Below are 121,896 nucleotides of genomic sequence, written 5' to 3' on the forward strand. Positions count from 1 at the left end.
ATGTCACTGAATTTGGGTGCCAAATGAATTATCACCGTATATACAGTTGTCGTTGAAAACCTGTCATATTACTGAGGTGCAAAGGTTAGTATTGAAGCTTGAAGTTAAACTGACGCTGGGGCATTGCTGTAATAAAAAGGTAAAATGAGCTGTCTGAAATGCCTCCTTCTATCTGTATAAACCTGCCTTGTATATAGCCTATAGCGGTACCACAATTCAGTTAAAGATTTCCGAGGGGGTGTGGGTATACTTTCAGCATTTTGCTTTATTACCACACAGCGTTCACTTTCAAAATTCACGGTTCTTTCAGTTAAATAATTTAGATACAGCCGAGACACAATTGAAGCAACTCGACGTAAATACAGGGTCAATTATTGTACTTATCTTAAATCCCCTCTTCACGCAACTACAGGCAGCCAATATCTCATTGCGTTAAAAAAAACTCAAGTGCCTAGAGAAAACCAACGATGTTCGTCATGTTTCTGACAAACCTTGTGACGTAATGCCTCAATCAAACAAGTAAGACTCTTAGGATTCTAATACACGACTTAACTGGCCAATTGGCCTGACAGTCGTAATGAACCAGCACTGTCTGAGCCAGCGAGGCCCCTTTGAAAACTACATGCGTCAGTCCAAAATCTAAATGTTTAAATGGTATCGTATTCTCGAAGACAGCAAATTCTTCAGTGTTGTTGTGTTAGAGACGCTCAAGTTCATACTTTCTTGTGTAAATAAACCCCAAGGGCCGTCTTGTCTTTCACTTATTAGCCAGCCCTCGTCAATCAATCAAGCTTCCTTCTTGCCCGAAATATAAAAAAACAGCGCAGGCTGTGCAGATCTATACCCTCTCATCGACTGATAGCGCTGCTTGGCTGTGCAGAGCTCGGTGTAACACACATGGTCATGTAGCGTAACATGTCGCCATACAGGTAAACTAAAGTTACCCGCGTGATGCAATCTAGTCTTGACAGAGGCGATTTATACATATGGTGTGAGTGGGGAAATCCGCTGTGATATGACAAGCTGACAAAGTTATATTCCCTCTCACGTTTTCTCATCAAATAACTCCGATAACAAGTCCGATATTACCAAACCCAACACTATTTTAACACCAGGCTTACTTATTAAATATTGCCAGGATCGCACGCGTACCTTGCCCCAGAATATAGATAGCAGCAAAGGATCTGTGCGTATAAGTGAAATATTTGTGGGTACAGACTAAAATTCCCATTATGAAAAAATCAATGAGTACACAGGAGCTTCTCGAAGTCTTTAAAAGAAATCTCTACCGCCCAATCCTCAATTCTGAAGGTATTCAAGTCTGTGTCACAATTAATAAACACACTGGATAGCAAGGGATATGCCTACTCATCTATCACCAGATCTTAACAGTGACGTAGCTGTGAGAAGTCATAATAAAACTTTAACTACAGTAAAAAAAAATAGTGACCGTTATATCCAAAAATTACTTTCCATTTCACTTTCCAGATTTATTTCGACAATAACCAGTAATTAAAGATCCTTTGAACTATTTAATATAATGACATTCTGTGTATAGGAGATGAACTAATACTAGCACATTTAAGTCGAGACTGTTCAAAAGATGCCAGATTCGTGTAACATTTGTACACTGTTGATAGATAGATTGGTTGTTTGATTGATAGATTAATCGATGGATTATCTGATATTTTGAATAACTCTTAAGTGATCCTTGTGGTTGGTTTTAGGTGCAGAAAAGGGATTGTTGTATCCAATATATAAAATTAGCAACACAAGGACAACTATGACTGAATGAAAAATAAACCACAAAGCTATCCAAAATACGTCTTCATTGCAGCAGGTGATGGCGCCACCACGACAATATATATATATATATATATATATATATATATATATATATATATATATATATACATATATATATATATATATATATATATATATATATATATATATATCACACATGATCGACCAGACTTTTATAGATCCGCCACATGTATAAAAGTCCACGGTGACATGAATATGCACAGTTGTGAAAGCCTATTGTGAAAGATGACCTGTATAGGCGTACCTATTTAAAATTAGAAAGTATAAATAGGCGTATTGGCTAAATAAAAGCCAGTTACATGAATTGCATAAAATGACACACAGGTGATATAAAATAAAACGTACAAATTACTTTTGAGTGTATATGTTCCAGCAAAACATTGCAAAGGCTATAAGAAACAAAAAAAAATACTGAGAGAGAGAGAGTTTCCAAGATTCCGTTTGCATTTTGATGATAAATCCAAACACTGATGTATCACCAGAATGACAAGTTCCTCCTTCGAAGTCTCCTTTCTACCACTTTGTCTCAATTCGATGAATTTTTAGAATTTAAGTAGACATGTTTCCGATAATATTTTACAACCGCCAGGAAGCTGTCTCGACTGAAAAACCCGGCTTGTGACGGTAATGAGTGAGCTTATGAGAGAGTACCGGTTGTGAAATAAATACCTATCTATCCACAATGCATATTATACACCTATACATAAATAATAATGGTCATACCGTCATACATTGTAGATACCTAGATGAAAGACTTTCTGTTTGGCCAGACAACAAATGTCTTTGTCGTGGCAACCCTCCTAGAAGCATTACTTCGTTGAGTACCATTAACTGGTTTATAAACATTGGATTTAGCTTCGTAACTTACCTTTACGGGTCCTTATCCCGTATAATTAAAACGTCAGTTCCGATGGCCGTAAGCCCGTGAGTGACCATACACGAGACGATGGCTGTGTAGTGAAGTTATCAAACCGAATACAGCCACTAGACCGAGGACTGACTTCACTGAAAACTATCGTTAATTCTGCTACAGGGAAACCTAAAATCCGCAGGGTCTATCTGCTGTAAGGTGTTAAATGGTGAAAATGAGTGCAACTTCAGTACATTAATTATTGCTATGCTAACTGACCTGAGAAAACTGCAGCATGGCATTCCGTGGACTTCTACTTGTCCCACTAACCAGTCTGAAACTGCCACTTATATAACATATATGGTGGGGCATTTCGGCCACAACGGCTGCCATGACGCGTGGTGTCAGCGGTAGACAGACAAACCCTTCCTACTTACACATGGATAATTGAAAATCCATGACAGTCCTTTTCGTGATAAATGCAAAGAGACGACTACTACCAAAGATTAATGTTTAACAGCTTGTCGTTAGCCAGCCAAACTTTGTAATTATCTAGGAATGTTAGCAAGCATGCAGTGCGTTATAGGCCTATACAATGCGTTTACTGGGATGTGTGCTGGCTGATTCAACAAAACAAGGTTAAGTCTGAAATATAACTGGAGTGAGCGACCTCATTGGTGATGAAATCTATTATACCATTCAACCAAGAAAGGCCAAGCAGGTATACTGCAAAAACCATGTATACACCAGCGCACCTACAACTACAGTGAGTTTCACCGCTACAACCATAATCACACCCACAGTTTTGGCGCGGCGGAAACAGAATTATACAGAGATGATGTGACATTTTCCTAATAAGATACGGTGCGGATAAAACTCATGTACATATGGCTGTAGTCACGCTCATGGTTTCCAGTTCTCAATCCGCATTAAAACAAGGTACCGGTTGCATAGAACAAAACTGAGTCTTAACTCGTGTTAAGACTGATCATGTTACATGTAAGATGACTGAGAGATACCGGCGAAAACAGCTAGAGACCTCTATATTCACAATTTATTGTCACACAGTTGAAAGGAAGCCAAAAATGAAATTCATCTAGTATCGATCGAGAAGGAAATGAGCCTGCTGAAATAAGAAGCTCCATGCTAGAAATGTTTTCCGAAAAGAACCTTACGCATCTACTTTGTTCCTCCCTTATTTCTTTACTTTACAGGGTTTATTAGATTGGCGATTTTTGGTGAACTTTGTTTTTAGAAGCCTATCCAATCATAAATATCCGCTTAACGACTGATGTCTAGTGTACGAATGCCCATTCGTATCCATTTATTGTATTATAGGAAAATAATGACTGGTTTTGAATTGTGAACTGCTAACTCTGCGAACTGCGAGGCAACTTAACACACGTAATTGACTTCACACACACCTGTTGAACAGCTGGTGATCAGTACACTAATGTCCGCTTAATGACTGACGATTTATATACAATGTTCGATTAATGGTTGATGATTTGTATACGAAAATGAACTTAACTACTAAAGGTCTATATACAGATATTTACTTAGGGGTGAGTGTGACGTGAAACAACAATAAAAAAAAGAAATAAAATCAATCCACTCAACGGTTGATAATTGTTATATGATGGTCCATTTAACGGATGACGCTTACTTTACAAGGATGTGTTTAGCGGCAGAGAGATGGGTACAAAAGCCCATTTAGCGACAAGTGGTCGGTATACGAATGTAGGCAGGATGCATGCCTTTATGTGCGTTGTTACAGCTGTTACCACACACCGTCAGTTTATACATTTCGTTTACCACAAGAAGTGTTAGCATATGTATAGATGTTGTACAATACACGGAAATTGTTAGTAACCTACTTACATACTCAGTGGGCTTTTGTTGACGGATGGGGAAATATTATAAATATTACAGCTATCCATCACTGAGGAAATGGTGTGCCAAGGTGGAGGTTTAGTGCGCAAGAATAAGAATTCGGTAAATCATATACAAAACTATATCATATTCCAAACCATACAGCACCTAGGATCCGATGTACCAAGTAGAATCTTTTTGCACGAGACTCGAGAATTTCAACATCATATACAAAACCGTATCATATTCAAAACTATACAGCACCTATAATCTGAGGTACATGTACCGTTGTGGACGTTTAGTGAACAAAAATCAGAATCAGAAAATCATGTACAGAACTATATCATGTTCAAAACTATACAGGTCTTATCACCTGATGAACAAAGGTGGAACCTTGGTGCACGAAGCTAAGAACTATACAGCACTTATTATCTGATGGATCAAGGTAGAATCTTGGTGCACGAGACTCGGCCTCAAAACCATATACAGCACCTATCATCTGATATACCAAGGTGGAATCTTAGTGATCTTGACTCAGAATCTCAAAATCATATACAAGATGTATAAACATATCACTATCATCTGGTATACATATACCAAGGTGGAGGTTTAGTGCACGAGAACTAGAATTAAGGAAATCATATACAAAACTATATCACATTCCAAACTATACAGCACATATCATCTGATGTACCACAGTAGAATCTTAGTGCACTAAACTCAGAATATCAAAGTTATATACAAAACTGTATCAAATTCAAAGCTGTATAGTACCTAACATCTGGTGTGCAAAGGAAGGATCCTAGTGTACGAGAAGAAGAATCAGAAAATCCATTCTTCCAACTTAAGTGTATCATTACTGCCTGCTTGGAAATGGCGTTCAAATATTTGTCAGAGATGGAGTTACAGTTATTTCGTTTCCACATTGCAAGGCTTATCGACCCGTACTAAATGGAGAAACAAATGGCTGTAGTAATAATGACTGGATCCACAATGAGCCGGGCAGTCTTGTTTGTCAGGAGAGAGACGTGCGCTTTGGCTAATCAGGCTTCCACTAGAAACGTGTGCTCTGACAGAACAGCCAAATTCTCATTTCCAAAGCGTAAATTGCCGTGCTGCTATGAGTATCACAGAGTACTCGAACACTAGCTTAATTATCCTCTCAGCTGATCGCAGAGGGGACATGGTCAAAATTGGACGAAAACATCGGTAATATTGTATTAAACTGATCGATCGACTAATTGATTGAATGGTTGATTTGATTATATTTTTAATGAACGCGGTGTGGATGAACGACGAACGTTAAATCACAGACGTAGATATAATTATAACTGATTGTATTATTTGCTGAGTGATCCACCATTAATTTCATCGAGACAATTGGTTGAATGACTGAATGTTTTAATTGGCTGTTTAGATAACTGACTGATTCTGCAAGTGACTGACTGATTGGCTGACTACCAGCAGGTATACAGATTTCATACTGCAGCTTAATGGTATGCTTATATTGAGAAGGCGGCTTTTTTTGTTTAATTCTGAGAAGTGGCGCTAGTATCAAGCAGGACCTGGAGCTATTGTAACGTCAAAAATTGATTGTATCGCAACGTCTACAACGTTACAATGTATCAGTTTCAAATGTAATGTCGTACTGTCTTCAATGTGACGTCATCATGATGAGCTGGGAATGGAACATTTGATATCAATAAAATGACGTCAAGATTCTGCCACTCGACGTTTGACAGGTCCTCATTAACTGACAGACTCACTCTCTGTATGATTTGCCGACCGTAAATGGCTATCAGGCTTACTATCAAACTGACTGATCGACTGATAACTCTCATTACAACTGCAGCTGGTGCACAAAATGAGCTTAGCAGATGATGATGAAAATCACCACGGCGCCGGAGGGTCGGTTCATCAGCTAGATCCGAGAAATTCAACTCCCCATCAAACATCGATGACACCTTTAGGAGAAGAGTGAAGGGGTCTGATAATAAATGAATGATTAACAGTGCATTAACCTTTTAAGGCTTTCTGTCTGTTCCCAGGAAGAGAAGAAACGTACGGACTAGTGGCTCTTTTATTGGTGAAAGTGTGAACTACTGGTCTGATAAACATGACCAAAACAGTCGGCCTAGACATGTGACTTCATATGATTCAAATCCAATTCTGGTTGTCCAGGCTTGAAGCCGGCTACATGGGGACAAGAACTCCATTCACTCGGAGATTCGGCGATTTGCTCCCCACCATACACCCGTTCGCCTTCGTACAGCCTTGAACAAGTCCTAAAAGGCCAATCAAGTAAATAATAACTGTAATTGTGTATTCATTTAGTTTTATTTCGAGTAATACAAGCCTGATCTTATAGCATGCGTTAATAATGTGTGTGAACACAAATAGTGGCGCTGTTATCCATTTAGGAAGCGCTGGTCTGTGGTCGTCAGGTGACAATACTGTAGCGTTTAGGAGGCAGATTGGTCTTGGGACATCCATCTTGTCCAGCACTTCAGCCTGATTAGCACAGGCTGCCTGGGGCGACCCAGAACTAATTATCAGGCGAAGATGACGGCCAGCCAGGCTCACCTGCGCGCATTCTCCACGACTGGGGATAAATAATTTACGTTGTCCACATAGCAGGCGGCCCACTCGGACCTCTCTCATTTCCTGATATACATATAGGTGCTGCCAATACGGTAGCCGGCTCAATTAAAGACTTCTCAGTTCGGGGCCAAAAGGAAATGGAATATAGATGTAGTCGACATTACCAGTGCGTGTCACATTTATGAGGTTTCAAGTATTTTCGTATTATCCTCGACGGAATAATTTATGAGAAGTTGCAGCGATCTATTAGGAGAATGCATCTCAAAGAGAGGAACACCGTATTTTTTCTATTTCTTTCAGATATCAGTAAAACATAATTATTTCCAATGGCTTATGGAGTTGTATAACACGAAACTATGGCTTCCCAGTTCAATGATGACTATAGTAGCCTACTGCACTGCATGATACATGAACCATGAGGCAATAAAAGTCGGTGTGTGTGTTTTATTTTTTATTATTATTATTTATTTTTTCAATGATGCATTACACCGTATGTACATGTACTTAAAGAATATTTTATGCTGGACATGATGGGTGGATGGGGTTTGGGGTGGCATCGAAGATCCCTGATAAACCACCGAATCTAGGTCAAGATCAGAGGACAGAAAAGAATGGCCAACATTGGATTCGAACACCAAGGCTGAATGGTGAAAGCTTACCGAGGCCGAAGGAAGTCGGATCCTACCACCTGCATCCCGACTTATACAGGCTTACAGCAAATGAGATAAAATGCATACAAGTGAATGCGATAAACCAGAACAGCGATAGCAGCAATGATCTGTATATCCAGTCATACAGGGTATGTATAAAAACATGATGTACGGACACTTGACAATTCGGCCTGACATTCCTTGTTAACGTTTAACTCTATGCCGATGACGTTCATCTCTATGCGATACGGCTTAAAGGGTACAACATCATAAGAAATGTAGTCACTCCGAAGCCGGGGGTTTAGGTCCCTTACCAGATGCACAATTATTTTTCCTTCCAGTACAAAAAGGTACACGCAAACATGTATAAATCGATCGTTCGTTCAATGACCCGTTATAAATTTTAAAAAACACAAGCATGGTATCAAAATGGCGCTTTTTGGTCCTGACATAACGAAACAAAATGTTGAAACGTCACAATTAAGTCGTTGCGTCGAATTTTGCTTAAATGCTGCTTTGGTAAGGTTTGTTCTGGTATGGTTGTCTGATATAGGTTCTCAAAGGAGATACCTACCTCTTGCATAACAGCATCTAGAGTTCGAATCCAGTTCTCCCTGTTTGACCTTTATGATGAAAACTTGAACCCTGTGGTGAAAAAATATATTTATAGTGTACATTATGGGTAAGTGCCACTGTCGCCATGTTCATGTCTTCGATTGAACTGAATGGCTTTTTTACTTATGTGATGGTGTATTATCGAGGTATAAATGTTCCAGACCGGTTAAGTTGGCTTAAATTGTAATTATTTCATATTCTTTTTATCGATGTTCTCCCTTTTTAGACATAGGTCTTTAGTAAATATTTCTATAAAGCGTATCTCTTGGTTTAAGCCCATGTAGATGACGGGTCTAGTGCGGGGGATTCCATTATACTTCGACGAGCTTGTACTATATAACAGCATCAAATGAAGTCTGTTGTGAATAAAAAAATGTCCTGTTGAACGCAGTTATCAATGGCTCAGTATTTGGTACCTTGCCAAGCAGCCCAAATACCAAGTCTAGTAGTTTGGCCACCTGCTTGTTCACTGTAACCATACATCAGACTCCGCTTTCAAATGTGCTATTCCCTAGATTCACTATTTCAGCATTTAAGAATAGATCTTGAAAGAGCTTTCGCGCGACCGCTGAGTGAACTTCACCGATTTTAGGTAATCCTTAAAAACGATGAAATATGAGTTATAACTATAAAATAAAATACTTACAACAAACAGATAATAAAATCAGAGCAGCGACGACAGTGTGATAGTTGCCAAATGGTCATAAGTAATCGGTGAAATCCGATTCATGTTAATGTTTAACTAGTAACAAATCACACGCCCCGTATAGAACCATGGCTTAAGCAGAATTATAGGTTAAATACAAAATGAAGCCTCAGTTAGGGAATACTACGCTCGAATCGAAACTTATAAAATGTATAAAATGAGAACAAATATTTACAATCCCAAATTCCAAACATGAATAAAATCCCTGGTCTTGGTAAGTTATGAACGTAGCCATTGTGTCCGCCATGGGCCTAAATTCTGTAATACTGCATGTTAATCAAATTGTTTAGACACACAAACTCAAAAAAACAGTCGTCTGGAACTAATGGGGAAAATATGATTAACCAAAAAAATACATTAACGGAGACATGGTTGTCGACATACGGTTCCTGTACATACATCATGTTGTTAAATCAAAAAGATTTATTATGGTTGTATGTGCTACCTTTTTTTCTAAAAACTGCAGATGAAACGGATGAAAACGAAATCTTTTAGTTGGCGTTTTAGTTTAATAGAGACTTCTACATCGGGTCATTTAAATACACCAAAAACACCGGGAATTCTAGCACACTAAACATGTCCGAAATGCTTTACATTCTTTCACACTAAATGCATCCGAATTACTAAGCATATATTCTAGCAACTAACTACATCTGAAACATCCTATATTCTAGTTCACAAAATGCATCCAAAATACCATGTGTTCTTGCACACTAAATACATACGAAATACAATGTTTATTGCAATGGTTTTGAAACACCGATATTACATTAACGTTTTCACTTGTTCTTTGCGTCATTTGCTAATTTACACTCAATCTATTTCTTTTTATTGACGATGGGAAACATTCGCACTGATGTCTATAAAGACAATGCGTCAGCTTCCCCCACAGACGTAAATATACTCTCGCCTATACAGCTTCTAATTGCGCGGTATCAGCATCACATGCACGGGCACGCAGACAAGCTTTACTAAATGTAAAAATCACAAGAATCGTAACATTGGATGGCGGGGCAAGTAATATCTACTGTGTCGACGGGACAGATCCCTTGTTTCTCGGTTCTCATTGCCGCCTCTTATGTTTGCCCACACTCCATATGGCGCTTTACTCAGCGCACACATATATATATAGACAAATCGTTAGTTGGACGTACGATAGTGAAAATATGCTATTGTGCGTGAAGTAAACTCTCATCCTGACATTGATCCGTAGGTGTTTGTTCAAACGATTTACAAAAGCATTAGGCAAAAGGTCAGTGAATAAATTAAGACGATATGTATTAACGGAAGTCACTGTTTGGTGTGATGGTGGATAAAAGACTCCGGATGCAAAGTCCGCCAACTACCAATCATCATCCTATATATGTGTTATTTTTGTTCCTCACAATTTCATGGTTAATCCGTCTTTCAGAGAGAAGTTTCAATCTCTAATATGAAGCTTGTGAAATCGGCTAATAACTGCCTCATAGTTTCACACCATATGTGCTCTTATCACAATGTAATACATTTGGTACAAATATACCTATGACGGTAATGACGAATTTCAGAGGGAGTATTGATAAAAAAAACTTTTGTCTTAATTGGAAAACATTTGCTAAACAAACATAAAGGCGCTCGGTTAACCCATACAATTGTTGGCCCGTATGAGGGAAGGTCTCTCAACAACGTGCGAATGGTCGGGGGTTTACCCCGGGTTCTGCCCGGTTTCCCCCACCATAACGATGGCTGCCCTTGTAAAAGTGAAATATTCTTGAGTGCGGCGTAAAACACCAATCATATAAATAAGTAAATAACTGATTGTTTGCTTGATTACAATTTTCACTTGGTGTGTTAACCCCCATACCTTCACCAGGTGTAAAATCTCAATGTCTTGATTATGTTTGCGTTAACCCCGGGGAGAGGGTGGGGGAGGTGTTTTTGTTTTAAATGCGAAATGAAACAGATGCTCTAACCTCATGGCAGACACAATGCCCCTCCCTGTAGCACCTCCCCCCACCCCACCCCACAGACACACACACAATCACTCCCCCTGAATGAACGGGTTAACATGGTTACATGAGCAGCACAAATCAAATAAATAAACTCATAAATGGTTTTGATTTACTCCGATTTATAAGGCAAAAAACAAACCTACATACATACACCTGACTATGAAAATCTGATATTTATATAGACAGGTGTTTTTACCCACCCCCGCCTTAAGGATTATGTAGTACAATTCGCCATTCTCCACCTCCCCCGGGCATTAGAAAATCAATGTAACACTGACACGAAGTCGTTTAGATTGCCCCGCCATCATCATATTGTGCTATCTGCCTGCCATTCATGCCGTGCTGAGTAAACTGATGTGTTTAGGTAGTCGTATGCACGGAAACTATGAACTAACGCAGAGTGTATGTACATATTGGTGTACTTCAGTGCATGTATATATATAACAATAAGAACGATATACACAAAAACACACATGTGTGCACATATGCACGCATACGTAAAAGTGCAAAAATATGTTAGAAAGCGATATCGAGATCAATATATGAGTACCACTCCAAACAGGCTTGAGTGTTTGACAAATCGTTGAAGTGACCGAAACATCGTAAGAAATTAAGGTTTGTTTCTCTATTCCAGACAACAGAATCCCAAGATCAGAATGATACCTTGTTTGAACAAAACGTATTAAGTAAAATTTGCACCTTTGGCTGTGCTGCTGTTCCCGCGAAGGTTGTTTGGGCGTCAAACCTTGGATGAAATCTGGGACTAACAGTTAACAGCTGTCATCAGCATGTCATTGACCCGGAAGGTGACACTAAGAATGCTGAAATAGTAGTTTGTGTTAACGGTATAGGGTTGTGGCTGTTACATTAAAACAAGCCATATAATTTACATATACTCCGTTATGACGCGATCGTTTATGATTATACTTACCCAAACAGCGGCCTTGTACGATTCTCTGTTGTCAGGTCGTCCGTTACGGAGAGGTAGTCCGTGAGCTTTGGAGAGACAACTGCTGTGACTTGTTGGACGATGGATGTCCCCCACACAACAGCTGCTCGCCACTCTACCCTGCCCTAACAATGACATTTTACACACACCTCTCCAGCCAATCAATGGTCAATGAAAGTGATCGCTGAAGAATGCATAAAGGCGGTAAAACTTCACGCCTGGCCACACTCAGACTGCCGCGGCCGTTTTGTTCTTGTTGATACGTAAATATATATATACCTATAAGTGATAATATCAAATATCGAACCCCTGCGTGCCACATCTGCTAAATATGATAAATAGCAGATATACGAAAGGTAGTCAGCGAAGATGTTAGGGAATGACCAGTAGGGCGCACAAGGGACATTTATCTATTTGCTTATTGCTTAACGCCGTACTCAAGAATTGCTCATTTATAGGCTATGGTGGTCAGTTTTACTGATGGAGGAAACATAAGTGCCAGGGAAAAACCACTGACCTTTGGCCACCTATATGTAAGAATTTTGGTGAAATGTGGCGTACAGATATGCATACTGTATAGATGGGGGACAAGTTGTCTTTCAGGTATGTCAGGCTGAAAGCTGCCACATCTGCATCGTCAATCGGTATTTGTCACAAGAGCCTCACAAACAGTGTGAGCAGGGGAATTTACAAATTCTCTGCCCTGCATCCTTCCGATTGGAAGGCAGGCGCTTTAACCACTCAGTCACCCCCGCTCAATAGGAGTACATACATTTTCTAAGGTATGTTCACAGCACGACGCATTGACTTCTCTTGTCGTGGCTGTACCTGCTATATTGTCATTTGGTAAAGATAGTTGAAATGAAATAAGCAATGAGGACAATGTTATATATGAGGGCAATGTCCATAACTGTTCATGACAACGCATGCGAGATATGCGTACCGCTGGATTCAAACATACTTTTGATCTAATGCTGGAACATAATTATGTATAAATTAATAACAACTCACTGACGTAGGTGTAGAATATGAACAATTTGCTCTTACTAAACTGAGCTTAGGAATGCAATACTGACAGGAGCTGAGGTATACATTGCTGTATGGGTATACCAAACAACAGGCTATAAGGCTGGTCGATCTGACATGCGGTAGTGTCACAGACTCACAAACTTCACCAGTGCACACTGAGCCAAGTAATACAACAATGCAAGTGGCTAATTCGGGGGTCGTGCCTCATGAGATATTTTGCTACTCGCAGAACCTGAAAAATACAGATAGACCGTCAAAATTGAACTATAGGGTAAACTCAGAAGCCGTCAGTACTGTAATATTATCACAATTCATGGAAAATTCTACCCCTATGATCAGTCAATCCGCCTTGGATAAGCGACCGAGTTCGCCGAATAGGCGAGGACTGCATTCTTAAGAGTTAAATTTTTTTCTGTACACCTGCGGAATCAGACAGGTACGTGCCGAGGATTGTAACGCTTGTTGACAATGTACTAGTCAATAACTATTCTTGCTTTCTTTTTCAAACGAGTTCTAATGATCCAGCAGCTAATTGTGGAAAGAAGCACGTATTGGATTCAAGACTATAGCATGATCTTGTATTACTAACGGGTGGAATCAACAAAACATTCTACCACAGCATTTGACTCCACGGCAACTCCAGGTAGTTCAAAAGTGTATTAGCCAGTACAGATATTACACCATGTTGTTCTTACGATTTCAACAGAACGTAGCAAGTAATACTGTTGTACAGACACTAAATGGGGGAGCAGCAGATTAAATTCATATTTAAGATACTGCTACACAGTTATTTAGCGGCTAAGCACAAAACTGAAGACTTAGCTTAAATTAAATCTGGTATAAAGTCTTAAAACAGTTTTGAACAACCGGGCTATCGCAGGTCTTCGCCAGTTGCCAGTTAAATAACCCTATAGAAATCTTGTGGCAACCTGACCATCTCATATGCACAATGTAATCGTCGAAGAGACAATGGATTGAAGGCGGCTTTAACCGGCTAAGCACGATTTCTACATTCCCAGACATTTACATCCATCGTGTGTGTATTCTTACACCGTAAATACTCCTAACAAAACCCTCAGCCCCTGTTAAATATGGAATACATTGCACGATATGGAATACCTTTCTGACATACCAATTGTCTTCATCCAGGGATTACTCCTTTACTGCGGCAACGGCCTCAAGACGGAGGCATGATAACATATTGTCCGGTATATTCAGGATTTCCATATTCATTCATAATAGTTGGAGACCTTTATACAAACTTAAAGTTGTGTGGCTCCCTCCTCTGTTATCAGATAATGACGCCTTAATAAAAAGCTGTGATGACATATACATATACCTTTGGTTCTATAAACGCTAAATGTTGCAGATGATTTTTACATATTTAAAATGCTACCGCATGCAGTATTTAGCTAAATCGCCATTTAAATGAAATATCGATTTCTTACACTCCGATATTTATTGACGTTAACTATCTTGACACCAATTTGTTTTTATCATCATTTTCGACAAACACATTATCATCATCACCCGATATACGCTGAAACGACAGACAGTTCAAATTTGATCACTAGGCACCAAAGGCCGCGGACCATATGGCTGACTGGAGAGGCGTGGTCACACGCTCGGTCACGATGAAAAAGTGAGGCCAACAGTGAGATTTGTGGGGTTTGTTTATTGCTTTAGGCTTAAACAACGCGTAAAACAGAAATTCGTACTCATCCTTAGAGGTGTGTATTTAAGATGGCCACGGTCCAGCAGGGGTTGCATGGCGGGTGAGCTGGTTAGCTTGTTTGGTGGCACGGTGCCGCCCTGATCTTCGGACCAAGTGCCGTCAAAATGGCGCCCAGAGACAAGACGAACCTCGCGTGGACGTTAGGATCATTGCTCGTTCGATTTCCAAGACACTAATTGAGGTTAATTGCGTGTTAAGTTCTGGCTTTACAGTCGTGTTTAGGAGCTGCAGTGCTACTGTACTAATTTAAACTGACCGTTTATCAATAGGAGGGTGCAGGCACCAGAAGTATCGCTAAAACAAGCGATACCCATTTGGACTTCGAACAATACGTTCAACATGTAAATTCTGTGGCAAAGCTTAGGGTTGTTTCCCCCGGCTATTCGTCCTAAGTAGTGGAATTAAAGACTGATGTCAAATGCATATCAACCACACACGTAACGGGCACATATACAAGCAGTGAGTATAATTATAGACACACGGATGAATTATAGAAGCAGAAGAATATAATATAACGAAGAATTGCCATGAATAAAATATTGTATGACGTACATATAACTGCTCGAATACACAAGACACGCGATATATATAATCTCCAAATAGCCGCATATCTAATCCTTGACGTTCATGTGAGTGGATTAGACCATGTTTTGTTAAGTGTCGTTTTTCATAACATAAGGTCCTAAATCAATGTTAAAATCTAGCTACAACAAATCTGTGGAAGTTCCTTCTTAAGAGTGAGTGAGTGCTTTGGGTTTAACGTCGGACGTAAAATTTTTTCAGTCATATGATGACCAAGGAGTCCTTAGAGTGCATGTGATGTGCCTCCTTGTTGCAGGACGGATTCCCACAGCTCTTTTATCTAGTGCTGCTTCACTGAGACGCCTTATACGGGTCAACCAGTCGTTGCATTATCCTTTTCACGCTAAACACCAAGCGAGGACGTTACAACTTCCTCTTTTAAAGTCTTTGGTGTGACTCGACCCAGGACTGATCCTGGACTTACCGCACCCGAAGCGGACGCTCTACCAAGTCTGCTATCGGGGCCGATCCCTTCTGAAGAAATTCCCCCGGTGTTGATAGCAACCACATGTAGTCTTCTCTTTAATGTTGAAGCTCATGTTTAAGGATATCTTAACTTTGGATGGCCGACCGACCGAGAGGCAGACAGAAAAGGCGACTTCTGGAGTAGCTTATCCCAGTTAACAATGAATGGTGTAAATTGAAAAGGATCCACAAGTCAATAAAATTATGGACAGATGCAGTGAGTCATGATAATTATTCGTTTTGTAATCAAAACACCACCCAGACTGGCAAGAGAAGAGTTACATTTACATGTTTATCTGCATGGTGTTCACAATTATTTCCACAAATGTAATGAACGACAGGGAATATGGAAGACATTCAGTGAGAATGGCATTGTCTTGTCCCCAAGGCCACTTAAATGTACACGTACGTGCGTAGACGTTATAGATAGTGTAAATGAGGTTACATGTGTTTATGATCAAGACCTTATCCGTTTTAACATTTAATGAAGTGATAAATGTTCTATTCTATGGCAAACATGCGTCAGTTCTGCGATTAGTTTCATTTTGATTTATAATAAATATCTAATTCAAGCACGCGCGTGATACAGTGCAAGGCCCATTGTGTCTCAGTTTATATTAACTATATTTGGCCTATATAACTACGTATATGTGCGTATACACGTGTTGAATTTTATACGTTTTTTATTGTCATCGCTAAGGTGGCCTAATGGTTAGAGCGTCCATCTCGAGCCCGGGAGATCTGGGATCAAACTTGAGTAGGGTCATACTGAAAACGTATTGCTGCCTCGCTTGGCACTTTACACGGATAGGTTAGAGCAAGGAAACAGGACGGATTGGCTCAGTGTCAATATAATGCGGCTGGGTGGGGTGTCATGTCTGGTGACTTCAACATGATACTGAGGTGACGGCAGCACTGGTGGCATGTACTAGCCCTGCCACAAGAAGACCCAATATGTGTAGATTTAAATACAATTAACTACATTTAAATGGAAGTAAGTACGAAGTAAAACCCAAAGCAGAGACCTACAAATGTACACGTGAACTTGTGCACTTGTGCTAGGCTGGAACTCGTTGTAGTAGGCGAATGGATGTAAATGTATTGTTACGGTCAACAACGAGACTGGCTTATTACAGTATAAAAGACTACAGCAAAAAGTAAATCCAGAGCAGTGATGACAGTTTTGATAGTTGAGAACGTGACTGGCCTCTTACCTATTTTCCACAGTAAAGGTCTTATTCTAACTGTCAAATGTCAAATGTAGTCTACATCAACTGTCGAGAACCGGCTAATCGCGATTCCCCACTCTGCAATAAGTAATACAAAATGACACACCATGATCATATATCTGACAGCATGTCAATTTTTTTATTTACACCAGACGGAAGGCAGATATGCAACGGGCTGAAGCAGGCGATAAGTGAAATGGGTTTCAAAGGGGCACACCCCAAGACGCAACCAAAACTAAGTGTGATGTAACACGGTTTTGCAACGTTACGGCAGTCCACAAGTATGACAAACACAAGGAATGTTAACCATATGAAACACTCATAAATTGATACTTTGGAAATGCTTACATATCGGAGTTAATATGTCTGTAAGATTGAGCACAGTCTCGGAGCATTTCTATGTATACTGTCCTTGGCTGTTTTAGCGAACACAGCCTGCTGCATAAATCTCGGCGAACGCTGCCATTTTTTTTTTATCTTTTTCGCGTAAATCACCGATTAATTTCCTTCGTTGAGATATTTTATTCCACGTGCAATTAGGAATATGCGATTTTACGAATCATCATCTACGGCATTCAGAAATTGCGCAGCATGTAAGTGGCAAAGATCCGTACGGGAATGACTCGATCGTCTATAGGAGTTCTAGCTTGAATTTGATTGGCAGAACCAGACCGATAGAAGTCCCTACGGACGCTGACGTCATGCTCTTATCTTGCTTTAGTCGTCGCTGTTGCCTAAAGTATTATCAGAACCTCAGTGGTTCCGCTACATTTTCAGTCGGTACATTTGTATTATAGATCAAGGAATCCACCCTGGCCTAGTGGTTAGCGGGCTAGTGTAGCGCAATGCCCCGGGTGCCTCTCACCAATGCTATCGCTGAGTTAAGTCCTCCTCTTGATAGCTTCGTTTCCGGTCGTACGTGGGAAGGTCAGGAAGCAGCCTGCGGATGGTCGCGGACCTCCGCCCACGCTATAATGTCTGCCCCACCCCTTCCAATTCAAGTCTAAAGGGTAAGAAAAATCAAGAGGAACCGATAGTGATATTTATACAGTCTGGTCGTTTTGGTGCATGTATGGAAATCTCATAACAAAATTCACGAAAAATGTACCAAGAGGAGTTTGGAACCAAACCTCACCATATGACCGGAATCTGCAATAAATTCACGATTGTGACGCATAGCCATAGCTCAGATGCATTGTACTGTCAATTGCTATAAGCTTTATGGAAACTACTGAAACGAAAAGGTTAGCCGCAACAGCCATTGTAAACGTAGAATGAAATGAGATTTAACGTATTTCTGCCGCCCCAGAACAAAATATCTGATGCCGAAAAAGAGAACAGTTTAAAACCATATATCTGCTTCAGTTCAAAGTAAGATCATTGATTTAATACTTTGTAAGTTTCGGCTAAGTTACACGGAAATACACTGGCATTTTATTTCATGAGTGTTCAGCGTTTGATGACTTGATACCTGTTCACAATTTTATTTATTTATTTATTTATTTTTTTATTATTTATTTATTTAATTATTTAATTGGTGTTTTACGCCGTCCTCAAGAATATTTCACTTATACGACGGCGGCCAGTATTATGGTTCAGATCAGGGATATCCTCAGCACTTCTTGCAGACTGGCACAAATAGATTACTTTCCAATTTTCTTGACCCAGAAATCGAAACTGGAGGAGTCAGCAAATTAGCCAATTTGCAGCAAGTTGGTAGGTTGCTCTAGCTGCAATTTGTCTTTCTACCTCTGACAAGGTAGACCTGCTTAAAATATTTGTTGGCATCATGCACGCCAATTCCAGTTTAAATACTGAAACTACTCAACATAGTTCAATTCATTTTCCATGATCATGATCAAAATGAGCTTAACAGCGAAGTCACAAACAATGTCTTTATGTCTTTCTAATTTGAATCTTATTCTTAGTGAGTGAGTGAGTGTTATGGGGTTTAACGTCGTACTTAACAATTTTTCAGTCATATGGCGACGAAGGAGTCCTTAGAGTGCATGTAATGTGCCTTCTTTTTGCCGGACGGATTCCCACCTCTCTTTCATCTAGTACTGCTTCACTGAGACGCCTTACTGAAGGCAAGTAAGCTGCCCCGCCCAAGCCATTATACTGATATGGATCAACCAGTCGTTGCATTATCGCCTTATTGCTGAACGCCAAGCAAGGAAGTTACAACTTCCTCTTTTAAGGTCTTAGGAATGGGTTGACCCAGGATCTACCGTTCCCAAAGCGGACGGTCTACCAACTGTGCTATCGGGGCCGGTAAATCTTATTTTGAAAACTGAGGTTTTCAATTACTATAACCAATCTGATTCATATACACAAGACATAGATAAATAGATCATTTGAAAAACAAGAATATATAAATACCCCGTGCACATCAAATTGAGTACCGGGTTATTTATTTATTTATTTGTTGATTTGATTTGATTTGTGTTTTACGTGGTACTCAAGAATATCTCACTTATATGTCGGCAGTATTATGGTGGGAGGATCCTGGCAGAACTTGGGGTAAAACCTCGACCATCCGCACGTTGAATAATTAATTAGTAAACCAGTCAGTGCATAAGTTGACTCAACTGGTCCCAGGCCAAGGAAAAGACAGGCAGACATCAACCTCTAGGACACGTCTCCATCTCGAGACAAACTACCGTACATATAAATCCACAAATGCCAATATGAAACAAAAAGATACGTATTATTCCTGTAAAAGACTAGTAAGCGGTATTTATGTGTTCAGAAACACATATATAATCGGTGTATTATTAGGTCTGTTTTGCCACCATAATACTATACAGTTTGGCAGGACGATTGAATCATTATAGGACACCAGCCATATCCCTCGTCGTATTTAAGACTTACCTGAGATAGAATTCTTGTTTATTAGGCGTTGTGTCAGAGTCAGAACACACCTTACTAGGCGAGTATAAAGAACACCAATGTCTCATAACGGGACCTCCATGGCTGCAGTTTCCAGTGAGAAGAGTTTTCCGTTGTCAAAGTCTATACCGGAAATCTTGAGCCTTGTACAAGAATCTCCGCAAACGTAATCGAACCTATAAGGGACTCTTCAATGCAGGTGCCATGCACCGAGTGTGAAATTGGCTGATGCTCATAAGGCAAGAACCCTTCAGTTGAATTCAACTTCAGCGTCACTCAATTATAAACATGAACTGTATTACACTTGTCCTTGTATTACGTATACAGTATATGTGAAAATAAGCCGTACACCTAGAGTGAACCCCATCACATCCCGCCTCATACAGTGCTATCAGCCCCCCGATTGTGGCATTGCTATTATACCAGCATTGGAAGAATCTCCCAGACAGCCATTGTGATTTACAGTTTCTTTTTATGGAATATCGATTTGCACATCACTTCGGGTCATACGAAAGTATATATCAGGGAGTGATCTGGGTAGAAATACAGGTGTTTTCAAGAAAGTCAATAATTTAATTTCCTAGTCGGTATGCCTACATGTATTTTCTCAAAAAGCCAATTTGTGTCTTGAAATAAGTATTTCACCCATCTAACAGAGTGTTAAAAGTCCAAGGGAGAGAGAAAGACAGTGGTGGACGAGATACACTTTAAACCGAGAAAAACTTTTCAAGTCTTAATTGTTTGATTATAGTTTAGCGCTTTATATGAAGCCTTAAACCCTAATCAAATAAACGAAGGAAAAATCGGAGAAAAGTGAGTTGCCATTTACGTGAAAAAAAAGAATTGTCTTTAATAAGCGATATAAGTGTGGGTGAGATGTTATTCTTGAAGTGCCCTAAACGTACAACAATCGTTGGTGCTACTTCCTGTCAAAGTTCCTATATACCAGGATACAAGTACATCAAACGTTAAGATACGTGAGAATGTCTGACAGTAACCTGCGGGTGCTCAGGAGTTTCTCCTCGGGGTCTGCCCGGTTTCCCTCCAAAATGCTGGCAGATGTAATACAAGTGAAATATTGTTGAGTACGGCGTAAAACACCAATCAAATAAATAAATAAATAAATAATCAAAGGTTTAAAAAGCATTTATACACCAGGAATTCGTTCTAATGCTAACCTATGTGTAAGCCGTTACCACTGTAGCCTTATTAATGTTGCGCAAGTTGACATCTTCCTGTGGATACGCTATGTCTAAAATATGTAGCCTTTGGGATTCGAAAAAAATTCTGTAAAACCCCTTCTGAAGATTTTGAGCTTAGACAATAAGAGAACATGATATCAGCCAGAACGCTTCATGTGGTGAGACCATCCCCGTGGACAGTCTTACTGCAGTTTAATGACCCCCACCCCAGACAAAAACACCCTGACCCATAAATGAAATCCACATTATGTTTCGCCTTATTGTATAACTTCTCCGATCACTAATGGTTTTTTCTTTTTCACGTATCTGTATAGCTGCACTTGAAAATCTCGTTTTTCTGTGGAGAGTATGGCTATAGAAAAGATAAAGCAGCGCAGTTTATCCCCACTCAAACATTCTCAGCGACGTAACATGACGACAATACGACGCACTAATGCACGCATAACACTGGCTAAGTATTTTCGGTTACCACTTCGCGGTACATATACCCGAACGTATATTCAATTTTACAAAGCGCAGTTGTCAGCCGTTATGAGAATTGGTGTCTCTTCCCCGGTAGAAATTAGATATCAATGAACAGGCTTATCCCACGCACAGATTGGCTCCAGACAAGTATAAACTTTCAAACAATTATCCCGTTTCTTGGCTTCCCCGATATATGACTCTCGCCTGCAAAGGCCTTGGATTAGCTCCAAGTGTGTCATGTAACGGTTATCTATCGTCCAATCAGATTGTGTGTAATCTGATATAGGTCTGTTTACGAGATCACGTGATTGTGATAAATATATGCAGCATTTGCAAACTGAGGCACCAGCAGAAAATAAATCTCAGCCGTTTTACTGTGGAAATGTCCACGATATGCTTATTTGTCCGATTTTCAAACATTGTTATCCTCCAAGGAAGAATTCACTCTGGACTGTACTTATTTTGTTTGATTATGGTTTAACCCCATACTGAAAAATGTTACGCTTATACTATTGCCGTTAATTTTATTGGTGAATGAAACTTGAGCATGCTGGTTAAACCATCCACCTTTAGCAAGCTTAGCAAGTTACTAGCGATCTCTAAAACGTGACACATAATACATTCACGCTTCCGCCCACACATCCGCTCTCTCCAGCCACCAGCCCAGAACAGACCAGAAAACGAAATGGAAGGAAAGACAGTCATTCATTTAAGCATCAACGACTTGTCCGATCTTAAATAAACAGGATTCAATCTTGGCCTTGGACAGGGTATTTTTGTGGATTCCCCTACCCTCACTGCTTGTGGGGCAATGGTGACAATATCCCGCTGACGACGTCCGTGTGGCCTTATGATATGCAGGGCAAAGGTACTGATTTGACCAGTTCTTCTCCATTCACAAAAGTGTCCAACACACAACCGGTGCCGCACAAGGTGCGGGAACAATCCCAGTCAAGAACAGATAATTTGTATGTTGGTGTACCACCGGTCAGAATAAGGGGTCCACAGCACTCATAGATTTATTTATCTTATTGGTGGTTTACGCCGTACTCAAGAATATTGCAACGTTATGGTGGGTGGAAACCGGGCAGAGACGGGCGAAAACCCACTATCATCTGCAGGTTGCTATCAGACCTTCACACGTACTGCCGGAAGGAAGCCTGTATGAGACAGATTTGAATTCACAGCGACCGCATTGGTGAAAGGTTCCTGGGTCATTACGCTGCGCTAGTGCGCTGACCAACTCAGCCACGGAGGCTCACAGCACAAGTCTTTGCGCCACACATACGCAAGTTGGTCATGAACTTGCTAAATGTCGGTGGTTTACCTCGTTCACTTTGGTTTCTTCCATCGGTAAAACTCATTACCATCGTCGGTCTATAAGTGGAACAATCAGATAAATAAAAGGATTTACCTGCCCACACTGTGGAGACGTCATCCACTTGACGCAGTGGAATTATCAAATGACGCAAGACAAAGAGATAATAGCGTAGATTAACACTCGATTAATGTTTCACGCCGAACCCCATAGATGATTTCACGTTATATGAGGATGGCCCTGTCTCGCGCGTGGCGGAAACTACGCAAAGCCAGAAGGAAACCAGTCAGAATGAGAAAGAAACAAAGAAGAGTGATGTAGAAACTATGATGAGCGAGGAAGAAAACATTTGGCATGATTAATATGAATCATTACTTGCATAATGGTTTTTGGATCTAATTTATTATCAAAACATTATAAGACATTTTTGCCAAACGAAGCATAGGTATTCCCCCCAAACATTTCTTTCATTTTTTTCTATTTATGCATGTTTAAGCTGTACTCAAGAATATTTCATTTGTACAAAGATTTCCGAAATAGATTTCAGGACTTCGGTTATCCTTGTTCACTCCCAGCTGCAATCTTCCTTCTTTTCTTCTCGTTTTAGCTGCACACAGAAACTCTGTGTCTATCGGTTACTTATGTCACCATATATAGGGCTGCTTACTCCATTCCCAATTCACATTGTTTATGTACAACGTCTTTCAAACAAAATCCATCCTTTGGGTAATTTCACACCTTGTGCATATTATCCAAACGGCTTTGTTTAAACCCTGTCTGTAATTTCTTGAGTTTTTCTTGAGTGACTGGATGGGTGGACATCAGTTCACGTATATAGACCTGGTTAATTACATCAATTCACGGATATAGGACTGAATAATTGCATCAATTCACGGATATAGGACTGACTAATTGCATCAATTCACGGATATAGCACTGGTTAAAGACATCAGTTCACGAATATAGCACTGGTTAATTACATCAATTCACGAATATATCACTATTAAATGATATGCAGGATTGGGTAATTCCATCAATCCAATAGATGAAGAATTGGTTAACGACCTCAGTTGGTCCGGTGTGGTTTTTTTGTAAAATACATTTTCTGTGCCATAATGTGGTTAGATATATGAGGAAATTTACCAGAAACTCATGTACGAAGTTTCGTCCTTTTTGCCAGGGCAGTCTTATGAATGGTGTGAATGTCTAACTACGAACTTACAAATGATTCATCTCTCAAGTACCTTGTTTCCAAAAAATAAAATGCTGATTTAGACCACAGCGTTTAAAAGTTGTGGTTTGCGTAGTTGCAAGGAATGTTCGTATATTTCCAAAAAACATATCCCTGCTTCATTTCACCGTATTTGTTATGTTAATTTCAAACATTTTGATTTCTGAATCAATTTGCCATCATTTCGGTTGGGCACCTATAACGGTTGATGTTTTTTATGTTTATATTTTTTTTACTTCTCTGTATTGTTTCCATAATAATTGAATTAATATTATTGTTTGAGAGCATGAATGAATAATAACAGTTCGACTGACAAAAAAAGTTGATTAACAGAGTTCACAGAGAATCTCAGGCGGGCGCCATTAATTCTCTGTGAGATGTTGGTGTCTTGAATGGTTTTCTTGACCTGCTTCTGCCCAGCAAAAGAACTGGGTCAGTTCCCTAACGATGTTGATCGAAGCGCCACCTTCTGGCCTCCAGGCGTAGTTCCGTGGCAGATTGGTGGCTATGAAGAAAATTATCACAGTTTGTCATTGATCCAAATACATCACCAGATCAACAACCGAGAAGATTTAATAATTCATGCCATCTTCGGTATATTACTTCAAATTGGGTTAAGAAAGTATGCGATGCCACATTAACGGACAGCGTTTTGCCAGCCAAACTGAAGGAAAAAAACACTTTTTGGGGGGCTTTCCGGAACCAACTGGAGATACTGTGATTTCTAAATTAAACTAAAAGTTCACGTAACCCTGCCCACATGTGCCGAGTGATAATAATGTTGTTATTTTTTTTTTTTTGCCTTTTTTCCCTCTTTCCTGGCTCTATCAATCTTTCCTGATTCCATCGATCTTGAGCAAATGAAACTTTATTCAAACATATTTTGTATGACAATAAAATTCTGTCATTCATCATTAAATTCCAGTATGTAAGTAAACAAAAAATGAGAACGTTGTTGAAATGCTTTGATGACGAACTGCTTCTCTCATACGGGCTATGTCTGATACAGGCTCAACGGATAAAAAATCTGCTGTTCTTCTCATCTCACATCCACCTTATATATATATATATATATATATATATATATATATATATATAAACACGCTTACTCAAAATATAGTTTATTTAGATGGATATTTGTTTGGTGTTTGTTTGTTTGCTTGTTTGTTTTTCTTTTCTTTTTGATCTTTTCACGTTTCAATTAAGTTGATCTAATATAGTACTGCCATATCTATAGGGCTGTCTCGCTGAAATATCAAGTCCTTGGTGTATACATACATGAAGGTTTTACTTTAACTCGGCACATTCATCTCCAATTTCAAAGCGTCATGTTGAAACTTTTTTTCCAGATTTGTAATGTAATAGAATCTACAAAAGAATGTTGTTAGGAGAAAGTTCACCTATGTTTAATATGCTGTTTTGTTCTTTTTTGTGTGAGGGCTGTATGAACCATTTTTTTTGATAAATTGGAAATTTTTCAAACATAATACTAACTACCTAATTGGATGTTTCTTGGAAGTTCAATTCTTTAACTGAACAAAAAATGGTTAAATTGTGACGTGATCGTCATGCAGGCTTGCAAAATTACACATATTTTCTTCATTACGTGAATAATAACGGGATTACAGCAAAGTGGCCCTAGTCGGTTTGCATATTGAGCTTGTAGACGAATAAGGCTGGGAGCAGTTTAATTCGGAAATTAGCTTCGTAAGAGACATTAAGGGGCGGACAAAGGAGTTCATATTTATCGGGATGACCAGCAGAGATGAAATAATTACTAAGTCGTTGTGGCGTGCTCTACGCAAGCTGAGTTTGCAAGTGCTTCTTATCGACCTGAGATTTGCTATTGTATGTTTCATTGGTTTTCCGTATGCATACAGCCCGTCGAGCAGACCGTTATATTTACATTGTGTGCCTGAAGGAAAGTCATTAGGCCGACGGGCTATATAATACAGGCCAATTCGAAATGATCGCGCACGAGCGATCCACTCAGCTGTCCTAAACTCAACCTGATTAAGTGCTGTAGATTCTTAAGATATACACATTCATATCCTAATCTTATTTTCAATGCATAGCTTAAGACAGCTGTGGCAGTGCTGCATGGTTTACCCACCGAACCCCGAACAGCTACATTTTGTCATGACTGATGATTAAATGACGTGGTCATAACGGTGAATATTGTCTAGCAAACAATTGTCCACGGCTTCAGACCAGTCAAGATCATACTCAGCGCCCGTTACAGACGATTCACTAGATACAAATCTTCGTTCCGCGCCTTCATATCAATAACAGGCACATTTGAGAAAATGAGATCTGCTGCGGAATTGGGTTGAACTTGAGATATGTGCGTCTAACGAGGATGTATCCTCCAGATTTGAGTATACTCACGATCGCGAATTATTATAATATACTGCATCGACCAAAAGATCGAATCTCTAATGTTGCAATAATTTCGGTTGTTAAGGAAATAACTCGTTGAACTCTCCTTGATATCGGTACAATGGCGAAGTGCCTTCCTGTTGTCTCTTCGTATATCTATATCCTATTAAAGTCAACCGGAACATACATATCATGTATTCGAGCTCAGACGGGGAAAGCCTCACGACTGTAAGATGTACCTGATTTATTGTATGATAAACACCTTTGGTAACCCACTTTGTTTCATTATAAAGCACCAGTATATCGATTCTGCAGACACGGGACACGGAATTCAGAACATCGCCATCCTTGGTGGCAAACAATCCTGCACCACGCATGGCGTTAAGCTTTGATCATCCCTTCCTTCTTGTGTTTTATTTCTTATTGGGGATGATGATCTTCTTAATCTTGATCGTGGAGTACATTTCATAATAATGAATGCACGCCATGAAGGAGTCTTTTTTAACCAAAAAAGTACCCTTAGGATCACTTATCGATGACCTTTAGATTTCGACCGCTTTTTTGCAGAAAAGTTTTGGCAATTTAGAATTTACAAGATATAGAACATGAAAAAAATATGACATTATAGTTCATCTTCTGTAACATCGCGTCATTATTTTAAAAAAAAGCTAAAACGCAAATGACGAAAAACTAATTCTGGAAACACTTTAGGTTGACCTTTGGTTTCGTTTATCCTCTCTGGATACGCGAGATGTTGTCACGCGTTTATTTTTCCCAGCACAGTACATTCAGCACACAACATCTCCCACCCTGCTCAGTTTAAGTGACCCTTTTACCAACCAGCTTCCCAAATGATACCTATATACAAGAATGTTTTAAATACAGCCTTTTACATCTCTCTTTTAAACGATACTAAGCACTTTGCTTATTTTCAATTTAAACGTCATATCTGCAAAACAAGCAACTCTGAAACGTCACCTTGCAAAGTTTCATAGATCCTTTTTTATAATTTCCACATGTCTTTGTATGTCATGATGATCATATGACTTGTGGAGATACATGTCAAACCACTTTGTAACAATGTCACCAACAAATATGGTCTAAACGATCATACGTCGAAGTTCTCTGGGATATAGAGAAACCGTTTATCACCTTTATTACCCAGGATGTTTATTTGTTCAATAACTTTTAATGTGAATAAATGAACGACTGGGACGAGGCGTGAAAGGAATTTGCCAGTAAGGTACCTTTGTTGCCATCAGTAAAGTACAGTTTGAACTGGTGTGTGTTCGATGAGAATTCATTACTTTACTCAGGTAATCTGACAAGAGGCCGGGTAAAATTGGACAGGTGTGATCACTTGCCAACACTGGTTTTCCACTTATGTGCCATCTTTCCTAATGTCTTCTGATCTTTGCACACAATCCTGGTTTCCTTCTCGAGTTAATGACCAAAATGAGTGGCGTAAAAAGAGAATAATAATATGACCCACAAAATCATGAATTGGGTACAGGTTATGTGGATAAACTGGGTATATATTTTATATAAGCCAAAGCCTTTTCCACTAAGTTCTATTGCGGAAGTTTGAATGTATGTATGGCAGTACATATATGTCTGTGGTGTTTGTGGTTAGGGATTTATTCTAGCTGCTCTTGTAAATATTTCAAAAGTAGCCATTTACAGTCCCTGGCACCAACGCGGAAGACAAACCTGTTCACACAAAAGTTAGCGGAATTAGTCTGTTTTGTCCAACGACGAGGAAGCCGTTGGAGTGTTTTGCCCTATACGAGGCTTCCTGCTCTGTGAATGTGAAGCCTTCGTGTCCTAACTCTACAGACGGCTGAAAATTTATATCCTTGTCACACTGACAAGCTTGAGGGAAATGGCAACTATGCCGTTATAGGTAGATCGAGTAGCTTCGGCTAATATGGTTATGTTTTGCCTGCGTGCAGAGCATTTCCTTGGTGATATGAGAGTGCGCGTGATTCACGCTGTAATTACGAGACAAAAATGTATTGAGTTACGTGTACCGTATGAAGAGTGGCAAACAATGCTCACTGACACGCTTGAGCCCAGGTAGAAATCTGTCATTGGTAGGCATGTTCATTTTGATGTGGTTAAGGCTACATTCATTTATTTGTATTTATTTATTTTTCTGTTTCACAGCTAATCACACCAGATGGCACCAGATGTAAACACATGCACGCACATGTACATTAATTACAGAACAGCAAACATTGTAAATTATTGAAAAAAAATACATTTTATTGTTATATTCTATCCACTGAATTAAATCCCTTACGGTACCGAATTAGTGGACCTTCGTTGATAATTTGATCTACATCTGGTCTACAATACATATCTGGCCTACATTACATATCTGGCCTGCATTACCTATCTGACCGGGATCCTGTATGTGTTAGTGTGCTGGTACAGAACAATGGCTGAGTAGCCTCGCACAAAGACAATCGCTGTGAGTTCAAGTCAAGCTCATGCTGGCTTCCTATGTCGTACGTGAGAAAGTCTGCCAGCAACCTGAGGGTGGTCATAGGTGTAGAACGGGACCTGCCTGGTTTCCTATCCTATCTGACCTGCATTACCCATATCGTCTCCATTACCTACATGTACCTGACCTGCATAACCTATCTGACTTGCATTACCTATCTGATCTGCATTTCCTCTCAGATCAACATTACCTATCTGACCTGCATTACCTATCTGACCCGCACTCCCTATCTGACCTGCATTTCTAATCTGACCTGCAATTCCTATCAGATCTGCATTATCCATCTAATTTTTTAGTATCCTCACCCCATCTTCGGCCTTTTTAAACTTAATTTTAGCTCTAGGGAGCGTGTGATTTGCAAATATTTAAGCATTAACATGAGCAGTTTAAATAAAATCCTGGCTGAGGTAAACTGACAATCCTCAGGCGTATTTCACCTATTACAAGTCACACTTTCGTTGCACCTCTGGTTTTACTCTCTATACTGTAAGTCTTTTATTATATTTAAAGACTTTGGCAAATCGTTATGAGCAATCAGAGAGTCAAAGAGTTCAAATACATCATAAGAATTAATTCCTAATTGCAATTGAAACCGCTTGAGGTAGGAAGGGGGTGGGGGTGGATGGGGATAGCACGCCCCAAGGTTTGCATAGATCAGTATTCCGGGTACACTCTCGCAATCAGCTATTGGATGTATGTACATAACATAATATTTGTTAAAACATCCATTTAGTACACATTTTTTGTGGAATCAGAATTTAGATATCCTATTAACCTATATTTTATTTTCAACGTTCAAAATATTTTCCAAGAACCTGGATATAACTGCTTCAGATAAAAACTAAAATAAAACAGATAAAATCTTAATTGTTTTTTTTTCTTCTATTGCTAATATCTATACTTATATTTAATATGTATACCAATAAGAAATTCGATTCAATCGTCAGAAAAAAAATCGTTTTATAACCCTTTCTGATTTTATTCCAAACTTTTGAAGGATTTTTCAAAATTCTAATTTTTTTATTCAAAAGTAAATGCGTAAGCTCTGACACAGTTCAACACCGGAAACTGCTGAAGGGAAAAGCAGTTTTCAGTTGTTCTTTTTGACATCAGTACAGAGGCAGTGTAAATAATGAATGTGACAAATCCCCGTGACTAACTGAATAGCTTGGCTACACGTATGAACTCATTACTGATTGTTTGGTAATTACAGGGAGGCCAGGCTTGGCCAACTACTAATTGCATTTTGGTTCTCCTGTAGGCTAAACACTTTCCAGCTTTTGTTTGTAAGTCATGACGGGCATGTGCAGTTGGAGTTTATACTGACACCGGGTCCCTCGCTACCATATCAGAGAGATGAACCAGAAAGAGTCCAGACTGGCTCTTTCTGAGTATGAATTGAAAAGTTGCTTTCGAAGTCCACGCTACAGTTCTCCGTTAGTACGTGACAAGAGAAAAATTACTGCTTCATCGTATCCCAAATATGACATAAATCTAACCAACTAGCATCCCATCTTGTGACATTCACATTTTTTATGAATAGAAAATTACAAGGCCTAAAATTACACCAGTTTTTTCACGTCAGAAAGTAAACATTTTCCCACAAAATAATAATGATCTGTTGAAAGAAAAGCCACTAAAAATTTAGTCTGTATTTCTTCCACCAGAGTGTTTACTGCCCAGTTTTCAAAAAGTCATTGATTAACATACAAAAAACAGGATAGAATACAGCTTATCATCAATTCCACTTCAACAGGGCAACAATTATTATACAACAACTATGAACTACTGTGTCAGGCAAGTTCATTTTCCTTTGGAAACTATAACATGCAAAGCTACATTTATTTATGAACATGACTTCTGTTTAAGTCGGGGGTCCTCCGTGACCTAGTGTTAGCGTTTTAACGCAGCACAATGGCCCAGGAGCTTCTCACCAATTCGATTATTGTGAGTTCAAGTCCAACTCATGCTGGCTTCCTTTTCGGTCATTTGTTGGAGGGTAATCCTAATGGCTGCCGTCTCTAACCTCCCAGTGCTGAGCGCCAAGTTAGGTATCAACAAGTCCCATTTTAATGTCTTTGGTATGACCCGACCCAGGTTTTATCCCGGGTCTCCCGATATCCAGGCAACCACCGAAACTGCATGGAAACTTACGTAGTAGCCTGTTACATTGGGGGACAGAGATGACATGTGTATGTTCTTAGAAATGTAATCTTCCAGAAAAAATAACTCTGAGAACAGAGTGTTTGGTTGCGACAGCGGGTATGTGGGATTGTTCTGCTTCTTGATTGTCGAGTTTTGAATATTGAAATGAGACACAGTTGGAAACCCTTAAGAAATGAACGACTATAGGGCTCATCGAAAAGGCAAAGCAAGATTATTCAAAGCAATAAGTGGATTATTCCTGTCACATTTTCCGTTTTATGTTGATTTCAGAGTGACAGAAAAGCGATTAATAATTGTATAGATGTGGAACCTCATTTTTAAACGAGTATTCAGTACTTCTGTACGCAAACGGTTCCCATATCACCATACCAACTAGATTATGCCACGTTCAGTATCGGTAGGTTTCTGTCATCGAGAGAGTAACATTGGGAAATAACAATATCTGGATCTGATCACAAGCAGAATGGTTCCTTGCTTATGGCATTAGAATTTCTGTGGGTCGACATGCCAAGCTCCAGGGAGGCCATGCAGCAGCCTCTGTATACACTGTAAAAAAAAAAACAACATTAAATTGACCAGTGAAAGATCTTCTGCCTGTGTCCCAAGAAAAGGGTAATCCTGTATTAGGCTGTCTCCGTTGTTGGTCACAACTGCATGTAATTTAATCTTCCAGTGTAACCGGGAATTGGCCATCAGACAAATTCATCAATGTCCGGCGTGCTGTAAAGCTATAACTACTTCCCATGTATGTAATCCGCAGGCCACCCCCAGTTTAAAATCAATTATACCGGGCCGAGCGACAGCTGCAACCCGACCTTTATATACAGCTTGAGGTGAAACAGAGTTTGTAGCTCAATTAAGCTGCCATCTGATCAACCGACGAACCGCTGGTTTATACATGGAGGTCAATGACAAACGGAATAATTGTCCTTCAAGTGTGCGACCACATGCCACGCATCAATACTGTCATAATCAAAGCACTTGGTCGTTTTGAAAGGATCCTTCACAGAGAATGACAGAGTAGTTTGTATTGTGGATGACCTCCATTTTACTTTAGGGTCACGACAGTAACTTGAAAATGTTGTTTGAAAAAAGGATTTTGATACTGACTTCATCTACAGAATTCAAGCCTTATTTTTCCAGCTGATGTTGTTTACACAGTTTGTATTCTGTGTGGCAGTTATCAGCAATATCTTATTTCAAGTTTTAATTATATTTTGCAGAGCACTCTCTAGAAACGACTGTGTGTACAAATCTGCACATCCACAATGAGCGGTGTGTCGGTACACAAATTGTGTAAATTGGTACACAAATCCTTATGGATTTGTTACAATGAATTGTACAAAAATTTGTGTAATGTTGGTACACAAAAATATCCAGATTTCCTTTTTTGCTACAACATTTTGTACCATTATAACATTTTAGGTTTTAGACAGTATGATTTGATAATTTTTCCATTTATTAAGTTTATTTAGAGCCATGATGAAGAATATTTCACCTATGTGTCTGCTTTTTGGGTGAATGAACGTTAAGAAAACCACTGCTATACATGTTTTTAAGCCTTATATTTAAATAAGAAGCCATAAGAAGCCTCAACGATGGTAACCGGGGCCTGGACAGCTTTTGTTATGTGAACTAACACTGAAATAGTATCTCCATAGCGCTTCTGCCACTCTACCCCCCACGGTATACTGTATACAACTACACACATGGTCTAGGCACAGTTACAACACATGTCAGATTCCACGTCAGTTAAGACGGTATTTAACCTCACCTACAGGGCACCTTGAATATTCACCTGAACTAAATCCCATACATATGTATTTCCGGTCTACTCCTTTAGCTTCTGTCTCCTTCCAGAAGCCGATGGTCAACGGTTTGGTAATCCCGACCGAATTGCCTAAGCCACCTCCGTCTGGACCGCCGTAAAACGGAAAGAACACGCAGCCCGAGTATATACATGACATACGTGTTAAGTGAACAAGTTACCATATAGCGCCCTCGCCAACAGCTCTTTTATCTGGCCGCGAAGACAAGCTGTTGACAGAGAGAATCGTTTGAGTGCTTTTCCCTGCTAAAGAGGACAAGCCAAGTGCCAGAGATGCGACTGATCTGTCTACGAGAGGCATCGCTGGTACTGATATTACCGATCTGACTAGTGTGCTATTTATCGTAATCCTTGTCACTGTTTGACAACACACCACAGATTTTCTACCTCGGCCTGACAAAATACTAGGGATTGCGATCAGATGAGGGTCATGATAGCACTGCTCCTTTGACATGGCCATTATCGGTGCTGTACAATTAGACCCCGAAATGCCATTTCTCCGTTAATTTAGTTGTACCCTTCCCTAGCATCTTTGGCAACGATGCCAAAGCCAACGGAATTCTGTTAAACGAAGCCTGGGGAGATAAGACATATACTGACAAAGGTGGCTGGGTGTATTTTGTGGGAACACTCATGGAAAAAGTCTAAGATCATTGCTCAATCTGCACCATGCTGGTAGTCTGGTTGTCGGACATTTAAAGGTTGTCATCCAGCCATTAAGGTTTAATTTTAATATTGAGTAAAGCCCTCTGTTGACAGAATTGGTTACTTTTTTCTTTAACCTAGGATAGGAATTATTCTCTTCAATATTCCCACAAATCAAATGGAATTAATTACATAATTGACTAATAAAGTTAATGCCCTGAACCGCCTGATGCCAAAGTTCATGCTAACTACCAAGCTAATCCTTTCAGGACATAATACGACTGGATTTCCCATAATAGTTACCCAGTTGCTTAACTAGATAGTTCTTGATAAATATGTAAATTTTTGGAAGTATGAATGTTTTAAAGCTGCTTAATAAACTATATACAAGGACAGCCTAAATTAACATGTATGTAAAGTACCCAATTCCTCCACTCCACAATACCTGGGAGCTATCTAATTGCTGGCATCCACGGCATATACAAAATCACCCAATAACCTGGTGTCGCAATCAATGTGAGCTGTCTAATGGCTTGATGGTCGACATGCATCATGGAAACGTCGTATGTTCCTGGAAAAGAACTTGTCTTACACTGCGTGTAGGGCTAAGACAACATGACACCAGGATAAGATCGTCAGACACTTTACCCCTAAGGCACCCTGGTTCCAACCCACGCCCTCCCCATGCACACGCATACATCCGAGCCCACCGCAAACAAATCTAAACGCCAAAGCATTTGTATGGCGTAACAGTCAAGTAAATAAATAATTCTTATCGCCAGACAAAAAAAAATACATGTGAACTAAATGATGGCTTGACATGTGACTGCCATTTATTGCCATTTGACCTACCAAATCGCCTATCAACCATAACAAGTGTGAATAAAACACTACAAGTATACATACATGTATCTTAGACTGTCTGCAAACACGTCTGGAGCGACATAAAAACGGGATTTTTTATAACAGCGAGACTGTCCCTCGTATATATTCTGGAACGCCAGATATCGCGTTAGATTCGTGAAACAAATGTGAAGTGTTACTTCCAATGAAGACGATATTTTCCTGATTAGATTAACTTACGTACAGAAGAAAACTTTCAGCAACAAGTTGAGATTAATTGTTTCTCGTGTATATAGCTTCCACCTTAACTCTCAACAGTACTCCTTCACGATTTATTTGGGGTCTCATGTAGTCTGTTGATACTACAGTTTCTCTTTCCTTGAACATCAAAATAATCACTAAAATAAAACAAAACAAAACAAAACATCAGGGTGAAAAATACAATTAACGTCATAGCCATAACCAGTGATGTAACTACCTTATCGATTCCTTTCCTTAGAGTACTTGGAACGACTGAGTTGTAAATCTGCTTTGGTTTTGGACAGTCATTGTCTGAACGTACGGTAATGTATCGTTACTCTCTTACCCGAAACGATTTGCATTTATTCACAAGCATGCAGAATCTACGGAAAGGATTGTTCTTTTAGTTTATCAGAATGGTATGTGAAACCGTAAGGTCTTCTCACTTTTGTGTGGGTCGAAGAGCGTAGGGCCTAAGTGCAGCCAGCATTCAATCGATCAACCGTGTTAATAATTCAGAGTTTATCACCAAGGTGTCCAAAGTCACTTAGAAAAGTGGTCAATATTTTACAAGATGCCGTCAGCCAAGATAGTGATTATTTTGACCAGATATTGACTTCCACCCTCGTCAGGTTAGGGTCGCTTTGTCGATGTACACGTTACAAGGTGTTGTCGTCAATCTGGGCTGACACTCTGGGAGAGAATGGCCATACCATCCTTCAACTGGCATCATCGATGTTTCTAAGTCTCCCTACCGGCGATGTGGCGACAAACAGCATGTCAACATGCATACACACGCACCGCCCAATGTTACTAATAGAATATCAAAGCTACATGACACAGCCGCATGCAAAAAGTTAAACGCGTCCTCAAAGTTGTTCTCATCTGTCACAACAGCTTAGTACTGAACCAGCTTACCTACTATTCCACTCGACGGCATTTAGTATATTTTCACAGGATTAATGTCAAAGATCTACACCGGTAAAACAGTTGTGATTTTTTCCGAGTTTTGACCAGGATGACCATTAAACGATAGGGAATTGTAAAGGTAAGGATGGCTGACTATTGAAAGTTATTTTAAAACAGATAACTTATATACAAATCACACATGTACGACTGACGATTATAAATTCAATAGTAGACAAATCTAATGTTAGCTTTTGTAACTTTTGCATGTTTACGAAATACACACGTTTGGTACATGCTCTAACGATATCCTATTGACCATCCTGTTTTGCTCAATTATTTATACCGTTACGCTGATCGCAAATACCAAGTATGCAACGTCATGGTGGATACACCGTTGTAACGTTACAACAACTTGAAGAAACCAGAGGCAGATTCTACAAAATCTCCACTGATTTAAGTAAAAATTTAAAACCTTGTCAGATAGCTTAATTTTTAGTTCTGAAAGATGAAATTTTGGCCCGTTTGTATTAATATAAAATTTATCAGCTGGTCAAAATTTTAATCTCTGTAATACCAAAATAAGCTACAAAGTTGGATTACACTGCGGCTTTACGTCAGGGGGCTGTCAGGAACCTGGCAAAGGTCGGTGCTTCCCACTAAGCCCGTATTCATCTGGCTGCCATTGTCATGTAAATAAAAGAAGATGTCGGATCAATGACTGATCATCGTACTCAACCGAGTTCCTGCTCTTTCTGTCATTCACTTAAAACATACATCATAACTGCTTTCAAAATTATTCAAGCCAAGTTATTCCACCTGTCCACGCTCTTCAGTTATACTTAATAGTAACCTTTTCACTAGCTCTTCTGTTGGCGTGTAGGTATTAAGCAATTCTCCTCATCTCTATCCCTTTTTTGATTGTGTTCAAAGTACAAGACACCATCATTAACCTAAATAAAAGGTAATGAAGACTTAACATTAGGGATCACATGTCATCCACTGAAATTTGTCGTAAGTCTATTCTTTTAACCTCCGAAATTTTCGTTTCCATCGGAACTCTTTCCTTCAAAGGCAACACACTCTGCTGTTGGCCAATACGAACAGTCTGGTTCGAAAGAGAAAAACTAGTGAATAATGTGCATCACCTGTGGTTTCTAGGTGACTGATGCTGAGCATTCACTTGTTCATATTTGGGAAACGTCACCGTACACCCAAGACCTCGGCCAAGTTATCAATTCGTAATATGAGCGCTGGGACTTTTGTGAGGTCATACACTACAAATAGCATAACTTATTCAGTTAGATTTCGTGAATACGTTGCCGTTTCAAAGGGATGCACTGATGAAATCATATAGCAGTCTGCTTTACCCTATAAAATATTCTTCTTCTACTTCTAAGAGATGTATAGACTACTACACTGAAACAAGAGACCTTCGTGTTTATAATCCGGTAAGAGTTAGGTAATATTGACGAGGGTATCTCTGCCGCAAGGACAGTTGTGTGATTAACTGGATAATTGATTAACCTGAGCCATGCTGGAGGAGCACTGACAGCTGGAATAAATCTTGGTTTGTAGAACCACATACCTGGCTGCTATTTCATGGAGAGCTTGGCAGATCAGTGAACACCCACATAATAACCATCGAATTCCACACAGTCAGCTAGCTATTGTATACAAAAAGTGTATGTGGTTGGAATTTTGAACATTGAATACTGTTTCCCAGATCTACAGTCTGAATATACAATTGACTATACTCAGTAGTCCTAGTGTGTCACGTGACCTGTTGTGACATTATAGAGCACTTTGAATAAACGCTATGTAACGTTACGTAGCGTGAGCGTAACTACTATGGCGGAATAATGTCTGTGCAACACTGGTTACGTGTCTTGTCAATCTACACAGCTTGACATTTGGTCCGCTGAGCACTCAACAACTAAAGCCTTCAAGATGCCATAATCCCTACAGAGCACTACCACCACTAGACAGCTTGGTACAGAAGTTCTTGGTGATGAGACAGGAAATGACGTTGGAAAACACAAACATGATTCTAATAATTTTTTTTTTTTTTGATGGGTGTTTTACGCCATACTCAAGAATAGTTCACTTATACGACGGCGGCCAGTATTATGGTGGGAGGAAACCGGGCTGAGCCCGGCGGAAACCCACGACCATCCGCTGGTTGATGAAAGACCTTCTAATAATTAGATGCGCGCGAGGACACCAGTGGCGAGATGGACTAAATCTAAACAAGCCTACTTACATCACACAGGCTCCTCAGATCTAGAGCAAGCTTGTTCATTGGTGGCAGTAATGTAAAGCGGGCGTAGAGAGACACATGCGCTGTAAGGAGTATGCTACGTTATTTTTTAAATGGTATAATTGTCTAGTTGGCAAAAAAAAGTGTTCATGATCTCTAATATCATTCAATAATCCAGATGCAGATGGATCACACTGTATAGCACCCTCCTCTTTATCAGTGAACAATTTCAACTGAAAACCGAATGGGAAATATAGACGTGTACATCTGGCTATAATAAGTATCATTGAAATACCATGGCCTAGGGTTTTGAGACTAAACAAAACTCTTTGTCTGAAAGGGAAATTGTGATTGGAAATGCGCTTAATTGTTTAATGTCTGATTTAATAAACTAAGTGTATTCCCGGGAGTTCACTTGCCCGATCTTTGAAAATTATTTTACATTATCGATTCAGTTTTATAGCCTTTCTTGAAACTTTCTTTTTCGAATGTTTACGCAGGCGTTACAAGCCTATAATGTAACGATATGAGGAATGAAAAATGCACGCCATATAACGTAGGAAAATTCTTCATAAAAATCTTGTTGTTTGGGAGCTCTTGCCTGGCTCCAGGTTTCCTTGTAGTAGATTGGATGATCTCTATTGTTGACGTGCTGGCTGGGATCACAATGCAGCTGGAGACGAAAGTACTCAATAATAGAACAATGAGGTGGCGCTGATTCGTTCTGGTGGTATTGACCCCAAGCTCATGGTACGATGCCCGATCGACAACTGATACCGCAACATGTCTAATTGATTCCATACCATCGAGGCTTGGCTCACTGTCAGGATGCACCGGATCTACATGATGCAAGCAAACCGCGACCAGATTTACGTAATCTCCCCCTCGCTCCGTTCGAGATAAAAACATGGACGTGAAATTGGTTAATGTCGCGTGCCGAAGTTTTTCAACCTGGACGATGGTTGTATATATCCTGTCCGATGCCTATAACAGACCCATGTCTTCTAAGCGCATAGAACCGCTTAATTCGAGTAATCCCATCTAATGCTGGTATGCGTTAAGCAGCCACTGGCTGAGGGAAAAAAGGTAAAACTCGTACTGTACGGAAAAGGTCGGCTTGGTACAAATATAATCGGCTAAATCTACTCGGACATAACGGTTCATTGACTGATGAATTGATTTAGCCATTTGTCTTGTCACAAAACTCACAAGATGGAAATGGCCAATTTCTGACTCCAGACAAATCTACTTAATTCATATTCGCCTTCATATAACGACTTCCGATTGAACGTCTCCACTGGAAATCAGTTTACATGTCCTTAGGGCTCATATATATACGTGTAAAATTCATCATATCTCTTCCTCATCGCTCAATCTCGGAGCCTTGTACACCATAGGACCCAAAAAATAATTTACGTTGAAAAAACTGGTGAATTCAAGCGTATAAAAAAACAAAATATAAACACTAGCTCTAAAATGATTGGATTAAGAGGCTTTCAAAATTTAAATCCGAGCGAGCTGTAGCTCAGGCGTTCTGTTCATAAGGCGCGTATACAGCTTTAAATGTGAACAGAACTGGTATCGAAACCTTGATATAACGTATACTTATAATAACAATATATTTATATTTCGCCAAAATGAGCACTATTAATATGAGTTATAATAGAGACAATTCAGACTGGACCAGTTTTCTATGGTATACCCAGGTGATAGGAAGTATCGCAAGAATGCAGATCAACCCATGGCCAAATATCTACCAAGACCTTCGCCATTCCCATTGTTGACGATAACCGTCAAATGACCGTCGCTAAACATTGTTGGCGATGACCGTCAAATGACCGTCGCTAAACATTGTTGGCCATGGTAGTCCATTGATCGTCGCCATATACTGGTGGCGATGATCGTCAATTGAACGTCTCTATACATTGGTGGCGATGAGCATTGAACATTGAAAGTGATGACTATCACTGTCGCCAAACATTGGTGGCAAAAAGAACGTCAAATGACCGTCGCCAAACATTGATGGCGATGACCATCACAGTTGCCAAACTTTGGTGGCAAAAAGAACGTCAAATGACAGTCGCCAAACATTGGTGGCGATGACCATCACAGTTGCCAAACTTTGGTGGCGATGACCATCACAGTTGCCAAACATTGGTGGCGATGATCATCACTGTTGCCAAACACTGGTGGCGATAACCGTCACAGTTACCAAACATTGGTGACGATGGCCATCTCTGTCATCTCTGGTGGCGATGACCATCTCTGTCTCAAAACCTTGGTGGCGATGACCTTCATTGTCGCCGAACATTGGAGGCGATGACCATCTCTGACGCTAAACACTGGTGGCGATGACCATCAAAGTCGACCACTGTTGCCAAACTTTGGTGGCAATGTCCATCACAGTGGCTAAACAATGGAGGCGATGACCATCACTGTCGCCAAACTTTGGTGGCGATGACTTTGGTGTTCTGACATCAAAAATGACTGACGGCAGAATGCTACATATTGATTTGTTCATTATAATCTATAAAAATCTATCATGATGTTAATGAACATAAAATACTTCTTGCAGCCTAACTCACGTTACTCTTAGAAATACACCATATGAAGGATTTTCAATGAGTAACGCAGTATTTAATTTATTATTCGAATGGATTAACATGTATTTCCGTTCCCTTTCAGACCTATACTCGATATATAGGTGTACACTCGATGCGCTGCTTCCACTGACGAGAGTGTCACCTAATTGCCCTTTTTTTGTCTTTATTTTGCAGTTTGTACAAAAGTAGGCCACCGTGTTCTGCTAAGGATACATGCAAATATATGCTGTCTATTTACAGAGAAATTTTGTTCATTGTAACCGGCATGATATTCTGTTGTGCACAGAGTACCGGTATATTAGACTTCACAGCAATAATTATGCGTTGAATATATTAATCAGGTCAAGAGAAATGAAAATCACATCTGATATGAATTCTAATGCGATTAATCTAATAAAAACCACCACACGGTTGTAATATTCTAACTAAGCATGGTGTACGGATATGTATGTATCTATGTGTGCTTGTTTTAGGTCGTACTTAACAATTTTTAGTCAGTTTATACTGTGCCTTCTTGCGGCAGTGCGAGTCCATACCGCCAAAGTGCTGCTGCCGCTGAAGGATCATACCGAAGACACTAGACATGACATCCCACCCAGTCACATGACACTGACACCGGCCCATCCAAACCCGTTTTCTTGCTCTGATCTCTCAGTGCTGAGCGCCTAGCGGGGAAGCAACAAGTACCACTTTTAAAGTTTTTGGTGTGAATCAACTCGGGTAGAAAAAATGTGTTGAGAAAGGTCAACGTTAGTGCCAAGACATTTTTGGAGTTCAACACTCCAAACAAATGGCAAGTCTGCAAGGTGAATTATGAGAATGGCAACTAGCACAACATTAAACAAGGCCAATGGCTTTAGTCGAACTTGTTTGACTTTTCAGACAGATTGTTTTCCAAAGCTCTTACACTAATGCTTAGCACGACACCTTAAACTGACCAGCACGAAAACAAATCCACTTAACACAGGTTTGTTCGTTCAGGAACCATATATGTACTATGACTTGGCGTCAACTGCGACAAATAGACAAATAGATAGGATAGAGGGCGTAAATCTTTATAGGTATAAGATTAACATTCTTGCCAGATCCCAATTATCACATCAATTATCCCTCATTCGGGGGAGCAATTGTAGTTATGGCTATTCCAGCACTAATTTTGTTTCTTTTCTGTCTATTTTGATTCTTATTTTCATCTTTTTGCCATTTGGTGGCATCATTTGGAATGGCAGGCTTTGAAGTTTAGTGTCAGACTTGTTTCGGCGGATATTAGATGGTACTTTGGCGGAGGCAGAGGTTATTGTTGTCAAGACAGTACCTCCCGGCAAGTCCAGATTTTAGTCACCTCATTTTTACCAGTAATCTCGTGCATGGCAATAAATAGGATAAGAGTGTTTTTGGATTTGTCGACTGCCAAGCGGCACTGAACGCTACTGTCTAAAAGCAATTGTCTAGAAGAAATACACAAAATGTGTAGGACACATGTACACATTAATTGTAACAATTTTCTTTGATTAGAGTTTTACGCCATCCTGCGTCTTCACATTAATGTGCACCTTTCATGTATCATGCTGGTGTGCCTACACTTTAGATGTGTATGAATTTGTGTACCTGCTGTATACCTTTTGTTGATAAATTGAGCTACAGAAACATATTAAAAGTGTTTCTTGCATATATCATCGTTATGTACCCTTTGACCTCGGAAAATGTGAGATGTCAAAATTTGAATAAAATAGACGTTCTGACAGCACAACCTAACCACCCCACCCCCCAATTCATTACCGAAATGGAACCGTCACAGCGCCCATGACGAGGACAGCAACTATGTATAGATCATTAACTTCGCTCACCATTGCTTTTAGCGTTAACGTTAATGAGTATAATACGTAATGCGCCTCGAAAAGTGTCGAGGTTGACAGTCTAAGGGACGCAACTCTGAACTTAAGGGGATAGTTAAATCCCAATGAATGCTTGTGAAATACCCATACTGTTATCAATTCAATGAGTTATATATCTCTTTGATTAGAGTACTAGAGATTTATAACGGTTGTTGGTGTATGGGTGTCGGGAATATAACAGAGAAGAAATTGCCAATGCAGACAGTTTTCCACAAGGCCAATAGACATACGAACATTATTAATTGATCCCTTAGCACGGTACTTCTTTAAAGTACCATTCACCATTAAATGCCTACAGGTTTCTTTCCGGACAAACATTTCTTTCCAAACAAAACGCTTCATGTTTTTGTATTATGACACAATCCAGGCATTTATCGTGAGTCAGCTTGTTTATTCAGGCAATTACAGTATATGAAGTGTTAAGTTGCTAAGTTAACCGAACAGGAATCCCTGTTTTCCGACCTGGATTTGGGCATACAGACACCCGACCTCGTTCTTGGTTACTGAGTCGTGTAGCTGAAGCCGGGCTTGGAACTCTCCCTGCAAACATAAGCAGTTATTTTGATTTGATTGTTGTTTAAGGCAATATCACGTCATTTTTCACATGTACGACGGCAGTTAGGTTTATGGGTAGAAGAAACGGGAGCACCTGAAGTAAACCACCGACATTCTCTGATAAACCCCCTGGCATAAAGCCGCGGTGAAAGCGGCAAGAGTTGGATTAGAACACGCGACCTGGCTGGTCAAGGACTTTGTTGCAGCTAACCATTTTAGCCAGCGAATGTTCAGAATTTATTTAATTATTTACTTGAATGGTGTTTTACATCGCACTCAAAATTATTTCACTTATATGGCGGCGGTCAGCATGATGGTGGAAGTAAATCCAGTACATCTACAGAATGAAATGTGATCCAACAGACGGAAAAAAATCGTCTAATTTCAATTTGTTTCTGAATCACATTGTATATTATCAGCAAAGAATATAAATGAAACAACGTGAATTGCTAGATAACCATTCATCTATTTTAAATAGGGATTATTCGTACAATAGAGGTACAGATATCCTTTTCTGGTCGTTAAGGTACAATGTACAATGCTTTCGTCCAGTAGACCAATACAGACCAGCAGGAACAATAACATGGCCCCTATCTCGTGTGACAGACCTTGAACTAAATGCTGGTGGATATATTGAAAGTAACTCAGAAACCAAAAATTATTATAAGAGAATGCAAAAAGTCATGCCAAAAAAGATTTTTTAAATAGTAAGAATCACCTTGGCGGCATATCAAATTTATGCCTTTTTTGAGACAGTGGTCAAAAATTTTCAATTTTTAATCGACGTCAGCTATTAACTTGCTGGGAAAGCGAAACCGAATTAACGTCTCCCTTGTGGGATCTTCCCTCTACAGAGTTGTTTTCACAGCTAACATTGTTGACGTCACATCTGCAGGTTACTTAATTCCCGAACTGACCCTTAGAGCGTTAGGAACAGCTGTAAAGCTAACATTACGCCCCAAGAAGAAATCCGAGTGGCTTAATTGCACCTTTATATGTGTATTAAACATCTTAAAGTGCATATTAAGAAATGAAATCAGAACTATTCATGTATCCTTTAAAGGCGATTTATTGACACTCACCGATGCGAGCCACGTGTAAAGAGCATTGACTTTCTCTACAACGAAGTTGGTAGGGGCTAGGGTGACCGTACCAGCCTTAAATGGACAGAAACACGGGAGGTTCGTTCCGTCTATCTCTTTGGGACACCCAGAGGTCTTGTACTTGGATATCATCGCACAGACGTCTGGGTAATGGCTGAAAGACAATTAATAAGGTGAACAATAAATACTTCATTGGATGTCTCATGTTTTCTGTAATTGACTAAAGGTCAACACTGGATAATTGTTCGGATCCGTCCAACGTAACAGCAGTATGCGGGACGACCATTGATCTATTATCTGTTATGATTTAATTACGTGTACCGGTATATATAACTGGCCTAATTGACAAGGTACCAGGTAATCATAGTGTGTACCTGAACTTTCTTGATTGTTTAATATTTTTTTGTCATTTTTAAGCAAAGGGCAACAAAATGGATCACGATAGCACTATCAGAAGCTGTCGTTATTCCATAAACTGACTTTAACTGCCGGCCAATCATTTGTCAGGATTTAGCTGTCGTTTCTTCCTTAATTAACACAAAAAGCGGAGAATGACAGACGAGGATTGTCGGAATGACAATCATATAATTAACACAAATTCGATCAAATGTTTATTTACTTTTTTTATTTTTTTTATTTTTTTTCTATTTGATCGATGTTTTCCGCTGTACTTAAGAACATTTCACTAATACGACGGCGGTCAGCATTAAAATGGCAAAATAAATGATTATAATGATTTGATCTGTAGGTTTTCCTTAATTAAAATAAAGGCGATTAGGTGCCGGTCAATCAGCGTCTGGATATATCGTTTTTTTCTTTAACTCTCTTAAATTTCACATATTTTCCTTCATGACTTCTGTTTTCCTTAGCTAAGTGTGTTTCATCAGTCCACCAGCTGCTTCACTGGAAATGCCTTAAAATTGTGTTTGAAATGAAAGTTATCCATTTTATTTTTAAAATTCTAGTCACCATACTTGTTTCTCTTGTTTTCCTGGGCATAATAGAAAATGCACATGTAAGTGTCTCGATTTCTTGACTACTTGTAGCAGCTTACCAAGTTCCCACCTGGGACACACAGGGTATCTTCTGGGGCTGGCCAAGCACGGTTTTGTTAATGCTCACATCCATGATAATCGGGTTATTACCCACATCTTTTTTAACCTGGGCCGTGAAGTGAGCCCCGATGGTACCCGGAAGCTGGAGTGGGTGTGGGGTAACATCTCCCTCTTTGAAGATGATGGGGCGGTTAGGATCCGTTCCTGCATGCACGGAAAGACAGTAATGTACTAGTATAAATACGTAGTTGATTGGTGAATTTTTCACTATAAAATTCCGTCTAGACACAAATTCATTTAATGACTTTACTTAACATTTAACGTTTTTATCGAAATGGAGACGACGTCTTTCGGGTTTATGGCGAGAGGGAATGCAGTAAAGCACTGCCCTTCACTAAGTGCCTCATAAATCTACTGCCTTTATTTATTTATTTAATTGGTGTTTTACGCCGTACTCAAGAATATTTCACTTATACGACGGCGGCCAGCATTATGGTGGGAGGAAACCGGGCAGAGCCCGGGGGAAACCTACGACCTTCCCATGTACGGCCGGAGAGGAAGTACTGCCTTAAAGCCACACCCGAAAAAGTCACAGGTGGATTCCAACCTCAGTCAGATGTCAACCGACTTCGGGGACACCAATGTTTTAGGTTAGTTTTAGCAAGCCAGGGAGGACGCGTGCATTGATGAATACTCATGAATCTTAACCAAATTTTCGGTAGCAACGGTTTCGGTCAGGAGGTTTGTGTTGAAAGGTGGAAAGTTATACCCATTTTCTCAATCCAAAAACCTGATAAGTGTCGTATATAAGTGAAAATGTCTTGAACACATCGTTAAACATCAGTAAAGTTAATAAATAAATAAACAGTTAATCAACATAGTAAACCCAAAACAACATACGGTGAATTTAGCTAAGGACCTCTCAAGTGGACATAAAACTAGCGGACGGCCTCCCTCTACATTCCATGGTACCCAACCACCGGGTCAGTGATTTAAACCAAAATCCATATTCCTTACCACAGTCGACAAATTTAAAATACGAGGCTGAGAATGCCTGTTGGAAGCAAAGAGCGGACACGACGAGGAAAATTGTGGGGACCATGCTGAAATCCAGAGGTATGCTGTGTTACACTGGGGGAAGAATCTTAACATATAAAGCAGTCTGACGATATCGTGTGAAAGATTCCACCTGCCCAGTCTCTTTCACACCTTATCTTTTTTGTCAGTGCTGACCTGACGTCCTATCATCATCCGAGGTTCTTTTAGATTAGAATCTGTTTTAAGCTAGTCAGAATAGTAGAATAATGACCTTAACGCTTGACCTTGGTGCAATTGCTGGAGTTTTTAGTTTTAGTTTGAAGTTTCAAGAAGTCGATTTTAAGTGGGATCAGTTTATAAGGCACAGCAGGATACTGGTTGTTTACAACGCCTCCACCACTGCCAAAATGACAGATTTAACATTTCACTTTAAGAGATAAGACATTGAAACAGTCCAGTTCAGTCCAGTTCAATACAGAAGACAATGTCATGATACGACTAGGCTATGTTATATGTAACAAACAGCCACCTATTGCCAAATATGTAACAAACCACCATCCATGGCCAGATATATGACAAACAACAACCGATCGCCACATAAGTGACAAACCACCACTCATGGCCAAATATGTGACCAACATTCCCCAAGGTCAAATATCTGACAAACAACCACCTATGGCTAGATAAGTGACAACCCACCACCCTTCCCCAGATATGACAACCCACCATCCAATGCCAGATATGACAACCCACCGACCCACCGCCAGATATGACAACCCCCCGCAAATTGCCAGATATGACAACCCACCGTCCATCGCCAGATATGACGACCTACCACCCATCGCCAGACATGACAGCGCCCCCCCCCCATCGCCTCATATAATGCCCCCCCCCCCCCCCCCATCGCCAGATGTGACAACCCACCGCCAGATATATGCGACAATCCTCTAAATTCAAGGTCAGATTGGAGCCAAAGACAGCTCTACGATTCGAAGATGTAACCTCATTTGTCAGACCTGCGGTATTCTGGACTCCTCCCTTACCATAGGCCAGGCTTTCCACATTGCCCGCACATCTGTTAGGCTTACTATTCGTATATCATTAATCAGGCCTCTGCCCATGAAAATGGCCGACATTGTTTTAGTGGAAAATGCCCGAGTATGACGTTAAGCAACGATCAAATACATAGATATTTATAATATTGGGGTTACATTAATTAAACTCTTGCTTGTTTCTGATACTATGTCAGGCACGGATTCATGGGAGGTGTATTACATTTAATTTCCTGCTAAGATTTGCTTTCAGTGAGAAAGAGATTTCTCATCGATGGTTGTTTAAAGAACATCTTACGTCTGTGCAACGGTATTTGAAACCCGCATCAAAAATCTGTACCATTTCCCGCGCAATGGCGCCTTGGGTAAAATCCGGATTGATAACAGGTTCTCTGTAACTCATGGGCACTTGTGTTACCTGGGACCGGTTTCATAAAGCTTACTCCGTGTTAAGTTGTCCTTAGCTAAGTGCATTTTAAATATCTACAACATAATAGGTAGTTAAGGGCTTACTTAGATAAGCGAGTTTCACGAAACCTGGCCCAGCTTTGTCGCAAATAGTCATCATGTGGGCACGAATGAAAACCATACCATGCAGCTTATTAGTTTTCATGCTTTCATGGTTATAAGGAGAATGCCAAGAAGAAAACTGACCTGCCTTCGCTATATGCCCCTCGTCTTTTCAAGAAGCGCAAATATATTCAACAAGCTAATGTTAGAGAGTTGGTATCGCAAGATAAGCATGAAATAGATCAAGCTGGTACTGAGTAAACGTGTGGCTATAGCTGAGGGGACAGAAAATGAATCTGCAACATTTTATTTAAAAAATTGGACCAGAGAAGTTACTTATCCAAAAGCACGAATCCACCTGTAAAATGGGATAAGAGATCCAAGAGATAATGGATATTCCAGACGAAAAGTACATGGAATATGCTTTACGGGTAAGGCTGACGATTTTGTCTACATGTAACCAACCACAACACGACGTTGACCTGTTAGAAAATGTGATCTAAAATAGGCATACAGTTACATGTACATTGTACAGTTGCTCTGGGTGCCCTTAGGTCAGAGCTTCCGAGATCATTTTATCTTAGTTTTGGTACTCAGTTTTGGTACTCATTTGTACCATAAGAAAGGGCAGATTATAACATAAGAAATTCTGCCCACCATTTTGTACAACGTTGACCAGGGTTATTAAGGTAAACTATCCTGAACTTCCACTTGAAGGTACATGCAGAATAACTACAGAACAACGTATATGACATTTTTGTTAAAATGTTATAACGCAGTTTCACAACTGTAACAAACAACAAAGTCTTACACACTGAAGTATGTGTACCAGTTTTTATTTATTTCATGCTACATGACCCTCTGATATATGAAAACCTGATTATCTGGTAGCTCAAAGACAGTAGCTCAAAGTAAGAAAATATATGTCCAACTTAAAATTCCACAAATACATACCACCAGTAGGCATTTAATTCCTTAGTCTCAGCTAGAGGCGATGATGATTTGTATTTTTGTGTCCAATGTGACACATCTCACAGTTCCTTCTACTGCTAAACTACCTAGTACATGTATAGTTTTCACACTGACTTGTTCATTATTTCACTATCTCAGTAACACCATTAAAGACATCCAGGCGTATCTGCAAGTGGTAAAGCTGACCATAATAGACATACTAGTACATAACCCATACATTTCATGCTCGATACCAGTAGTGACTTTTAAAATAACTGCATACATGAGTATGATGTAAATTAGTCTCCCATAAAAACAACTTCAAACTTTTTTATTTTGTTTTCATTTAAAGTAAGGCCACATATATGAAATCAGATTCATATCAAGGTAAATAATGACTCAGATATAAGTTGGATTATAAAAAATACAATCTGATCATGCACAAACTAAACTGACTTTTTTTCCTGTTGAAAACAATTTTGGATGTGGCATACTCAATGTTGAAAACAATGTGAAAGAATAGGCCTACTAATCATGCATGAATTTCATGTACAATGACATCAATCATGTTTGAAAGAATTCTGTATTTGCTATACAAATGGTAAAAATAATACCACAAAGCACTGATACAGATTATAGAATACAGATCATTCAAAACCCTCAGTGACTTCTTTGGACTGTAACAGTCATTCACAAAAAAAAAAATGTATCAATATGGACAAGGATTCCACACTTAATTTATATGCATTTTAAACACATAATAAGCTGGACGTAGACTGATTATGTAAATGTATTAAACACAAATTTGAATAAAATGAGGAAATAGCCAGTAGGATGTTCTGTGAATTAAGTAGGGAAAGTATTAACATGCATTATGGTTGGTCAAGACATTGATACAGATGCACCAAGAAACCTGTATTTGATTGGGGCTTTAAAACATACTCAAAATTACTTCACCTTTATATGTAAGACAGTTGTCAGGTTTATCGGTGGAGGAAACTAGCCTCAGCCCACAGGGTATCAGTAAACCTTGCCAAGGGACCAATTTTCGGCCATGATAACATATATATACGCCAAGGTAAATGCACTTAACGCATCACTGCAGCAACTTTGTAAAACGGATTCCAGGTACTAGACATGCACGTAATAATGCAACATACAGAATTTATATCACAGGTCAAAACTATATCAAATCAGTAAATCCATCTGCATCCATGAACCAGAAGAAAGGTCCAGTGATGACTGGTCAGTGCTGATCATCAATCACATAGCAGCGTCTGTTTTTTTTACACCACCTTCATTTTAGTCAAGGGACCTTCTGAGGTGTGGTCATAGGTTCTCACCAGTTTCCTTCACACTGAAACATGACAGCCATCCTGCCAGTAAAATATTCTGGGTATGCCACAAAACAGCAATCAAAATGCATTTCACTAAGAAAAAAAAAGACCCACTATAGATCATTCACAATAAAACCGATTTACATGAAAGCCATTCACATAAAACTCATTTACATGAAAGCCATTCACATAAAACTCAAGTACATGAACCCACTTATAACAGTTGTCCCAATGCATAATATCTTCAAAATTCATAAATGGTCAATAAATAACATAAAAAACTATACTTTCAGTAAACACATGACAAATATCTCCATTGTTCATATTTTGCCATGTAAAACCCATGATAAATATAAATTTCTTCAGTCAAATACTAACTCCTGATAGGCTGGTTCACTTGCGCAATGTGTCGTAGTTGGCCACAAACCAATCACAAGTCTCCTTTATCGCTGCAGAAGACAAACACGACAAATGTGTCAACTATACACATCCACATAGATGTACAGTGTCTAAATATATAAACACAGCTCATTTATCAGTTTCACATTGAATTTATACATGGAAACCAGAAATGACACAAATGCAAGGACAAAGCAAGTTTCTTAATTTCAATTAAAAACCTTCCTCAGAATACTCCCAATATATTTTACACCCATTGGTTGGCATTAGTTGTTTATTAATTCATAAATTAAATACATTTATAGAAAAAAATTCATTTTTAATTCAAAATTTGCAAAATCAAAATGATCTACACATACACAATCTCAGTGTATCTAAGTTTATATTTCCTAATTTTCAATTCACCTGAAAGCTCACAAGTTATCTAAAATGTTAATATTCAGAACTAAATTACAACACACTTACCTTGTTTAAAAGGTGTAAATTTGAAATCTGGACAAAGTTTCATTAATTTGGCATTGCTGGCAGTCTTCTTATGCTGGCCATCTGATTTGGTTGTATCATACTTTGTCAAATTAAGGTAAATTAAGCTAAAGTAGATCAAACGTGTAACTCATCCCTATATGGACTAGTAAACATGAATGATCACAATAACCTGCTGTCATTTAGTCTTCAAACTAGCTCACATCAAACATGTATCAATGAAACCCATTTCCATGAAAGCCATTCCCATAAAACCCACTTACATGAAAGCCATTCCCATAAAACCCATTTACATGAAAGCCATTCCCATAAAACCCACTTACATGAAAGCCATTCCCATAAAACCCATTTACATGAAAGCCATTCATATAAAACTCATGTACATGAAAGACACTTACATAAAAACCATTTACATGAAAGCCATTCACAATAAAGCCCATTTACATGAAAGCCATTCACATAAAACTCATTTACATGAAAGCCATTCACATAAAACTTGTTTACATGAAAGCCATTCACATAAAACCCACTTACATGAATACATTCACATAAAAACCATTTACATGGCAGCCATTCACATAAAACCCACTTACATGAAAGCCATTCACATATAACCCATTTACATGAAATCCATTCACCTGATATAAGTCCTAACTATAATCAGAATCTAGAAATAGTTTGAATCACGTCAAAAAACAAACCATTCAATGTGCCATCTAGTTGGATGTAGTTTGACCTTACTTTAGTTTGAAACTTTAAAACTGGATTGACCTCAAACTAATACAAACTAATCCAATCAGATACTTTTATTGATCAACAATCAAGCCTGATTGCTATATTTATTTATTTATTTATTTGATTGGTATGTTATGATGTACTCAAGAATTTGTCACCAATACAAAGGCGGACAGCATTATAATAGGAGAGAAACCCATGACCATCCGCAGATTGCTGACAGACCCCACCAGAGGGGAAGCCAGCATGAGCAAGGCCTGAACTCACAGTGTCTGCATTGGTGAGAGGCTCCTGGGTCATTACTCTGTGTGCTAACCACCTCGACCACAGAGAGCATAGAGCAAATGTCAATATCTGTCCTAAAGGCTGAAAGAATTTTACACTTGTATTGCCATATGATAGAAAAACATATGCTGAAATATCGAGTCCAATTGTAAGTTTTGGTTATATTGATGGAAGACAAGTAATCTCCAATGCGCTCCAAAAAAAGTAACCAAAAATACTTGTGGATTCCCTAGCTGGGGTTAAACCTCATGTGTCCTGGTGGTTAAAAAGACATGAATCTTAACCACCACTACGCCTGCCCATACTGAATGTTTCTATTACCAAACAACCACTTTCCAAGGATACAACCACTTCCCCTTTGAACTCCATCGCTTCCACCACCATTTCAGCTGCCTGTTTGATGGTCACTTCATCTTTTTCTGCCACTAAAACAGAAGAGGACACCACATTTTTTTAGTATTCAGTGAAAAACTGTCAAGTATTGGAAGATATATATCTTTTAGTAAAATTCCATGGCTATGTATCAAAAAGGGAACTTTATACACTCCTAAATGAGTTGACTTGGGAAATAAAATTACAGTACATGCAGTACATGTATATAACTTTGTACATCATGTGTCACATCAGTGTACAAGTTATCTCCCCTTATACAGACCATATACACAGAGATTATAAGACAATCCTAAAAAAATTCTTTTTGGTAGGTAGTTCTTTCATTGTGCTGAATAGTGAAAGGGATGGCGATTTTGAAGAAATTAAGAAAAAAAAAAACACAATCATATTCACAACAAAAGCCTTAAAAGATCGGCGGGCCCTTGTTTGGTTGGGTGATCGGGTTACCCTAAAGCCCAACAACATTTGTAGTCGAAAATCAGACTTTCAAAACAATTTGTTGTCCAGTCACGAAAATTACAGCAGTGAAAGATGATCACATGATACATTCAAGGTCATGTATACATTTTGTATACACTTGCATTCCCATAAATACTGATTGGTTGATCTCACAAGATCCAGATTGCCCGCAGACAGGAGAAGTCTTGTACGCGGCTCATTTGTTTCTGAATATTTTGTTGTCCAAAATAAAACAAGCTGAATCTTTGGATCAAGTGTTCCAGACTCAGGAACACTTGTTGTAGTTACCGCAGACGAGCAAATTTCGAGGATTTTTATCTGTCTGGATCAAAAAATCGCATTTTCGACAACAAATGTTGCACTGGGCTAAAACAAACATTTATTTAATAAGTACTCGGTGGTAATGCATCACAGTGACATTAGTTGTTTATTTATTCATAAATAATTAACAATATTGATACATAAATAAAAAATTTCACAAGTTTTAAATCAAACTTACAGCCCTCAGAGTGCCTCTCAGCAAACATATAGGTGAAAATATAGGAGGATTTTCAGAAAAATATAGGAGAAATATAGGAATTTTCCCCTGAAAATATATGTACATACAGGAAACTCCGGACAAAAATCTGAGATCTATGGATGACTTATTACGTATTTGAATGTTGCTAAATTACAAACTCAATAATATTTCGATTATACAATGGTGGACTGGTCAGTTTTATGGATGATTGAAACTGGTAAACCACAGAACTTTGACATATCTGTGCATACACATATGCACACCAATATTGGTGCGAGACAAACAGCTTTCAACAACTGTGCTATCTGCTGGATGATGTAATTCTAAGATACATTATCAACATCACCAACATCACGACGGGAGTAATTATGAAAATATTTCCATGATTGCAAACTTAAGCATGCACAAGAATAGATGATAGGGAAGATGTATGCAAAGTTTCATGGAAACAGGTTCAGAACTTCAGGGAGAGTTGAGTGGACAAACTCTGAATACATGGAAAGGCACTACTATGTGAAGTTCTAAATGGGTGTATTCATGAAAGTAATTAACCGGATTGCCGTTAAATTTAAGCATGCACAAATTGAGACGATAGGCACGTTGTATGGTAAGTTTCATCAAATCAGTGCCCTAGTTTGGGAGGAGATGCATAGACAAAATCTGAGAACACAAAGTGATTCTAGTATTCAAGTACAGCCCTAAAAATTTGTGCTACCAGCCTACCCTATTTTACTACCAACGATGACTTTTTTAAAGATGGCCTCATTTAAGTCAAAAAATTCTTGAGTATGGCATCAAAAATCGAATAAATAAACAAAGTCATGAATTTTACTATATACCTTGCAAGTCATCAAGGAAAGAACAGTATGCCGTTGTATGCCCTTTGTATGCACAATTTGAGCTCAATGCAGGAAAAATGAGCATATAGTCATACTTATAATACACATCAAGTCATTACTTTTGTAACTGACTGTAATTAGCAGGCATACAAGTTATCAACTAGGGAACATCTTTTTGTCATTTGTAGTTCACACCTATGTAAAAACCTGAACTTAATATATGGACAAAGTACCTGTGCACTGATTAACATTTTCAGTAATTAACACACATCTATGGAGTATCTCCCTCATGTCTTCATGCTTTATATGTATGAAATCCCACCCTGAACATTTACCCTAAGTTGAATTTGGGTACAATTTGTTGAATAACATGTATGAATGAAACTACTTTTTAAATGCTCTATTCTCCAAATGTTAGAAACTGTTATATAAAGATTAGATGCGAATAGTACTATTTTAGTATAAGTATTGCTTTCATTTGACAAAAATGTTGTTTGATGCAAACGTCACGGGTATGACATATGTTCCTGATGTAGCCTATATGGAGTTACAGGCAATATACAGGCAAGTTAAAAAGCAACAAAATGGTCAACAATGAAAGTGAATTTTGAGTTGATTTTGACAAAAACATAGGAATTTTTCATTAAATATAGGAAAATATAGTAGGGTCTAGAAAATATAGGAAATATGGGAACAATGTGAGGCCTGAACTAAGAAATCTCAATGATTTAAACATACAAAATCTCTGCAATTAAAAAAAAAATTTTTACATTTCTTAAGTTTCAATTCACCTGAAGGTTTACAAATTATCTAAAGTGTTAATATTTAGGATTAAGTTAGATCACACTTAACTTGTTTAAAAGGTGTAAAATTTGAAATCAGGATAATTTTTTTAATCACCTTAAAGAGCATTACAATGTAACATAATTTGTTCAACCGAATAAAAAATGCACAGTTTTAGAAAAGCGAGCAGGTGAAATGACTTACCAGAGAGGATGATAGGGTCACAACTGTCATACTCTCTCAGAACCCAGATAAAAAGATGAGCCAGATCTAGAGAGTATATAAACTGTCTGAGTGGGGAACCTGTGCCCCAGACAACAAACGGCGTGTTGGTTTCTGTCAATAGAGTATCAATACACGATTTCCTGTAAAATCTACTGCCATTTCATAGATGAACTCTCCGGTACATGTAGGAGACATATGCCAAGAATTAAATGTACATTTCCCATCTAAACTTTAAAGGTGGAGAAAACAAAAATTACATCAATTTCAGATGAAAGAGTGTGAATAGTTAGGGATAAGTATTGTCTTTTGAGTTTTCTTTGAGTTTTCTTTAAAGAGAAAAACACACTTGAAAACACTTTTGTAAGGTGAGTATTTGGAACCATATTTTGTAATAATGTTATAAATGAGAATGTAGCACATGTTTATATTGGCATTAGAATTGAGTCTTTCCAGTTAATAAATGTGTTCAACCTGGATTTTGATCATATTTATATTTTAATATCTCTATAAATTTTATCATAATTCCAACTAAATCAATATGTCGGGTATAAACAACATATTTACATTGAAATAAGTTTATTACACATGCATCACATCCTCCTGGAAAACAAATCCCAAAAAATAATAAACACCATATTTGCAAATTAGTTTTGATACTCTTCCATCTGATTTTGGCATCATTTATGTGTTTTCTTCTCCTTTGATATACAGGGGTTTCTTACGGTTGTACCTTTCATATACCATGGTGGTTTATGTATGCGAGTATAACTGCTACCAGAACATCTGTTTTTTGTGCACAGCAACACACCATGGCATTCAACAACATAATTCAGGTCATTAATTAATTATTTAATTATTTTTTTCGATTGTTCTATATTGTGGCAATATATGTTAAATATCACAGATTAACCCTAAGCTGCCCTAACTCATTAATATCGCCTTACTAAGGGATGTCATTTGGCGGTAGTATTATCGCATGTTGAAAACCCTGTAAAGCTGAAGATGCTCATGCAAGATAAAAGCTTTATATCTTGACAGTGCATGTGTTACAATTCAAAATCAGTAAAAATAAAGTTCCTAAAATTTATAAGGCAGGTCACATCATACCTGTTTCAAACTTAAGAATTGTTTTATCACTATAAATAGGAGTCTGTAGTTTACTGACAGGCAATTATTTGAGCCATCCTAGGTAAAATTAATACAGAAAACTGATTTCATTAGCAAATACATTTTGGATTGCAAAAAAATCTCTTGTTTTAGCCTCATTAAGGAAAAATCTGAATGCCATTTATCTTCCTTTTTGAATATAGTGATAATTTGTGTCTTAGTAGCTAGTGACAGAAATGCACACAAAATATGCTTAAAACAAAACTGGGTAAACATATGTTTAGCTTAAAGAAACAGGACATGCATGTTTTCCTCCCAGTAGTGTCAACCCTAATCCCTCCTGAATTTACGGGGTTTGATATTTCAAGCTCTTCAGAGACATGACCCCGACAAACCTGGGGCTCATTCAAAATGATTAAAAGTGTGTAACGTAATTACATTTCTGTCATTGTAAAACTAAGGGAAGTGGATAAAATGCATAAATTTATATCTGTCTAGACATTATGAACATATGCATGATACAGAGTGGGGCCTCAGTGGAAGAGGTGGTTACACGTCCAGCGTGGCACAATGACTCAGGAGCCTCTCACCAAAGTGGCTGCTGTGCGTTTAAGTCCAGCCCATGCTGGTTTCCTCTGCGCCCGTACATGGGAAGGACTGTCAGCTGCCTGCCGATGGTCGTGAGTTTTCCCACGCGCTCTGGCCAGTTTCTTCCTACCACAATGCTGACTGCCTTCATATAAGTGAAACATTCTTGAGTATGGTGTAAAACACCAATCAAATAAATGAATGGTACAAATTTTTTTGATAGACTAGGGGTGAATTTGAGGTCATCATTTTGAGCTCCCAAATACCAAATATTTTGACCCTAATATATACTGGTACCATGACGGACCTGAATACCCCTGAACAGACTGCTGTCTTACTTTTGGCAGTGTAGACTTTGTTAATTAGCCCAGGTAACACATGACCATCCTCCAGGTTGAAGTTGTCATGAGGGCCAAACACATTGGTAGGTATCACAGATGTGAATTTACACCCATACTGACTGTGATAAGCCCTGAAACAAAATGAATAATTATAGTTTGACACACTTTGGCAATATTTCAGCAATAGCCCTGAAACATTTTTATAAATACCATATGTAAATAAATGACCTGGTTGTCTATATTTGAAGACTTGTATTTAAAATTACAAAAATTTGTCGCTATAGGAATTATAAGCAGTGGACTTTCATTTCCAATATAGCTTATCTGAGAGAGAGTTTTTTCTTTCGTTAATCTACTCCAACTACACCCAACTCACAGCAAAGTTTAAGGTAAGGTAAGGTTATGAAACAGAAATAGAACTTGAAAATATATTGAGAATGATACAAAATAGTTTTATTTTATTTCCATTTTTGGATATATTTTAGGGTTGATTTGACAAGCTTGTTTTTATTTTCATGCAAGCTGTTCTCATGGTGTTCTACCAACTTCTATGTTTGGTAAATACACATACATGTACCTGGTGTTTGAATTGTGCATATACAAAGCAGTTCTCTGTATGTTTATTAAGATTATGTGCCTACGGTTATGATAAAGGCTGTAAGATTTCCACCAGATTTGACGGTGACAGCTACAAACTACAGCATAGTTCGATAAGATCATGACAATTTCATACATTCATATCATAAATACTTCACACAAATTTTCACCATGACGATATAACTCTGAGATATTTCTCTTTTTTAAACTACTCTAATATACCCTTTTAGCAGCAATAGTGATTGTGACAATTGTAAAGGTTTATGTAAAAAAAAAATGCCCAGATTATTTTCACGAAGAACTACAGTATATACCGTAATATAAGAAACAATGTTGGCAAAAACTGAAAGTTTATTTTTAATCTCAAGCAAATATCCAAACAAACAATGAAACAGATTGAATACATTTTGCACCCAGAAAAACTACTCAGCGTTCCAGCTGCTCCCAGAGATGACTGACTTATATCACCCTAACATCTCCAATCCAAATGGTCTATACAAACCATTTACTGCCATCAATTACTTGATGCCAATACCAGGTCTGTATAGATGAAGGATGTTTCAATAAGCTAATATTCTGTGAATCTGTGTTTTAGATGCTTAAAGAAATAGGAACAGTGTGATCACATGTGGTTCAAATATTAGAGCGTTTAAAAATGCAAATTCTTTGGAAGATTTTGATTTGAAAGGAATTTGCAAACACAAATCATGCAATATTTGCAAAACACAGTCTTTATTTGTCCTGGAACGGTTCAGCTGAGTCAGTTGATAAAGTACACTATAACCATTAAGACTGAACAGATATAAGTTATTACCCCGACTTAAAACAGAACTAACAGAACAGGCAAAATAAGTAACCTGGTCATGGACTAAAGTTTAGGTAAATAAAGTACATGATGTAAAACTGCCCAAAAAAAGAGCATTTTCAGGAAACTAAATGTGATAAAATATTACTTTAGGTGCTGAAACAGTTTTTGTTTTTTCTTTTCAGTAGGATATCATCCTACTTTCCAAACAAACCTAACCAATGTATGTTTTGAAGAGGAATAGAGCTCTCAGGAACCCGCAAAGTGAGCAAAATAGTCATGGACAAATTCTTAGCTGACTTAATTTTAATATTTTGAACACAAAAACTTCCTTTCTGTACATGTATCTACCAGCTGACTATCGGCAAATGTTAATAAACCTGATCATAGCCCTGGCTTTCTGCGCTTACCTATTCTGTACATCAATCATACGTTTGGCATAAGCATAACCAAAGTTAGAGTTGTGTGGAGGTCCATTGTGAATCTGCAAAAAGAAACCAGACAACAACATTGTACAATACTTGTACCTCACACGAGTTCAGGGGAGTTCTGCGAATATACCAAAAGTTGGGATTAGAACCTGGGCAATACATGATCTTTGCACACCAGCGTTGGGCGAATGAAGCGTTTTCCAACCCCAACTTCCAGTATATGCGCAAGCACACCCACGCGGAAATCCCATGAACTCTTGTCCCTCATAGGCCCTATTCACATGAAGGCAAATAATAATTACTGTCTTCAGGTAACATATTAAACCAGTAGGACAGCAGAATGTTGTTTAGCACAGTCAATGTGTATATACAGCACCTACAATCTCGCAGATCAGACTGAAATCCAATCAAAACCTTTTAAAGGCACTCAAGTCCACATTTTATCATTCCACACAGACAACTTGCACGATCAAGTTATGAGTCTCTGATGACTAATGTTGTGTGTGTCACCGCAAGAGTTGGGTCACACCAATTTATTAATAATTGTTGTTTCGCAGGAAAAATAAATCTTTTGTCAATGTTGTCTTGTATAAATAAAAAATTACTAAAACTTACATATCATCAATTTCTGAGAATTGTAGATTTTCCCAGCAATTTTTCCTGCTGCAGACATATTTACATGATCAGGCCACAACGGTTTCACCTGTTGCTTTGCAAGCAGAATAAATTTCTCTTCACAGTAGGGGTAAGGTTACAAAACAGAAATAGAACTTGAAAATATATTGAGAATAATATATAAAATAGTTCTATTTTATTTCCATTTTTGGATATATTTTAGTGTTGGCTTGACAAGCTTGCTCTTGTTTTCATGCAAGCTGTTCTTATGGTGTTCTACCAACTTATATGTTTGTAAATACACATACATGTACCTGGTGTTTGAATTGTGCATATACAAAGCAGTTCTCAGTATGTTTACTAAGATTATGTGTCTACGGTCATGATAAAGGCTGTAAGATTTCCACCAGATTTGACGGTGACAGCTGCAAACTGCAGCATAGTTCGCTAAGAGAATGACTTTGTAAGTAAGGCCATGTTAGTTGTTCTATATCGGTTTATATACTTATCTGTGCTGAAAATACCTGCCCCTATACTAACACATTCACATTCAGGGATCAATATGTCTGATGTTTTGTTAACTAGAACATTTCAACCCCTGTCATGACTATATGTATGCCTATAGAATTCAGGGTAAACACAACAGCGCTTGTTTTGGAATTTAATGTACTGGATGACCTCTGTTTATGTTTCTCCACAATGTTTACCTGTATCATTAACCCAGATTAGCTATGCGTTTTACATATATTTATAAAGACTGCTGTATTACACATGCTTGCAGCTTTCTCATTTGATGTTTGTATTATAACAAAGCGGAGGACCGTGCATAATTTTAGAGGACCCAAAAGCATCCTCTTAAGACTTCAGGCCTTGTATTAGACACCCAGGGAAGAGTTTGTATGGTACTAAAGATAAACCTGCAAATCATACCTTGGGACACAGATTCTGCTTGTTACTCATCCAATGCTTTCACGCAACATGAATCAAGTGAAAATAATTGTTTGACACAACAATTCCGTGGACATCACCTCATATTCATTAGCCAGATGTGAATGGCCCAGTATTAGGTGATGTCATATTCATTAGCTGGATGTGAATGGCCCAGGATTAGGTGATGTCATATTCATTAGCCGGATGTGAATGCCCCAGGATTAGGTGATGTCACATTCATTAGCTGGATATGAATGGCCCAAGATTAGGTGATGTCATATTCATTAGCCGGATGTAAATGGCCCAGTATTAGGTGATGTCATATTCATTAGCCGGATGTGAATGGCCCAGGATTAGGTGATGTCATATTCATTAGCCGGATGTGAATGGCCCAGGATTAGGTGATGTCATATTCATTAGCCGGATGTGAATGGCCCAGGATTAGGTGATGTCATATTCATTAGCCGGATGTGAATGGCCCAGGATTAGGTGATGTCATATTCATTAGCCAGATGTGAATGGCCCATGATTAGGTGATGTCATATTCATTAGGCAGATGTGAATGCCCCAGGATTAGGTGATGTCATATTCATTAGCTGGATGTGAATGGCCCAGGATTAGGTGATGTCATATTCATTAGCCGGATGTGAATGGCTCAGTATTAGGTGATGTCATATTCATTAGCTGGATGTGAATGGCCCAGGATTAGGTGATGTCATATTCATTAGCCAGATGTGAATGGCTCAGTATTAGGTGATGTCATATTCATTAGCCAGATGTGAATGGCTCAGTATTGGGTGATGTCATACTTTTTGTCATTCCGATTTTGTTCAAGGCCTGTCAACAACCTCCATATTTCATGTCTTAAAATTTGTGATTATGCACAGGAACATTTCCAACTACTGTCTTTTGAGCTTTGTAAGTTGATAAGTACATAAAAGTACATAAAAAAAATATTCTATTGTCTTCATATGAATATAAAATTGTTAAATTGCTACTTCAGTTCCAGGAGAAAACACTGCGGAAATATTAAAATGATATGAAGGAAACCCTATAAAATAGAGCTAATGCCACAGTTCAGAAAGATTTAAGGTGAATAACTCCACTTAACCCCTATAAATGAAAAGTCCTCAAAAATAAAATCCTTAGCAGCTTCTGTAAAATTTTCCTGTTATGACATGATGATATTCCTTTTGTCTACAACTCAGGCAGAGATGATGTCAAATCAGGCAGATATGGTGTCAAATCAGGCAGATATGATGTCAAATAAGGCAGATATGGTGTCAAATAAGGCAGTTATGTTGGAACAACGTCATTCACTTTTGAAAGTACATCATCTGTTTGATGGGCGTTGCCAAGTGTTCCTGCAAGACGTCGCACCAGGCAAAACTGGAATCCACAGAAAACTTTCGTTTTCATATTATTCTCTGAGACTATTAACAGTGATTTTAATACATGCGATTTTCTGAGGATGTAGTAAAGCAGTTCAGACCATCTCGATTCTTATCACTGAACTCTGCTTTTAAGACATACAGGCCTTGACACAGAACTAGCTCTTCCCAAGTACTATATTAACATTACAAAGATTCTACTTCAGATACTGGAGTAGTATTAAGTAGTAGGAGTGGTATTAAGTTAACGGTACATACCATGGTCTCATCAATGGGGTAGATGGTTTTGTCTGGGAAAATACAGGTTGACAGGCAAGATACCACTTTCTCCACTTTGTTCTCGTAAGATGTGTACAAAACATTATCATTGATGATGGTGTTCTGACGCTGAAACAAGATAGGGCAAAAGAAGTTTTAACCATTGTAGTTTCACAATTTTTTAGTTGATTTGTAATTGCTTGGATCATCTTTTGTAATTATCTATTGTCATGTATGGTGTTATTTCACACATACACATTTTTGGGTCATAATTATGGGATAACATAGTCTGTCAGTCCATCCGTTGACATTTTGGTGTTAACCAGTCTACCTACAGAGGCAAGTTACTTGCCTAGTTGTTTTTCAGGAACATCGTTTTTGAAATGTTTTTTCATAAACTTAAGAGTAGCAGCCACACATTCCCTAGATGTCATCATGAAATAACCACTGTATTATGAATCATGGCTGAAAGTGATGTGGTCGGATCAGTTGAGCAGCTTCTGAGTTTCAGTTAGTTAGATGCTCTTGGTTGTTAAGCTTCTCATACATTTTCATTGCTGTTTATGTGTGGCAGCCTGAAATAACAAGAATTCCAATGTGCCCCAATCATCAATTTGCAATACCCTACAGAAATGAAATAAAATTAAAAGTGAACATCCACCTTTTCATTTTGATATTTTTTAACTGATCTTCCTGTTGTTTTCAAAGCCTTCTGATCACGTAAATCATGTAAATATGTCTTCAGAAGAAAATTTGTTGGAACAGTCCACACTTCAAACCAATTAGATAATTATTGAGTTTTATTTCTATGTTTATACCCTCCCCCGACACTGGAAAAAGATATATTCTACCCATAAAACAATAATTTGATTATCTCAAAAGGCCTGCAGGGCCTCCGTGATTGCGGGGGTTAACACGCCAGTGCTGCACAATGACCCAAGAGCCTCCCATCAAGGTGGTCGCTGTGAGTTCAAGTCCAGCTCATTCCAGCTTCCTCTCCGGCTGTACATGGGAAAGTCTACCAGCATCTTGCTGATGGTCGTGGGTTTCCCCCTGGCTCTGCCCAGTTTCCTCCCAACATAATAATGGCTGTATAACTAAAACGTTCTAGACGTACGGCATATACCCCCAATCAAACAAATAAAATAAATAAATCAAAAAGCTGGCAGATATCCACTAAAGGGGACTTCAATTTAAAGAAACAATTGAAAGAAAGAAAAGAAAAAATATTTGCTCCTGTAAGCAGTAGTGGAAAATCAACCCTGCATCCTTCAGCTTCACCATTTTAGCCTGATGCAATGCAGATCTCACACAGATTCACATTCAATACAAAACTTACATAATACAATAAAATACACCATGACTGTATGAATAGCTGGTAACAATCTGATCTGATGCAGATGATCTTATCTAGATCCACATTCAATACAAAACTTACATAATACAATAAAATACACCATGTCTGTATGAATAGCTGGTAACAATCTGATCTGATGCAGATGATCTTATCTAGATCCACATTCAATACAAAACTTACATAATACAATAAAATACACCACGTCTGTATGAATAGCTGGTAACAATCTGATCTGATGCAGATGATCTTATCTAGATCCACATTCAATACAAAACTTACATAATACAATAGAATACACCATGACTGTATGAATAGCTGGTAACAATTTGATCTGATGCAGATGATCTCATCTTGATCCACATTCAATACAAAACTTACATAATACAATAAAATACACCATGACTGTATGAATAGCTGGTAACAATCTGATCTGACGCAGATGATCTCATCTAGATCCATGTTCAATACAAAACAATACAAAATACAATAAAAACGCTAGAGCTGTATGAACAGGTGGTACTATCTGATCTGCACATAGCGACTGTCCACAACACTATGAACTAACCAGGTATCCAGGGTATCATAGCAAATGCCTGTGCATGCATATGCATTTAGTTATTTATTGGATTAACGTTTTGTGCCATACTCAAGAATATTTCATTTACACAACGGCAACCAGCTTACAGTGGGAGGAAAACTCGCAGAGGAAACCCAGGGGCAGGAAACTCATGATCCATAGTGGGTGTCATTGAAGTTCCGATTTATGACACTGGTATCTCTGATTCCGAGCTTTAGACGTTAAATTTGATATTTATCCAGGCATTTCCAACCACACTGGCAATAGGCCTACTGACTGCTAAGATATAGCCTTATCCTGTGTTACACTGTAAGTCTACACTTTGTGTGTATATTTACTATTCTTTCTTTCTGTCCACTCACAATAAATATCATTCTATTCCCCCAAGTCAATTTACTTCAAAAATGGGTTCAAGGGGATTAATTTTCGATCATTTAATCAAGGCAATACTGAAAAAAAAATTCTTATAACTGTTTGATTTTCCTAGATATATTATGGCTGGAACTACTCAAGCACGTCAAACAGGTATTATGAAGAGGTATTTAATCCTCTTTTGTTTCCTGCGCTGTGGATAATCCTTGCATTCTGCATCAGAGATTAAAACAACAGGTGATGGAATACCACTATATTGGCAAGATTGCTCTTGCATCTACCATGAGAAGTATTCAAAGAGAAATCACTTGTTTTCACAGCTTTCATGTGTAATTTATCAACAACCAGTAATTCAACCCTAGCCATTGCCTCTTGATTACTGCAGTCCAGCAACATAATCAGTTTTGGATTGTTTTTGGTTTAATCATCCTCTGTAGCCGAATATGATCGACGTTGTCAAACGGCCACTGTGTTACTTTACCCAGTTCACAATTTGTTAGAAGTTCACTCATTGGTCTACAGGAGAGACACGTCCAATGGGATAGTGTGTATCAAAACAACATTCATTGGAAGCCACCATGTGGTTGCATCTCTTTCTTTCGCTTTAGGGGCATACTGAAGATTGCTCAAACTAATGGCCAATGAACTGCGGCTTTGTTTTACAGCCCAATCTGCACCCCACACCCCCCTGCTGTTAAAATTAAGCTGCCCGTCAGGGATTCTTATCCCAACTCCTACCAGCCCAGCAAATATTTGGCTGTGTTTGGTTTGTATAAAAGCCTTCCGTCTTGTGACGTGAAAGCATGCTTTCCTGAGAGTCAAATAGTCAGGAAACTTGAAAAATCTAACTCCAGGGCTCTTCAAAGACCTGTTTTTACAACAGTATGCAGAACTGCGAACCATTTCGTGAAAAAATTTGATATGATTGTTTGCCTTGTGTGGATTTTTAACACTGAACTAAATGGTGAAGCTCCGACAGCTCAAAAAAAGGTTAGACATGTATAACGTCATTCGACACTGACTACGCAGTTTTGGCGGGAAAACTGCATAAGCCTCATTATCTAGTGATTTTAATGCCATAGTACTCACATTACTGTACTTTCTTCCTATAGGGTTTTACACTCCATTTAACAATATATACAGGGGTAGCTAATTATGAATAAATAACCAATCTGGACACTAATCCTTTAACATAAGTAGCCAGGGACTTACATGTAAATGTACTGGTATGTTTATGCAAGAATACTTTTTCCCATTTCCATACCTTGCTTATGCTTGGAAAGTAAATATAGAAACAGACCATAACACTGCGAATCTGAAACTTTTGAGATCAGATAACCGGTCAAAAATAGCAAAAATCTTATATATCTTGGCTTGGACATTCCTCCTCAATTTATTTCACAACTTTTGTATTTTGGAGAGAGACAATGAAAAGATTTCAGACATGCATGTACATCTGTAAGTCAAAATCCTTCAATCTTCAAAGGATGCCGAAACATAAAAATGCTGATTTACTTTACTTACATAAAAGTCTAGGTTGTATTTGAGATTTCGGAAAAGTCCTCCAACAAGAGCTGCTAGATGAATGACGTGAGTAGGCTTTATACGTTTGAACAACTCTTGGGTTGATTCACGATTTCTGTAAACAAAATTTAATGCCTGACGTAAAAATCAATTCTCACATGTAAAATACATACTACCCAGTTAAAAACATTGAACACACAAGTAGACTGCTACCATGGTGCCAATAAATCGCAAGTTTGTCGACACTTTGTTTCCACACGCACCATTCTTGTAGGCTAGCCATACCACACACTGTACTAGTTTTCATTAAAAAATATAGTAGTCAACATTTATGTTTTTTTTTTTGAAATTCAACACTATATACTTACTATCAATTTATTAGCAAGACACATGTATTTGTGCATGTATATGTGGGCATATTTTATATTCAGAAACCATATTTACTTCAAATTCAGTACAGGATATTTACTGAAAATTAAAATCGAGGATAGTGACTGGAAATTTAATACTATTTATTGATCTAACTTCAAAACTGAATATTTGCAGTAAAATCAATATAAGACATTTTGCATATTCACAAAGTGATGTTTACTCAGAACTTCATCAATGACATTGACATACTATTACATGTACTTCTTGGCCTGCCTCCATATCACCTGTTACATGTAGCTGTTACATGAGCTAAAAGTGCACACATACGTGAGGTCTGCGTCTTTAGATGACACAAAATGCCACTCTTCTCCTTCCTGCCTCCCCCCTCTCTCGTTCACCACAGTCTCAATGGCTTTTCCCACCAGCCCACTTCCTCCAGTTACCAGTATCACCTTCTTTCTGTCCCCCATGTTTCTGAAGTAATAAAGCAATGATTATTAGCTTTTAACTGTAGCAGGGTTCCAAATTAAAATCACATGAGTGCACACAAGCATCTACCTTTTAATCAATGCATCCAAAAAAGTTTATACGTGCAAGGCCATCAGATGCGCAACGTTAAGGCAACTGGAAACATGAGGTTGCGTCACTTGTACACCACAAACAAATATGGTTAAAATGCAATTAAACCAGGATTCTGTTGCCAGAAGTAATAACAGCTGCATTCTTGGGTTCCAGAGATGACTTGTATCTGACAGATCAAAACTGATTACATATCGGTGCTTTCGAGTTATGCATCTTGAGACTTAATTACCCTGGGAAACTTTGTCAATGCACACAAGTATATGCTTTTGGTCTGCCATTCCTTTCAAAGGTCATTAAAATGGTTCAAGTTGTTTGATCCTGTCAGGAAATTTTTGTCAGTTTTTAATTTTTCTTAATTTCCTCACCAAATGTTTCTTAACTAATACAATGAAGCCTGGTGAACGCTTTGTGCAAGGGACCCCTGAGCTTAAGTGAGACTCTCTGATGTGTATTCTGGCTAATAGCCTTGTTGCCTTAAACTCACCAATTTTGGAAGCCAAGGTGAATATCTTTCTTTGTTTACATCAAATTAAAGGCAGTGAAAATGTCAGGCCTTTCAGTTCATTATATAGGGGCTTTATATTTCAGGCAAACCCATTATCATCATGGAAAATGGTGATATTTTATATAAAGCCTTGAAGTATGTATGTATATATGTATGCCAGGGGTTTTATGTCATACTGCCAAACTGGTACTTAACAATTTTTCAGTCAATTGACAACAAGAAGTTAAAAAGATGTGTACATATTCTGTGACTTCTTGTGGCAGAGCGAGTCCATGCCGACAAAGTACTACCACTGAATGGTCATACAAAAGATACCAGACATGGCACCCCACCCAGTCACATTATACTGACACTGGGCCAAACTGTCATGTTACATTATTCTAACTTCTGTCCCGAGGCAGCAACATTGAACAAGTACCATTTTTAAAGTCCTTGGTATGACCTGATGTGGCCGGGTTTGTGGTGGGTCTCTTGACTTCCAGGCGGATGTTCTAAACATTTGGCCACCATAGCGGTCACAGAGCCTTGAAGGGTAAGACAAATATAGTACAATAACATGTACATACACACTGCACTGTGCAAATCAACCCAGGTGTGGGCTCATCTCTCATCTGACGGCCTGGCAAAACTGTACCAGGTAGTTGAAGAACTAGTGAAACATAACACCTTTTGCACTCCACAATTACATGTTGAACCAAAATCTTTTAAGTATTCATCTAAAGCGTGGATAATAGTTTCAAAGTGAAAACTTTATCAGTAGTAAGCAGACAGTCTGATAGTCTGACAGGCCTCTGCGTGTAATTATGTGCTAAGCCAGTGATGCAGAACTCTTCTTCACAAAAACTATTCAGGGTGAAAAGTGTACAGTGGGGACTAAACACGCATCATACTTCATAGCCAACCACACAGCAGTATGATGTATGCAGTATGCATGTACAGGTAGGCCTAGTAAAATCTAGCATCACCACCAATCATCAGCACACTTGACTACTTCAGGCAGAAACAAACACAACCTTGAATAAGATTTTAACATGAATGATGAAAAATATAGATTTTTAAACAAGAATTTTTTTCTGGAAGAGCAATCAGAATGTGCCTATTGTTTCATATTGCCCTGTAGTGATTTAAACTTTAGAAATCGGCAAAAATCAGCATATCACCCATTTAGCTCCATGTTGTATTTATCACCTCCTTGTCCTTTCGAGGAACCCAGACACTCAAAGCTGTGAATATTTATGTGATGGATACTGCAGAAGAAAGCTCAGGATAATTTATCAGCTTTCTGGGTTTTCAATTTGTGCCAACAACAACATACAACTGGTGTGGGCATCCACGCAATGTGCGTTTCACAATGTTTAAATCATAAACTGTTAGGTTAGCCTTAAATGACTAAATTTGTGTTTTAATGTTTTGATGAGTGCTTATCAAGTAAAAAAAGAAAATGTAGTCACCCAGGGCTACGATATTCAATTTGTAGGATACTGGTATATAACATATAGGCTTGCTGTTTCTGAGTGCCTGTGCTCAAGCTTACACTATAAACAGTATTTGAGTACCTGTGCTCTAACTGGAACTATATAGCGAGCATTTGAGTGCATGTGCTCTAACTGGCACTATAGGGGCCTATCTCTATAACTTATGAGCATGTGACACCAACTAAGAATCTACAAGTGTTTTCAGATCAGTTCAGGATCTCTCATATTTCTGCATAATATTTCATATGGGCAGTGGAATGAGTTCCAAATCTGGGAGGGGAGAGGGAGCTATGTCTCACTCAGTCTGAAATTGGGTGAGGGGTAATGCTGGGGTTTGCCCAAAACCTGATGCTTTTGAAGAAAGTTGGTGGGGGGGGGGGCTGATTTCCAAACTCTTCACTTTCTCCCCCAACCTTTCAACCCTGCGACCTTTATGCAAACCTGCCCCTATACAACCCTACCCCCAACCCCACCCAGCCCCCAACCCCAACCGATGAACCGGACCAGGAAAAAGGCCATAGAAAAGATTTTGGGAGGGGTCTTCTTGATTGTTCAATGAAACTACTGCGTGCCACGGTGGTTATACAGTCTTAGATCACCCACCAAATTGGGGTAGGCCTACAGGTACTGAAGTTGATGAAGGTTCCTGAGTAAAGTGAACACGTAAATAAGAAATCTTGGTACAGGGAACAGCTGACTTGCTTGATCACTGCCTACACCGCACTGGCATCAGGACTGCACCATCATACAAGGATTGGGTTCACTCCTGATTTAAACGATCTGTCCCTTCATTTTCAACCAGTTAGCATGGCACCTTGACAGGGTATTTTAATGCAACTTCCCAACATCTCTACCTTAAGCGAACACCAATCGCAGTGGAGATTAGATAGAGTAAAATAATCTCAGTGCTTACCTGCTGTCACCGCGTGCTGTCCGCTGCCCAACCCTTCGCTAGCACTAGCAACAACACCGCAGTCCACGCGTTAAGCCTTGCATTTGTATTCAGTCGCCAGTCCACATCGCGCATGCGCTCAGGTGTAACATCTGGCGAGAACACGTTCACATCTGAGATTTATCTGTACTGTTCATCTTGAATATGTTCCACTTGTATTTAATTACAATTGACCAAAACACTGAGAAAATATATGTATGATGTAGGCCTTTGTTTTAACCCATGGCTTAGGCCACCCAAATTAACTGGATCGCGCAAAACCAGGGGCCGGAGAGAGAATCTGAGAGATTTCGATGTGTTTCGAATGCAGAGTTGGCCAACGTGTACACATTCGTTTTCACATTAAAAAAAAAAACCCAAAACAACTCAAATTCAGCTTAGGTGGGGCTGAAAACAGCCTGTCCCTGAATATATAGTATTTGCTGTCATGGGTTCCAGAGTTACAAACAGTACAAGTAAAACTGTGACATCTGTCTTGTCCACCAGACAGAAGTGGCTACTGCTGCCAGCGCGGTACGATTCAGGAGAGGTAATTTTGTAACACGCCATCTTCCACCGGGAACAACACGGTATGGTTCACATAACAGGTCTAAATAGGCCTATATACTATTTAGTAAATTGATACGAAATTGAAATATTGGTCTGTATTGGCTACAGCAAATATCTGTGGAATGAATGTTAATAGCTAGGTAAGAAATATAGTCTAAAATATTTTTTTCGTCGACTTGAGCGGAATATTTTTGCCTCGTGAAAGGGAGGGGGGGGGGGGGCGTCCGCACCCCTACTTCCCAGCCTACGCCGCTGATAATTGAAATGCCCAAACCACTTTCATAAGCTTTTCCGTCATTATCGCTGTCGAACAGTGAGTTCATGGTTTACGGAGAAAAATTCTTCGGTTTGACTTAATGACAATATTTTAAAGGTTCGGTACGAAAGTGTTCCCCAAATGCACTAAAGTTGTACAAAACAGTGAAACTTTCGTTGCAAAAATTGCCTCTGTTACATTTAGGTTCTAAAGATACAGGCGTAATTTAATTTCAAGGGAGGTAACTATCCCTACTTTCGCTTTCAAGCGAAGTCATCAGAGTTCCGTCCCCTGGTTGTTGTTGTCTCACGTGACGCAAAAAGAAGCCAGCTTTGAGAAAAGCTCGACGAACTTTGTTCTTGATATGACTGAATTGAGAGGATCTGAAGACAGGGGTGTGTGACACGACTTGGTATGAGTGACACAAACTTGGACTCGTCCAGTAGATTCCCAAGTTTAGTGACCAAGGGAAGGCAGGCCGCAAATGCAGCGTTTTGAGACAGACCCGCCTTTACTTAGTCCAAGTGAACTTGACACCGCTCTATTCCCTTCCAATGAAAGTTCTCCAAGATCAGTGGGTGGATTTCGTGAGGAAAGGGCTCTATCTGGGGACAGAACCAGTCTGAGGGAGGGTTGTGAGTTGATGGAGGAGAGGAGAGGAATTCCAGAGGGTCTGGGTATGGAAGGAGCTAGCGATGGGGACAGTGACGACAGGCTGTCGGTGTCCAGTGTGTCAGTACTGACGGACTCACAACAAGGCCAGCGTACCGATGACTTTGGTAATCATGTGTTTATAAAATGCCATTGCCTACGTAATATCTGTTAGCTCGGATTTTGTGTTTGTATACACATATGTGGATTGATTGCTGGATTAACTGATTCAGGTTGAACTTGCCATTGGTTGAATATTGTTTCTGTCTAAAACGATATTGAGAATTTCTTACCAAATTCAGATGTACCCTGCTAGTGCTACTTCATTCAGTGCTACTTAAAACGTCAGTTGTGGCGATATGTGACAATCTGATAGTTGATGTGGCTGTCAACTATCAAATTGTCAAATATTGCCACACAGTGTTTCTGTCAACTATTAGATCATCTATAAGCAAATATCCTCACAGCTGACATTTAATCTATAGTGCTCTGCCTGCACTGACACCTCTTTCTGTTACATGCTGCTTACCTTAAAGATCTAGTGACATCTGGCGTAGTGAAACTCTCACAATCCTGACAGGGTGCGAGACTATGATTTCTTGTTATTCTTTCTGTAGTTCATTGTGTTGCCTTTGACGCCCTACGAGTTACAAGACATATACGGATTTCATTAAATTTCACTTATTGACTGTTCACAACAAAAATTATAATACTGGATTATATCTTCCGTGACTCTAGCAAAGAACATATACATGTAACTAAGACACTAAAACAGGGAATAGATTGATCATTCATTAATATTGAGCCCCAGTATCTTTATTTATATGGAAAATGTATAAGATACATACATACATGTACGTGTAAGTTGCATTTTTTGTACAATACAATAATCAATTATTAATTGTGCACATTTCAGTATTTGCAAGGTTCAAAGTTAAGGGTTGATTGGTTCATCCACCATTTAGCCCATGCACCCAAAAAGTACACCCTTGCAGTCATTTTGTAAATCTGCATTCAACCCTTGATTTCTACCCAGATATTTCAATTATCAACAGTTGTTTAGTCCAAGCCGTTAGTCATGTTAGCCATACACCACACAGACAAGTCAAAGTCAGATCTGAAATGGTTGATCCATCATGTATGTTAATTGTCTTTTCACTATGATCTGATTGCGTGTGTACTGAAGTTGATCAGGTATTTGTAATATGAGTATGTTCATAGTCATAATTAACCTACTTAATTAAACACATTATGCAATTAATCATTTAATGACCTTCTTCTGCTGATATCTTTCTTGATCAATATATGATCACTTGCATAGGTAATAAACAAATTGATGTTCCATGTAGTTTAGAGCAATGTTTATGCTTTGGCTCATGTACAACACCAACCAAATATAAAACAAAACTTGTGTTTAAAATGTGCTTTAACCATCAGAACAAAATACGAGGCAAAGGAGATAAAAGATGTGTAACAAAGGCGTAAAAGAAAACAATGAAGTGAGCTGTAATGTATATGAAGTTAAAAATCCTTGCTCCCTATGATAAGGAAATTACAGTCTTTACCAACTCTTTATTTCATGGCCCACACTCTGTAGATAAGATGTGTAAAGAGCTGCCCCGTGATCAGTGCACGCATGTTTATTTCGTGTATCAAATATATATGGATAAATGACACGCTAATGATCTATAATTGTCCGTCCTTGCTTTTTATGCGTGAGGCCATTATTAAAAATCTGTCTGCTTGGAATGACCCAACCAACCCTCCAATCATGTATCCCAAGTTTTTATTGGGCTTTGATGGAATTTTCTGTCAGTGTTATTCTTAAAACCCCTATCATTTTTAATACCCAGAATAAACAAAGTACTTCTCTATCATCCTATCATATCTGTTCTAACAGGAATGTGTTACCTCCAACAAAGATTTTTTTAAGAATGGCCTGATGATGATTGTATAGCCGGTACATTTTCACCTATATAATAGTTGTGATGAACAATGTAAGGGCCTGGTTATGTCAGTAGAAGTCATTCTGTTTATAATTTCCTGGTGATTTTGCTTGGTTTGATCGAAAACATTGTCAAATAATGCTGTATGATTTTTACTCTGTAGACCATGCCACCATGCTACAAGCAATTGTGTTTATTGAGGATGCCGTCACAGTAAGTAGTGTGTAGTCTACCTACTATGTCTATGGGTTTAATATCGTTTTAAAAAATGTTGTCAGTGTTACATTCACTGAATGTGTTTATATATATATATATATATATATATATATATATATATATATATACATAAAGGTCTTCAACCCTTTTGCATGTTTGCATGGTGTTTGTTCAGACAAATTCTGAAGGCATGATTGTGTGCAGACTGACAAAATTGTACAATTTATGAAGCTCTGACACTGGCTTATCCAACCAATGTAGTTTTGTCTCAAATCAAATTATAAATGTGAATAAATTGCACTGAAAGTTGCTCTTTTAGATGTGAAAGGGTTGAAGAATTATATGTATTTATACTGATATTTGAGCACCTCTACAAAAATGTTATCAACAGATACTACATGTAGGCAAGTGCACAGTTGTATTGTACTTTAGACATTCAAAGAACGCATGGTACATGTAAAGAGAAACTTACACTCTGAATTGTTTTCAGTTTTTATATACATGTATTTAAGAAACTATAAAATGATAAATGTTAAGACGAAAAACATGAAAATCTTGCATGCTTTTCATCTATGCCTGTTTGTTAACAGTACCGATCAGTTCATCACAAAGTTCACCCAGCAGCTCTTCACTGGTATAGAATCTATTTCTCCTGGCCTGTACGATGGTGAGTTTAGTAAAAAAAGATTTCTCAAAGCAGTTATGGCTCAAGTAATACAATTAGCCATTGACTAAGAATGTTATGGGGTGACTATACAGCTCTCACTGACATAGCTTTAATAATGATTGTGAAGTTAAGTCAAAATTTTAAAATTCCCTGGATTAGTTTAGTTTAGTTTAGTTTTAGTTGAGTTTTAGTTTAGTTTACTTATTCTCATACAGGCAGCAAGGTCCATTTACAGAGATGATAACAAAATGAATGGTAGCAGATATGAATAACTGTAAAAAAAAAATATAAAATAACAGTATGTAGATGCATAACAGAAAAGATAATGAAACTGTATAGGTTAATAACCAAAGATGTGAGCGCCAAAAGACACAAAAAGTTGAATATAGACATGTTAATAGAGCAAATCTCTGCATTTGGTTTTAAAATGTTGTAAATTGTAAAAATGTCGATGTCCGATCTGGAGGATATGCGTAGGTTAAATTCTAAGAAGTTTATTGTGACAGAGTTGATGTGGCATAACACTTATTATACATTCCGAATTTTATATGTAACTCTAAGGATGCAAAAATAAGTGTTGTTGTTGAATTTAAAATTTTGACTTTAAAAGATTTTCACTCTAATTCTTCAGCTTTTTGTTTTTTTGCGTGTTTGCAAAGTGCTTTTCCGAGCATATTCTGAGGGCATTATTTTGTGTACAATGACGAAATTCTTTTTACCAAGCCCTTAAATTGGCAAACACAATCAGTGTATTTTTTTTTTTGTTCCAGAATGAAATTAAAAAGGTGCAAAATTGCACTGAAATTTGCTCTTTCATAAAGTATGCGAAAAGGTTCAGGAATTAGGGAAAGTAAATCACTCATTACTGGTTTGTGTTTGGTGGTTTAACATAGTAATCTACATTGTCATGTTACCAATCATTTCATAATACTGTCTCCTTTTAGTATTCATGCATGTACATGTATGGGAGTACAATTCATATGATGTCATATTTATGGTGCCGTGCAGCCTCACTAAAACTTTATACTAAAACAACCAGGGGTGAGGATCCACTGTTACTGTACCAATACTGACAACGGTTGAGGCAGTACTCAGTTCATCTCCGTATTTTATGTTCTTTGCCATGAGCCAGTCTCAGATTTGAACCCTGTTTAACTGATTTATTTCTTCATTCTATGTTTCTAGGTTTGTCACCTTTATGATTGCATTGCTCCACCTACTGGCGTTCATCGAGTTCCCGTCCTCACTTACCTGGTCGTCGGATATTCTCACCCGAGCTGAACGGATTGTCCTGCCATGCGGAGCCACAGAGGGACTTGAGTTCATCTGCCTCTTTGTTCTCACCTTTGATCTAATTTTTAAAGTGAGTTATTTTGGAATTTATGTTAAGATACATGTACATGTATTCATGAGTTTCTTCGAATTGGTGATGGAATTGTGTTCAACACTTTAAAATGTAAAAGACAATAACCATATCCAGTAGATGACAATACCCATATCCAGTAGATGATAATACCCATATCCAGTAGATAGCAATGCCCATATCCAGTAGATAGCAATGCCCATATCCAGTAGATAGCAATGCCCATATCCAGTAGATAGCAATGCCCATATCCAGTAGATAGCAATACCCACATCCAGTAAATGACAACATCCATATCCAGTAGGTGACAATACCCATATCCACCAGATGACAATACCCTTATCCATTAGATGACAAGTAGGTGACAATACCTATAACCAGCAGGTCACAATACCCATAACCAGCAGATGACATTACCCATAACCAGCAGATCACAATACCCATAACCAGTAGATGGCAATACCCATATCCAGTAGATAACAATACCCATATCCATCAGATCACAATACCCATATCCAGCAGATCACAATACCCATAACCAGCAGATGACAATACCCATATCCAGCAGATCACAATACCCATAACCAGCAGATCACAATACCCATAACCAGCAGTTGACAATACCCATATCCAGCAGATCACAATACCCATAACCAGTAGATGGCAATACCCATATCCAGTAGATAACAATACCCATATCCATCAGATCACAATACCCATATCCAGCAGATGACCATACCCATAACCAGCAGTTGACAATACCCATATCCAGCAGATCACAATACCCATATCCAGCAGATCACAATACCCATATCCAGCAGATGACATTGCCCATAACCAGCAGATGACATTGCCCATAACCAGCAGATGACAATACCCATATCCAGCAGATCACAATACCCATAACCAGCAGATGACAATACCCATAACCAGCAGATGACATTGCCCATAACCAGTAGATGCAATACCCATAACCAGCAGATCACAATACCCATAACCAGCAGATCACATTACCCATAACCAGAAGATGACAATACCCATATCCAGTAGATCACAATACCCATATCCAGTAGATCACTATACCCATATCCAGCAGATGACATTACCCATAACAAGCAGATCACAATACCCCCATAACCAGCAGATGACAATACCCATAACCAGCAGATGACATTGCCCATAACCAGTAGATGGCAATACCCATAACCAGTAGATGGCAATACCCATAACCAGCAGATCACAATACCCATATCCAGCAGATGACAATACCCATATCCAGCCGATCACAATACCCATATCCAGCAGATCACAATACCCATAACCAGCAGATCACAATACTCATAACCAGCAGATCACAATACCCATAACCAGAAGATGACAATACCCATAACCAGCAGATCACAATACCCATAACCAGCAGATCACAATACCCATATCAGCAGATCACAATACCCATATCCATCAGATCACAATACCCATAACCAGCAGATCACAATACCCATAACCAGAAGATCACAATACCCATAACCAGAAGATGACAATACCCATAACCAGCAGATCACAATACCCATAACCAGAAGATGACAATACCCATATCCAGCAGATCACAATACCCATATCCATCAGATCACAATACCCATAACCAGCAGATCACAATACCCATAACCAGAAGATCACAATACCCATAACCAGCAGATCACAATACCCATAACCAGCAGATCACAATACCCATATCCAGCAGATCACAATACCCATAACCAGCAGATCACAATACCTATAACCAGAAGATGACATTACCCATAACCAGCAGATCACAATACCCATATCCAGCAGATCACAATACCCATAACCAGCAGATGACAATACCCATAACCAGCAGATGACATTGCCCATAACCAGTAGATGGCAATACCCATATCCAGTAGATAACAATACCCATATCCATCAGATCACAATACCCATAACCAGCAGATCACAATACCCATAACCAGCAGATGACAATACCCATATCCAGCAGATCACAATACCCATATCCAGCAGATCACAATACCCATAACCAGCAGATGACAATACCCATAACCAGCAGATGACATTGCCCATAACCAGTAGATGGCAATACCCATATCCAGTAGATAACAATACCCATAACCAGCAGATGACATTACCCATATCCAGAAGATGACAATACCATAACCAGCAGATCACAATACTCATAACCAGCAGATCACAATACCCATAACCAGCAGATCACAGTACCCATACCAGCAGATGACAATACCCATATCCAGTAGATCACAATACCCATAACCAGCAGATGACAATACCCATAACCAGCAGATGACAATACCCATATCCAGCAGATCACAATACCCATATCCAGTAGATCACAATACCCATATCCATCAGATCACAATACCCATATCCAGCAGATCACAATACCCATAACCAGCAGATGACAATACCCATATCCAGCAGATCACAATACCCATAACCAGCAGATCACAATACCCATAACCAGCAGTTGACAATACCCATATCCAGCAGATCACAATACCCATAACCAGTAGATGGCAATACCCATATCCAGTAGATAACAATACCCATATCCATCAGATCACAATACCCATATCCAGCAGATGACCATACCCATAACCAGCAGTTGACAATACCCATATCCAGCAGATCACAATACCCATATCCAGCAGATCACAATACCCATATCCAGCAGATGACATTGCCCATAACCAGCAGATGACATTGCCCATAACCAGCAGATGACAATACCCATATCCAGCAGATCACAATACCCATAACCAGCAGATGACAATACCCATAACCAGCAGATGACATTGCCCATAACCAGTAGATGGCAATACCCATAACCAGCAGATCACAATACCCATAACCAGCAGATCACATTACCCATAACCAGAAGATGACAATACCCATATCCAGTAGATCACAATACCCATATCCAGTAGATCACTATACCCATATCCAGCAGATGACATTACCCATAACAAGCAGATCACAATACCCATAACCAGCAGATGACAATACCCATAACCAGCAGATGACATTGCCCATAACCAGTAGATGGCAATACCCATAACCAGTAGATGGCAATACCCATAACCAGCAGATCACAATACCCATATCCAGCAGATGACAATACCCATATCCAGCCGATCACAATACCCATATCCAGCAGATCACAATACCCATAACCAGCAGATCACAATACTCATAACCAGCAGATCACAATACCCATAACCAGAAGATGACAATACCCATATCCAGCAGATCACAATACCCATATCCAGCAGATCACAATACCCATATCCAGCAGATCACAATACCCATAACCAGAAGATGACAATACCCATAACCAGCAGATCACAATACCCATAACCAGCAGATCACAATACCCATATCCAGCAGATCACAATACCCATATCCATCAGATCACAATACCCATAACCAGCAGATCACAATACCCATAACCAGAAGATCACAATACCCATAACCAGAAGATGACAATACCCATAACCAGCAGATCACAATACCCATAACCAGAAGATGACAATACCCATATCCAGCAGATCACAATACCCATATCCATCAGATCACAATACCCATAACCAGCAGATCACAATACCCATAACCAGAAGATCACAATACCCATAACCAGCAGATCACAATACCCATAACCAGCAGATCACAATACCCATATCCAGCAGATCACAATACCCATAACCAGCAGATCACAATACCTATAACCAGAAGATGACATTACCCATAACCAGCAGATCACAATACCCATATCCAGCAGATCACAATACCCATAACCAGCAGATGACAATACCCATAACCAGCAGATGACATTGCCCATAACCAGTAGATGGCAATACCCATATCCAGTAGATAACAATACCCATATCCATCAGATCACAATACCCATAACCAGCAGATCACAATACCCATAACCAGCAGATCACAATATCCATATCCAGCAGATCACAATACCCATATCCAGCAGATCACAATACCCATAACCAGCAGATGACAATACCCATAACCAGCAGATGACATTGCCCATAACCAGTAGATGGCAATACCCATATCCAGTAGATAACAATACCCATAACCAGCAGATGACATTACCCATAACCAGCAGATCACAGTACCCATAACCAGCAGATGACAATACCCATAACCAGCAGATGACATTGCCCATAACCAGTAGATGGCAATACCCATATCCAGTAGATCACAATACCCATAACCAGCAGATGACAATACACATAACCAGCAGATGACAATACCCATATCCAGCAGATCACATTACCCATATCCAGTAGATCACAATACCCATAACCAGCAGATGACAATACCCATAACCAGCAGATGACAATACCCATATCCAGCAGATCACATTACCCTTATCCAGCAGATCACAATACCCATAACCTGCAGATCACAATACCCATAACCAGCAGATGACAATACCCATATCCAGCAGATCACATTACCCATATCCAGTAGATCACAATACCCATATCCAGTAGATCACTATACCCATATCCAGCAGATGACATTACCCATAACAAGCAGATCACAATACCCATAACCAGCAGATGATAATACCCATAACCAGCAGATGACATTGCCCATAACCAGTAGATGGCAATACCCATAACCAGCAGATCACAATACCCATAACCAGCAGATCACATTACCCATATCCAGCAGATCACAATACCCATATCCAGCAGATCACAATACCCATAACCAGAAGATGACAATACCCATAACCAGCAGATCACAATACCCATAACCAGAAGATGACAATACCCATATCCAGTAGATCACAATACCCATATCCAGCAGATGACAATACCCATATCCAGCCGATCACAATACCCATATCCAGCAGATCACAATACCCATAACCAGCAGATCACAATACTCATAACCAGCAGATCACAATACCCATAACCAGAAGATGACAATACCCATAACCAGCAGATCACAATACCCATAACCAGAAGATGACAATACCCATATCCAGTAGATCACAATACCCATATCCAGCAGATGACAATACCCATATCCAGCCGATCACAATACCCATATCCAGCAGATCACAATACCCATAACCAGCAGATCACAATACTCATAACCAGCAGATCACAATACCCATAACCAGAAGATGACAATACCCATAACCAGCAGATCACAATACCCATATCCAGCAGATCACAATACCCATAACCAGCAGATGACAATACCCATAACCAGCAGATGACATTGCCCATAACCAGTAGATGGCAATACCCATATCCAGTAGATAACAATACCCATATCCATCAGATCACAATACCCATAACCAGCAGATGACAATACCCATAACCAGCAGATGACAATACCCATATCCAGCAGATCACAATACCCATATCCAGCAGATCACAATACCCATAACCAGCAGATGACAATACCCATAACCAGCAGATGACATTGCCCATAACCAGTAGATGGCAATACCCATATCCAGTAGATAACAATACCCATATCCATCAGATCACAATACCCATAACCAGCAGATCACAATACCCATAACCAGCAGATGACAATACCCATATCCAGCAGATCACAATACCCATATCCAGCAGATCACAATACCCATAACCAGCAGATGACAATACCCATAACCAGCAGATGACATTGCCCATAACCAGTAGATGGCAATACCCATATCCAGTAGATAACAATACCCATAACCAGCAGATGACATTACCCATAACCAGCAGATCACAATACCCATAACCAGCAGATGACAATACCCATATCCAGTAGATCACAATACCCATAACCAGCAGATCACAATACCCATAACCAGCAGATCACATTACCCATAACCAGAAGATGACAATACCCATAACCAGCAGATCACAATACCCATAACCAGCAGATGACAATACCCATATCCAGCAGATCACAATACCCATATCCAGCAGATCACAATACCCATAACCAGCAGATGACAATACCCATAACCAGCAGATGACATTGCCCATAACCAGTAGATGGCAATACCCATATCCAGTAGATAACAATACCCATATCCATCAGATCACAATACCCATAACCAGCAGATCACAATACCCATAACCAGCAGATGACAATACCCATATCCAGCAGATCACAATACCCATATCCAGCAGATCACAATACCCATAACCAGCAGATGACAATACCCATATCCAGCAGATCACAATACCCATAACCAGCAGATCACAATACCCATAACCAGCAGAGTATGTCTGCATAAGTCTTTCATACTGTTGTATGTTGCTCTCCAGGTGTACTTTGTGGGGAAGCACCATACGCTGCGCAGTAAGTGGTTACTGGTGTATTGCGGCGTACTCATTTTCTCTGTCATTGACTGGGTTGTCAGTGTCAGCCTGGGATGTACAGAGGTGAGCTCTTATTAGTACATTACATTTTAAACGTTTGAGAATGTATGATGATATTTTTGATCAGATTAATACAAGAAGAATAAAAATCTGTAAAGTGACACATTTTTGTGATAACATACCTACACTATGAAATATAGTGAAGCCATCCTCAAAACTATTCTTCAATGAAAGCAACCTAACAAGATCAGAAAATAGGGTCAATCTACATGGAATTTTTATTCATCAGTTTCTGGCAAATAAAAAAGACCCTAATAACAAATTTAGGGTATGGGCTGTTTTGGAGGGTCTGTCGGCATATCCTGCTGAACATAGTTTATGGATGACTATTGACATTTATTCTTACCTGCCGAAATAAATCGTCAGAAAGCACTTTAGACAGCTCAATTCAGACTAGAAGCTCTTCAACCCATGAGAGCCATTGTTGTAAGTCCAGCTCATGTTGGCTTCCTCTCCTGTCATATGTGGGCAGGTCTACATAAACAGTAAATAAACTAGTAAAAGTTTTAGAAATAGCAAAAAAAAATCATAGCTTACATCATTTATCTATGTTTTGTGCTTTTTTGGGGGGGTTGTTTTTCTTGTGAAAAAATATTCTTGTGCCATGATTACAGACTGTCAGAGTGAGACGAATGCTGAGGCCATTCTTTATCCTTCAAAACAGTTCATTAATGAAGAAAACTTTTAACTGTTTACGACGGACATTACCAGAAGTAGCCAGGTGAGCAACGTCAAATGAAAACATTGACAGCAAGCTTCCTTTCATGTAACATTGTTTGGGTACCCTAGCTGTATACTCAACTTTAAAATCCTATTTCTAATATACCTTCTCAGGTTTGTATAATTTTTTTACTCACTGTTTCAACACTAAGAATCATTTCTGTGGCTGTGACGTTCACTAAATGCTGTTGTTGAAGGGATAGAGATGAGAATCAATTCTGAGTGGCTGGCAGTGGAGAATGGAAATCTTGGGTTATAGTCTAAAAACCTTGGTCAGGCCCGAGTGCTCCCCCCAAAAAATCAACAAGTACATAAATTTGACTTAGCCTAAGCTCGCCTGTCTTGCCAAACAAACAGTTGATTCTATATCCCTTTAAAAGCTGCTGCAACACTTTCACATTAATTTACTACTCTGAATTTCATTTTTGTTTTATTTTATGTTTTTGTTTTCAGTGTTCTCTGCCTGCTGGCCTTTCACCTGTACGTGTTTACATTATTTGGAATGCTCATATTTCCAAAACCTAAAGTAAGCTTTTATGTTATATGTTGTTTTGCATGAGACACACTGTAACATTTTTTTGTTATTTTTATTTTTTTCCAGAATATCTAAGAGTTGTTGCTGATTCGCTGGTGTGAGAAATAGTGATTGTGTTAACCCAGAAAATCCTATCTTTACTATCAGCCAATCCTCTCTTCTGTATCCCTTTCAGTGAAACATCACAAAAAAATGAGGTTATCATTTTCCGAAAAACCACTGCAAACTATAATTAAAACCATATGTACCCTAATTCCTCCACGTTTTTGCATATGAAAGAGCAACTTTCAGAGCAATGTGTGCACATTTATAATTAGATTAAGCGGCAAAACTTCACTGGTTGGCTCGGCCAATTACAGGGCTTCACAGAATGTAAAATTTTATTAGTTTACACAAAATAAAACCTTCAGAATATGCTTGAATAAACACCTTGCAAACGTGTGAAGAACTTAAAGAATTACAGTGCATTGACCTATATTTTTACATTTTTTTTCTCACTGAATTCTTTGCAGGCCAAATTTCTTCTTATATTCTAAGATGGGCAGTGTGGACCATATTCATAATGTCAGATGCCACTCATGTGACTGACACAAAATTTTTGTACTTTTTTTTCTCCTTTTGAAGAAGCTTGTCTAAAGTTTGGTGAAGTTTACTTCCATGTATATTGAAGCACTTTCATGCATGTAGGCTTTTTGAACATTATGTCTTAGGTTTGGGGTAAAAAAACAAGCTTGTATCACGAGTAACCCTAAAATTGGTCCGGAAAGACCCTGTATAGAATTTATTGAGCGGCATTTATTTTAATGAAAAAAATTTTTTAAATGTATGTAAAGACAGTTTCAAGTATGGTTTTCTGTTGAAAGTATCTACTCAGTTGGTGAAAATTCGTGAATTTTATGGAATTTGAAATTAAAATTCCCAGGCCTTGAGTGTCATGGAATTTGGCTGCAGGTCATTGAATTTGTCTGGAAGTCCTAGAAGTTGATTAAAATGACAAAAGATTTCACAAACTGTATATAGACAGGTTTTTTTTTTGTTTTCAAATACTTGATATTTAAGTGAACAAAATTTTAAGTTGTTGTTATATCATTTATGCTTGATGCAGGTAACATTGAATTCCCAATCTGAAACAGTCCTGGAAATTCAGGGAATTTATCAAGTAGCCTGTGAACATTGCTTGACATTTTCCTTCTTTTTTTGTTGTTTTTTTTTTTGTTGTTTTTTCTTTGTTTTTCTTCAACATTAATATATTCTTTAGTTAATACCATTGGGAACATTTGAGTAATGTTCCATTTTTTGCTGTGAGTAACTGGAATATAACATTATCTTTTGTCATACTGTGTTAGTCTGTACAACCAAGTAATGTTTATTTTGTCTGATGATAACAATCTAGTTGATTTTATGAATAATGTAAGATCTTTAAATTTGTTAGTTTTGCAAATTGCACTTTTAAATTGTACATAGCATTGTTTTACTTAAGACTGCGCTGAGAACTAGAAGAAACTGCCCAAATTTTAACCAAAAACTAAATGTTGTAGATATTTAATTTGAGCTTACATTGACTTTTCCAGAATGACTTGCCAGTTGGTGGGAACGTGAGTAATCTGGAGATAGATGATTACGATGTGTATGCTTTTAGCTCAGCCAATGAGTCCACACTAAAACCACCGGTAAGTAGCACATGACCAGGGGTCAGATTCACGAAGCCCTCTTATCGTTACAAGAACGTTGCTAACATGGAAGCAAAATGCCCCCAGTATTGGTAGTCAGGTAGTTACATACAAGTGATATCGTCGACATACGACTGAAAAATTATAAGTACAACTTAAAACTCCAAGCATACATGCATTTAACACTACAAAAGCCTGGTGAATCAGGGCCCCAAAGAGGAAGGGATTCAGTCTACCTTTGTTGTTTTCATTCTCCATGTCAACATTGAGATGCTGATTATTATTTATAAGCAGTCTGACTCATCAGTGCCCTATGTCTTCAGATTTTTAAGGACAGATAACAGTTATGCTGAAAGCAAAGAATTACATTTTTCACCCAGTTTTTTTAAAACGTCAAGGTATGAAGGTGTTATTTATTGGATGGACTAACCATGTGAAAAAAAAAAGAAACTAAATATTTCTGCTATTCTGCTACAGTTACATGTGCATTGGCTATAAAGAGTAGAACAGGTGTCCCCAAAATTGGAAGAGGTGTTCGCTTGAGAGCTCTAGGTGTATTGAACAAATTATGTAGATTATATGTGTGGGATATTACTAGTGGCTCAGGCAATGGCAAAACATGTATTATATCTCTGACCACATCAAGAGACATGTCTGAAACCATTTTTTGCCTTTCTCAAAACAAAGAATTTTTTTCATTTCTATTGATGAGTTCTATTGATGTTAGATTGTTTTGAGGTTTGATTGGAAAATGTTTCAGCACAAATAATGATATTTTAAAATGTTATTTGCCTTGAAAAAGGTACTTTTTCAGGTGAATGTTTAGCTTATTTAACATATTTTCTTACTTCTGTTTTTAGGTTGATGAAGGAAGCCAGTATTTTCGAACCTTGGCAGATTCACTGCTTAATTTACTAGTTCTTTTAACAACAGCAAACAATCCTGATGGTAAGGTCTGGTCAGAATTGTTATTTATCATATAAAACACGTGTAAAGTAGTTTTACTTAGATTGATGAAAGTTTTACTGAAGGTGAGGTCTTAGTGCATTCACAAAAAGTCTGATTGTCCTGAGGGAACAGGGTTTGTGGTTCTGGTCGGATTTCTTATTCGTCATATAAAACACATGTAAAGTTGTTTCATTTAGAGTGACGAAATAGGCATAGATGTCATTTGGAAAGTGGATTAAGTAACAGTATTATCACTATATTCAGCAAGTGTAATCCCTATTAACGATAATACTGTTAGAGTGATGAAAGTTTTACTGAAAGTGAGGCCTTGGTGCATTCACAAAAAGTCTGATTGTCCTGAGGGAACAGGGTTTGTGGTTCTGGTCAGACTTCTTATTCGTCATATAAAACACATGTAAAGTTGTTTTACTTAGAGTGATGAAATAGGTATAGATGTCATTTGGAAAGTGGATTAAGTAACAGTATTATCACTATATTCAGCAAGTGTAATCCCTATTAACGATAATACTGTTAGAGTGATGAAAGTTTTACTGAAAGTGAGGCCTTGGTGCATTCACAAAAAGTCTGATTGTCCTGAGGGAACAGGGTTTGTGGTTCTGGTCAGACTTCTTATTCGTCATATAAAACACATGTAAAGTTGTTTTACTTAGAGTGATGAAATAGGTATAGATGTCATTTGGAAAGTGGATTAAGTAACAGTATTATCACTATATTCAGCAAGTGTAATCCCTATTAACGATAATACTGTTAGAGTGATGAAAGTTTTACTGAAAGTGAGGCCTTGGTGCATTCACAAAAAGTCTGATTGTCCTGAGGGAACAGGGTTTGTGGTTCTGGTCAGACTTCTTATTCGTCATATAAAACACATGTAAAGTTGTTTTACTTAGAGTGATGAAATAGGCATAGATGTCATTTGGAAAGTGGATTAAGTAACAGTATTATCACTATATTCAGAAAGTGCAATCCCTATTAACGATAATACTGTTAGAGTGATGAAAGTTTTACTGAAAGTGAGGTCTTGGTGCATTCACAAAAAGTCTGATTGTCCTGAGGGAACAGGGTTTGTGGTTCTGGTCGGACTTCTTATTCGTCATATAAAACACATGTAAAGTTGTTTCATTTAGAGTGATGAAAGTTTTACTGAAAGTGAGGTCTTGGTGCATTCACAAAAAGTCTGATTGTCCTGAGGGAACAGGGTTTGTGGTTCTGGTCAGACTTCTTATTCGTCATATAAAAACACATGTAAAGTTGTTTCATTTAGAGTGATGAAAGTTTTACTGAAAGTGAGGTCTTGGTGCATTCACAAAAAGTCTGATTGTCCTGAGGGAACAGGGTTTGTGGTTCTGGTCAGACTTCTTATTCGTCATATAAAAACACATGTAAAGTTGTTTTACTTAGATTGATGAAAGTTTTACTGAAAGTGAGGTCTTGGTGCATTCACAAAAAGTCTGATTGTCCTGAGGGAACAGGGTTTGTGGTTCTGGTCAGACTTCTTATTCGTCATATAAAAACACATGTAAAGTTGTTTTACTTAGATTGATGAAAGTTTTACTGAAAGTGAGGTCTTGGTGCATTCACAAAAAGTCTGATTGTCCTGAGGGAACAGGGTTTGTGGTTCTGGTCAGACTTCTTATTCGTCATATAAAACACATGTAAAGTTGTTTTACTTAGAGTGATGAAATAGGCATAGATGTCATTTGGAAAGTGGATTAAGTAACAGTATTATCACTATATTCAGAAAGTGTAATCCCTATTAACGATAATACTGTTAGAGTGATGAAAGTTTTACTGAAAGGGAACAGGGTGGTGGTGAGGATACTTTTGTTTCTCTTACCGTCAGAGACATAACTTCTAACGTATTTACAAACCTTGAATTTTCAAGTTCCGCAGCTTTTCTTCCTTTTGCCCTTGGTGGAAAGAAACTGTTAATGGCACTCTATCGTGTTGTCTTACAGATTTGCAGACTATTGCAATTGTTCAATCTTTTTGCAAGGTGTTAATTTAAGCATATTCTGAGGGCATTGTTCTCCATAGACTGATAAAGTGATACTTTTTGTCTCCAAAATCAAGTGAGAAAGGTGCATAAATTGGGCTGAAAGTTGCTCTTTTATTTGCGAAAAGGTTGAGGAATTAGATTACATGTCTTTCACTACTCTGACATGTCACACGGGGAAAAGTTTGCCAGTAACTTGCCAGATACCCTCAGCTTTTCACCACCCATAAAACTGACAGGCATTGAAGTAGTAAAAACTTCAGGAATGTTGTGGGAAACAACAGTGAAATAAACAAATATGAATGATATCAGAATTGGTCTTTGAGTGCATTACTTGGCTTTCAATACAGACATTTTTATAGCTACATATTTTCTTATTTGAAGTACAGATTATTCATGGATCTTAATGTTAAATATGTTTTAGTTCATACTCAACAAGTGAAGTAATATGATATCTGCTTTTTTTGTGTGTCTCACAGTAACCATGCCTGCCTACAAGGAAAACAGATTGTATGAGATTTACTTTATGGCTTTTCTTATCGTCGGTGAGTATGTATTTTGCGTATGTATGATATTATCTTTACTTTACATGTCGTACATCTATGTGGCATGCATCTGTGCCCTGCTGTCTGTTTTTAGAGTTTTCAGAGATTGTGGCACGAAGAAAATAATTGTGTGCATACTGATGCATAATATAAATAAACCTGTTACCCAAAGCACAGGTGTTTTTTCATTTGTGAATTTTAAGCATTGACTATTTGGAGCAACGTGTCATTCTTCTGAACTGAAACAGTTCACATTTTTTTTTATAAATTTCGACAATGACAGCTCAGAAAGCTGGCTGAAGGGCTGGCTTAGTGCAACTATTCGGTCTTTGACCGAGATCCATGTTTGAACCCTGCTCACACTCTTTTACCCGTGTCCTTCTAGTCACTTTTGTTAGGTGCCTGGTGAGTGTAGTTTATTTTTTGCACTTCAGTATTCCTCCTACAGTTTATGGAACATATTTTCCACTGAATACAAATGACTAACAAATATCCACTGTACTTGTCTTCCCCAGGCCTCTACTGTTTTATGAACATGCTCACAGCTGTCATCTACAATCAGTTCAGAGGGTACTTCCTGGTGAGTATCAGCAACATTGGTCTTATGGATTTGATCATTTTCAGAATATTACAGAAATCTCATCTTCAAGAGATTTTAAATTGTTTCCTTACCTTAGGACTATAATTTACATTTTATAGGTAGTACAAACATTAAATTTCAGCTGTTGTTAAATTTATACAATTTGATAAGTCAAAAAACTATTTGGAGAGCACAATATATTGGGGTCTCGGATGATATAGTCACACACACGTTATCAAATTTCATGTCGTATATGTGAATAGTGGAGCTTTCAATACATGGCCTCAAAGAAAGTTTCAAGTCGAAAATTTAGAAAAATACAGACAAAAAAGGTAAAAAGTGAATATTGGACTCTAGACGAAGTCTGACATCTTGTGAAATCGGCATGTCTCATCTGTACATGTGCACTGGTGCACACTCAAAACTGCTTAAAATAAAGACATTAATTATGCACATTATGCATAGACACAACAAGCACACAACACAACATGAAAATTGAAAACTTGAAATTAATCCGAGGTCTGTGTTAAATTGTCAGAAGTAATCCAACGCTGTTCCTGTTTGTTTTTGTTTCAGACATCCATGCAGTCCAGTTTGTTCAGGAGGCGTTTAGGAATCAGAGCAGCTTATGAAGTGTTGCGACAGAGGAAGACTTCCTTCAGGCATTGCTCCAGCCTTAACACCACCAGGTAAATCGTAACTCCAGCCTTAACACCACCAGGTAAATCATAACTCCAGCCTTAACACCACCAGGTAAATCATAACTCCAGCCTTAACACCACCAGGTAAATCATAACTCCAGCCTTAACACCACCAGGTAAATCATTTCGAGTAACATATGAGGTAAAGCATTACTATACTCAGGCATAAACACCAGCAGATGATGGATTACTCTAGCATTAGCACCACCAGGTGATGGATTACTCCAGCATTAACACCACTAGGTGATAGTTTACTCCAGCATGAACACCACTAGGTGATAGTTTACTCCAGCATTAACACCACCAGGTGATAGATTACTCCAGCATTAACACCACCAGGTGATAGATTACTCCCGCATTAACACCACTAGGTGATAGATTACTCCAGCATTAACACCACCAGGTGATAGATTACTCCCGCATTAACACCACCAGGTGATAGATTACTCCCGCATTAACACCACTAGGTGATAGATTATTCCAGCATTGACACCACTAGGCGATAGATTACTCCAGCATTGACACTACCAGGCACTCTGGTTTCTCATAAATCTGACCCATAACCACAAAAGTTTTTGAGCATAACATTTAAATAAAATACTTTAATAAGTTTAAAGCATGTTCCAGTTTGTGAAATAATGTAACCAAATTCAAACATGATCATGTATTTTACTTTTTACTGATAACAACCATCTCCTGATATTTACTTGTTTGATATTTTATCCTGTATTCCCATGGTATTTGCAGAGAAGGTGTAGAAAGCTTGTGGTTGAGACATGTGGTAGAAGGGGCAGACCTGGAGCCTACAGCCAAATTAGCCATATTACAGGTATCTTAATACAGTTTATCAAGTAATGGTTGGAGGTGTGATCAAGATGTATAAAGTTATACTACAATTTTTAGACGTCTAAAAAACTGAAAAAAAAAGGAAATCAGCTAAGCAAAATTTTATATCTTGGATTGCAGTAAAGCCATTTAACATATTCCTCTAAATATGGGAGGGTCTGAATTCAGTGATGTACTTGCCAGATTTCTGATTTTTTTTTAAGTGCATGTTTCTTTAGTTATTAATATTACAATAGATTTCTGTCGTAACATACTTTTGTTTTGGTTGTTAGGACCTGGACTCCAGACAAGGATGTCTGTTAAATGCAGCTCAGTTTCAGGGTGTCTTTTCTGTGTTAGATAAAGACTTAACCAACAGGGAGGTGAGTGAAAACATTCGGCATATGTATTTTGAAGGGAACAATTTTAATGGCAAACTAACTGGTGAAAGACAAGATTGGTTGATGGGTGGAAACAATAGTTTTGTTGAAATAATAGTTTTGTTGAAATTTGACTGTTTTGAGGCAACAGTTACCTATGTCTGTAACTGGCATGTGTATTCACATCATTAATATATTGCTAGAATAGTTTTTAAAACAAGCACAAATTTGCAATAACTGCGACATGCAATAAGTTGATGTCTTCTTGTATTCTGTCCCTAAGTGAATGATCCTTGGTAAAAGATGTTCACAATTTGACAAACCGGTGAATGACAGACTGATCAGCCAACAGACAAAGTGCTTTATTAGAGCTGCTTGTTGATGGTTAAAAATCATGATTTAATATTTAGGATTTTTACACAGCTAATATGGCTAATAATTTTGGTGTTAAATTTCATTGTAAACTTCTGATTTCATGTTTCTGTAAACACATGTAGTTGAAATGTTCAGCCTGTTTATTGTTTGCAGCACCCACCTATTGTGTGGTCAACAAAACGCTGTTTCTATGTGACCCAGGTTATTGTCTCCCATAAATACTTCACCTATGTGGGAAACTTGATAGCAGTTCTCAACGTCATTCTTATATCAGTAAGTAAAAATTGATTTGCATACATTGATAAAACCTTGGAATGTACAAAAGCAGTTTCCTACGCCAATAAACTTTATTGCTGCCCTATACATAAGTGAAGAATTCTTAAGCCTCGCATTAAATACCTAACTGATCAGATGGATATGTTTATATATATATCTGTGCATATCATTCAATAGTCAGCTTGAACTTTTGAATTTGTGAAAGAAGTCATAGGGGAGAGGGGGATGCTTTTTAAATCCCAAGCTGATGCCTTGCGCAGGGAGTTTCTGGATTTGTCCGCTCTCACTCTTCATTGATCCTTTGTGCATGTATGCAACGCCTGGAAAAGTTTGTCAGAAATGTACCAAAGGTCAGTGCTTTGCCCAAGGCTCTTCGGTTTTCTCCACCCACAAATCTGAAAAACATTGTATAAGTGAAATATTCTTCAAGTTGAGTATTTTTTTTTTTAACTTTTTTACTTTTTTAAATAAGATTTAGAAAACACAAAAATAAATAATAACTGTACTAGTTGTGTCTATGCTTGTGTTTCAGGTAGAACTGGCCACCAGATATGACCATTCTCTCACCTCAAGTCACTCTGCTCTTGGAGTAAGTCATTGTGAAAGCTACGAATACAGATCTCACGCCACTGCCTGTAAGGCCAGGCCAGTTTTAATTATTGTTTTACAGGCAAAATAAAAACGGCAAAGGAAACCATAAAAATAAAACTTGAAAATTATGTAATTAGTGGAAAACACCAGGCATTTTTTCATGTTGATGGCATGTTTACATGTTCAGAAATAGGTAGATTTTCAATTTTACTGTATTTCCACAACTTTTTCGCAAGCAGTGGGCAGTAAACCTCTGAAGAAATTGAGGTAGTTTTATTTCATTTTTTTTTTTTGGATATTTTAATTATGGCTTGTAAAATACAACATACAGGTGGTGTTGTTAAGTGAAGTAATGAAAGCAAAAATGAACACATAAGGTCCAACATGGTTGAAACTCACTCATGGTTTTTCTTTGTTTTCAGGTGATCAATCTAGTGTTTATTGTTTACTACTTGATGGAGCAGAGTCTAAAACTGGCTGCACTCGGTTGGAGGAGATATATTTATAATCGAGGAAATATATTTGATGGCCTTGTGACAGTTGTTTTAGTGGTAGGTTGGCTTGAGTCTAAACAATGTTTGCATAAATTACTGTTCCTATCATCAATTTGTGCTTGTAAATTTCTAAAGCAGTTTAAATTAACATGCCTGGAACAGGTACAGTTGTTTATTATCCTCATGCGAAAATATTTCTTGGTGCATATGTAGTTTCATCCGTCATCCGTCATCCATACTTCCAGGTAAAGTTTGTCCAGAGTAAATCTTGAATTTTTGGTGGAATTATAGATACATGTACTGATCAAATTGTGTGCTAAAATCCAGACTCTTCTAGTTTGCATGTTGCCATGGCAACCAGATGGCTAGTTTGCCTCACTGTTACACCAGATACTTTCTTTGCCCGTCATATAATTCAAGATTTGTTACGTAGATACATACTGATTGGATGCTATGGATTTCTTGCACATTAAGGAATTCTGTATCAGAAATAGCATTTGACTTCACAATAGTACTCTAAGTGTGGAGTGTGTTAAGTTTGAATTTTGATGTTTCGAATTCTCTTCCCTGTGCCTGTCTATATCCCTGTGATCCCTTGGTATTTCCACTGTCTTTTTGCATGGCTGTTTAAATGTATTCAATGCCAGTCTCACCACAGAGCAACAGATTTAATGATTTGCCTGTTCGTTTATGTGTCAATCTGTCAAATGGTGGGGCAGTTGTTGCCCTCAGAATTTTGACTGAGGAATGCAAAGTAAGATATATACGACATATAAAGTTGAGGTTATGGTGAATCATATTGCTCTTGACTTATCATTTGATCATTAAAAACGGCCAAAGGCATACATCAGTTTACCTGTCCACTGTTCTTGATTGGGCGTTGATGAATTACAGCTTTACTAATTTTATTTATTGAAGACTAAGCAATAGGCTACTTGTGTTTGAAGACTAAGCAGTAAAAAATGCAAACGATGTCTGTTTCAGATTGTGGAGATATTTTACCTCGTCAGATATGGGACTCCATTTTCTTCAAAGTGAGTGCATGTGTACAGTGGAGAACCAATGAAGTTGACATGAAGAGAAAATTCTTCAACCTTTTCAACCACCTCCGCAAGCAATATTTTCAAACATTGCGATAGAACTATGGGGTGAAGAGAAATAAATTGCACATTTTTATGAAGCTCACATCTTTAACGACATGAACAAATCATTTTTAGTTCACTGTTATGAAGTAAGGCGAGGTATTGGGAGTGTTGAGGAAACGTGATGTTGGTGTTGTTGACTGAGTAAGCTTTTTTTCTTTGGGTCAGTTGAGTAAGGTTTTATGTTTGGGCCCGCTAGTCTCAAAGTTTTCACATCACCTTATGAAACTTAATGAACAGGATTTGGGGATTTACTCATTTTAAATATTATACTTGATTTTTTTTGCTTTGATAAAAACTAGCATGTTTGAGAACTTGCTGTGTTCACATTCACTTCACAGGTGTATATGTTTTTATCAGTTTTCAGCATCTTCATGAGACTTGAAGATGACGTGATAAACATGCCGTAATGATCTACGCATATGAATTTGATATTATATTGGATTTTATTTATCAAGAAGACTCTACCTGCTCAGTATGAATTTAAATGTCCTGTCATCTTAGGCTGTCATTTGAACTGAAGCTATTACCGGCGAGGTGTCAGGTTTCTCATAACCGTTATTAGTGTAATTTTCATAATGATACATAAATTCCACTGAAAAAAGTGCTTTAGTGCTTGAAAAGGTTTAAGATGTACAGTATATACATGTACCGTTCATAGCAGCAGTAAATTTGCAAACCTGTGATAAACTCTGCAATGTAAATATTTCTCTTCATCAAGTTGACAAAATTTTGGAGAATTAAAGTGGTGTTAAATGTGTGATTTAAATTTTGTGTTTGAATTTCTAATGAAATTATAACGAAGTACAGGTAAAAATGCTTTGAAATTGGCCGACAGAGTTTTAATTATGGGTGTACTCAGTTCACTGTACCAGATCAGACCCAGTATTGGCCATTTAGGCTTGGGGGGGGGAAGGGGGGGTGGTAAGAATGCTCAGCAGGAACACTGAGGTAATGTCAATCATGTACATTGAGCTGATGTACAGGTGGATCTCCACCTACATATAACTCACCTGCAAAAGTTGGCGTTCCAGATAAAACATTAGTACTATTGTAGGAGAGTTTGAGTTGTCATGATGGTATGACTGATTCTTTTGCCAGGGAGGCTGTGAGTACCCAGGGTATCCTGTCTCTATGGAACATTGTCAGAATTATCAACATCCTCATCATGGTGAGACTGTTCAGGATCATCCCACACATCAAGGTAAATACTCATAAAGGCCTGGTAAAACTGTGAAAATACTGGGAGTCACACGGTCACTCAGTGACAGGATACAGAAAGATGTGGCGTCAGTAACTCGCATGTTCGGTGAGTCGTCGGCTGAGCCTAACGATTAATTCAGCACAGAATGCAGATGTACAGGCAAATTACTTCAGTATTGTTATTGTTTTCGCAGCCGAACAAACAGAGATAACCTAGTGAGCAGACACATGTGGTATCGACTGCAGGATACATGAATATACACAGTCTGCCAGGTGACTGTTGCTGTCCAATGAAAATTGGAGTATTTTGTCTGACGCAGGATAAATGATGAATATCCCCCCCTCCCCCCCCCCCCCCCCCCCACAAGTTTAATTGGGCCTACATTGCATCCTAATTCATACCTTACTTACTGTGGGTATAATGCAGCTTTAAAAATTCTTCAGCAATACCAGGAGTATGGTTCTGTGACGCTATGTTGGAATGTCATGCCAAAGGGTCAAAAAACCTTACCCATCCTCATTGTGTTGACACTCTTGCTTAGGCTAACCAACAAGCCTCCTATATACATGTATAGTGATGATTTCAAAAGTGATGTAAGGTGACACCAATTTTTATGGGTGTTCTTTTTCGGGCAAGCTGATGTTCAAAAATCCAAAAAAAATCGAATAAAAACAAAACTGACAATCACACTGACCCTTTTGATTTTGTCTAATCATGATGTTTGTATAATTTCTTTGGGAGGCCCCATGGCCTAGTGGTTAGCATGCCAGCATTTTACAACGACCTGGGCTTTCTCTCCGGTCATACATATGAAAGTCTACCAGCCACTTCACATTAGTGTTTTATTTGACTTGAATCATAAGTGACGCTGTTGTGTTTGCAGGCGATGACTGTTGTAGCCAGTACTCTTCTAGATTTGGTCAGAAACATGAAGTCATTTGGAGGTGTTCTGGTGGTAAGTTCATGTACGCCTGTACCTAATGGTAATCTTTGTTTAATCATAGGTTGTAGTTCAGTTTTAACTCTCTGAATGACTTGTTTTGTGCAGATATGGGAAAATGTCGTAATAATATGAATATTCCCACAATGCAATGCATTTTATCCTCGTCACTGTCAGCATCAAGAAAATCGCAGAAAACCGCTCCTAGTCACTGCTAGTAATGACGTTTTTTCAGGTGAAAGTGATTAGACCTCTACCAGAGTCTAAAATTTATTAAGTGATACATATACTTCAAGGACTAGTTTTATGTGTGGTATACTTTACATGTAATTCCAGGCTATTTACTACAGTTTTGCGATTCTGGGCATCGAACTTTTTGACGGCACAATAACTGCAGACATGAAGAATTCTACCAACAGGTACAAGTATTAGTAGTCAGTTATCAAGCAGGGAACTCTGTGGCCTGGTTTTTAGCGTGCTAGCACAGCCTGACCCGGCAATCTCCCATCAACTCGTTCGTTATGAGTTTAATTCCAGCTTGTGTTGACTTCCTCTCCCGTCGTATGTGAGAAGGCCTTTGGATTGTAGTGAATTTCTCCCAAGCTTTGCCCAGTTTTCTCCTGCCATAATACTGGCCGCCATTGTATACTGAAATATTCTTGAGTAAGATGTATAGCACCGATCAAATTACGTAAATTAATTACTCAGCTATCAGCCTATCAAATTTCTGGCTATGAGGACTCCTGCACGTCCCTTTTACTGGCAAAGATCTTGCACTTGTGCTGTGGAGCTTGTCTGTTTACTGAGTTTCTGCCTTTCAGTGATAATCCAGCTATCTTGTGAGGTCTTAAATCTCTCCTGTAATGATGACACAAGCTTTGCGAATGCAAAACTTTACAATGTAGTGTAAAATAGTAGCCATTGTGGTGTAAGTGAAAATGTAATTGAATAATAACAAAAACAAAAAGAACTGTTCTTCTCCTTGATTAATTCCAATCTTGATATGTGTTTTGTCAATGTTTGAGACCCATTGGAGTCACAAAAACTGACATGCAAATTATATCCCCAATCTCCCAACAAGATCTAAAGCTTGAACCGTAAAATTACTTTCAGCAGTTGTGTATTGATCTAATTTGTTGTCATTTACAGGACACGACGTGTCTACGAGTGTGGAACATACCAGCAACTGGATTATTGGGCCAATAATTTTGATGACTTTGCTGTGAGTGTTATTTACTGGTAGAGTGTATTTTGTTTGTGCCGTGAAAGTGTTATCTATAGTTCAAACAGTTTATATATATATATATATATATATGTATATGTATGTTTATATCCACTTTCAAATATTGTATAAATTTAATATTTTTATATTTAATGATGGAATATCTCTATAACTTGAAAGATTTGAATTATTTGTTTGGTTTCAAACCGAAAATATTTTTAATACTTGTACATATACCTACAAGTATAATGCGCTGTGTATGAAAATTTTATGATTTTTTTTCTCAAGCCTTTGCTTATGCATGCTTTATTGAAAACCTGACACCAGGGATTTGTATGTGTCATATGCAACAAGGGGAAACAATAAGATTGAGACAGATGGTTGTGATGAAGACATAGTTTTTTTAATAATCCCATTGATATTTTGACTTTCTTTGAACAGGCAGCTATTGTAGTATTATGGGACATAATGGTTGTCAATAACTGGCATGTATTCCTACATGCTTACACCAGTGTAACTAACAGGTATGTATGACTGTTTCAGATTATTAAGTGGTGAGCAATGCATGTTGATTTTCATTAGGAATCTTTTCCATTGCTGGAACCTGCAGAGTCATGGATTAATTGAGCCAAAAGCTCACCAGGCCCAGACCAATGATTTTGCAGGCTTGAATTGTGGTCCTGCTGCGTTGATTTATTTATTTATTCATTTATTTATTTGATTGGTGTTTTACGCCATACTCAAGAATATTTCAATTATACAAAGGCGGCCAGCATTATGGTGGGAGGAAACCGGGCAGAGCCCGGGGGAAACCCACAACCATCTGCAGGTTGCTGGCAGACCTTACCACTTACGGCCGGAGAGGAAGCCAGCATGAGCTGGACTTGAACTCACAGCGACCACATTGGACCGCATTGAATGCAGCTTTAAGTTGGGAGGCATGTCATGTACGTGGGGAGGTTCAGTGGTTTATTTCACGCATAAACCTGACCGCTGTCATGTTCAGTGAAACATTTCTAAGAAAGGCATGAAACAACGGACACTCATTTTGATTCCCTGGTGAGGCACAAAGCACTTGAAGTACAGCAGAAAATGCTAAACATGTAGAGTTGATATGCGCTAAGATCTGGGATCCTTTTAAACATTGTGATATGTATGGTGGTTTTGGGCTTATGCTGGTGTACATGTATGTTGTATATCTGAAGGCATTTTTAGTGAAAGTTTTTTCTAAACCAGTCTCTGTGGTGGTGTGTTTACAGTCAGACTGTGCACAAATTGTGACAAATTTGTCCTTTTTCTCTGAGTAAACAAATGATGAAATAAGGTGTTGCCTACTGTGCTAAATATCGAATAGTTGAGAAAATGTATTTAAGATTGCAAACATGTAGTTGCAATTAAAGTAAAATTAAGAAAATTTTCAGTTTTAAGACGATTGTCTCCGCTGAAAGAAAAACAGTCTTAAAATACGAAATGTGAGAGAAAATTTAAAATTTCTGTTATTTACGAAAAAGTACCTTTGTTACAATACTTGACTTTAGACAAACCTAAAAAAAACATTTGCATTCTTATTGATTACAGTTTCATTGTCAGTCTATCTTCACATTAAAGACATTTTAAGAAAATCTTTTTTTTCCTTTTACTGTGAAAGTATAACATGGTGTATGTTTTTTGCCCTGCTACTGGTACTAGTTTGAAGGCCATAATCTCCTTGTGTTTCAGATGGTCAAACCTATACTTCTCACATGGTGGCTGCTCTCTGTTGTCATTGTACTTAACTTATTTCACAGCCATCATTTTAGAGGTGAGTGGAACAGTTTCAGTTTTTACACCTCAGCCCTGTAATGTGATTCATTACAAGGTACAGTGTATGTATGTGTACACAACCAATTTTGGAGTCATATGGAGTCCATCATTAGGTGTGTGTACATACACTCCATCTCTTGTGGCACGGCTGCCAAAGTGCTGCCACCACTGCAGGATCATGCCAAAGACACCACACATGACACCCGACCCAGTCACATTATACCGACACCTTACCGACCAGCCTTGTTTTCCTTCCTGTAATCTTGCAGTGCTCAGTGCCAAGCGATGCAACGACAAGTACCATTTCTTTGGTGTGACTTGATCTGGGTTTGATCCCAGTCCTCCCAACTTTGAGGCAGACGCTCCAACCATTAAGCTTATGGATGCACTTAAGGTTCATCGTAGGTAATAACTCAAGAATTGATCTAAAGATTCACCTCTTTCTGATGTGCTTAAATTTTGTGAGTTACAAGGACATCCATTTCCATCACAGCTGTAGCATTGAACCCACTTTTCACAAAACACTAAAATTAGCAAGGGGGAGGGGGGGGGGGGGGGGTTGAAAGTGTGTTTCAAGGGTACATACAATTTGTTCAATGAACACTTCACACAGATAATAATTAGTCTTCAATCAGTGGAAGAAGCAGGTCATGGTGTAGTGGTTAGAGGACAGTTTGTCTGAATCGGTTATGGATTTCTTGGACAGGCAATCATGGATTCCCCATGTGGAATCCTAGTGCAATAAGTGGTCAACAATGGTCATGTGATCGTTTGTGAATCCTAATGTTCGTTGAAGACCACTTGTCTTCCACCAGTAGCGTGTGTATATCTGTACGGTCACCTGTGAAAAAGTTTTGTCATTAACTTGTCAGAAGTCATAAAACTAACCACCATCTTATCAGTCAAAAGGGGAAGGTTTGCCAGCAACCTGCGGATGGTCCGTTTTCAACCACCATAATGCTGGACGTCAGCGTATAAGTGAGATATTCAGGAGTACGCGCGTAAAACACCTATCAAATAAATATATAAATTATAAGTCAGGTATTCTTGAGTGTGCAGGTAAACCACAACAAATAAAGTAAATAAATATATCGATGAATGAAGGGTTTAGCTGTGATATAAGTTCTTCCCACTAACGTAATTAGGTAATTAAGCAATTACTCCATTAAAAATTCACCTTTATTATGAATATAATCCTGTATGGAGAATGACCCAGGGTCAAACACATCCAAGATTAGCTGCTTATCAAATTTTCACACATATTTATTTTCTGTCCTCAGAATTTTATCATGAAATGGACCGAAGTCACCAGAGCCAACGAGCGCGCAATAGAGCTCAGTCATTTGAGGAATCCACGTACTTAATGTCTGTGCACGAAATGTTCCGGTGAGTTGAGGACACAAAATTTGTGATTAGTAGGTAGTGATATATAGGTCAGCCTACTGGTTATAAACCTGACTTTAAGAAGTGGCGTTACAGTTAAGGCCATATCAAGTTCTGATCCCCAACTTTAAAGGTAACATTGTGACTGTGCACAAAGAAATGTAACTCTGAGTGATAGTTTCGGGTGCTTTTCAGTCTCTGAGTGAAAGAAATTTGTATGAAAACTTAACTTACTATTAGTATGCGATCCATATTTTGTTCAATTTACTCATTAATTTTAATACAGCTTAATTAGTTTGGTTGGTGCCCAACAGTGCCCGAAACTATATTGGCTCCAGATATGGCTTTGCTAGTATTGCTATTCTCTTGCTCTTTCTGTCTGTCAATCCTTATCGCTGTTTTGTATTTTTGACGGATACAGAGATACAGAGGCGATGATGTCTACCGTCTCCCATTTTGTTCATTCTATGGTTGACATGTTAACAAGATTGTACATATGTACTATTGTATACAAAGAGCTTGTGATGTGTTTTACCTTTTCCTGGTTGCCATTGGTAACCAGCTGGCCACCTTCCCTATATCGAAGATGTAAATAGGAATGTGTTCGTGCACGCATGTACATGTATGCATATATGGCAGAAAATTCTAGTTAATCAAATAAATATGAAACAAATAACATGAAGTAAAGATATTGGGGAGGGTCTGGGACGCATTCATCTTCAACATGATTTAGAAAAACAGTCAGGGGAGGGGGAGGGGAGCAACGCCAAGGTCAAATAAATGTTCAGTGACATTTATAGTCCAGGTTGCCTTCACTCATAATGCCGAGTAAATTTGTATGTAGCTGAGACATTTATAAATGTGACATAAAACACCAGTCATATACACCGATAGCACATTAGGTTTAGCTGGATATCACAGTACTAATTGGTCCGCAATATTATTGGAAAATAAAATTGTTAATATAAATATTCTTTATTTATATTTAAAAGTATATTGAAAGTAAATCAAAGATTTCTTTAAATATACTAGTATTCATTTAATACTTCATTTAATGTATTCACTTCTTTGATCTGAACATTTTAAGCTTCCATTAAAATATCTAACTCATTCTTTGTCCACAAAAGTATTGTCCAGTATTTTTTTTATCTGTGAATGTATAAGGGTGGTTTATGATGTCCCATGATGCAGTTTGTTACAGATATTTAAGATGATAGGACAGCAAGGGAATGTATGTTGAACAGTGCATGGCATGGTTGATACTCATCACTTTGTGTGACGTTTAAAGAGGCAAAATTTTGTTTTTGTTTTTACAGAGACAGTTTAAGGGAGCCAGCTGAAAACGAATTACTCGTTGAACTTCGCCAACATCGCTTTCTTAAGCTGGGAAGGTGATCAGTAAAACATCAGTGGAAGCAGCAAACTGATTTATGAATTTTGAGATTATTTTGTGATTTTAAATTTTAATGAACAACCTATTTTGAAAAATATTCTTACATATTTCTTAGAATGTTTTTTTTTCAATTAAAATGCAAACAGTTGATGTTCTTTGATATATTTGCTATTCAGAATGGATCAAAACATATACATATTTTCTGCTCAGGTAGTTTTAGCCTTTGATTTTTGTCTTTCCAATTTTATGAAGTAGGGTTTAAAAACAGTGATGATGATTGGCTCAATACCATAATGAATTTTGTGTCTGTGTGTAAATTAATAGTTTTAAAATAAATACATCTTTTACATGAGGTGTATTCATTTAAAAAAATACACATGTTTTGTTATTAAAAATTATGTCCTACAATTTAAACTGGCTTTGGGGTTTGGTTGTTCTGGTTTTGTTTTCATGGTTGGTTTATTTTGTTATTTATAGTTACATGCAGCTTGCATATATCTGTAGTTTGTTTATGTATATATGTTATTTGTTTCCGTGAGTGTTCTTTTGCTTCTTTGTTTTGAGTTTAATACAAGAACCTTGGTTAGTTTCAGACATGTTCCGGTGGGTCTGTTTCAACATTTTTCTTTTTCACAGATATTGCACTTTGACTGTCATGCATGCATAAATGCAAGAGTTTTAGTATGTACCATAATCTTCTAATTTTTAGTACAGATAGTAGTAGTGCTGAAAACAAAGAATGGGGAACTGGTAAAACTGCTTCTTACATGTATCAAGACAGTCCAAAGCTGTGGACTTATTTGTTTTTTCCTTTATTACGTCAAACTTCTCGGTGTACGTGTGATCAGAAAACATATATGAAGTACACATGCAAGTTTGAGGTTTTACTTTAACTTTGCCAGTATTGTCATCTGTTGTGGTTGATGGTTATCTTAGTTTGTGTTCTTGGAAGCAGTTTTAATGTGTGTTTTAATTCCAAGACCATACATCTGCAGCCATTAGTTAGGAATGCTCCCAACAATCATGGTTGTTCAAACTATTTTTTTTTTACGCACATTTAGTCTGATTTTTGTTTTTGTAAAGTTTACACTATTGTAACAGAAATTTCAAGGATCTTTTCTCCTTTTTTGTTCCTCATACATACAATCGGTATTTTTTCTTTCAATATTGTATTTCTAAGAGTTTGATGCATGTGTACCTGACAAAAGATGCATAAATGTGTCTGCATGCTGAACATACATGTATTTTCTATGCATCTTACACTTTCCATCTTTATGGATTAAGTGTGGTTTACAACAGCAATCATAATTGGCTCAGTAACCTAACAAATTGTGTACATGTACTGTATGTGAGTAAACTATGGTTTTAAAGTAAAAAAAAACATATTTAACATGAAATATATTGATTTTACAAATGAAAACTCAAATATTTTGTCTTTAAACAGTACTGAATCTTAAAATTTAAAATAGTTTCATTTTGGGTACTGATTGCCTGTAGGCCCTTATAAACTTGTAATTCTTCTCATTTTTAAGATAGGAATCAGCAGTGCTGAAAGCAGAAAACTTACATTCCTTCGTCTTTTTCGGGGAAAAGTGAAAATATGTACTTTGTATGTTTATTAGATGGACAAACCATATGAGAAAAGAGAAACTGCATATTCCTGTACATTTACAATGGTTAAAGGAGCAGACTATGTCCAAAACGTTAGAAGAATTACAGTACTTCTTGTAACAATAGCTTGTTTTTTTTCATCTTACAAACTACAAAGTATTGTTTGTTAGTGATGTACCATGAGAGCATTTGTCACATCAGTTCACTAAGTGCCTGTCGTCTTTTGACATATGTAATATGATATAATTATTTTAGGGTTGTTACACACCAATCAATCATTCAGTCAAATTTATGGTGGATTTCAGTTTGTGTTAAACCTAGCTGCTAGTTATTATTATTTTGCCAAAAATCCAGTTTACATGTGTTGGAATCCTATTATCAGAGTTTGTGATTTCCAAAATTGTCCTCATTTAAGTTTAGAGCAGTTTGACATTATGATGAAGTTTATTAATTGAACTTTGGGTTTCCCTTGTGTTCAGATAGAAATGGATCCTGCACCAAAAAAAAAAAAACCATTCATGTTGCAAGGATTTGCAAGAAATAGTTAAAGTGTATTGCTGTTTCATCTGTAACAAATACTGCTTTGTACCAGTGCTGTTAGTTAATACATCAGCATTACTATTAAGTTCTACCAATTATTCATCACTGTGTAATAATGTTTACTGTGTATTGCCTATTTTCACTGTGTATTCATAAAATTCTTAACAGAAAAATATTATCGGTACTGGCAAGCCATGTTATAAAAGCAATAAATATATTTTTATCCATAGGTTCCTGTTTTCCTCTTTGTGTTGAACCATCAGGAAGAAAGCTGAAATGTATCGAGCTTCTACTTTGTCAGGGATCAGAATTAATTTTAATATGTTTTATCCCAGGTTTCCCATTAAGCAAAGGCTTTTTATTTTATACTAACTGCACCTAACCATTTCGTGTACAGGTTTGCTTTATGAAATCTCAAAGCAAGTTTGAAAATCAGCCCAATCCATACATAAGTTTTACACAACCTAAACTCTCAACAAATTGGACCATAGACATACATGTAGCGCATGTGTGGCACATTGGGTGCATGTTCTCTGAATTGGACATGTTGTTTCAGAATATTTGTGAAGTTCATGTGCTCCTACCTGAACAATACATTTTGTTCTTTAAAATCGGATCTAAACTGTAAAGTAATACTGTACTGGTCAGCTATATTGAGGATTTAGGGTACTGGTATATGTGTTAAGTTAAATCTGTGATTCTCACTGGTTGTTGATTTCCATGCAACAACGGTTTCAAATTTCATTTGTAATCATTTGTAATCAGGCTAGTGGAGAAAACCACAATGCCAGAGTTGAACCACAACCCGACACAAATAACCACCCAATGTTTTTTTTTCATTTTCATTTGCCCCCCTTAGTACGTGGACTGCAAAATGCAGTTTGTGATTTGCATTCTGGTATCAAAGACCTCTGTGGTAAAGTTGTGCACTAACTCCCTACAGTGTCTTTTACCACCACAATGCTTTACAACTCCACAACATACAACAGTTGTGACAGTATAATAATTTCTGGACAAAAATCACTGGGGAACAACTGAAAGTCAGAGATTTTGATTCCATAGACAATGGCAAAGAAGGGAATACACTAAATATTGGCGAAATGTATGTAAGGGTAGGAGTATATCTGAATATATAGCTGAACTTTCACAGTGCCGATCATGTAAAATCTGGTAGAACCTGGTTAGAATAGGGATGATTTTGACAGTCTCAACCCAGTTGTATCTGTGAAACACCCTGATGAAGACACCAGACAGGACACCCGACACCTGGCCAACCAGTCTTTTCATCATCTTCTATATCTTTACAGTGACTTCTAAACCATGTGCAATTGCATTTTTGTTTTTTGTTGGGTTTTTTTTTGCTGTGTGGTTCAAAGAAGCCAAATTTTAAATCCTCAACAAATCTGACCAGTGAATTATAACCTTAAATGAAGTTTCAGAACATAAATCACAAGATTTTGAAGAATAAAATCTATTGTACAGTTAGAGGCCTAAATATATCTTGTCAGAACTCATAATTTAAAATAATCTGTTCAGATCAGAAAACATGCCACTTATAAGCCAATGACATGCACTATGTCTGTGGTTGATTTTTTGAGGATTTACTGTACTTGTTAGGTGGCAAAATCCTGTATTATAACAACAATCACAAAATGGCAAAAGGTTATCATCGGTGCAGTTCGTTTATTAATCACTCTCAGAGGTTCAAGTACAAATTCCCTCAGTTTGAAAATGCCCAGAAATTTCAGCACTGCAAAAAATGTTAGCTGTAATACTATTCCACAAAACTTTGGCAGCACTTTCACGTGAAAGAAAAAACTGTGAAACCGATACAATTTTCAGTAAAATATTGGGTTTTGACGAAATTTGCCACTCTTGATTATGTAGTTATCAGCCAGTACTTCTGTTCAATTTATCACTGAAGTGATAACTGTGTATTAGCACGCCATAATGGCGGCCTGGTACCTCTTGGCAACGCTTTCCCAATTGATGATGTTCCAGATGGCTTTCACGTAATCAGCCCTCATGTTTTTATACTGAAGATAATATGCATGTTCCCACACATCAATACCAAGCACCGGGATTAATCCTACAAAATATAGTACAGATTGATGAATATTCATATACTGTACCAGGGATGAGACAGACACTGGGATGAAAAAGAGGAAACTATACATCACACTCATAATTTTGTCATTTTTATCATTTTGGAATTGAATTCTAAACATTTTTCTGATGTATCTATTGTATAAATAAAGAGGAAATCCTCCAAAAAGAGGACAAATCTCATGCCTGTGTACATGTATTAGACATAGAATTTTGCCTACAACTAAAGTAGTTATTTTGTGGCATTCTGAGAGTTCCACTGACGTCAGAAAGCTGCTTTGAGGTTTGTTTGGAAGGTAGAATTGTAGCTTACAGGAAAACTGTCAGGCTTTCAGTGTTGAAAGCAACAATTTTTAGTCTTCATTTGCCTCTTAAAAATAACACTTTAATATTACATAATTGTGTCCACTTATTGAAAATTCCACTTGCACAAAATGTATTTATTTGATTGCTGATTAATGCGATACAAAAGAATTGTTCACTAAAATGGCAACAATCAGTGTTATATGTGGAGGAATGTGGTGTAAGTCAAATAATCTTAGAGAAACCTCAGACTATATGAATGGCATCATTAAGAGTTGTTGATCACTTATTGCTGCTAAAGCCTCACAGACAGTGACTGCGGGAGACTCAAAATTCCTGTTCTTGGGTTTGAACCACTTTTAGGACATGTATGACTGAAGGAAACCAGGCGACGGGAACTCACCTCTCATCACCTGGCACAGTAAAAAGCTTCCAACATGAAGCCCACAATCGACTCACCTGTTGTAGCCTCTAGAGGGTCCTGGTTGGAAGTTTGGGCCATTCGAAGTCTACCCGTACCCTTGTTGTAACCCACCCAGCCCCAGCCTGAGCCTTGCACACTTACAGCCCTCGCAGTCAGCTCGTTTTTCAGTTTATCAAATGACCCAAAGTCTCTGTTTATAACCTCCAAGAGATCCCCCTTGGGGGTGCCACCTCCATTTGGAGACAGGATGTCCCAGAATATGGTGTGGTTTAAATGACCACCCCCATTGAAGTTGAGGGCGGGCTGAAGGGAAATCACACGAGACACATCACCTGTGGGGGAAACAGTGATCAAAGAGAAAGGTGAAATTACCTTGAAAACAGCTCTGGACGTTAACCTGCACATGAACATTCCACAAATATGCCTTTTCCCCTTACCAGTTTTAAGTAAAATATTATAAAACATAGGAATTCTTGACTCTTGTGTCTGAGTTAATAATTTTTTCTTAGCTAAAAATAATTTCTGCCATAAGGTGAAATGCAAGTTCCACAAATATACGATAGTGTTAAGGAGCTGATCGTTGAACACTTGCAGATTAATTTTCAAAAATGTTTAAATTTTAAAGGTTCTTAATAATGGTAAAAGTATTTCCTATTATAATTGGGGATTTTTTCTGATACGGTACATATACATATAATTGCATATCATTAAACTCCATCAGCTGCAGTTCATTATAAAGGCTCACACCATTTGCCAGGGCCTGGTTAAGCTGCTCCTCTGCTGCGTTAAGATTGTTGACATAGGTGGCGTGGTGTTTGCTGTGGTGCAGCTTCATTATCTCTCCAGAGATAATCGGCTCCATGGAATTGTACTCATAAGGCAGCTCTGGCAGAGTGTGTTTGCAACGTGAGGAGAGACAACCAAGGACAGCTGGGCTGGACAGGCCCCTGCATATAAAACAATAAAATTTACAGACATGAATAGCCATGTAGCTATACTTTATAGTCAGTTAGTATGTTGGTAAATTGTAGAAGTTTACTCCACACATATGCATGGGCAAATAGGCCCCCTCAGCACATTCTATCATGGGTAGGCACAATAAATTAATGTTGTCCATAATCGATGAGATATTTCCTAAAATATTTACTTTGGTGGACTTTTTTCTGGTCATCAAATGACTTAAAGTAATCATCTGGTGATAATTTTCAATATTACATATACTACCTATGTTACAATGGACTGAAAGCGTCAAAATGCACAAAGAGATGTCGCCATGATCTTGTTTCTTCCCATCTCATAATTCTGGTATTACTCCTTGCCCTAGAAAGTATGTATATAAATACAGTAAAATTTGGTGACCCGATACTGCAGGTCATTAAATATCTCGTATAACAAAAATGTAAAAATGTTCCATTCCTTTGCCCAAATATGACAATAACTGTACATGGCATCTATTTAAGGCATAAAAGAAACAAGGATTGGAGCTAAAACTTTCAGAGTAAACAATGTCCCACTGCATTGGGCTTGGGATGTAGAAAATGAGGGGATGTACAAACGCATAAGAAAATTCCCACGTTTTAAAGACCCGAAATTACCACAGATGATGTAAGCTGCCATTAAGTTATTATTTTTACACTGTATGTCAGTGCACTTTACGATCATATAAATGCGTCAGGCCGTAGAGTAGGTTTGCAAGTAATGACCTTCTCACAGATGCACCCACAGCAGACAGCATGTTGTTTTCTTCCCTTCTTCGCTGCACACAGTGCGCCCAGCAAGTAAATCGTCAACTAGAGCCATGTACGCAAACGGACTTAAAAAGACGAGGGTAAAAACATGTTCACTTTTCCTAGTTTGTGCAAATCAGTGTATAAAAAATAAAATACATTTCTTTGCTTTTATCTGTTGAACAGAATTAATTTGATGATTCCGAAAACAAACTCATTATATATTTTAAAAATCCGTTTTCGCATAGTCCGATTTGGAATTTAGTATTATCCTTCCTTTTTCATTTTTTTTTTGCTCGTAGCTGAGTAGGATAACTTAAGGTTGACTGCACGTGTTCCGATTTTCTTTAAATGTTGAAATGCTTTTTGTATGTCACGAAATACACGTTCGGAAAATATTTTGAATTTAAAGGAAGTAAAATTTACCCACTCGAATCCCAGCATGCAACGTGATTCAGCGCATGGTGAAATGGCGGCGTCCTAGATGCGGTGCAAAGAACTGTAGGTATCCTTGTAAATTCACTTTAATTTGTTGCGTGCCGTTTGAATAAATGTTGAAACAGTTTATTTCTACAAATGACTTTGTTGATAAGCAGCTAATTACTTGATTAGACACACATGATTTGATGAAAATTGTGGCTTGTCTTGTCAGTGACATCTTCTCTCCGCCATTTTTTGTTTGCCTTGCCTCCCAGTTGTGTTTCCGGGGGTGCTTAAAATGTTACGGCAGTTTTCTGCTAGGCGTAAACGCGGTCGTTTGGCTATATCGTTACATTGTATTGAGTTATCATGTTGTGTGGTAATAATGACAATTACGTCTTCCCAGCAAGCCCACGTTTGATTGTCGTTGGAAGGAGACGTTCACAGCCGCAGAGGCTGTCTAGCTATTTTTGAATTAGCTCCCCTTACTTTGTAACACATTCACGGATTTAAAATAAACATTTTTGACCATAGGATATCTTAGTGTATGTAATTGTTGTTTCACAGAAATACAGTAGCTCATTTAAATTAATTGTTCAGGTCTGTTTTTGGCAATTTAGGATATTTACCTTCCTCAGAGTTTAAGGGTATGGGTTATTGCAAAGACTAGGATGTTTAAGTTTTGCTTACCCTGTGATTACGTCAGTGGGATACTTGCAGATTTTCCTCTCACATAAACTGGTGCTAGTGTTATGTAGGACTCCCACGTCTAAAGTCTCTTATTGCATGATGCGAACATGTTGCGTGCTGCGGTTTCATCTTTGACATACTTGGTCTACCCACTGTGACATGATGTTGAAACTGCTGTGGAATGTCCAGCATCACTAAAATGAATTCCTGTAAGCTACTTCGGTTTTCTGCCAGTATTCCATTGATTAACATTTCTATGATTGTGGCTGGGTGAACAAAGACTGTGTAAATATCACACATTGTGCACTTGACAAAAACTTGAAAGATAGCCAGTGGTATAGTAAACACATATGAGTGTTCTTTGTGGGTTAATGGGAGCTGTCTTATTTATCACATACTTCTTGTTGCCTCGGACACATTTTGTGTGCATGCTCGACCATATAAATCCAGCATGGATTCATGAGTTGTACACACTTAGGTGAATCGTGTACAAATAAAATCTAAATTTCCACACCAAAAGTGATGCCAAGGCCGCTATCTAGGTCAACTGAGATAATTTTAATTCAACTTTCATCTGAACAGTTGTGGTGTTTCGGGTATATTGTTCTGCAACTGCTGGTCATGGACAGCTGTAAGTTTGAGCTAATGATTGCCTTTCATGTGACAGAATACATGCTATGAAGAAGATTGTATTTACATCATTTTTTTGCAAATGAAATGTGTCCCTATTAATTTTCTTGTGAATAGTGAAAAATCCGTAAAAACATGTTTCCGTTGGGGGGAAATTTACATCAAAAGTCTTGTGGAAACGCAAACCTAGTTTTTCCATATCATAGGGTTAATCTAGATAGACTCATTATGAGGTTTTAAAATGTATTGTGACAGTGGATTCAGCCATCAGGAATTTATTCATGTCAGTTTTAAGAAAGAAATTGACATTAAGTGAAGTTTTTGGTATTTCAATATAAAGTTCAATTTCAACAACAGAAAAAACTGTATATGTACTCAGTTTATGTGCTGAAAACATTTTTACATCACTGAATAGAACATAAGATTTGCCTTGGGTTGTAAAAAAAAACCTAACTTCAGATTACATATTGGCTTGTAAAAACTCAATTTAGTGCTCACTATTGACAAAAGAAAACAAATCTGGAATTTGCAGTATTTCACTCATGGCAATCATACTCAGCTTTTTAACTCATTCTGTGTCATTTTTCCAGTTGAATTGAATACTTTATGCCTAACAGTAGCCTCGTGGCCAAGGGTTTAGTATACTAGGCTGGCTTTCTCTCTGGTTTTATGTGGGATGACTTGCTAGCAACCCGTGGATAGTCATGGGTTTCCATTGAGTTCTGTCCACTTTCTTCCCACCATAATGCTGGCCAAAGTTGTATAAGGGAAATGTTCCATGAGTACGGAAAACCAAATAAATAAACAGAGTACACCTTGGCTCAGGTGGATAGCATGCTACCAATGATCCTCTCACCAATGCAGCCGCTGTTAAGTCCAGCTTTCTCCTATGCTGGGAAGGTCTTCCAGCAACCTGCGGATGGTTGTGAGGTTCCCCTGGGCTCTACCCAGGTTCCTCGCACCATAATGCTGGCAGACACCATGTAATTAAAATAATCTTGGATAAGATTAATTTGTGTGAAAAACAAAATCAAATAAATAAATACCAGCCTCACTGACAAAAATCTCTGTCTTGGGGCCCCATTATAAAAATTCATGTGACTGGTGTGTTTTATAAAATGTACCAGCAAAGCTCTTTGCATTGAGAACTTGGTATTTTCAGTGTTGTGCATGCACAGTTACATCATTTTGATAAACAAAAGACAATTTTGTGTCTGGTTTAGGATCATATTTACAAGATGTGCAAATATGCGTAAGGTGGTAGTTGAGTTATTACCACTAGCGAGTCTTCATTGAGGTGACAACCTCATTAACATTATTCTTAACATTATTCTCATTAAAATTTATTTTTTCACTCAATTTTTCAGACTGATCCTTTAAAAGCATATGGTTCCAATTAATGCTAGACACAATGGCAGATGGACCAACGTCACCTAAGAGGGTAAGTACTCTGACACTTGTATCAGTAGATGTGAATTTTTCATTTTTCTTTTCTTTTTTTTGTATATTGTGCTGAAACATTTTTTACAATCTAAGCCACATTGTACATTTGTGCACTGATATTTTGGCCCAAAGAGTTGTTAACTCTTGTCTCAGAAAATTTCTATATATCCCTTGCCTTGCCTCTCTGAAGTAACCATCAGTGTTATTTGTCATTTTTCTTGATTATTAATTTCAGGAATGAAACATCCAATTTGAAATGAGGATTTAGACACCTTGCTGAAACCGAATGGCTGGTGCACATTCTCTTTCACATTTCTGACTAACCCTTTGTTAATTCAAAATTTAGGATCACTTCTCGTCACACAGGTTTTGCTTGATGTGTATTTCAGGTGTGCCTCAAGAAAGAGGAGATAGAAAGTCTGCCAAGAGATGAACTGCTAATAAGGTATGTCTAGCCAGTTCAGGATCTGCATGTACAGTAGAGAACAACCTTCTGTGTGCTCAACCTGTACATTCTGTGGCAGAAAAAAATTAAGAAAAACACATGTAGCTAGTAGAGAGTTTGTCTGATGCCTGTATAGAGTGCTTGTTTCCTCTAAGCACTTCAGTTTCCTCCGCCCACAATTCCTGAGTATGGCATTAAAGAGAAGTCAAGATATGATGTGGTTGCTTTGATAAGATTTCTAGCATTACCTTACCACATTGTGAATCATGCACTCAAAGGGCATGAACATGTAAAATTGACCTTATCCTCAGTAGAAAAGACGAAATCTAAACAATAAGTAAAGGTGTTTTCAGAAGAAGATAGTAATTAATGGTTTTTCCACTGATACAATCTTCCTTTTGTGTTTTCTTTCCCTTTGAACGTAGATAATCTACAAGATTCTATTGAAGTAGGTCGACAGCTGTCCTAAAACGAGCTATGATTCTTCATGATTTTATGTTTTTAAAGACTTAGGGTGCATTATTTTTGTTTTTATTGTTTTCAGATGGAAAGAACAGGAAATGTATGTGAACTTCCTGGAAGAGAAATCAAAATCGCTTTCTTCACGAGGTATGTTACTGTCACTTTTGTTCAAGTCAGTTGTAAGAAGTTTGTGAAAAGTCTAGTGAGCAAAAACAGTCTTTTGAGACAGCTCATTCAACTCAAGATAGATTGTACCAAGGAACTTATTATCCCTGCAGAAATCAAGCGATCAGAGGTTGGCAGCCTTCAGCCTGGTGTCATTATACTTTGATGGGTGAATCATGTATCTCTCTGATAAATGAGGAAATTGTCTTTCATCGTTGGTAAATATGCTATGAGGGGGGTAGAATTTTCAGCTGATTTGTATCCAGTCTTTGGACCAAACTAATCATTTTATTTACTGGGTGTCTGCTAGTAGTAGAAATTTCAGCTGATTTTGATGAAAGAGATTCTCTTTCCTGGCATGTGATCAAGATGCTTATCTTTCAGTCACTAGGACACACAAGACGTCTGTTCATAGTCTCATCCTCAGACAAAAATTCATGAAATAAAAAATCTTCTTTGAACCTTGGCAGCAGAAAGCGGTCAACAGCACATAATGTCTCTTCAGTGGGGCTGGGTATACATGAAAGTGCTGAAGAAAATTGTCTCCCACCAAGACCAATTAAACCTAGACCTTTGTTTTTTTTTCATCGAAAATCTTTTTGGCAAAAGTTGAAAAGTTTGCTTTTTATGTGACATAAATCAGTGGTTGTTCTGCTTGTAAAATTTAAAACTGAGTTAAAAGAGTGTGGTACAGTGATAACACAATGGAATATCCTTTTTAATGCTTGGAAGTGTCTTCTCAATATGTATCTGCTGTACTTTGTTTTTTTTGGGGTTTTTTTCTGTTGTTGTTTTTTTGTACTAGAAAACTTTCCATGTATGTGTATATATGGTTAACTAATAACTACCAGCAGGAGGTGGTTATTTCTACTGACCAGCATTATTTTTTGCCTGGATAAAGTTATATATGTGTGTGTGAGATTATATCTGTGTGTTGTCTACTTCAGAAGATGATAGTAAGGAGTCTGAAGAGAAGCTCAAACAGCAGCATATAGAAGCAGCCCGCCGTGAAAACACCCTGGTGATGAGACTTACATCCAAAGAACAGGAGCTTCAGGAATATATGGTGAGTGGCAAAGGCTGCTATCTTGGGTGTCTGTTACACAGCACCAGCTGTGCCCAGGTTATTGTATAGGACAGTTGATGTCTGAACACACAGGGAAGCATATTTGGATGAATGAATGATTTCTATTGAACGCCATATTGGCAATATTCCAGCCATATTGTGGTGAAGGAACATATTTGAGGGCATAGAGGGTGTTAACAGTATGCTTAACATAAAAAAAAAGCAGAGCTACTGTACTTCTTGCAATCACTTTAATATACATGATTTGAAAGGCATTCTGTTGATTAAATTCATGTTCAGTTTGAAATGAAAAGTTTAGTGGTGTGTGTGTAATTTGATTGAGAAAGTAGAACTGGCCTGGAAGGTTTAAGTACTGCCTCGCTGCATTGGTCAGCCCCTTCAACACGGATCTTGTGTGTTCAAATCATACCATAACTACCCTAAATGACCTAAAATTCCACCCATGAATGTGCATTTCTATATGCAAATATCACATAATATTACTTTTGGTGCTGAAACTTGCAATTTTCCAGTAGAATGTCATCTCCTGTTACAAGCAAACCTCAAAACACCTTTCTAAAATCAGTAGAACTCTTAGATTCAGGAAAAATTGGCAAGTTAGTCATGGACGAAATGTATGTCATTTCAGGTACTTCAGCTGGGCTTTGATCTCAAAAGTCTCATCATGGCTAAGTAGGGTGGTTTCCTCCACAGCTCTACATAACTGGTCATAAATATTGGAGTACAATATTTAAGTGTAGATCTTTCAGTGTATGAGTTTTTTTTATGATATTCTATTAATATGATCCTGTATGGCCAAATAGTGTGAGGAGAAAGAGTTGTCTGTGTTTAGTGGGTTGTGTAGTGGGAGGAATTATGTTCCTTAGAATATTTGTTTTGCATTTTGGGACAGAGTATTCTAATTAATGATAATTGTAATTTGTAATTATTTTGGGGAAGAATGGAGTGGATCATGGCCTACTGTTTAAGGTGATTGACTTTCATTTTCTACATCACATGAGACATACATGTTGTTGAACACATATTAAAGCAAAAATTTGCTTTCAGTATTGAAATGCAAAGAGAGAAATGATGATAAATATCATGCTCTATCTCTGGGGTTGTAAGTGTGGAGGTCTGCCAGCAACTTTTGGAATTGTCATTGAAGGACATGCATTTGACCAATCATAATCAATTTTGTTGCAAGTAGGTCAACTGTATGCGTTTAATCTTTTTGCTTTCACCAGGAATGAAAAGTAACTTCAGGTGAAGGGGTGGTGGGACATTAGATGTGGGAGATGCATACATTCTGTGGGTTTCCCCGCAGGCTCACCATAATGCTGGCCGCCGTCAAATTCGTGAAACATTCTTAACTATGATGTAAAATACTATTCAGATGAATAAATAATATGCTGCTGCTGTTTGTGATTACAGAACCAGATCCAGGAGATGAAGCAGTCTCAGTCCCCAAGTACAGCCCAGCTGAGGTCCATGCTGTTAGATCCCGCTGTAAACCTCGTCTTTCTCCGCATGAAGAAAGAGATGGAAGAAAGCAAGGAGAAACTGGAACAAACTCAAAATGAACTCAGTGCCTGGAAGTTCACACCCGACAGGTGTATATCTCAATCATGGGTAACATTTCTAAGCTTATCTCCACCGGGTTAGACCAGGTGACGCGACACAGCAGTCGAGGCCCGGAACAGCCGGAGACGCGGGCAGAGTGTAAGCCTCAGCAGCTGGCTGCGCACTCCACCTTACCACCCCAGACCTCACGGGGAAGGGCGTCGAGCAGTGCTGTTGTACACCAGCCACTGCAGGCCATGTTTAACCAACAAACTTGGTATTGTATGTCATTAAATGAACGCGACACAAGGCGATGTAGAGAGACAATCACCTCCCACCCATTGCAACTGCTCTCCACTCGATCGCTTGGTCACTGTTTTTTGTGGTTGTTTGTCAGTACATCTCAGACATGGCTTGGTATACCCAAGTCTACCCATGGCCTTTTATCTTTTCTTTAATTGGGATAACATATAGACCTGTCAACACAATAGACACACACTGTTGGGAGGAACTGAGACTTGAAATAACATTGCCCAATTTATTTTGTGTTTGAGATACTGACCGTGTGCTGCTTTGAACTCTTGACATTAACTTTCCACTATGTATGGGTAGAAGACTTCATTTTCAGCAACATATGGTGCTGCATTTATCAAGGTAAAAGCCAGGAGCTACAAGTACATATTACGTTTGTGGCATCTTTTTTTTTTTGTTCTCTCTTTCGTTTTTTTTTTTTATCAGACTTTTTAACATGGAAAGTCTTTTTATTTTCAGGTCCATGAATATATTAAGTTGGTGCAGAATTTTTAAGTGTTTTACTGACCATTTTGAAAAGGTCTTTCAGAGCTGATATCATAATGTGTTAAACACGTCACACCAAAGTATTGACACTGGTTTCCCTTTTGACATTTGCAATCAGGGATTTTATGCATGATGAATGCAAGTTTTGGAAGAAATCCTGATTGTATACATGTAGATGTCTTAATTTCCTCACCCTTAATATGACAGATGCCTTAATCAGATTTCCCACCTTTTCTGCCTTCCTATTCTTCCTCCCGTTGTCTCTGTCCCTCTAGTGATTCATAGAAATGTGTTTTAAACCTGCAGAAACAGCAGGACTGGTCTTAAAAGTGCGTGTGTATACATCTTGTGCTCGTACGTTGTGCTAGTGTCTAGCGTGTTGCACCTTCAAACCTGCATCCACATACATGTGCCTGTACAAGTGTACATCCGGGGTGGTTCTGTGAGCACAAATCTGCTCAGTCACTGTCCTTGTTTTTTCATGCACTTTTCTGACACATGACAAAGTGCATGATATATGGATGAGAAACAAGTGTTTAAACACAGCATCTGATGTTCAGTTTACTCGGTCTCGCGTTAATAAACTTGCCCAAATACATGTATATAATAAGGGGAAGGTAACAGATATTTTACACTGGGTTTGCCATCTACAATTATTTCAAATCCAGTGAATATAACTTTTTTTTTTGTTTATAACATGTGCATGCTCATGAAAAAGGCAGAAACTTGAACCAGGTTTCTGAAGGTGTATGATGTGGCCTTAAACCATGTTTCAAACGTTCCATGGTTAAACTTTGATGGCAGCGTCTTCATCTTAATTACAGAGGTGCATTATTCAGCACTAGATTTAAAAAATGCTGAGAATAGTGGTAAATGTACATGGGCAGCACCAATACGCCAATTAGCAGGTATCAATGTATTAAGATGAAGCATGTATATGTAGGTAGATATATTCTTTTATTGTACCTGTCCTTATCACAGATGGGATAAAGCAAGGCAAACACCAATACGTATTGGCACCACACACTGCAATCCTGCATATATATGGAGAACAAAGTTCTCCATATACATGCAGGATTAACCCCTTAACCAGTGTTTCCACAGTTTGATCCAAGTATTTGCCAATTCATTCCATAGCCAGAAGTAAACTAATTTAAAGATATGACTGACTAGGCAATGATGGAATAATATTCAGCAGCTTCTTGGTGTTTCATTACAGTAGTTATGGTTTTAACATAAATATCTCGTGACTTGATGTGATTAATTTCTTCTATTGAGTTTTTATGCCATACTCAAGTAAGTAGAAGTTTCTGAGAGAGATGAAGGTTGCAGAGAAAGTATACAAAGTCTGTTAAAAGCCACAAACTGTAACCAGGTACCTGACAAATTTGCTGGCAAAAAAGAAAGAAAAAACGGTGCGCAATCAAGAACTGGCGAAAAGTTATTGTTTAAGAGGTAGTCTGCATCTCATGAGCTGATTTAGGTATTGTCTTTAAGTTTTATTTTATTTAATTGATGTCTTACGCCATACCCAAAAATATTTCGCTTGTGCGATGACGGCCGGCGTTATGGTGGGAGGATCTTGAAGTTTTAAAAGAAGTAAATAAATATTTCTACACCTGTGATTCTTGGAATTTCTTGGAAAGAAATGAACTAATAAATAAATCTGTAAAAACTGCTGAAGTGTATAATATGCAAGGTGATAATTTCAGAGTTTGGAACATTTCCTGTCACTTGTAGTTTTATAATGATGAACAATCCCAAACATTTTCATTAAGCACGTCTTCAGTAGATTTCAGCATTTCAAATTATATATTTCAATACAAATAAACTTTGTTTTTATCCATTATACAAGAGAAATAATCTTGGAGACAAAATAGAATTCACTATAAACCAATGACTTTGTACATTTTTATAGTATTCAATTGTCACTTGACATACAAGTAATTTAAGAGCATAGGCTATGTATATAAAAAGTAGGAGATATTCTATATTAAGACTACACACATTAATACCTTTAATTATTTTATTTCACCTGAAAGTATGTAAAAGTACACTCTCAGAAGTACATAGTGGCATGAAAGCTGCTTCGCCTTCAGCTCCAAGTAAGGTTTGTCTTGTGACGCACAAAGTGAGGGCTCAAATCCGCACTTGAACAGGGAATTTATTGCATATCACAGTTTGGGGGGCCTTGGTGACAACAAATGGCGGATGATGTGTAAGTTACCACTTGCAGTCTCATCACTTGGCTGCCACGTAAATGTATAACTGCCCCCAGAGGTTGGTTTGCCATGAGCTCTCTGGTTTCCTCCATCCATAAAACTGACTGCATTATGGTCTGGTAACTTTTAAAGGGTGTTGACAAGCCTGGTTTCCCAGCTGTCGTCCAGCAACCAGAAAGGAATATGTCCAGGACTTTCTCGTTACATTAGATTTAAATATTTGTTTCCAAAAGATCCCACTGACTGTAGACCTTGCTGAATGTTTGTAAGCACATGCATGTTGGATGTATTTATAGCGATAATGTTTTTGCTTTGAATAGACTGTTTGGTGTGTTGCTTTGAATAGACTGTTGGGTGTGTGGCAGTGTAAAACTCCGATCAAATAAATTAAATAATTGTTAGGCATGTCTGATTGCTTCCATACACATACCTGACTGGTTTGATAGCTTTCACAAGCAGTGAAAAAGTTTTCATTGACATGTTAGTGAGCTTACTTGTCAGCATTTATCAGTATGGTATTTTGTGTTTTATATGACCGCAATGTACTCGTTTTAAGATGAAGTATGTAGATGTGCAGCGTTGGCCAAGACCAAAGCCCAAGGACAACTTTGACTAGACAGCAGCTCAAGAGAGATAACTCTGTCTGTTCTTTCTGGTGTCACAGTTACTCCCCTTGTGGTTGGTTTTACCAACACTGTTAACTGTTCTGCATATGGGTCTTTGTGTATACTCTTTGACAGCTCTGTGTAGTATGTTACAACAATATTACTGAAATATAACCAATGTGACATTAATCCCCAAACATTCATTCATATATATGTATATATGCGTATGATAGATTGAGTGGAATACTTTATAAATACCAATGTGCAACTGTTAGCAACCTTCATTTACATAAATCATCTGTTTAAGTGAACATTTTTCCTTATACACGTAACTGTTTCGATGTACTTTGAGGTAGACCTGCATTGTTTGTATTGAATACTGATGTGATAGTGATATATTCGGATCAGTGCAATTTAAAATAAGCAGATAATTAAACTTCAACTGTGCAGAAATATAAATGGTGGCTGAAGTTTGGCCATACCAAAATAGTTTCTGTTACAATAGATGTGAATTTTATCCAGTGCCTGGTGTTGGTTGTTAGTTTATGAGAGGCATTCTGGTTTCCTCCACCCATAAACCTGACGGCTGTCCTATCAGGAAAAAATGCTTGAGTGCTGCTTTTAACAGTTAGACGATGTTTCTATGTCCAACTCTCATTGTTTGAGTGGTTGTTTTGGTGCAATCTAACATTTGTTGAAGGCCACTTTCTTCCACCAGTATTGTGTGCACATCTCCATGCCTCATGGACAGTTGGTCAGTTACTTTCCAGTGGTTTAGCCAGGCATTCCAATCGTAGAATGGACCTCCCTTGTGTAAGTGAAAAGTTCTTGAACAGAGCAGTAATTGAAATAATAAATGAATCAAAGGTACTTCGATAGGATTTCAAAGCATGACTTTTGCTTTGCCAGATACTCATAGATGTCTTAGGCTTGTCCTGTTAATAGTAAGTGTATCTTGCACCAGACCTTAAGCAATGTTTTTTCCTGCCTCTGCTAATTTCAGTCAAACAGGAAAGCGTCTGATGGCCAAGTGTCGCATGTTACATCAGGAGAATGAAGAGCTGGGCAAGGTGTTGTCCTCCGGGCGAATCGCTAAGTTGGAGGGAGAGATTGCTCTGGAGAAAACACTTGTACAGGAGATGAAGAAAAGTCAAGCAGGTTAGATTTGTCATGAGTTTTCAATGTGTTGTACTATGGTGGGCTCTGCATGGAACAAGAGAAACTGGGCTGAATTTGTATACAAAGATAACCAGTGGGACCCTATAAATAACCCCATGATTGATGGACAACACCAATACAACAGAGGTATCCTAATCTTCAGCAGTTTTGCTGATTGTTGCTGACTTAATGTGATGCATATTTAAGAGGCTAAATCTTTGTATCTTGGTTTGGAGAATCTTAGAAATACTTTGACCTGAAAAAAGTTTTCTGTTGGTAAGCACATTGTTTTTTTTCATGAGCCAATGGGGGAATATTTGTAGGGTACCTTGAGCATCTCACTTGCTCAGATTTCATGTTCTGCCATTACCAGAAGGAAAACACAAAAATTTTTCATTGTACTCTGCCTGTGTATAGTTTTTACAAGATTTTATTGCGAAACAAAGTATCCATTTAATGTCTCTTGTTGCTGTTGCAATGTCTTCAGAACTGGATGAGTTTCTTGGGGAGATAGATGAGGATGTGGAGGGAATGCAGAGCATGATATGTGTGCTACAGAAACAGCTGAAGGAAGCCAAGGAGCGCGTGTCTCAGCTCCAGGAAGAAAATGAACTGCTGAAAACTGACAGCAAAGTGGAGGCAGCAGTGGGACGGGAACCCACAGACTCTGAGCTGAGGGCAGCCAGTGGTTCCCCGGACAGGCACTCAAACCACAGCTCGCAGACCTGGCCCACAGAGGTTGTGTCAGAACCACACCGCGAGGCTGAGGAAATTCGCAGCCTGTCTGAGGCTGCAGTCACAGACAACCATGTCACGGACAAAAGTGGTAGTATAGACACAGAGGAAGAGGACATGGAGATGGACTGCAAAGAGGAGCAGCTCCCACAGTGTGAACCTGCTCATCTGTCCTCGCCCCAACCCTCATTAGAGCACTCTGACCATTTAACTGCTAGTTCTAATCACACCTCGCACCTCGGGGCAGTCAGCCCTAGTGCTGACCCCCCTAGAGACCCCTTAGACCCCTCCTCCCCGGACACGAGGACTTCCAGTGGCCCAGAGGCCAACTTGTCAGGAGTAAACGGGGAGGAAGTTAGGACTAGCAGGACAAAGGATGAGAGAGAGCATGAAGCTGGGGAACAGACCAGTGAGGACTTAGTACACAATGGCATCAAGGAGACATGGCAGCAAGCTGAGGGCACTGTGTAAAAATTATTGTGGTTGCATGATTTAATTAGTCCTAGACCTGAGTGACATCGTGGATGGCGTGGGCTTTGGGAAAAGGGGAGGGAGGGAGGGAGGAGGTGTAACCAGTGTCAATGGAATGCTTCATCCTTTCATTTATAATATACCTTAAATCATTCATGTAAGACCACCTGAAGACCACTGTATAAATGGCTGGTGACAAATGGAAACACACGCCTATAGCAAGTTTGTTTTTTTTCTTAGTGAAACCTTATTGCAAAACTTAACTGTTCATTTTTATACACGTTGAAATGTGTAACGAATCAAGTTTTGTATTGACAGTAAACTCTTGCTCAGATGGTATTTTTTCTTTAAGTTATATAGAATTTTTAATAAAAAGAATTATCCCGAATTCATGCTAGGGCTGGTTCTTGAAATTCATGTACAAGGCTTCTTTTTAGTTGTAACAGTTCTGAAGTTGGTGTACAAA

At 38.3% G+C, this 121,896-nt stretch overlaps 5 protein-coding genes across 7 annotated transcripts; 2 read left to right on the top strand and 3 right to left on the bottom strand.

The window, feature by feature from the left end:
- Positions 1 to 42,859: 42,859 nt before the first annotated feature.
- On the bottom strand, positions 42,860 to 46,343 carry LOC135461979 (ganglioside GM2 activator-like). The gene is made up of 4 exons (XM_064739289.1): positions 46,211 to 46,343; positions 45,193 to 45,397; positions 44,118 to 44,292; positions 42,860 to 43,020 (listed from the first exon to the last, which is right to left on the bottom strand). Exons 1-4 carry the CDS (start codon positions 46,293 to 46,295, stop codon positions 42,913 to 42,915), a joined length of 573 nt encoding a protein of 190 aa, XP_064595359.1. The 5' UTR covers positions 46,296 to 46,343; the 3' UTR covers positions 42,860 to 42,912.
- Positions 46,344 to 49,353: 3,010 nt separating this feature from the next.
- LOC135468571 (GDP-L-fucose synthase-like) lies at positions 49,354 to 69,980 on the bottom strand. Of its 2 annotated transcripts, none has more exons than XM_064746910.1 (10): positions 69,943 to 69,980; positions 66,795 to 66,941; positions 66,096 to 66,210; positions 62,266 to 62,394; positions 59,051 to 59,124; positions 57,236 to 57,369; positions 55,182 to 55,313; positions 52,329 to 52,408; positions 50,946 to 51,045; positions 49,354 to 50,530 (listed from the first exon to the last, which is right to left on the bottom strand). In XM_064746910.1, exons 2-10 carry the CDS (start codon positions 66,935 to 66,937, stop codon positions 50,475 to 50,477), a joined length of 963 nt encoding a protein of 320 aa, XP_064602980.1. In that variant the 5' UTR covers positions 66,938 to 66,941; positions 69,943 to 69,980; the 3' UTR covers positions 49,354 to 50,474. The 2 variants fall into 2 exon arrangements, with proteins under 2 accessions (XP_064602980.1, XP_064602985.1); XM_064746915.1 differs by lacking the exon at positions 69,943 to 69,980 and adding an exon at positions 67,973 to 67,995.
- Positions 69,981 to 71,110: 1,130 nt separating this feature from the next.
- LOC135481973 (two pore channel protein 2-like) lies at positions 71,111 to 104,384 on the top strand. Its single transcript, XM_064761768.1, is given in 29 exon segments — positions 71,111 to 71,565; positions 73,547 to 73,596; positions 74,190 to 74,266; positions 75,452 to 75,629; positions 81,992 to 82,108; positions 82,720 to 82,826; positions 83,279 to 83,351; positions 84,932 to 85,030; positions 85,891 to 85,978; positions 88,472 to 88,537; positions 89,053 to 89,117; positions 89,694 to 89,806; positions 90,566 to 90,647; positions 90,937 to 91,026; positions 91,552 to 91,671; positions 92,207 to 92,263; positions 92,688 to 92,816; positions 93,744 to 93,793; positions 95,003 to 95,105; positions 95,989 to 96,060; positions 96,382 to 96,464; positions 97,195 to 97,267; positions 97,709 to 97,791; positions 98,987 to 99,003; positions 99,006 to 99,046; positions 99,048 to 99,068; positions 100,351 to 100,377; positions 100,380 to 100,456; positions 101,770 to 104,384. Coding segments are annotated over 29 exon segments (2,532 nt in total). The 5' UTR covers positions 71,111 to 71,270; the 3' UTR covers positions 101,849 to 104,384.
- Positions 104,385 to 105,655: 1,271 nt separating this feature from the next.
- LOC135470282 (superoxide dismutase [Mn], mitochondrial-like) lies at positions 105,656 to 108,592 on the bottom strand. The gene is made up of 4 exons (XM_064749129.1): positions 108,534 to 108,592; positions 107,578 to 107,777; positions 106,866 to 107,162; positions 105,656 to 106,086 (listed from the first exon to the last, which is right to left on the bottom strand). The coding sequence occupies exons 1-4, from the start codon at positions 108,563 to 108,565 to the stop codon at positions 105,935 to 105,937; spliced, it is 681 nt and encodes a 226-aa protein (XP_064605199.1). The 5' UTR covers positions 108,566 to 108,592; the 3' UTR covers positions 105,656 to 105,934.
- Positions 108,593 to 108,957: 365 nt separating this feature from the next.
- On the top strand, positions 108,958 to 121,488 carry LOC135470150 (pre-mRNA-splicing regulator WTAP-like). Of its 2 annotated transcripts, none has more exons than XM_064748938.1 (8): positions 108,958 to 109,058; positions 111,665 to 111,738; positions 112,130 to 112,185; positions 112,730 to 112,794; positions 113,763 to 113,878; positions 115,313 to 115,491; positions 120,070 to 120,224; positions 120,712 to 121,488. In XM_064748938.1, exons 2-8 carry the CDS (start codon positions 111,697 to 111,699, stop codon positions 121,428 to 121,430), a joined length of 1,332 nt encoding a protein of 443 aa, XP_064605008.1. In that variant the 5' UTR covers positions 108,958 to 109,058; positions 111,665 to 111,696; the 3' UTR covers positions 121,431 to 121,488. The 2 variants fall into 2 exon arrangements, with proteins under 2 accessions (XP_064605008.1, XP_064604999.1); XM_064748929.1 differs by having other exon boundaries at positions 108,963 to 109,058; positions 113,760 to 113,878.
- Positions 121,489 to 121,896: the final 408 nt, after the last annotated feature.

This window comes from Liolophura sinensis, chromosome 1 (assembly GCF_032854445.1).
Source record: "Liolophura sinensis isolate JHLJ2023 chromosome 1, CUHK_Ljap_v2, whole genome shotgun sequence".
Taxonomy (NCBI): Eukaryota; Metazoa; Mollusca; class Polyplacophora; order Chitonida; family Chitonidae; genus Liolophura; species Liolophura sinensis.

Bases quoted from the DNA above. Each gene is read 5' to 3' on its own strand.
- LOC135461979 (XM_064739289.1), bottom strand. From the start codon at position 46,295: ATGGTCCCCACAATTTTCCTCGTCGTGTCCGCTCTTTGCTTCCAACAG. The intron at 45,398-46,210 runs GTAAGGAATATG...CCGTGCATGCAG, and splicing joins TTTTAAATTTGTCGACTGTG to GAACGGATCCTAACCGCCCC. The intron at 43,021-44,117 runs GTGAGTGTCAAT...TTATGTTTGCAG, and splicing joins TTTACACGTGGCTCGCATCG to GGAGAGTTCCAAGCCCGGCT.
- LOC135468571 (XM_064746910.1), bottom strand. From the start codon at position 66,937: ATGGGGGACAGAAAGAAGGTGATACTGGTAACTGGAGGAAGTGGGCTG. The intron at 59,125-62,265 runs GTATGTACCGTT...TTCTTTTTGCAG, and splicing joins ACCCCATTGATGAGACCATG to ATTCACAATGGACCTCCACA. The intron at 50,531-50,945 runs GTAAGTGTGTTG...TGTCTTCTGCAG, and splicing joins ATTTACACCTTTTAAACAAG to CGATAAAGGAGACTTGTGAT.
- LOC135470282 (XM_064749129.1), bottom strand. From the start codon at position 108,565: ATGCTGTCTGCTGTGGGTGCATCTGTGAGAAG. The intron at 107,778-108,533 runs GTCATTACTTGC...TTTTATATGCAG, and splicing joins GTGGGTGCATCTGTGAGAAG to GGGCCTGTCCAGCCCAGCTG. The intron at 107,163-107,577 runs GTGTGAGCCTTT...TTTCCCCCACAG, and splicing joins TAACCAGGCCCTGGCAAATG to GTGATGTGTCTCGTGTGATT.
- LOC135470150 (XM_064748929.1), top strand. From the start codon at position 111,697: ATGCTAGACACAATGGCAGATGGACCAACGTCACCTAAGAGG. The intron at 112,186-112,729 runs GTATGTCTAGCC...TATTGTTTTCAG, and splicing joins AGAGATGAACTGCTAATAAG to ATGGAAAGAACAGGAAATGT. The intron at 113,879-115,312 runs GTGAGTGGCAAA...TTGTGATTACAG, and splicing joins AGGAGCTTCAGGAATATATG to AACCAGATCCAGGAGATGAA.